Genomic DNA, 144,179 nt, shown 5'->3' with positions numbered 1-144,179 from the left:
ATGTATGCTAGCAACCAATGTTAATGCTGTTGCTGCTGTCGGGAGGCATGCGTTAATCCGACAGACCTTTTCTCCGACTATGTGGCATCCGCGTGCGGTTAGGGTTAGGGTGCGGGTTTGGTTCGGGTTTACTGTTTAACGTCGGAGCACTGCGCTGTCGGAGGAATGCGCTGTCGGACTAACGTACTGCACCCGCTGCTGTCTGCCTGTGTGCAACACGTTAATGCTTATTGTCTCCACCAGGCCGAAGGCATGGCGAGAGAGTATGTTTTGCACCCTATCCGTCCGTCCATGTCCGTCCGTGTGTCCGTCCGTGTGTCCTGCCCGTCCGTGAGCAACTAATCTCCGTTTTGAACAAAATGCCTCAAATCATTGAGGCATTTTGTTTTCAGTTCTGAAAAGGTGAATGATAGACAAATAGGCTATTTGATATTTTCAGTTTAGTACCGATTATTTTATTAGCGATTATAATTTTTTGTAAAAATAAAGTCTTATTTATTTTATATATTAATTATTTGATGAACCACTAATAAGAGACATTAATCCTCAGTCAATATACTTTTGTCTCTAATAATGTATAACCTCTCACCATTAATTAATGGCACACTTATTCCCAAACAATGGAACAATCTCGAATGTAGTTGATCATGCTGTGACGGTGAGAGGACGATGTCATCGTTCAATTAAGAAAAATGAGGAAGCTCACTAACTTCAGGAGGGACAGCAAGTAAAATCGAACACCACTCTAAACCAGGAACTTTCGGTTCCATGACGCTTGTGACAGACGAGCGTCATGTGAACCATGGCTAGCCCTTAACCCTAACCTCGGTAATATTTTATTACAAGGATTAGAAGGCTACAGTCCTACTGATTCCTTGTTGCCGCTCCACCGCCAGCAGCCCGCCGCGGCAGCTGCCGCTCCTCCACCGGCAGTTCCGCGGCAGCGGAATGCACTCGCTCCTTCTGGGCTGTGCTGAGGGGATATGTTATTATTGATTATACATCAGCAGCAGAAATTCATTTAGCATGAATTAGAACATGAAATTAAAAGATCAGAAAACATTGAAAAGGTGTTTGGTGTCATTTTATTATCGACTCTGGCTTTTGTGAGCACCACAGACAGTTTTGAAGTTGCTCGATTCACTATAGTTAGATATTTGATACTCATTTATCAGACATTCTTATTTTTTTAATATAACTATAGTGAATCGAGCAACTTAAAAACTTGTCTGTGGTGCTCACAAAAGCCAGAGTCGATAATAAAATGACCCCAAACACGTTTGAAAGTGAAATATCCCTTTAATATAATCATGTAATAAAACAAAACATTATACCATTAGATCCTCAAGCCATCCAGGATCTGATTCATGACCATAACAAGTTTGATTATGTGAAGGGGAAAAAAAAGGAAAACCGCAAAACAAAGGGTATTTATTAAATATAGTACATCATATAATTAAATATATATATTTTATCTCCACAGAATCAAATGTTTTATGGTCATGAATCACCAGGATCCTGGATGGCTTGATTCTAGGCTTAAAATGATTGATATCAATATTTTTGGAAATCTCTATGGGAAGATTGAATGGGGTCTGGAACGATGGAACCAGAAAGTGGGAAAAATAAATAAACAGACCAGTCGATCGCAATAGTATCTCCCCAAAGCAAGGGGACATTCCAGGTCCCTCCGGCAACAAAACACCAAGAGATAAATATTTGTCATTCAGTTATAAGTAGCCTAATACATTATCATTTCAAAATCTGACTGCACTGTATAGTACAGCGGTTACCAAAAAAATGTGCACTTTTTGAAAAAAGCATGAAACTTTTACCATAGTTAGATGATACCATGAGGTGTATTTTCAGATGTGGAGTCAAGTCTGATTTGACCTCTGAGGCCCGGGAGAGGTCAAATTCTAAATGGCTGCCGAAAATATTGTAAAATGCTTAACTTTGGAACCAAACACAGTAGAAGAACATTTAAGGTGTCATTTCCCTCTAATTGTTAAGTGCTCAGTCAGTTGGTGATACTTTTGAGATCAACAGAATTCAAGAAAATAGCTTCAGATCAATGTCAAGGTCAAATTCTACGGACAAAGGGAAGCGAAAGGTGCAAAAAGGTGGTTTATTTCCCAAATAATGAAAGTAACAAGTGATTTTTTTTATGATGACAATAATAATTGTGATAATAACTTATATTAATACAGCACCTGTAATTGAACCAAAGGTTGCTTAACAAAACAAAAAAAAACAATCAGAAACAATCAGTGGATGGAGATACGGCGAACAGACCATGCTTAGTGTCCTTTCATATCAGGATCACTTAAGTGAAATACCGTACTGAAATTTCTTAACCGTCTATCTGTCTAGTATAGTATTGGGTGGCGCCGGGTGCATTTCGCCTTTCCGACATGTTGCCTTTCCGACGTTGACGAACCCTATACCTAACCCTAACCCTAACCCTAACCGCACGCGGAAGCCACTAGTCGGAGTGGCGAGATGTCGGAATGGAAGGAGAACCCCGGTGGCGCCCCCTGGCTGACTCCCCTCCCCAGATCCTCACCTTAGGGGGTTCTCGGATGAGAACTAAACCCTAACACAGTCTCCCGAACAAAAACACAGATACATGCAAGTGCAGCTTTGACACACGTGCACCGTCCAGTGCACCCTTTCTGGCAGTTACACCGGATCAGCTCATGGCAAGATTTTGCTGCTTCAGGGAGAGCTGTCCAGAATGGCTGCCACCCAGTGGATTCTTTTGTCCAACCACAGTCAGATGGCTCTGGTATCTTTGGATCCAAGACCAGTGACTGGTTTCACAGGTTGGCCTGAAAGCAAGTCCGCTTGATGTGCTTTTTAAGGGCTGCCTGGGTTGGAGGGATGTTCCCCAAAGTCCTGGACTTCTGTGAGAAAAGGTGTTTCCTAGCATCATTTACCTCCATACAGTCACTGGTTCGGTCGTAAATCAGCACCACAAATCGCTCTATCAGTGACCTTGATCCTTCACTGACCTCACTTGGCATGGCCAGGAGTTCCTGCAGAGCACCAGTGACCTCTGGGAAAGACTTCCAAGTCTCCCAGGCTGTCTTCTTCCCTCGGCCAGCAAATGCAGACACAGTGTCACACCCAGTGAAAGCGTGTAAGACAGGGAGAGTCAGGCACTTGGCAGGAGTCATTGTGGCAACGATTTGGTGAATAGCAATGTATCGGAAGCTTGGCCCACCAAAACACCAAAGGCAACCCAGAGCTCATCAGGAGCCATTTTGCTAAAAGAAGCCACTGCCAATACAACCACATCTGTATCAACTGTATGTATGGCGACTTTCTTACAACCCTTCTGCACAGCATCTGCCACATGCAGAAGTAGCCGAGTGTCAGCCTCCTCTTGCAGACATGGGGCAAGGCAGGCCACACATGAGTCAGCAGGAGAGCAGAGGACTCCACTTCCATCTGTTGCATACAGTTCCTTGCCTTGTGCGACAGGCAGACGAATGGCTTCTTGTGACAGGAAAGAAAACAACTCTGTTTTGTTTCCATCAAATCGAAGGAAGTCCTTCCAGTTCTTGGGCATCATATTGAGGGGAGCCACTCTTTTCCTCACGCCCTTCCCCCTTTTCTCTCTGGCTGAGGCTTTCAGACTGGCAGATAGGTATACATCCCAGACGAGGTCAACACGGGAGCTTACATCAAGTTGAGCAGAGATGTAAGGCGCAAAAACAGTTTCTCCATACTCTTGGAATGTTCTCTATTTGGTTTCAGCATCTGAACCACAGCTGCACCATCTAGAATAACTGCATCAGCCTTGGGAACACTCTTGTTTTCGGGCAGATTTGACTCCAGGCAGTGAAGCAGATCAGCTTTAACCCCAAAGTGTTAAAGCCTGGCTGGCTGTTGAGCAAAGTTCTAAGCTGGCTAACAGCTAGCTAGCTAGCAAGCAAGCAAGAGTGAATGCTGCTTCAGGGCTAAGTTTGGCTTCAAGAATTATTAAGTACAGTACACCTGTAGCTATCAAGAGATGTGATATCCTTTAAATTGCAAAGCTGAAGTCTATACTGTGTTCAATCATTCAACTGACTTAGCTCACAAATTACTAATTTTAACAACATTCAGAAGATTACTAATAATATTGTTCAATTATTCAATCACTTTACCTGTTAGAGGTTTGTCAGAATATCCATGTCAGAATATTCCTGCCAGAAGTTAGCCTAGGCTACTCATCATGTCACCCACCCTACTGACAACTCTAATGTAATTAGCTACTGATAGAGGGCCACCTGGTAGTTCTGATCAAAGATATCAAGATAAAAATAAAATAACCACACATCACAGTTAATAATAACAGATAGTACAAAGGTATAGAAGAACATTTTGCGGCACATGGATACAATTAAATAAATATGTATTGTCTTTTTTTAGATATTTTTTACCTTGACCTTAAAATAAATGCATTTTCTTGAATTCTATTGATCTCAAAAGTATCACCAACTGACTGGGCACCCAAAAATTAGTGGGAAATGACACCTTAAATGTTTTTCTACAGCGTTTGGTTCCAAAGTTAAGCATTTTTCAATATTTTCGGCGGCCATTTAGAATTTGACCTCTACCGGGCCTCAGGGGTCAAATCTGACTTGACTCCACATCTGAAAATACACCTCATGATATCATCTAACTATGGTAGAAGTTTCATGCTTTTTTCAAAAAGTGCACAATACCTCTTGTATTGGGGTATATGCTGCTTTACTAGTAGTAGCCTTTTCATAAATGATATTTATGAAATTTGTGATATTTACAACATTAATTTCACAACACAGCCGGTTGCAATTAGACGGTAAATGTCTACTGCTCAAGTTCTGTGCGCTGACTGGGCGGCGAACGGCGTTTTCCTAGCGACTTGCAGGCGAGGGGGCGGGTGGGGCTGGGATGCCAGAGGAATATGTGGAGTTTCAGCTACTATGCATCCCAGAAATATATAGCTTATAAGGATTTGTAATGTAAGGAATTTGTAATTTGTAAGGAAATGTAAATATGGCAACTCATTTAGATGTAGGCCTACCCTACGTAGGTTTATGGTTTCCCAAGGACTAGCCGTTTCACTCATGATACAATTTCTCTTTCATAACAGATACATGTGCCAGATAATCCCCTACGCCAAAACACCAAGAGAGTAAAAAAAAAAAGAACGTTTCAGTCATTCAGTCTGACTTCACTGTAGTCTATAGTAGCCTTTTCATAAATGATATTTGCACTTAAGCTGTCGTGAAAGTTTATACAATTTAAAGAAATTTAAAGTTTCAACTACAAAAGTAGTAGTACAGTAGTTGTGAATTAGCAAACTGGACATTTAGACTGAATGTTTCCTTTATCCTCATCTTGCGCTAATATGCAGCAACTGTTTTGCCAGGTTTTATTTTTGTTGTTTCTCATAAGCGTGCATCGCCAGGCTCTCTCCCCACCCGGCCCCCGCCCCTTTTGCCTGCAAGTCGCTAGGAAAACGCTGTTTGCTTTCGCCTACAGTACACACAAGGAACGGTAAATGTCTACTGTAAATGAAGCAAAAGTGCATTTACAAACTTTATATTCGAACATAAGACACCTGTGCACATTCACAAACAAGCAAGTATCATTTATAATTGCATACAGCTGTGTTACGCCGTCTATAAAAGGACATAAAAAGGTTAAACATGAAGGAGAAAATAAACAATACCTGCTCTGAATCCTGCATGAACTGAGCGCGAGGCGCAGCTATAATGACGTCATAAATCCTCAACTGCAGTGCAGTCTGAAAGTGACAGTACTGTACTACAGTTCTACACCAGTGGTTCCCCAACTGTTTAGTCCGTGACCCGAAAGATACATTTCATTATCTTAGTCTAAGCGACCACCCCCCCAGTTTGCCCTGGAATTTCAGCAGTAAAGCCCATATTTCTCCGAACACGTACAAATGCAAAATACACCCGTTTGCCCCAAATGTTAACTAGGTGTACGGCGTGTTTGTGCAATGCATTTGTCCATAGTTTTCAATAAAGAACTGTTTTAATCCCGTCTGTGGACGATTCTGTCGGATTAAGTTTCCAACGGGGCGCATGCGGTGAAAGCCGGAATTACACTCAATGTAAACAGGAAGTAAACAGACTAATACATTGCACTTTATATTTTGCATTTGTACATTTTCAGAGATACAGGCTTTACTGGTTAAATTCCAGGGCAAACTAGGGGGGTGGTCGCAAAGACTCTTATAGATATACAAAAGTAAAATAGATAAAACACATATAAACATAAAGGATTGCCAATCCTGCTTGCCAAAAAGGTACTGCTTGCCAAAAAGGTGTGAAATGCAGACTTAAAAAGAAAAGAATTCCAAGGCACTCCGTCTCACATGAAAAAATGTATACATTTATTAACACACTCACCGCCAAAGGGGATAATTCTCCCCTTTTCATTCAATGGCGTTATCTGCCAAAGGGGAGAATTCTCCCCTTATAGTCTTTTTTGTGTTTTACATTAGATTGACTCTTTATGCACATCGTCAGTGAATATCATCCATCTAGACCACAGAAAAGTTGAACAAATATGTGATCTAGTCACGTAATCACATAAAATGAGTTATTACAAAACACTAAAGTCAAAAAGGGGAGAATCTGACCCACTCCGATCAAAACGCAGGTTTGATCAACAGCACATTCTGACTAGGTTGCCTAATGATCAGAGTGAGCGCAGCTGAGACAAGCGTGTGCACGTCACATGCACACGCTCAGATGTGCACACGCTCGGGGGATGCGCATTTCGCCAAAGGGAGAATTCTCCCCTTATCTCGGCTCCGCTCTGGAGCTGAGAGGAGGATTCTCCCCTTTTCTTCTTTCACATTAGACTGACTCCTTATGCCCATCGTCAGTGAATATCATCCGGCTATTCGGCTAGTCGCTTCTTTTGAGCTCGTTTTCACAGACCTGGTTGCTTATTCCTCTTCCACAATCTGGCAACTAAAAAGACCCGGCCCGTGTTTCAGTGGTTCTCAACCTGTGGGTTGCGGCTACAACGGAGCGAGCTCTCAAGGCCTCGCAACGCTATAGGATCAAAGGGTTTTTGTTGATGTTGTGGTTCTGACCTGGACGAAAGCTTTTGATGTATTTTATCATGACAGCCATCTTGTGCATGATGACATGACCAGGTCATGTCAACAAAGCATTTGAAAAATTGCCTGTGTAATTCTATCATGACTGTAACATGTACTATTTTATTTCATGTGTGCCTATTGTAAGTTGCTCTGTCTGGATAAGAGTGTTTGCCCCAACACTTTGTTCACCAAAGTATTTGAAATTTTATTGTAGATTCCACTGGTGAGGCTGGTGTGGAGGGAGCGAGTGGAGCTGTTGGTGGTGGCAGTAGAGGTAAGAATTATAATCACAGGAATAAAAAATGCTAAATTCCCAGAGGGCAATGTAAATGTATTCTCTCATATGTATTTATTCTGTGTCTATATATGCATGCATGTGATCTAATATGATGATGATAAATGCTTTTCCTAAATTGAATTGATGTGTTATTGCAGGGCCAGCCATGGTTGGGGAGGACGTGGAGGACGACATGGGTGGAGCATCTGGAGGTCCTAGACGAGGTAAGAAAGAACTGTGTGTGTGTGTGTGTGTGTGTGTGTGTGTGTGTGTGTGTGTGTGTGTGTGTGTGTGTGTGTGTGCGCGCGCGCGCGTGCGTGCGTGCGTGCGTGTGTGTGTGTGTGTAAACATATATATATATATTTTTTTTCAACAATATGTTTATTTATTTTCTTTTTTCACAAAGTATTTCAACATTCAATACAAATACAATAATAAAAAGAAAAGACATTTACAATAAACCTTACAAAACAATCAATGACCAAAAACAAGAAACAAAAGAAAAACATACAATACAATGACATCAGCACTACTCCTCTCCAGATTCTTCCATTAAATGTGGCAGATTATTGTTTTCCATATAACGAATGAAACAACCCCACACCTCCTGAAACATTTCTTGTTTGTCCTTAAGTATATACGTGATTTTTTCTAGAGGTAGGCATAAAGACAGTTCTCTGAACCATTGTGCAATACTTGGTCTATCCGGCTTCTTCCAGGTCAGTGCAATTACTCTTTTTGCTTGCAAGAGACAAATATTTATGAATAATTTCTCATTGCGCTTTATTCTGTGTCCAACTGGATAGAGGCCTAGCAGAAAGAACTTAGGTTCTGGTACAATGTTAATTGAAAGTATCCTTTGTATTTCCTGTCCAATCTCCCTCCAAAAGTCTACTAATCTCGGGCATGACCATAAACAATGGAACAGTGTGCCTCTATCTTCACCACATCTGGTGCATGAGTCAGGAATATTGTTATTGAACTTATTAAGCTTCACAGGTGTGATGTACACTCTCATAAGCCAATTGTATTGAAGGAGTTTTAGGCGTGTATTTCCAGTCTGAGACTGAGCCAATTGACAGGCTGTACCCCACTGTTCCACTGTTAGGTCCTCCTGTAAATCCTCTCTCCAGGCATTGAGCCTATGCTCAGAGGATTCCGGAGAAAATGACATTAACAGGTCATAAAATTCTGATATTATTCCCCTTCCGAATGGATTTGTAACCAAAACTCTCTCCAACACAGATAAGGGAGGGGCCAGCATGGAGTGATCCTGATTAGCCCTAATAAAATTCCTTAGTTGCAGATATTTGAAAAAGTGAATACGAGGGATATTATTTTTAGAAACGAGTTCTTCAAAAGTCAGCATACTCCTATTAGCACCAAAAACATCCCTCAATTGCCCCACCCCCCTATCAGCCCATAATCTAAAACCCCCATCCGCTCTTCCTGGCACAAATTGGTTATTGCCCCAAATTGGGCTGAAACGAGAGAGGCGAGATGGTTTGCCCAGATATTTGTTTACATCGTGCCAGACAGAGATTATAGCTTTAACTATAGGATTGTGCGTATTCTTTTTTAGGTTTTTATGGGTATCTGAATACATATATGTAGGCAATGGTAACTTCAAGGGACTTGACTCGATATCCCTCCATGCTGGCGCATTCTCCACTGTAAAATAGAACATAAGCGTTCTCAATTGGGCTGCCCAGAAATACCACAACAAATTAGGACACTGTAACCCTCCCCTATCATAGGGTAAGTAAAGTAAGGACAAACGGAGTCTAGCACGTCTATTATTCCAAATAAAATTAGTAAACATTTTCTTGGTTCTAGAAAAAAAGTTTGAAGGAGGTGGTAAGGGTATGTTCTGAAATAGATATAATAGCTTGGGAAGAACATTCATTTTGAGTATATTGATCCTGCCAACCAAAGAGATTGAAAGATTTGACCATCTGTTAATCGAATTTTCGATGTGTAAACATATTTTATGGTAATTATCTATTTCTATAATTCACAGGTGGTGGCAGGCCTCGACGTAGGGGTCCTCCTCCTGTGTGGTCGGACACAGACTGGTGTCCTCGGGACATTCCGTTCACTGCCGGGACTCCGGGTCCTCGCAACAGGGCTGCTGATCTGCAGTCCGATGCCCCGGTCGACTTCCTGGAGCTACTTTTGTCTGATGAGGTGCTGGAGGAGATCTGCATTCAGACCAACCTGTTTGAAGAGCAGATGGAGACCAGTCCTTTGCCCCATTCCAGATCCCATAAATGGGAGCATCTGCATCTTAGAAAGTTCAAAAACTTTCTGGGGCTCTTTTTCCTCACCGGAATCATCAACAAGCCGGAGATCGAGATGTACTGGTCGACTGACGAGCCCCTAGCGACCCAGTACTTCGGGAAGATAATGCCGAGGAACCGGTTCCAGGCCATTCTCAGCAACCTGCATTTCGTCGACAACTCCATCCCCCGCCCTGTCCTTGAGCCTGGTGAGAAGGAAGACAAGCTCTGTAGAGTGCGCCCAGTGATGGAGACCTTGCTGGCCAATTTCCAGAAGAATTACCTGTCAAGCCAGAACATCTCCATTGACGAGGGCATGATGTTGTGGCGTGGACGGCTAGGCTTCAAGGTGTATGCTCCTGCAAAGCCGATCAGGTACGGCATCAAGAGCTACATCTTGTGTGACTCAGCTACAGGCTACCTCTACGGCATGCAGCCATACTGTGGCGTGGGGCACACCCTTCCAGAAACAGTCAAACACCTACTAGGTGACCTAGCAGGTCATGGATACAGGCTGTACATGGACAACCTCTACAACTCTTTGGAGATGTCCCTTATGCTCCTGGCGAAGAAGACCCACGTCTGCGGGACTCTCCGACAGAATCAAGGGCAGCCACCAGACATCAAGGAGGTGACCAAGAAGATGCTGCCGCTTGGGTCGACCATGTCACGCCATCACAACGGCGTGATGGTTGTGGCATGGCGGTCCAAGAAGACTAAGATCGTCACCATGATGACCACACTGCACCCCGATGTGATGGAGCCCGCGTAATACAGGGAGAAGGGAAACAGCGAGATGGTGGGCGAACAGAGGCCATTGTGTGTCAATGAGTACAACCAACACATGAACGGGGTCGACAAACTGGACCAAAACCTATCGTACTACATGTGCACCAGGAAGACAAAGAAGTGGACGAAAAAGTTTGTTTTCTACCTGTTCCAGATTGCCTTGAACAACGCCTTCGTGCTCTACAAGGCCAGGCACCCAGGTGGCAGCTATCAGAACCTTGTCTCCTTCATCATGGCTGTGGTGAAGTCCTGGACCACCCTCGGGCTTGGGGGTGTGGCCCCGGCCCCTCCTCAGGAGGGTAGGAATGAGGCCCCGCCTCCTGAGGAAGGGGCTGAGGAAGAGGGTGAAGACCTTCCTCAGGGGGATGGGATTGAGCCCCCCCCCCTGAGCAAGGGGGTGAGGAAGACGGTGGAGCCCGTCCTCAGGAGGATGAGAGTGTGGAAGACGAACCAGATGCCCGACCTAGGTACCACTCAAGATCACCAAAAGTGGACCCTGAGAACAGGCTCGATGGCAAGATTGCTGACCATGAACTGGTCAGATTACCACGTAATCCTGTAAAGAAATACCCAACAAGGCGTTGTAGGGTTTGTGTCAAGTCTAAGAAGACGAACAGGCTGTATACCAGATATGAATGCAAGGGCTGTCACGTTCCTTTGCATAAAGAACGCTGTGCAACACGGTACCACCTCTACAAGGACTATACCTGGTGAAACTAAGGTAACCGTGAGACCTCAACATTTTTTTATTTGCACTAATTGCACCAATTTATTGATTTGAATGATTATTATTTATTGTTATTTGATGTAGTTACATTTAGTTTGAATGACTTGGACTTTGTAGTGAACAACCTGCTTATTCATCCCTTCGACACTTTTCTATTTTGATTGTGATTTATAGGCAGAGATTTTATTTGTATTTCTTTATTTTTGCACTAATTGCACCAATTTATTGATGTTGAACTTTGAATGATTATTATTTATGATTTGATGTAGTTACATTTAGTTTGAAATGACTTGCACTTTGTAGTGAAACAGTGCCTGCCAACCTCACTTGCCTGCCAACCTCACTTAGCCTACCATGCACTGTTGCACTGCATCATGACTCATTGAGTCATTGTCATCATTCATCCCTGTTTTGGGATTCACATGATTTCTGCTTTACTCCCTAGAGATTCACAAATTGTCATAAATGGCATAAAAGAAAAAAAAGCTGATCTACAAGCTCAGTAAAAGCTTGTAGATCTGCTATTTGTTGCTATGAATACAGGTGTAGCTTGAGATTTTGACTTGTGTGGACAAATGTATTGATGTTGAACTTTGAATTATTATTTATTATTATGTGATGTATATAAATTGAGTTGAAAATTTGTTCGAATAGTAAAAAAAAAAAAACTGAAAAAAGTCACTTCAGTGTTCATGTTCATTCACTTTGGAGTGAAACAGAGTGATACATGTACAATCAAATGCATTTTTTTGTTTTTTTTGTTTATAAACAAGTATTGTTTACATGACTGATGATCAATGAAGGCACAAAATAAATGTCAAAGACTTTTGAAATCATTTTATGCCTCTAAAGTGTCCTTTCAGTAAAACGCTCATAACTCTGAATCGAAAGAAAAGGGGCTGTTTTTGGTGGAAACAAGCTGTACTCAACTACCTCTAGCTAAAAAACAGAACATGCTATCAACTCACGTTTTTTGTGTCCCCCGCATATGTGTTCATAGTCATAGCACAAAAGATTCTATGGGCCCTCAAAGATGAGTCAGAATGGTCAAAATGTCTGGCAGTGGGGCAGTCTGTTCTAAAAGAACTCTGGCAGTCATGGCAAATGAATATGACCAACGCGTTTCGACCTACAGTAAAAGGTCTTCATCAGGGTCTCGTGACCCTGATAAAGACCTTTTAGGTCAAAACACCTTTTTGGCAAGCAGTACTTCTTTGGAAATCCTTTTTGTTTATTTGATCCTACCTGTGTCACCAAAGAGCACCTATCTCAGAGCCACTGAATGATCCCTGCAGCGTTTCCCTCTCCTTCTTTTTGAAAAGATAAAATACATAGTTAGATAGTCTTGATCTAAGGCTAGATCTAAGGCTACCCAGGACCCAAACTATCCAATCTACAAGCTCACGGAGCAATGCATCGTGAGCTTGTAGATCTGTTGTTTTCATTTCCGGGCGATATTTACTCACAACCCACAAAAATCGGTCCACGACCCACAATTGGGTCCCGACCCACTGTTTGGGAAACAGTGGTCTAAAGTTCAGTTGGAATAGAACTGTAAACATTGATTGAACTAAACAAAACAAAACAAGGGTTCCTCAATACCTATCAGGATCTGGTGGAATTTAAAGCAATAAGAATATAATTAAAACCTGGTTACACAAAGTAGACACAAACAGACATACCAACTGTCCATTTCTTGGATCATTAGGCTTTAACAATGTAATGATGTTTTGACCTTTAGAGTAATATGTTTCTTTGTATTGTTTGTACATTTCAACAACCGGAAATTCAGTGTGCTTTAGACAAAACATTAATAGCATTAAGAAGATTATAAAAGGAGGTGTGTATACAATAAAAACTACTTAGACTTGAAAATAGAAAATACATATCTCTGCTGTCCGGCCGGAACCAGCTAACTCCAAAATGGTAATTGTTCAGGAAATGAAAAACAAAATATAAAATTTTCAGAAAATGAAGAAAACCTTATATTTTTAAAACAAAGCAATACTGCCTCATCAAACTTGGTATTGTGACTTTATATATTATCAGATACTTGCACGTGTCATTATATTATCACCACTTTACCCAAATCCAGCTCAAGTGGAGTTAGGAGGTTTTGTCCATCATTGAGTGGAGTTAGGAGGTTTTGTCCATCATTGATAAGAACAGCTGACAATGAATCTCAAAGCTCACAACACATCACAACGCATTGTGAGCTTGGAGATCAGCTATTTATGGTGTGCGCCATCCTCATATACTAAGTATAGATCAAGCTAAGTGAATACTGTACTTAAACAACTTTTATTTTAACATGCATTGGAAACATCCATGGATCTAACTGTTACCACTGTTCTTCTTCTACAGTTGAGTACAACAAACAATTCTGCCTCAATACTCAATACTAAATGTATTTAACAAAAGCAATCATGGCACACCAACAATAAATAAATGGCATATCAATAAAAAAAATACATTCATGAATAATAGAATCTGTAGCCTATCAAATCTGTAGCCTACTGCACTAACAATAACAACCACAGTTGCATTTACCTATCCATCAACATTTTATTATTACACTGTTGTGTGTTGTGTGTTGCCTAAACCTTCCAGTCACTGAGTTGGTGAAAACACCCCGCAAAACGGTGACCAGGGCCGAGAGCAAATGACTGTTCACTTAAAGTCTCTGCTAAAGGTGGAGGGTAAAGCATGAATGCAGTCTGACATGAGTGATATAGAGCATCGCAGTTGCGCAGAATCCGGGTGCCGGAAGTAAATACTCAATGCATTTTTCCCATTGACTTTTCCAAAAATATTTATATCAATGAATTTAAGCCTAGAATCAAGCCATCCAGGATTCTGGTGAATCATGACCATAAAACCTTTTTTTCTGTGATTTTTTACATTTTATATTTAATGATATGATATACTATGTTTAATAAATACCCTTTGTTTTGCCGTTTTCAAAAAAGTTTTTTCACAGAATCAAACGTTTTATGGTCATGATTCACCAGGATCCTGGATAGCTTGATTCTAGGCTTAAATTAATTTATATAAATATTTTCGGAAAAGTCAATGGGAAAAATGCATTGAGTATTTACTTCCGGCAACTGGAAGTGGGCGGGAACTGCGACGCTCTATTCAGTCACATCCCGCATATTGTTTTTTTTAAATCTGTAGTATTTATATTTGACAATTGGCGAAAACCCTGTATATATACAGGGGTGCACATAACTGGTGCGCAGGTGCGCATGCGCACCCAAAATAAAAAATGCGCACCACATCAGGCGACGCGAGGCGCTTTTGCGCACCAACAGCTGGGACAGGAATTTCCAAGCTTTTAATTTTTAGCAAAGCTAAAAAATAAAAGCCTGGAGATCGAGGCTAGGAATTTACTTCCTGAAGCCACACTCACACAATCACTCTAAAGCACCCGTCGGCCCCATTTACAGACATTAGGCACAGGGGTAGAGATATGACTCGCATTGCCTCGCTGCGTGCACGCAGCCAGCAGCGGCTGTTAGAGGCACTCGTCACCGATGATGAACGCACCGTAATGGTGCAAAATATGCCGTGAACGTCCCAATCTGGCGGATAAAATCAGCGCAGCAGCACAGGGCACCAACCTTGGGGGCTTTATCTAACAGCGTGAGAAAAAAAACGGCGAAAATCGGCGGAATTTAGAAGCAGGGCGTCCTTTTTTTCTCCCCCCCCCCCCGTTGACAAAACTGTCCGGTGGGCACCGTGCTGAACCCCCCCCCCCCCCCCCCCGTGACAAAACTGACCCCCCCCCCCGTTGACAAAACGCCATGCGCACCAAGTCACATGTCCAGGTGCTCTTCTGCGTACCAGACCTAAAAAGTTATGTGCGCCCCTGTATATATAGTATGCAGCAGTGGAGAGCATGAGAGGAGGGGGGAGTTGTTTGTTTTTGACGGACAGTTTGAGGATCCAATAGAGTTGGGAGTTTTCGTCAGAGGCGCTTTTTAATACTTTTCATAGGTTATTATAAAAAAAAACTTTACACAGATGTAAAGGGGGTTCAAAAGCATTGATTTATGAAAAAAAAAAAAAAACCTGGCTGAAAATGGAGTTAGCTGGTCCCGGCTGGACACCGACAATATAATACAATACAACTAAAATAAGAGATTAAAATGACAATACAGACTTAAAACCTCATTAAAGGCTAGGGAAAATAGAAAAATATTCAGGTTTGATTTCAGAGAACATACAGATGTGACAGGAGTTAGGTTTTTTTGAGTCAAAACAAAAAGTTTATTGTTAAAAGGTGAAAGCATTATATTCTGATCGTAATTATTGCTATGGTGTGTTTGTTAAGGAGTCTGCCCGTCTCTCCAGCACTTGTCTTTAATAGAAAATACATATTCAGTTGGGTTGCAAAATTATAGCCAATCAGGAGAAAGTATCCTGTATCCTGTATGAGATCTCTCTCCTTATTGGATACAATTGGTGCCCCGACCTGGAAATGCATTGTCTGCTTAATAAAGAGCTGGAGAGTCCTGCAGACCCCTGTTACTGAACAAACACTATAGCAATAATTACGATACATCTATCATGTGTTAAAACAGTTCACCACAACCAGTTTGTCAGTAATAAGCAAGCCACTTGAAATAAGATGTTTGTAGTTTTAGTATGTAGTTTTGTTGCAGCCTAACTGTTTTAGTGCCTCCCACAGTTTTTCTGGGTGGCTTTTGTTTCCCTCAATGTTCTCATTTAAAGGGGAATTTTGGACTAAGGTTTTCTTAACTTTTCTATGACGTTATGATATCTTAGGATGAATGGGTACAGTAGAAAAATGTCATAACTCCATCCCGGGTCCGCCACAGCTTAAAACGTGCGCGGATAGGCCTTGCGCTAGATTGCATGTTTGAATAGCTTTTTTTTTTTTTTGAGATCTGACGTTCATAGTGACAGAACACTATGCAACCAAAAAAAAACTAATTCTCGCTAGACGAGATCGAAATCTCGAGATTTCGAAACAGTCTAGGGAGACTTTTTTTTTTTTTAGTGTTCTGATTTGGCATTTATGATCATTGTGTTAACTACATTATGTCGTTTTCTGCTCTTTTCAAGTAGTTGCTCATTTGTGTTTTTCCTGTACTCAGAGAAGGTTTTATTTCTGAGTTTGATGGCATTAAAAATGTCTCCCTTCATCCAAGGTTCAGTACAGACTTTGACCCTCACCACTTTTGTGGGTACTATGCTATCAAGTACAGACAAAAGTGCAGATTAGAAACACGACCAGGTCTCCTACAATTTAGAACATTGGACCAGTCCATTTTCTCATGAGCTGCTGTTAGAGCTTCACTGGAGTAGTGTTTCATAGATCTGCAACTGATTGTGCTGTGAAAATAGACTACAGATCTATGAATTTTGTGAGATGATATTGTGATCACTTAACACATCGGGTGCCAAACACGGTCTGAACCGTGTGTTTACATAGTGGCGGTTCCGAAGCTTCGGTGCCGTTCACGGTCTGAACCGTGATTTCAGTCTTTTTGTTTTTTTCGTTTTTCACCGCGCGGGCGGGGCTAGAGCAGCTCTGGGAGCACCCATTGTAATCCTGCGAAGGAAGTGCCAGATCGCTCACCGGAAACACTTTTATTTTCCCCATCCGCTTCCTGTCTATTTCCTACTTTGAAACGCCTATATCTCCGAATCTGTTTCCTGTGGGGAAAAACGGTCATGCGCGATGCGCGATCCCCCCCCCCGTTGTAACCCGCGAGGGGAATGTTATGGTTCCAGCCTGTAGCCAGGCTCATGGCACAACATGAAACGATGTTTTTTTTGCGTGGATTTGCTTTTAACGCACGGATTTGCTTGTAAACAGCAAAGCGCAGTCAATGGGGAGAATGCTGGCACCCACGGTAAGTTGTTATGAAAAAATGCTGGCACCCGATGTGTTAAATTGCACACGATGACACCACTTTTTGAGATTCTGGACTGGTCCGATGTCAAAATTAGGTCTATGATGGTTTGAGAAGCAACTTAAGTGATGATGCTTCACTTAAGTTGAAGCATATTGTCTAAATGTGCCTTACTTCATTGTCTATATTCACATTTCAGTATGCATCAATGCATCAATATGTGTCTCTGATGTTTTTTTCTCCTTACAGATCAATGAATCCGAATCTCGGCTTTTTTATGAAATAATCAACAAAATCAATTTGACTGATTCAGAACTTACAGGACAACTTCACCAAATTTCAACCTATCTTCATATAATTGGTCGTCAGTAACGTTCAGGATAAAATGGTACTCTTTTTTTCTAGTTGGTCTGTGACTCATAGGAGGGTTGTACACTTCAGAAAGCCGCCAACCATTGACAGCATCGTAGGTCCTTTCTTTTTTTCCTGAGAACAGTTGCTTCCATTACAGTGTGCAATTCAACTACCTGGAGGAACCCTGTAAACTGCCTGATCCACCAGACAGCCTGAGTATAGTTTTCTTATAATAGCAGGTAGCTTTAAGTTGCTGTACTTTGCTCAAAAGTATCAGTGTTGTATAGCTGGTTTAGCTTATAGTTGGTTTAGCTGTATAGTTGGTTTAGCTTAAAAATAGTTTGTAATTTCACAGCCTATTGTTAAGTCTCAGCTGACAGCCCCATTAAAGGCAGTTTCACCTGAAGCACCACAATAGACTTGGATAATTACGGGAGTGGCATACACAGTCTCAAGCTGGTTATAAGTCTGTTCAGGCACAGTTTTGCTTCAGTGTGTAATTCAACTACCTGGAGGAACCCTGTAAACTGCCTGATCCACCAGACAGCCTGAGTATAATTTTCTTATAATAGCAGGTAGCTTTAAGTTGCTGTACTTTGCTCAAAAGTATCAGTGTTGTATAGCTGGTTTAGCTTATAGTTGGTTTAGCTGTATAGTTGGTTTAGCTTAAAAATAGTTTGTAATTTCAGAGCCTATTGTTAAGTCTCAGCTGACAGCCCCATTAAAGGCAGTTTCACCTGAAGCACCACAATAGACTTCGATAATTAGGGGAGTGGCATACACTCCTGGCAGGCGATTAGCAATCAGTTGAAGTGGCCTTAAATACTTGCTCTGAAAGCGTCAGCTTTCAAAGCGGCCAGCCGAACAAAGGCAGCAGCAGGCGACTTTGTCAAAGCGCGACTTAGTCAATGTACGACCTGGGCCATTGAGTGCTTCTTCTCTTCAGGAGCAGCATCAGTGTTTCGTGACATATATAGGAGTGTGATAGATATAGTAGTGTGTATATGTTTAGTGATCTACAATGTGTTTTCTTCCTATTCCTGTCCTCTCCTCTTCCTGGCGCTCGCAAAAACACTGGGTTACACCCAGATGTCGCGAGACCGCTAATCTAATATATCCTACTATTTCAACTCATGTCGAGCAAGTGGTAACAGGGGGGCTCTGGAATTGCCACTCGGCTGTGGTGGAAGGCAAAGCTGCTTTCATCACAGGCTACGCATCCGTGCTCTCCCTCAACTTCCTTGCCCTAACTGAGACTTGGATCCCACCAGAAAACACTGCTACACCCGCGGCTCTGTCAGATGTGTTCTCTTTCTCTCACACTCCCAGTCGCTTTGTAAGTCGCTTTGGATAAAAGCGTCTGCTAAATGACTGTAATGTAATGTAATGTACACCATACTAAATCTCCAGGAAAAGAAAGCCTGCAGTTTCTATTTGCTTGGACTCCCGCTCTGAGTCACTGGTAGGTGGGTTTCTGAACTGTCCAGAGCCCTCCTCTGAGACACAGGCAGAGTAGAACATTATAGTACCATTATATAATGATCATTGGTAAGGCCTATTTATGTGAAATAGGTTGAAAGTCGTCCTTTAACACTGTATTATACTTCACTGTACAATACTGGTGTACAAACATAGCTAAACTAGCAGATTGCACACCGTGATGCACCATGACTATTGTCATGGCACACTCCTTAACAGCGTTAGTGACACGTTTGATGCAGACTGCAGCAACGGCGCAATCTGCAAGCTTGTGTTATAAACTGTACAAGCAAATGGCTTTTCCGCTGTATGACTCCCCATGTGTATTTTCAGATTTTCAGATAAGCTAAAGCTTTTTCTACAAACTGTACAAGCAAAGGGCAATTTTGAAAGATGAATCTTCATGTGTGTTTTTAGATCTGAAGGTTTGTTAAAGCTTGTGTTACAAACTGCACAAGCAAAGGGCTTTTCGCTTGCATGAGACCTCATGTGCTGTTTCCGATTTTGATTGCGACTAAATGTTTTGTTACAAACTGTACAAGCAAAGGGCTTTTCACCCGTATGAATCCTCATGTGTCTTCTCAGATATGTCCCTTGTGTAAAGCTTTTGCTACAAACTGTACAACCAAAAGGCTTTTCGCCGAGAATGTAAGTTCTCAGATCGCTCTTGTGAACTACTTGTGTCGCCATGTGTTCAGTTGAGGTGCTGGCCTGATCATCATCATCATCTTCACTTTTCACTGCTAGTAATGTCAACGATGACCCTGCAGCCTCCCCTGAGCTTAAAAGTATCTCCTCTTTAATCTGTAGAGGTTCTAGTTTCACCTGGACCAGACTGGGACTCCTCTCCTGCTGTTCCTTTTTAATCTCTGGAGGTTCTAGTTTAACCTGGACCAGACTGGGGCTCCTCTCCAGCTTTTCCTCTTTAATCTGTGGAGGTTCTAGGTCGCGGGAAGGTACCGTTGGGGTCGCGCAGTGGCAACCAAAAAATAAGACTTTTTTTTTATCAAGAAACTAAAAATAAAAAAAAGGGGAAAAAGTGAAGTCGTCGCCAGCAGACAAACTATTGGCTTGACTTTAGCCTGACATGGCCAGACTGCAGCAACAAGACAACACACACAAGCTCTTGCTGAGGCACACAAACTGATTTAGCTCCGTTCATAAACGATTTACCTAGGAATTATGTTCAATATGAGCGGGTGGCTTAAAATATTCTCGAAGCGCCCCAATTTTATAACCTGAATACGACCAAACAAAGCATGGCTCGTAGATCTGCTATAAGCCAATAAGAAAGAGTTTCGCCGCCTCGCTGCCTGTCAAGTCACGCACGCACGCATGCGCACGCACACACGTACGTAACGGTACAATCTTTGTCAATCAAATAGGCTAGTAGCTTACATGAACGATAGATTATGATACCACATCGCCATGAATGGAATACGCTTGTATATTAATTTATTTAACCCATACTGAGCGTTCGAGTTACACTAAAATAAAGCAGTCATGTAGGCTATTCCCATTTCCCACTGAGACTCAGACGGGCGAGTCCCGTGCCGTGCCGTGTTAATGAGAGATAGCCTGGAGAGAACATTTATGGATGAAGGCTGGTGTGTGTTGGACCTTGGATTAAATGTCCGATGTCCCGGTGGCCATGAAAAGATAACAGCGGCAACGATGCTCCGATCTTATTTCTGGCTGTGTTTGCCCACTGCCAGCGATTTAGTGTTTTTTATAAAATTGTTTAAAAATTCACTTTTTTTTCATTATGATCGCAATTCTAGTCGTTTCTAAACACACAGGCGAGTCGTGCACGGCGCTCAGACAACAAACATTACGGTCAGGGCGGAGCCCTTCTCCTCCAGCCCAGCGTTAAACACAATGCATGGCCATTTGAACGGAAAACTCACTTTCTTTTTCCACCTCGCCACAGACCTCGCTAAATCCCTTATGATCGCGTGTTCAACTGTTTGTAGACACACAGGGTAGTTGTGTGAGTGGCCCAGAGAAGAAATTTTCAATCGGCGACATTCCATTTTGCAGTAGTAGCAGTTTCAAAAGAGCGATGTGAAACAGTGTTCCGCGGCGGAGAAATGCAAAGCCGAGAAAAAGCCGTTTGAAAGCGGAACCCAAACAGGAAGTGGGCGGGAGCGAAAATCTTTGATATGACGTATTTCCGTATCCGGGTGTGCTACAATGAAATGTGTCGTATCGAGAGATGAAGGACGTTGAGATCTTGTTTTAAAAAATGATTAAGCAAAATTACGTTTTTTACGTCAGTGGCAAGTTTGGTAATTTGAAAAAATTACGTTTTTTACGTCAGAGGCAGTGGATGGGTTAAGGTCTAATATTTCTACAATTGCTACAAAACCTATATTCAATCATTTTGGCCATAAACAAGAAGTTGAAGGGTACATTTAAGTCTGATGATGACGTACCCTGCATGTTCAAATCATGTATACTTTACATTACTTAAGACCATGTTTCAAACTTTTTAACATTATGGACAAAATAGCACATTTTACATCGATGTGCCTACTCTTCTTGTATCCCTAATAACTGTGAAAAGGACATTTCCATGTGTGCACAGTTTGGCTAACCGTGCACAGCATAACTGTGCTCAGCCAAGGCGATCCAGGAGGGCTTGAAAACATTTAAACCCTAATAAACGGTTTTGTGGAAAACATAGATGTGGATCGGCACCCAGCAAAGCACCTTCATTCCAACGAAACACTATATGGATCTGGTCAGGTGGATTTGAATTTTCAGTAACTACTGTACTATATTCAGCCTACTCTGCTCCTGACAAAGTCTCTATTAAAGGGACATTTTGGACAATGGTTTTCTTACCTTGTCTATTATGTTATGATATCCTTAAATGAATGGTACAGTAGAAAAATGTCATAACTCCATCCCGCGTCCGCCACAGTTAAAAACGCGCGCCAATAGGCCTTGCGCTACATCGCATATTTTGATAGCTTTTTTGTTTTGTTTAGATCTGACGTTCATAGTGACAGAACACTATGCAACGTGATGATTTTAATCTCCCGGGATGGAGTTATGAAATTTTTCTACTGTACCTTTCCTCAGATATCATCATAGAAAAGGTAAGAAAACCGTGGTCCAAAATACCCCTTTAAACTTTATGTAGCCTGAGAAAGTGTGTGTGTGTGTGTGTGTGTGTGTGTGTGTGTGTGTGTGTGTGTGTGTGTGTGTGTGTGTGTGTGTGTGTGTGTGTGTGTGTGTGTGTGTGTGTGTGTGTGTGTGAGACTGTAAACACCTGCTCTAGGAGACACAGCTGGTCTGCTGCAACACTGTATCCTTGTGCGTGCGTGTTTTTGTGTGTGTGTGCGACCACATGTATGTGTACGTGTGCGTGCGTGACTCACTGCCTGCCTCAGTATCAGTGCGGTTGTTGTTTTCCTCCAGGGTGACGATGGGAGGCATGTAGTCAGCAGTCCTCCAGGGGGCAGCAGAGCTCAGGTCCTGACTCATGGCTGCTGAGTGATAGGAATGCATGTGGTGATGAGGCAACATGCTGTGACCGTGACCATCACTTGTAGACTTCTGCTTTGTACAGTACACACACACACACACACACACACACACACACACACACACACACACACACGCACACAAAAAGTGATTATTCCATGTAGAGGACAACTATAATTATAATACATTTAATTAGAATCAATTAAGAGGAACGCTCGGCATCAATACACTAGAATGTGCAATATCTTGTTTTCTTCTGTTATGTTTATGTATTATCCTCTATCTATTGTCCGTTGCCCTGTCATAAAATAATACAAAATAATAATACAAAATAAAACAGGTTGAGCTTTGCTATGAGTAGGCTATCACCCCTCGACTCAAAGCCAACAGAAAGCCTCTTGAGAGAGAGAGCAAGAGAGCAAGAATTCCGTAGTACGGACCGATGTGCCCCAATGTTTTTTTATCATCATTAATTTATTCTACACTTTAAAAAGGTTTAGAACGTTTGAACTACCATTTTACTATAACTACCCAGTAGAACAAGTGAACCACATAGCAGCTGTCTGTCTCATTGATTGTCAGTGGCAGTGCATGTGTGCACATCAAATCACAGTCAAATCCAACGTTTGATAATAACAAAATATAGATTAATACATTCGACAAAATACAGCCAAAAGCCTTAATATCCTGCAAGCAATAGAAATGTATAACTGCAAACAAATCAAAGTTTAGGCTATCAATATCATACAAAAGTAGAGAAGCAGTGACCTCACTGCTCTGATAGACCACAAATGAACATTTTGCAAATAACATCCATATTCTGATCGTTTGTCAACAATGATCCAAATGGGAAGTTTATTTCAGCTGAACAAGACACATGGTTAATTGATAACATCAAATGGAGAATCAGGAATGAACTCCCCACAATAAGCGACAAAGCGAGTAGCCTACTGGACAGCTGTCCTTCCAAACACGCCACTGTCACAACCCTCTGCTAAGATTCTGCTGTGTTGAGAGACTTTTCTCCACAACAAAGAAAATCCAAACACGCCTTAGATCACCATTGGATTACGATGGCATTATCAGGGGTTTCAACTTTTTGAATTAGCCTGTTATTGTGTCAGTGTTTTTTGTTTGTTCTTGCCCCGTGTAATTTGTATTGCCTGTTGTATGTTGTTTTATCTTGTAAGTCGTAAAAGGCATTATGCTGTAAACCTCTATGTAGGCTATAGCATCTAGCCTGTCTAAGTGGCACACTGATATGCTAAAAAAAAAAAGCCTATCTATGAAAACAATGTTTGGAGAAGTTATCGATCGCAAAGCCTATTGTAATATCTAAGCCAAAAGGTGTGAAAACATAAATAAATGTGTAGGCCACCTATTATTATTTCGGGTCATTTCAAGAGGTTATTAAACTCCAAGTATATTTCAATTGCACATAATTTACTGCTGCATGCGTGAGGCTAGCCCTAGAATGTCTGTGATCTTACATACATTTCATGTATTCCAAATACACAGTCATAGATCACCCTGGACGACGCGCTGTGTAGTGACGATCTGTGCGGCCGTAAAAGTGCTCTAAACTCCATCTGTACTCACCCAATAATTAATCCCTAACACTTGGAGTCAGATATTGTCCTCTAGTTTCATATTCATTTGAAAGTTCTGCCAGAAAACGTGTGTTTAGTCAAATATCTCCACTTTTCCACGAGCTGCACACGGACGACTTTCTGTACGGGCGAGGGGCACAACTTGAGTGAAGGACCGAATTTACCCAAACATCCTCTTGTCATCACAAACGTCATAACAAATTGATACAGGGAAGCACAAACGAATGGGGCACACAATTGACAGGTGCTTGTGATTGGTGTGGGGTAATGAATCACTCCATCTGCCAATTGTGTGCCCAAACATTTGTGCGTCCTAAAGGAAGTTTACATACTCAGTCCTACACTCATTCCCGGGCCCCTCGCCCGTACAGAAAAGTCGTCCGTGTGCAGCTCGTGGAAAAGTGGAGATATTTCACTAAACACACGTTTCCTGACAAAAACTTCAAATGGACATGAAACTAGAGGACAATATCTGACTCCAAGTCTTAGGAATTAATTATTGGGTGAGTACAGACGGAATTAGAGCACTTTTACGGCCGTGCAGATCGCACGTCGTCCAGAGGGATCTACTACCTGCTCTGAATCGTGCATGAACCGAGTGCGAGGCGCAGTTGTGATGACGTCATAAACCCTCGACTACAGCCAGTGCAGCCTTAAAGTGACAGTACTGTACTTATCTACCCTTCAGCTTGAATAGACTTATTATTTGTTTACTAACATTGAGACTGGACGCACAGGTGATTGTTTCACGCAATCAATTCCCAACCTGTTTTTCCGGGGTGCGCTAGTTTCAGCACACCTCAACCCCCTCTTGTGTGTTGGCTAGTGAGGCGCGTCCTGGCGAGACCTTATAGAATGGGTTTCATTACGCGCATACTGGTTGCACGCATACTGGTTGCACGCATACTGGTTTTTATCAGTGTGACATCGTCTGTTAAGGGGTCTATAGAACTAGAATTGACCAAAACAATGGTTCTTTAATACCTATCAGGATCAGGTTAAATTTAAAACAACAATAAGAATACGATTAAAACCCTAGTTACACAAAGTGGACGGACGGACGGACTGGACACTCACACACACACACACACACACACACACACACACACACACACACACACACACACACACACACACACACACACACACACACACACACACACACACGATCACTCGAAATGAGTATGATTGTCCGGGTCTTGTCATCTGTGGGTCTTCAGGTGGTTGTAGAGGCCGATCTTTGATCCACGGGGGGTGGCGGCGCGGAAAAAATTGAGGCTTACTTCTTTCACTTTCTCCCAGCTGTTGTGCCACTTAGACAGGTTAGATGCTATAGCCTACATAGGGCATAGGCCTACTGCATAATGCCTTTTACGACTTACAAGATCAAACAACATACAACAGGCAATACAAATTACAAAGGGCAAAAACAAAAACAAAACACTGACACAATAACAGACTAATTCAAAAAGTTGAAACCCCTGATAATGTCATCGTAATCCAAAGGTGATCTAGCCCTATTTGCACGGGATTAGTATTATCTAGGGACCTCAGGTGATTTGTAATAATTACGGGGGGACGTCTGTTTTTTAATCCCGTGCGAATCAACCATGTTGGTGATTTGTAAAGTAATTATTACAGGCCAAATTACCTACCATATTTAAGCAAACAGTGGTCCTATGATAATTTTAGTCCAGTGCGAATCGACATATCAGTAATTTGGGGTGTAATTTACCTCTTTTTACCTTTTTCTAAACAAAGTTCTTGTTTTCACCGTGCATTTTCCCACTCTCTTTTCCGGTTGTGAACAATGGCGGCTGCTTCGGATCTAATTTGAATGTTTAGACAGCATTTTGGGTTCAGGCTCAAGTTCAGGCTCATCTGCCTACACGGCGTCAGCATTGAGACCCGCAGGCAGAGTAAAATCCAACACCAGGAGAAGAGCAAAGTCGCAAAAGTTGAGAGGTCTATTAGCATGCAGTAAGGAACATTTGTCTATCAGCAGAATTGCAAATTTAGCTCTGTCTATTAATAATAAAGTTACGGCCGATAATAAACACTTTCCAATCAATATGACTCCTAAATAGTGCACAGAGCCCCATTACGAACCTCTCCCTCCGCTATAAAACAATATTCCCTGATCCAACCTAGCTCTGGTCCATAGGGTTAGAAGGAGTTCTCCTTAATGCCATGTCTGTAGTAAAAAAAAAAAAGAAATACTCTTTCGCTACTCAACAAAACAAAGACGGAGTTGAAAGCCTACTCTACTTTTGTGGGAACACTCTGAGCCCCCCACCTCACGTCTAAAATACACGTTTTGGCCAGAAAATGTAATATTTCACCTGAAGGAAAAATTTAAACAATAGAAAAATTCCATTGACCAGATCTGTAGGAGGCGCAGTGGAGTAACCAAAACATTTGTTCCTTCCGGTGAAATATTTTCTTTTCTGGCCAAAATGTGTATTTTAGACGTGAGGTGGGGGGCTCCCAGTGTCCCCACTAAGTAGAGTAGGCTTTCAACTCCATAAAACCATATTTGTTTTGGTGAATAGCAAAAGTGTATGTTTTATTTTTACTAAAGACAAGAGGCTGTGCAAAGGATCGAAAGTCCCAAAGGGACCAGGGTTAAGAAGAACTCCTTCTAACGCTATGGACCATATTTAGATCCAACCCTGCCCCCCACTGGTGACTCTGAATAGCATGCATATAAATGAAAACAGTTTTTTTTTTTTTAAATCTTGGCTCTTTTGTTTATAGAGGATCATTCGTAATGTACCTGTATGACATTCTATCCAAATAACTGTATGACCATTCAAAGCTAGAGTGTGCACTAATAGGGTGTACATGTTGGGAAATTTCATTGGCCATGGCTGATGGCTCATCGTCATCTAAACATCATTTAGGTTGATATGACACTGTTCATATCCAGTACTTACAATTTTTTATAACATATGCCAATTAATATTAGACAAAAGAACATAAGATACATCGGCACAAAATATACTCCACGACCACGTTCTTTAGTTTAATGCAGATATAGCTTTTAAATGCATATAATGTTTAGATCAGAATTCATGGACACGATGCTATGCTAATAAGGCATAATCCCTGAATTATTGAATTGATTTGCATGACTCATTGCTATTGCTACTTTAAAGCACCTATTTGCAAGTACCAAGTGCCTTATAAATGTGCATATACACTGTTAACTGTTTGCCTTCCTTCTCTGTTTTAGAAAAGAATGGTACATAGAGAGGGTGTTCACTCTCCATTCCGACATCTCACCACTCCGACTAGTGGCTTCCGCGTGCGGTTAGGGTTAGGGTTAGGGTTAGGTATAGGGTTCGTCAACGTCGGAAAGGCGACATGTCGGAAAGGAGAAATGCACCCTATAGAGAGAACACCACGGGTGCGAGGGCCGGCCTTCTGGGAAACCGACGTTCAGGCATTTCGGGAGAAAGAGTGGTACATGAACTTCCGAATGCCCGAGGATGCCTTTTATGCCCTATGTGACATGCTGCGCCCCTATGTCGACCCCCAAACATCTGCTATGGTGGCTCCAGTGCCATTAGAGGAGAGGGTTGCAGTTACTGTGTACAAGCTTGCCAGTAATCTTGAGTTCCATGACGTTAGCAACCTGTTTGGAATTGGAACCAGTACAGCCTGTGACATCTTCTGGGAGGTGTGTGAGGTGAGTGAATGACAATGGAAACAAGACTTCATCCCCGGCATTTTTATTGCAATTTTACAAATACAAATAACACAGCATGTGTTGTAATTTTACAAATAACACTGAATTCTATGGCTCTAGGCACTGTGTGAACTGAGGAAGGTTTTGGTGAAGAGGCCAAAAACAGTCCTGGAAGTTCAAGCAATCATTGCTGGCTTTGAGAGGAAGACTGGATTCCCCATGTGTGCTGACGCTTTGGACGGCACGCACATACCAGTCATTGGCCCAGTCAACTATCCCACCGACTACTACAACAGAAAGGGACGGTACAACGTTCTTCTGCAAGGACTTGTAGACCACAATTACATGTTCCTTGATTATGATGTTGGCTTGCCTGAGTGTCACGATGCATATGTCTTTTGAGTGTTCCCGTCTGTGCCGCAAGCTGGAGGATGGCACCTTTTCCCCCCAGTCAGCAGGACCATCCAAGGGGTCAACATACCTGTCCTGATTGTGGCGGATTCTGCCTACAGCTTGACCAGCAACAAAATGAAGCCATTCCCAGAGGGTACAACGAGGGGACCAGAGAAAGCCTACAACATCTGCTTGAGCCGTGCACGCATCCATGTAGAACATGCATGTGGCCGCTTAAAAGGTCGCTGGCGATGCAGCATGAAGAGAAATGACTCTCAAACCAAAAAAGTGAAGTACATTGCGTCTGCTTGTGTAGTGTTGCACAACTTCTGTGAAATGCAAGGGGTTGCCGACCAGGAAGACATGTTGGAGCAGCCAGAACAGCCAGAACAGCATGATGCACCTACACTCTCTCCAGCAGAGCAAATAAGAGAGGCTTTGGTAGCCCACATTCAAACAATGCAGTAAAAGGGCATAGAGAAAATGCAATACTGTATAGACCAGGGTTTCTCAAAGTGGGTGCCCTGAGCCCAACAAATTTGTGACCCACTGTTAAAACCCATGTGAGTTTGAAATAAAACATGTATTCAAGTACTGAAAATAAACGAATTAAGGTACTTTTCATATCTTTGTCATTATTTAGTCTCATACAATTAACTTCCGAATATACTTTATACTGCTCTACAAAGCCATGGAAACAGACGTTCAGACGTTTCTGGAGAAAGATTGGTACCTTGAAGTTGTTCTGTGCAAATTTCCAAAAAACGACTTTTAGCAGCCTCCTCTGACGGAAGTGTTTCAAAAAGCGTTCTTTTAATTGTTTTATACGATCTGTGGATCGTTTCTCTTAGCCAGTGGAGCATTAGTTACCGTGAGCTGTGTTTTCTTTTTCTGTTTTTTTTTCGTTCTTCAAATCATACAATCTCTTAAAATCTGCGTGAGTTTCCTTTTGTTATTAGCGTGGTAGTTCCTGGCCAAACAGGAAACCGGCGCGGTAGTTCCTGGCCAAACAGAAACTACCGCAAAATTTCCGGCCAGATGACGTCATTTTCGAGGGAAAGTCATGCTCGACAGCGTTCAATAGAAAATATATAAATAAAAGGCTTTCGGGGGTGAAATTCATGGAGTGGGTGTTGTGAAACATTTGCCACTCACAAAAGATATACAATTTAACTTTAGTTTTACTGAAAACGTTACCTAGTATTACTTTAACTTCAGAATGCCCAAGGATTCCTTCTATGTCCTATGTGAAGCATAGGTGAAGCAGCATTCTGCTTTTACGGACCGACAGTGTGGAATAAACTCCCATTACACCTAAGACAGGCAGCCTCTGTCGATAGCTTTAAAGCACAGCTCAAGACCTATTTCTTCACTCTTGCTTTTAGCTGATTCTTTGGTTGATTTTTAAGTCCTCACTGTATTGCCTATTTTAATGTTGTTTTATGCTTTTGCTTTTATTTTATTGTATTTTATTTTTGTTTGCTTTATTGTTAAATTGGTTGTAACTGTAATTGTATTCTTGCTCTGTAAAGCACTTTGAGCTGCATTTCATGTCATGAAAGGTGCTATACAAATAAAGTTTATTATTATTATTATTATTACCCTTATTATTATTACCCTTATTATTATGTGACATACTTGCGCCCATATGTTGACCCCCAAACTACTGCTATGGTGGATCCAGTGACCTTAGAGAAGAGGGTTGCAGTTACTGTGTACAAGCTTGCCAGTACTCTTGAGTTCCACGATGTTGGCATTGGAACCCTCTTTTGAGTGTGGGGCACTGTGAGGGTGTTCACTCTCCATTCCGACATCTCACCACTCCGACTAGTGGCTTCCGCGTGCGGTTAGGGTTAGGGTTAGGGTTAGGTATAGGGTTCGTCAACGTCGGAAAGGCGACATGTCGGAAAGGAGAAATGCACCCCACTGTGAGTGGGGCGCTCAAAAAAGCCTGCATAGATGTTAGAAGGATCCCAAACTTGTTTGAAAGTGAAATATCCCTTTAATTGCTCTGGTGGTGCTGTGACACCTAGGGAGGGGGGAGAGTGGAGCAAGAGAAGATAGAGGGGACTCAGATGAATCATTAAATTAGAAATGCAGATGGTTGCAGATGGCATCTCTTTTATATTTTATTTAATGACTCAGTGACACAGGTGCGGGAGAGGAGGGAGAGGGGGAGAGAGAAGAGCGGGAAAGAGGAGAGAGAGTGGACAGAAAGTGAGAGACGAGAGGGTTCGGGTGTTATTCTGACGAGTCGTGGAAATAGTGCACCGGATATGCTGCTGGTCCAGGGGCCAGGGACTGAAAGTCCATTGCCTCAGCTGACAGGCCTTGGTGGGCTGGAGCTTGGTGCGATGGAGCTTGGTGGGGTGGCATGTAGGGGAAATGAGGGGCCATGGCCTCAGCTGACGGGCCTTGGTGAGATGGACCCTGGTGGGGTGGCATGTATAGGGGAAATGATGAGGGGCCATATAGGGTGGGGCCACCTTCTCTCCTCAGCTTCCATTCTCTTCAACTCGAACTCGAGACGCTTGTTCTCAAGGTCCAGTCTTTTTCTCTCCACCTCTCTCTCCCACTCAAATCCCTCCTTATCGTGGTCGTTCTCCATAAGCCGGTCCAAACCTTTGTCCATGGCCTCCATTATTTGGGTTTTCCTCCCCTTTCTGCGGCAATACACTGAAAAATTGACATGTGACAGGTTTTATTATTTTTTTAATTATTACATACATGTTAAATGTTACAATTGGGTAGGGTAAGGAATATATTTTTGTTTAAAAACTGGTTAAAACACTGTATTCTGATAGTAATCATTGCTATAGAGTGTCTCTCCGTCTCACCAGCTCTTTGATAAACAGAAAATACATTTTGAGGTAGGTGAAAAAAATTCAGCTATCAGGAGAGTACCCATTTATCAGCTTAATTTTGTCTGCCTATTTCTTTGTTGCATAACTTCAATTTTCACATGTTTAATCTGTATCCTGTCTGAGTTCTCTATTATGATTGGATAAATCAGAATAGCCAGAAAGTGCATTTTCTGTTTAATAAAGAGCTTGAGGGACATGGACTCCTGTTACTGAGCAAACACTAGCAATGAGTAAAATCAGAATCTAGAGAACCAAAGATAATCACTTCAATTGACAATTCCAGTAAATATTGAACCCACCATGTTGTGTTCTTTCAGCAGTTGATTGGGTTGATGTTGAGCTCTGTGGCCTTGCTTCAGCAGCAGAAGATTGGGCTGATGTTGAGCTCTGTGGCCTTGCATCAGCAGATTGAGTTGTTGTGGAGCTCTGTGGCCCTGCTCCAGCAGGAGATGACGGTGATGTGGAGCGAAGGCCGTCATCCACTTCAGTGCTCTCAGGCGAACCTTAAGAGCACAAACATAATGAACCTTTCAACCTGGTGTCCCCATTTTGAGCATGCATTTTGTCATTTGGCTCATGTGGTTAATTGATCTGTGCATGTATTTGGCCACAGACCCTCATCTGAATAGATTGTGCAAGGGACCTCCAAAAGACCATTTGTGTTACATTTATTTAATATAATTATTGATTTAATTATGCAGGCTATTTATGTATTTATACAAATGGTTCATATATTCTCGAGGCATGTCAAAAATAGTCCCCTTAAGCCCCCAGATCCCACGTTAAAACCACTAAACTATGGACACTCTACAGCTACATACAAACCAAGACAATATAATATACACTTCACAGCTCTTAATAGTTAGGATGGGTTAAATGCACATAACTGAGTGACCCTTACAGGTCCATTTGGTTGGTTCCATTACTCAGGACCAGTAAGGGTCCATTTGTTTCAAACTATCAATAAACTAGCTGGAAACCCAGGGGAACTCCCTCACAGACCCTTTCCTCGTCTGAACTCCCTCTATCCATCCGCAGATCCCAGATTGTTCATTGGTCGGCTACCTGAAAACGATTAAAAACCTTAGTAAGCTACAAGTGCCCAAAACCACAACACGTTCATGTACATTGTCATTCTGTTGTCCTCACGTTAAACAGCTGGCCAGTGCAGCTAGCATGAAGCTAACGTTAGCCAGCCATACCTTCGTGGCTACTTTAAGAGCACAATTAGCTAACGATCTCTTCAATAATGAAGGTTTCTGTCAATTCAAATTCATACAGGTGGAAGAAGCGACATGCAATCTTAACAAGAACAGCATCCAGTTCGTCGTAGAACGGACTTTCGGTTGGTGAAGCTCCAGTCTTCTCATTTTGTTTCACGGTGCGTTTTAACAGCGGGCGATCAGGATAGTATTTTCCGGAAGTGCATTATATGTCTGTGAGAGCCGGCAATTACTGGTGATAGGGCGAAGTGGGCGGGGGGGGGGGCGATGAAAGATGGATTTTCTTTATCTTTTGGACGATGTCGCCCGGCGATCGCCCGAGAGTCGCCCGCTGTTAAAGGGGAATTCCGGTCATTTTAAGTGTTATGTTTGATGTGTGTCAAATCACTTACCAACGTAGAAATGAAAATCGCGTTACTCCACAGATCCCCCTATCGACCCCCACCGTTGGCATGATAGGAGGCTCGTGGATAGCCCAAATTCGCCTATTTTAACAAATGCAAAGTCTGTTTTTTTGCTTCTAGTACTCATTGTTGAGTCCCATGATAATGTAACAGGCGCTAAAACTCCCGACAAGCTAACGGCTAATAACAGAACGAGCTAATGCTGGTTGCCGGTTTCTCTCCCGACCTGGCAACCTGGGGCTGCCATGCAGAGAGATAAGCAGCCCCAGCGTTAGCTCGTTCTGTTATTAGCCGTTAGCTTGTCGGGAGTTTTAGCGCCTGTTACGTTATCATGGGACTCCACAATGAGTACTAGGAGAAAAAAACAGACTTTACATTTGTTAAAATAGGCGAATTTGGGCTATCCACGAGCCTCCTATCATGCCAACGGTGGGGGTCGACAGGGGGATCTGTGGAGTAACGCGATTTTCATTTCTACGTTGGTAAGTGATTTGACACACATCAAACATAACACTTAAAATGACCGGAATTCTCCTTTAAAACGTACTGTTAGGCACTCAAGGTAGCGTCGCCGGAGATAGTCTAACCTCTCTTTTATCTTTTTCCAGTCTCCAAATTCTTCTACAGATGGGTGCCGGAGCAACAGCTCTGTGTGGATATGTTCCCATATCGTATGGTTGTGGACCATCTCATCAAACTGTCTCTGAAATCGTGGTTCACCCCCCCTACTACTCGCTATCTCTATGCTAATGCTATCACTCTGCTCGCTAACGTGACTGCACTCGTACTCACACACACACAGTAAGAGGAAGTGAGTGGGACGTTTTCCGCTTTGAATTCATGTGGAGGCTTGACATCCGGGGCAATGTGCGTGCCGGATAATAATAATAATAATACATTATTATTTATTCATTTATTAATTATTCTGTGCGAATGCTGAAATGTTCAATAATGTTCTAATCATGTATAGCCTACTTACATTACTTAAGACCATATGTCACCCAGCAAGGGCTCAAAATATGCAATATATAATATACAACCCCCGAGACACCACAATCAGCAGGCAAGTCAGTTAGAAAATAAGTACAAAGTTTATTATAAGTTAAAATAACATAAAATGTTAGCAATGCACAAGCAATAGGTACAGTCCCACTTAATGTTATGCTCACAGAAATATGGATATGATCCCACGGTTTGTTCCACCCACTCTCTAACCCGCCCCAATAATACCAATACACTTCTATAATAAAATACGTCACAGCAAATCAAATGCACACTTTAGGATCACTGCAATAAGCCTACAAAAATAGGATAACCTTAATTTCAACAATAAAATCCAAACCATGCGTGCTCGCCAGAAGGGGGGCAGTAAGAGAGACAGGCTATGAAACCCCAATGAGAATTAATCCACCCCTGCGAGCAGCCCCACTTAACTAAACTACAGCGCTACTGTCACAATAATGTATTATTAGTAAAACATCATACAAAGCATAATCAAAATAACAGTTAGGGAATCACAATGAATACTAACTTAATAAAGAAATAAACTAAACCTAAAGCCCAAACTCACGGCCCCAGAGCCCAGCTGTTCAAACTCAGTCCTCCTCAACTCGAGGCCTAGTCGGGCCGAGTAGCATCAATGTCCCTCGTCCAATCAGGGCTCAGGAAGAAAGGAAGCCGGGCGTCGGTTGCCTGGCAACGGGAAGGAGCGTGTGAAGAGAGCCGTGTCAGAGCCGCGTTGAGGTCCGTAGATTGAAACAACTGGGGAGGAAACAGAAGGCTGTAAGCGATTGTGGCGGGAATAGACGTAGCGTCTCACTCACACAATGTTAAGATCTCGGAAGGACCGTCCCTTTTAGGCCGGGTGGGCTGGCATATAGCAGTATAAATCTGCGTTGTCGCGGCGACCATCAGCGGCAGCGGGACCTCGGGGGCGATCAGCGATGTTCTGCGGCGTCCATGTGGAACTGGGAAGGAGTAGAAGGCTCGTATAAGTAACGGTCGGTTTTACAAGGTAGCGTCACACTCACACAAAAGCTCGGTCTCGTCTCTCATGGATACGTTCCTTTTCAGGCAGGGTAAGCAGGCATATCAGCAAGGGGCTCGATGTTATCAGGCGGACAGCGTGGTCGTGGTGGCGTGGTGTGCAGCGTAGCGTCGGGCGTTTCCGGTAGTCAGCGGCGTGTCTGTCTGAAGCGCGCTGCCGAATATTGCCTCCTTTATACAGCTGCCGTCCAATACCAGTGCGTCAGGCATCACCTCCGCCTGTTTCGCCACCATCTCATTAAACCTGCAGCGGGAAAGGAGAAACATAGAGCCACACAGGCACTCGCCAGTATAACACCCTCCATCATAACTCAGTCCATAATATATATTGTCCGTTATCTATTCGTTGTCAAGTTCATGTCCACCGGTGACACATACATAAATCTTTTGAAAATAGCTGATCTACAAGCAATTGTGAGCTTGTAGATCTGCTATTGTCAAATGGCCAAAATATATATAGGGCTGAGTAATTTGTACTTTACTCAAGTAAAGTACAAATACCTCAAAATGTTACTTTAGTACAGTACTTAAAGTTATACTAGGTAACGTTTTCAGTAAAACTAAAGTTAAATTGTATATCTTTTGTGAGTGGCAAACATCCACTCCGAAAATCTTTTATTTATATATTTTCTATTGAACACTGTCGAGCATGACTTTCCCTCGAAAATGACGTCATCTGGCCGGAAAATGGAAGCGGAAATGCACCGGGTTCCTGTTTGGCCAGGAACTACCACGCCGGTTTCCTGTTTGGCCAGGAACTACCGCGCTAATAACAAAATGAAACTCACGCTGATTTTAAGAGATTGTATGATTTGAAGAACGAAAAAAAACAGAAAAAGAAAACACAGCTCACGGTAACTAATGCTCCACTGGCTAAGAGAAACGATCCACAGATCGTATAAAACAATTAAAAGAACGCTTTTTGAAACACTTCCGTCTTCCGGTGAAAACGAATGGAATTCTGGGTAACGCAGTAATAAAGAAACGGCCTGCAGTGACGGTAATGACCAGCTAAAAGCCGTTTTTTGGAAAGTTGCACAGTACAACTTTAAGTAAATCTACTTTGTTACTTTCCACCACTGCAGATCAGGCAAGTAAACACACACACTCTTCCACAACAGCAACAATAAGTAAGTAAGGCCTACTTCCTGAGGCTGGCAGCAAGATTTCAAAATAAAAGTCACATAATATGATTACTTGACGAGTTAGGCGAGCGTTTTTGGCTGTGGCAGACCTGGGATGGAGTTATGACATTGTTCTAGTGTACCACTCATCCTAGGTGCCAGGGGTGCAATGCTCACTGGACGGCCTTGCATGCCGTGCCAGAACCTATTTGACCAGGAGCCCACGCAGGCACGCATAGATTTAAAACTACTTTAAATTCGCACTTCAACAAAGTTTTCAAAGGCTCCCGACTCACACCTAACGAATTAACATAGGAATAAGACTAGATGCATATATCAATTGTCCATTGTGTGACTTGCAGTGTAGGTGTTAAGCGACGTGCAAGAACATACCAAATGAGCATTGCATGCCTGCTAGGTGCCTTACTTCATGGTCTAAATTTGTAGGCGTCTCTGTAGGACTGGGCAATTAACCAAAAATATATCAGAACCGACATTTAGAACCAAATAGCCGACTTGTCGATCAGCTACGTTTTTCTCTGCCTGAACTTTGATTTACATTTTGTTTGGATTGTTTGCTACCGGGGGTTACCATGGGTTTGGAATGCTCTCTAAGTATGAATGCGAGTTGTGATCTGCGAATGCTGTTTTAGAATTACATCTCTGAATCAGCGACTGTGATCTGAGAATTATGATGGCTTTTTTTGGAATTACATTTTGTGACTGCTAATTGTAATGTCTGGCTTAAAATCCTGCCCAATTCTAACTGAGTCTGTCTGCTTTTGTGACCTAAATAGTACTTGACATACGTGCATGTGACTGTTCCCCTCACCGTGTCCTTCTTTCCTCTATGGGGAGGTAAAATACATCTGATTTAATCAGTCGTATAATCTTATAAATGAGCTACTGGTGATCTGTATACCTGAACAGAATGGATGGATGAGAGATACATATACTGTATGGTTACAGACAGACTTCTGAACACTCAAGATCGTTTTACTGTTGCGCACATTTGAGCCGAAGACTGTGTGTCCCTAGAAATGTGATCCCACAAGTCCTGTTACAGACAGTACACCAGGTTCTGGATGAAGTCTACTGCAACAGTTACCCGGACCCCACAAGTAAGGTAAAGGGATATTTCCCTTACAAACAAGTTTAGGGTCATTTTAAAGTCTACTCTGCCTTTTGGGTTTCACCCCACCCAGTTTTTAAGTTGCTTGATTCAGTATTTAGATATTTGATATACATTTTATCAGAAACACCCCCTTTCTATACAAACCAATGTAACTTCAAACTACATTTTAACTATGTTAGACTCATTGGATACACATGTCCTTGGTTCTGGTGACTAATATTGTCTAATATTGTAATATCTTATGCATGAGGGAAAATGGGGGGGAAAAATTGAAAAATAAGAATGTCTGATAAATTAATATCAAATATCTAACTATAGTGAATCGAGCAACTTAAAAACTGTCTGTGCTCACAAAAGCCAGAGTCGATAATAAAATGACCCCAAACACGTTTGAATGTGAAATATCCCTTTAATTTAATCATGTAATAAAACGAAACATTATTTTTCCTTAGACACAATACTGGTGTAATATTGTGTTACAATTCAGCCAGCTTGGCATTACATTTCCCCCCCTCTGATTACACAATAATTTTTTTAAAATGTGTACACGTTTAAAACATCAGTATTTTACTATCATGTATGGCTAATTGAGATTTGTGGTAAATCTCATTCACTTAAGTTGAAGCATATTGTCTACAAATATGCCGGATTTCAAGGTCTAAATTCACACTAGAGTAGCTATACTGCACCAATACGTGTCTGATTAGACAGACAGGCAGACAGACAGGTAGGGCACAAAAAACGCACAATATTGAGATAAATGTACATATATATGTAATTCATGTAATTCCTTATATGTCAACAAATTGACATTACGCGTTTTTATTTCTTTCAACGACCCTATACATACAGGAGTGGTGTACAGAAACAGCAAAGAATATCCAATTTACAAGTTCACATTGTGGCGCATTATGACTACTGTTGTGAACACTGTTCAGACCCCTGAACAGTGTTTGTTTCATGTTTGGTGCGACACAATATGTTGTTGCGTTTGGGCTAAAGCATTTGTTACAAACTGTACAAGCAAAGGCTTTTCGCCTGTATGAATCATCATCAGATAACCAGCTTGTTTAATGCTTGTTACAAACTGTACAAGCAAAGGACTATTCCACTGTATGAATCAACATGTGTGTTTTCAGGTCACCAGCTTGTTTAAAGCTTTTGATACAAACTGTACAAGCCAAGGGCTTTTTGCCTGTATGAATCATCATGTGTGTTTTCAGATGACAATTATAACTAAAGCTTTTGTTACAAATTGAACAAGCTTTTCGACTGTATAAATCAACATGTGTGTTTTTAGGTAACCAGCTTGTTTAAAGCTTTTGCTACAAACTGTACAAGCAAAGGGCCTTTTGCCTGTATGAATCATCATGTGTTTTTTTTTTTTTTTTTTTTCAGTTGACAATTGTAGCTAAAGCTTTTGTTACAAACTGAACAAGCAAAGGGCCTTTCCCCTATATGAATCAACATGTGTTTTCTGGTAAGCAGCTTGTTTAAAGCTTTTGCTACAAACTGTACAAGCAAAGGGCTTATTGCCTATATGAATCATCATGTGTTTTTCAGATGACAATTATGGCTAAGGATTTTGTTACAAACTGAACAAGTAAAGGGCTTTTCGACTGTATGAATCAACATGTGTGTTTTCAGGTAACCAGCTTGTGTAAAGCTTTCGTTACAAGCTGTACAAGCAAAGGGCTTTTCCCCTGTATGAATCATCATGTGTTTTCAGACCTGAAGACTGGCTAAAGATTGTGTTACAAACTGTACAAGTAAAGGGCTTTTCGCCTGTATAAATCATCATGTGTTTTCAGATGATCATAATAGCTAAAGCTCTTGTTACAAACTGTACAAGGAAAGGGCTTTTCGCCTGTATGAATCATTGTGTCTTTTCAGATAACCAGCTTGTTTAAAGCTTTTGTTACAAGCTGTACAGTCGAAGGGCTTTTCCCCTGTATGAATCCACATGTGTGTTTTCATAGTTGAAGATTGGTTAAAGCTTTTGTTACAAACTGTACAAGCAAAGGGCTTTTCGCCTGTATGAATCATCATGTGTCTTTTCAGATGATTATTATGTCTAAATATTTTTGTTACAAACTGTACAATCAAAGGGCTTTTCCCCTGAATGAATCCACATGTGTGTTTTCAGAGTTGAAGATTGGTTAAAGCTTTTGTTACAAACTGTACAGGCCAAGGACTTTTCATCCGTATGAATCCTGATGTGTCTGTTCAGATGGCTCTTGTGACCATAGACTTTGTCACACTCTGTACAACTAATTTTTTTCTTTCCTGTTTTACACCTAATGGATGTTCTTTTCTTTAATGGTTCTGGGTTCTGGGACATTTTGTTGCTCAAAGACAATCTGTGTCCTTCCACATGTTGTGTCTTGTGTGATTCCAGTGTGTTTACAACTAACTCATGATCCCTGTTCCCCCAGTCATCACTGTCATCAGTATCAGAATCAGAACAGTGTGAAAAGAGGAGCTGGTCATCACTAGTTGGTTGTGATGCTTGCATTGTCATGTGTTTAATTGAGGTGCTGGCTGGAGGCTCTGTCTCTCTATTTTCATCATCACCTTCACTTTTCACTGTCAGTAATGTCAACGGTGACCCTGCAGCCTCCCTGAGCTTAGAAGTATCTCCTCATGTTCCTCTTTAATCTGTGGAGGTTCTAGTTTCACCTGGACCAGACTGGTGCTCCTCTCCTGCTGTTCCGCTTTAATCTGTGGAGGTTCTAGTTTCACCTGGACCAAACTGGGGCTCCTCTCCTGCTGTTCTTCTTTAACACATTGACTGCCAGAGTTAAAACACCAGCCATAGCTGCCTTTGCCAGCCATTTTTGAGCTTTCTGGCCAATCTATCTAGGCCCACAGAACATTTTGTGCTAGGACTATGAACACATGGAATACCTCAAAACAAAGATCCGAATCTCTACTTTCGCCAGAAAAAGAAAGTGAGTTCCTAGCATGTTCTGTTCTTTAGCTATTGGCAGTTGAATATACTGTAGCTTGGTTTCACCAAAATCAGCTATCTGGATCAAAAAGCTGAGATAATGAGGCTTTTGTGAAACAATCTCTCTCAGGCAGAACAGTGATTAGACCCTTATATTTTCACCTTCAGTGACACATTACTGACATCAGACATCTGCACAGTTGTTGTTTTCAAACTAACAACACCGAGAAAGTGCTTTTGAATATACTTTTATATAGGACACATCCATCCATCCAATACAGACATATTGATGCCCCCTGATAGAAACCATATAGACATATAGACTGTATGCAAGGTAAGTGAGGAGGAATTATTTTCTGTGAATGCCATGCAGACAAGCACTGAGATCCAGATAGCATCTATGACATAAAACCAATCAAAATCAGAAAATGTTTGACTTTTTAGAGAGTGAAACAATCTTATATACAGCCTTATTTTGATCACAACACCCAATTACTGAATATCAGTCCCCCATAACTCTTGATTGTGTGCAAATGGAACCAAATGGACCCGTAGGGTCCATTTGTACAGTAATGGTCAAATAGGGCTAGCTATGTATGTGTTTGTCTATATTCTATGTGTAACAGGGCGGTAAGAATGAAATAGCCAACTACGCCACCTAAGGAATTGCACCTTAGGAAATCATGACTCTAACCTAAATCTGGAAATACACCTGTCCTGATTACACAGTATAACTCCCCACAAGGTTCGTTGTACATTTAATGATAGAGGCAGAGGCGTGATCAAGTACAAAAGCATTAATGGCAGTTTATTTTGTACAAGCAATTAAAACAATGGAATTTCACCACGAAGAGTATTGGCTGCATATTGACATGAACAGTAGCATACACAAATGTAATAAGGGGGCAGACATAAACTAACAGACCAGGGTTTTGGGGCTCACCAACAAGGACGGGGCCACCCGACCCGGGGCAGGGGGAACCCCCACGAGCCAGGGCAACCACACGCACACACACCAAAAGCAAAGGGTGGTTTGTCCTGGCACACGGCGACGGGGGTCTCCACCACCACCGGAGGGCACCATGCCCAGCCTCAGTCCCCAACTCTGGTCCTAACAAAAGAAACAAACAAATGTTTACACACAGAATTACAGATAACCGTCAACATAGGGCACTTAATATTAGCTGTATTATAAAAGTATCATGACAGGTCATAGAGATGGTTGCTGGAGTAATGGGTCCCTCCAGGCAACACTGGATCCAGTTAACTTTCAGCCAAACAGTACTCATTGGAAGACCAGCAGTTTCAACCCAGGCAAAGCAGCAGCGCCGTCAGTCACTTATACACACCCCCATGCGGTAGGTCACTGTGGAATCCATGCTCATACTGATTTCCCTGCTGCCTTTATACAGCTGTCTCAATTACAGACAGGTGTCAGTTGTCCCCCTAATAGAGTGGGTGGAGACTGAGTAGAGGTGGCATAGGAAAGAGAGAGAGAGAGAGAGAGAGAGAGAGAGAGACTATGTCCACCCTGCTACAATCTATCCCCCCCATTTGCATCGTCGGCCCGATGATGACTCACCTACATCACGCTATGAAAACTGGCTCCAGTCTATATAAGGCTTGCTACAGTGCTTCCATGGCCCCCCACCATACAATCAATAAAATACATCAGTGAAGCATATCAAGCATAAAACAAAAGTTCAAGTAAAAGCATTCATTCCATAGCACACAGGGGCATGAGGCTGTATAGACTGATGTGGGGGGTCTTTACGACTACACCCCACAATTTTAAAATCGCCCCGCACAACCCCTCAGTCACACAACATACAAGCATCCACCAGATACCTCCATGCCATCTACACTACTGCGAGCGTCCCTCCGTGAGGGGTGGTTCCCGGGTGCCTGGGCAGGGATAGGTCCTCCAGGTACCGACACAAACGTGGCCATCGCCCATGTGCACCCTAACCTCAATCCCCCTCACAGCCCAAATATAGAGGCCTAGCAGAAAGGAGAGGTTGTAGGGAAGTGGCCCATTTAAGGCTGCCACCTCCAAACTTCCCTTAGGACTATAACCACCCCGATCAAACCTCTTTCTACCACCCGGTCCCTTGACGGGAGAACCTGGGATCGCTATAAAGTGCTATTTAAGACATCCTTGACGAATTGCCTGCATGGAAATCTCAGCATCTGAATATGTGGATACAATTAAAACTTATCTAAAACTATGGTTGCTCAGCTCCTGAAGAGTTGGGCAAAATTCCTCTGTTCAGCTTCTTACTAAGTGAACAGGCAAACCTTTTTTTAAACCATGGCTGTTCAGCTCCTTCAGAGGTAAACAAAACACTCACTCAGTCTACATGGGGGCGGGGGGGGGGGGGGGGGGGGGGTCCTATCCACTGACATACGCTGCTGCTTTGCCTCTGAAGAATAAAACAAAACAATTAGCAAAAAAGGAAACTCACATCCACAGCACTGTAATCACCATACAAACAGGTGTAAAAAAGAAATGTATTAACCACGTCTCTGCCTTTTTTTTTTTCCTTTAACAGTACGTCCTGCCGACCCACGCCAAATGTAACAGGGCGGTAAGAATGAAATAGCCAACTACGCCACCTAAGGAATTGCACCTTAGGAAATCATGACTCTAACCTAAATCTGGAAATACACCTGTCCTGATTACACAGTATAACTCCCCACAAGGTTCGTTGTACATTTAATGATAGAGGCAGAGGCGTGATCAAGTAAAAAAGCATTAATGGCAGTTTATTTTGTACAAGCAATTAAAACAATGGAATTTCACCACGAAGAGTATTGGCTGCATATTGACATGAACAGTAGCATACACAAATGTAATAAGGGGGCAGACATAAACTAACAGACCAGGGTTTTGGGGCTCACCAACAAGGACAGGGCCACCCGACCCGGGGCAGGGGGAACCCCCACGAGCCAGGGCAACCACACGCACACACACCAAAAGCAAAGGGTGGTTTGTCCTGGCACACGGCGACGGGGGTCTCCACCACCACCGGAGGGCACCATGCCCAGCCTCAGTCCCCAACTCTGGTCCTAACAAAAGAAACAAACAAATGTTTACACACAGAATTACAGATAACCGTCAACATAGGGCATTTAATATTAGCTGTATTATAAAAGTATCATGACAGGTCATAGAGATGGTTGCTGGAGTAATGGGTCCCTCCAGGCAACACTGGATCCAGTTAACTTTCAGCCAAACAGTACTCATTGGAAGACCAGCAGTTTCAACCCAGGCAAAGCAGCAGCGCCGTCAGTCACTTATACACACCCCCATGCGGTAGGTCACTGTGGAATCCATGCTCATACTGATTTCCCTGCTGCCTTTATACAGCTGTCTCAATTACAGACAGGTGTCAGTTGTCCCCCTAATAGAGTGGGTGGAGACTGAGTAGAGGTGGCATAGGAAAGAGAGAGAGAGAGAGAGAGAGAGAGAGAGACTATGTCCACCCTGCTACATATGTCCAGGTTTTCTTCAGATTAGGATACTGATTTCACTGGTTCCATTTGTGCACACAAGACCTGCTAGTTTGCAATTGTATATCTATATCAATTGTATACACTTTATATGGCTTTCACATTTTCAAGTACAACTTTTTCAAGTTTTCAAGTACAAGTACCTTTCAAAGTTATATACAAAATAGAGTACAAAATGACTCAAGTACAAGTACCTTTCAAAGTTATATACAAAATGGAGTACAACATACAAAAAATACAATATATCATCATTGTGTGTTTTGCTGGCCAGCACATCAATGTCTCCTCAGACCACTCAGGGCGGAGGTGGTCCCCGTGAGGGTTCTGAGGACGTGAGGGCATAGATGTCTTTCACCGACAAAGATGGCTTCACGTACTCAGATCCCTCGGGGCAGTGAGAAACATTAGCAGCACATTTACTGCCAACTGTTGGCTGGCTCAGAGCATAATAAATCATAAATAAAAGTCAAAATAAATACAAAATTAAAATAAAACAAAAGTGCATTTTAGCATAATCGATATAAGGCAGAGATGGCTAAAACAAACAAATACAATCAAAATGATTCAAACATACTTCTCCTTAGTATGGTAATCAAGGTAGCAACCAACAACATGGAGGGGTACCAAACAGCTTTTGCACTGAAACCTTGTCTCACTCCGCTCTCCCCTCCTGATACAAACTCTGCACCATTTCGTTGGGCGCTTGTTTTTGGCGGTGGGGGGACAATTGACAAGCTCATGGACTTTCATATCGCCACTCAATCGGTCACAAGGTTCACGACTTCTTGGTGCATAAGGACGCAGGGGGGGGGGGGGGGCAGGGGGGGGGGCGGAGAGGGTGGGGGACGGCAGGGGCGGGCAGGATGAGGCTGCTGGCGAGGCTGCTGCTGGTGAGGTTGCTGCTGACAGGCGGCCGGGGGGGGGACAGGCGGGTCTGCTGGGACATCTTGTGGGGGGGTATAATCTGCTTCCACAGGGGCATATCTCACAGCGGTCCAAGACTTGACAACACTGAGGATAAAGTCATACATGCATTTACAGTCGCCACCTGGATTCCTTGTCTTGTGGAGTATGAATGCGTTGTACATTGCGATTTGGAATAAATAGACCACAAACTTGCTGCTCCACTTGGCTGTCTTCCTGATGAAGGGATAGTAGCTTAGGTTTTGGTCTAGTCGGTCAACTGCATTCATACTCTTGTTGTATTCAAGGACACAAACTGGCTTCTCCTGTGGCACTTTGTCGCTGTGTTCTTTCTGCCTCACCATCTGGGTGCCCATCTCATCCTTGTGCTGGGTTGTGATCAATCGAACGATGCGTTTGTCTCGCCAGGCCAATAACATCACTCATTGTGAAGCATCTTCCGTTCTCCCACTTTCAGGCTGGACATCGTCACATCCCTCATGGCTTGTGGTTCTCCTCTTTTTAGCCTCATGGTACCACAGGCATGGGTGTTCTTCTGAAGGAGGAGTTCATACAGCTTCACAGAGTTATAATAGTTGTCCATAAACAACGAAAACCCGTACCCTGTAAGACCCTGCAACAGAAAGGTGACTGTGTCTGGTAGGGAAGAGTACTGTCCAGATTCAGAATATGGCTTCATGCTGTAGCAGTACCCCGTTCCAGAATCGCACAGAATGTAGGACTTTATTCCATACTTGGTGGGCTTCATTGGGTTGTACACTCTGAAGGCTAGGCGTCCCCTCCACAGAAGCATCCCCTCATCGATGCTGATGTTACGACCTGGAACAAACATCTCCTTGAATTTGTCTGTTAGGTACAGCAAGACCGGGTTGATTTTACAAAGCCTGTCGACAACAGCAACCTCACCAGCAGCTTCGGCGGCGGCAGCGGCGGCGGCGGCAGCGGCAGCGTCAGCCTCATTGTTTGTGAAGTGTAAAAACCTCCATATGATCTGGAACCTGTTGCGTGGCATCTTTTTGCCGAAGAACGGAGTGAGTACAGGGTCATCGGTCGACCAATAGTACTTTAGTACAGGCTTTCGAACAAGGCCAGTGAGGAACAACAGGGCCAAAACGTTTTTCAGCTCCCCCACTGAAACCGGTCTCCAGTCCTTCACCCTGCTTTGTGGATGCAGCGCCACTTCTTCTTCACTCCTGGCCTGGATGAACACTTCAGCATAGTGGTTGGTTTGCTCTACTATCATCCCTAGCAGCTCATCAGTCAGGAAAAGCGAAAGAAAGTCTACAGGCATGGTGGAATGTAGCTCCGCCGCAGCATTTCTAGGACCCGGACTAGCGGTGAAAGGGATGTCCTCCCTAGGTTCCCAATCTGTGTCCTTCCACACAGGCTCTACAGCTGACGGCCTCCCACCATGTCCTGTGAATTACAGAAATACACAATTACCATAAAATACATCTTTTTTGTTTGTGTGGCAGTGTTGATTTATATGAAAATATGACTAAAACTAAATGGAATTTTATTCAACAGACTATGACTAAAACTGAATCAAAATGTACTGTCAAAATCATGTTGTTGTGGTACATGATTTTGTGACATTCATCATTGCAGAGTGGGGTTTTAGCGAGGGCTGGCTCTGTATGTGTTTGTCTATATTGTATGTCCAGATTATGACACTATGTGGAATTTTATTCAACAGACTATGACTAAAACTGAATCAAAATGTACTGTCAAAATCATGTTGTGTGGTACAGCTGTGAAAACTGTCTCACCTCTTTTACGCCCGACACGTGGTACTGCGGTTGAACGCGATGGCCCTGTTTCCTCCACATCCATCATGTCTGAAATCATAGTAAAACATAAAATAGTTTGGTAAATAAGATATACAATTATATTCACTGCCAGCATGGCAACTTTAGAATGAATGACATGTATCATGTCATGAATGACATGGGCTGGCTCTGTATGTGTTTGTCTATATTGTATGTCCAGATTATATGTACTGTATGACACTATGTGTCAACAAAAACAGAGTTTAGCCCTAAATGACCATTACAGTACGATGTGTACAAATGTAACCAAATGGACCATTATGAAGAAAAAGCCATCTACAAACCAACAGTCTACGGTCTACTGAAAATGTTCGAAACAGACACGTCTTACCTTTCCTACAACAAGCAGTAATACATCTTTTTTGTTTGTGTGGCAGTGTTGATTTATATGAAAATATGACTAAAACTAAATGGAATTTTATTCAACAGACTATGACTAAAACTGAATCGTACTGTCACAATCATGCTGTGTGGTACAGCTGTGAAAACTGTCTCACCTCTTTCACGGCGGACACGTGGTACTGCGGTTGAACGCGATGGCCCTGTTTCCTCCACATCCATCATGTCTGAAATCACAGTAAAACATAAAATAGTTTGGTAAATAAGATATACAATTATATTCACTGACAGCATGGGTGGTGCATTACTTTGTGGAACTTAGAATGAATGACATGTATCATTGCAGAGTGTGGTTTTAGCCAGGGCTGGCTCTGTATGTGTTTGTCTATATTGTATGACCAGATTATATGTATGACACTGTGTCAAACACAAACAGAGTTTAGCCCTAAATGACCAAATACAGTAGCCTGGTTAGGCAAGGCTACCATTACAGTACGATGTGTACAAATGGAACCAAATGGACACGTGATGAAGAAAATGGCATCTATAAAAAACAACTGTCTAATGAAAATGTTTGAAACAGACTTACCATTCCTAGCAGACTGTGTATGATGAGATGACGACGCCACTGCATCATCAGACTCATATTCGTCGTCTGAAAGTAAACAAGATCAAACACTGTTGATGTTGTGGACACAAGGGGACCTTTGATGAATTTTATTATGATGGTGGGGGCCTCGGTGCACCTGGCCTCCACCCCAAAAAGTAAAGCCATCAAAGGGATTTGATAGTCATTGTTGACATGTCCTCATGTCGACCCACAACAGCATCAAAACATTTGTTGACGTGACATGACCTCTTCCCTTTGAAGTATGCCTCCCCCCCCAAAAAAAACAGATCTACACAAATCTTTGTTTACAAGGCCTCATGTCGACCCACAACAGCATCAAAACATGTCGTCATGACATGAACTCTTCCCCCCCACCCCACAAAAAACGCACAATATTGAGATAAATGTACATATATATGTAATTCATGTAATTCCTTATATGTCAACAAATTGACATTACGCGTTTTTATTTCTTTCAACGACCCTATACATACAGGAGTGGTGTACAGAAACAGCAAAGAATATCCAATTTACAAGTTCACATTGTGGCGCATTATGACTACTGTTGTGAACACTGTTCAGACCCCTGAACAGTGTTTGTTTCATGTTTGGTGCGACACAATATGTTGTTGCGTTTGGGCTAAAGCATTTGTTACAAACTGTACAAGCAAAGGCTTTTCGCCTGTATGAATCATCATCAGATAACCAGCTTGTTTAATGCTTGTTACAAACTGTACAAGCAAAGGACTATTCCACTGTATGAATCAACATGTGTGTTTTCAGGTCACCAGCTTGTTTAAAGCTTTTGATACAAACTGTACAAGCCAAGGGCTTTTTGCCTGTATGAATCATCATGTGTGTTTTCAGATGACAATTATAACTAAAGCTTTTGTTACAAATTGAACAAGCTTTTCGACTGTATAAATCAACATGTGTGTTTTTAGGTAACCAGCTTGTTTAAAGCTTTTGCTACAAACTGTACAAGCAAAGGGCCTTTTGCCTGTATGAATCATCATGTGTTTTTTTTTTTTTTTTTTTTCAGTTGACAATTGTAGCTAAAGCTTTTGTTACAAACTGAACAAGCAAAGGGCCTTTCCCCTATATGAATCAACATGTGTTTTCTGGTAAGCAGCTTGTTTAAAGCTTTTGCTACAAACTGTACAAGCAAAGGGCTTATTGCCTATATGAATCATCATGTGTTTTTCAGATGACAATTATGGCTAAGGATTTTGTTACAAACTGAACAAGTAAAGGGCTTTTCGACTGTATGAATCAACATGTGTGTTTTCAGGTAACCAGCTTGTGTAAAGCTTTCGTTACAAGCTGTACAAGCAAAGGGCTTTTCCCCTGTATGAATCATCATGTGTTTTCAGACCTGAAGACTGGCTAAAGATTGTGTTACAAACTGTACAAGTAAAGGGCTTTTCGCCTGTATAAATCATCATGTGTTTTCAGATGATCATAATAGCTAAAGCTCTTGTTACAAACTGTACAAGGAAAGGGCTTTTCGCCTGTATGAATCATTGTGTCTTTTCAGATAACCAGCTTGTTTAAAGCTTTTGTTACAAGCTGTACAGTCGAAGGGCTTTTCCCCTGTATGAATCCACATGTGTGTTTTCATAGTTGAAGATTGGTTAAAGCTTTTGTTACAAACTGTACAAGCAAAGGGCTTTTCGCCTGTATGAATCATCATGTGTCTTTTCAGATGATTATTATGTCTAAATATTTTTGTTACAAACTGTACAATCAAAGGGCTTTTCCCCTGAATGAATCCACATGTGTGTTTTCAGAGTTGAAGATTGGTTAAAGCTTTTGTTACAAACTGTACAGGCCAAGGACTTTTCATCCGTATGAATCCTGATGTGTCTGTTCAGATGGCTCTTGTGACCATAGACTTTGTCACACTCTGTACAACTAATTTTTTTCTTTCCTGTTTTACACCTAATGGATGTTCTTTTCTTTAATGGTTCTGGGTTCTGGGACATTTTGTTGCTCAAAGACAATCTGTGTCCTTCCACATGTTGTGTCTTGTGTGATTCCAGTGTGTTTACAACTAACTCATGATCCCTGTTCCCCCAGTCATCACTGTCATCAGTATCAGAATCAGAACAGTGTGAAAAGAGGAGCTGGTCATCACTAGTTGGTTGTGATGCTTGCATTGTCATGTGTTTAATTGAGGTGCTGGCTGGAGGCTCTGTCTCTCTATTTTCATCATCACCTTCACTTTTCACTGTCAGTAATGTCAACGGTGACCCTGCAGCCTCCCTGAGCTTAGAAGTATCTCCTCATGTTCCTCTTTAATCTGTGGAGGTTCTAGTTTCACCTGGACCAGACTGGTGCTCCTCTCCTGCTGTTCCGCTTTAATCTGTGGAGGTTCTAGTTTCACCTGGACCAAACTGGGGCTCCTCTCCTGCTGTTCTTCTTTAACACATTGACTGCCAGAGTTAAAACACCAGCCATAGCTGCCTTTGCCAGCCATTTTTGAGCTTTCTGGCCAATCTATCTAGGCCCACAGAACATTTTGTGCTAGGACTATGAACACATGGAATACCTCAAAACAAAGATCCGAATCTCTACTTTCGCCAGAAAAAGAAAGTGAGTTCCTAGCATGTTCTGTTCTTTAGCTATTGGCAGTTGAATATACTGTAGCTTGGTTTCACCAAAATCAGCTATCTGGATCAAAAAGCTGAGATAATGAGGCTTTTGTGAAACAATCTCTCTCAGGCAGAACAGTGATTAGACCCTTATATTTTCACCTTCAGTGACACATTACTGACATCAGACATCTGCACAGTTGTTGTTTTCAAACTAACAACACCGAGAAAGTGCTTTTGAATATACTTTTATATAGGACACATCCATCCATCCAATACAGACATATTGATGCCCCCTGATAGAAACCATATAGACATATAGACTGTATGCAAGGTAAGTGAGGAGGAATTATTTTCTGTGAATGCCATGCAGACAAGCACTGAGATCCAGATAGCATCTATGACATAAAACCAATCAAAATCAGAAAATGTTTGACTTTTTAGAGAGTGAAACAATCTTATATACAGCCTTATTTTGATCACAACACCCAATTACTGAATATCAGTCCCCCATAACTCTTGATTGTGTGCAAATGGAACCAAATGGACCCGTAGGGTCCATTTGTACAGTAATGGTCAAATAGGGCTAGCTATGTATGTGTTTGTCTATATTCTATGTGTAACAGGGCGGTAAGAATGAAATAGCCAACTACGCCACCTAAGGAATTGCACCTTAGGAAATCATGACTCTAACCTAAATCTGGAAATACACCTGTCCTGATTACACAGTATAACTCCCCACAAGGTTCGTTGTACATTTAATGATAGAGGCAGAGGCGTGATCAAGTACAAAAGCATTAATGGCAGTTTATTTTGTACAAGCAATTAAAACAATGGAATTTCACCACGAAGAGTATTGGCTGCATATTGACATGAACAGTAGCATACACAAATGTAATAAGGGGGCAGACATAAACTAACAGACCAGGGTTTTGGGGCTCACCAACAAGGACGGGGCCACCCGACCCGGGGCAGGGGGAACCCCCACGAGCCAGGGCAACCACACGCACACACACCAAAAGCAAAGGGTGGTTTGTCCTGGCACACGGCGACGGGGGTCTCCACCACCACCGGAGGGCACCATGCCCAGCCTCAGTCCCCAACTCTGGTCCTAACAAAAGAAACAAACAAATGTTTACACACAGAATTACAGATAACCGTCAACATAGGGCACTTAATATTAGCTGTATTATAAAAGTATCATGACAGGTCATAGAGATGGTTGCTGGAGTAATGGGTCCCTCCAGGCAACACTGGATCCAGTTAACTTTCAGCCAAACAGTACTCATTGGAAGACCAGCAGTTTCAACCCAGGCAAAGCAGCAGCGCCGTCAGTCACTTATACACACCCCCATGCGGTAGGTCACTGTGGAATCCATGCTCATACTGATTTCCCTGCTGCCTTTATACAGCTGTCTCAATTACAGACAGGTGTCAGTTGTCCCCCTAATAGAGTGGGTGGAGACTGAGTAGAGGTGGCATAGGAAAGAGAGAGAGAGAGAGAGAGAGAGAGAGAGAGAGACTATGTCCACCCTGCTACAATCTATCCCCCCCATTTGCATCGTCGGCCCGATGATGACTCACCTACATCACGCTATGAAAACTGGCTCCAGTCTATATAAGGCTTGCTACAGTGCTTCCATGGCCCCCCACCATACAATCAATAAAATACATCAGTGAAGCATATCAAGCATAAAACAAAAGTTCAAGTAAAAGCATTCATTCCATAGCACACAGGGGCATGAGGCTGTATAGACTGATGTGGGGGGTCTTTACGACTACACCCCACAATTTTAAAATCGCCCCGCACAACCCCTCAGTCACACAACATACAAGCATCCACCAGATACCTCCATGCCATCTACACTACTGCGAGCGTCCCTCCGTGAGGGGTGGTTCCCGGGTGCCTGGGCAGGGATAGGTCCTCCAGGTACCGACACAAACGTGGCCATCGCCCATGTGCACCCTAACCTCAATCCCCCTCACAGCCCAAATATAGAGGCCTAGCAGAAAGGAGAGGTTGTAGGGAAGTGGCCCATTTAAGGCTGCCACCTCCAAACTTCCCTTAGGACTATAACCACCCCGATCAAACCTCTTTCTACCACCCGGTCCCTTGACGGGAGAACCTGGGATCGCTATAAAGTGCTATTTAAGACATCCTTGACGAATTGCCTGCATGGAAATCTCAGCATCTGAATATGTGGATACAATTAAAACTTATCTAAAACTATGGTTGCTCAGCTCCTGAAGAGTTGGGCAAAATTCCTCTGTTCAGCTTCTTACTAAGTGAACAGGCAAACCTTTTTTTAAACCATGGCTGTTCAGCTCCTTCAGAGGTAAACAAAACACTCACTCAGTCTACATGGGGGCGGGGGGGGGGGGGGGGGGGTCCTATCCACTGACATACGCTGCTGCTTTGCCTCTGAAGAATAAAACAAAACAATTAGCAAAAAAGGAAACTCACATCCACAGCACTGTAATCACCATACAAACAGGTGTAAAAAAGAAATGTATTAACCATAATCACCATACAAACAGGTGTAAAAAAGAAATGTATTAACCACGTCTCTGCCTTTTTTTTTTTCCTTTAACAGTACGTCCTGCCGACCCACGCCAAATGTAACAGGGCGGTAAGAATGAAATAGCCAACTACGCCACCTAAGGAATTGCACCTTAGGAAATCATGACTCTAACCTAAATCTGGAAATACACCTGTCCTGATTACACAGTATAACTCCCCACAAGGTTCGTTGTACATTTAATGATAGAGGCAGAGGCGTGATCAAGTAAAAAAGCATTAATGGCAGTTTATTTTGTACAAGCAATTAAAACAATGGAATTTCACCACGAAGAGTATTGGCTGCATATTGACATGAACAGTAGCATACACAAATGTAATAAGGGGGCAGACATAAACTAACAGACCAGGGTTTTGGGGCTCACCAACAAGGACAGGGCCACCCGACCCGGGGCAGGGGGAACCCCCACGAGCCAGGGCAACCACACGCACACACACCAAAAGCAAAGGGTGGTTTGTCCTGGCACACGGCGACGGGGGTCTCCACCACCACCGGAGGGCACCATGCCCAGCCTCAGTCCCCAACTCTGGTCCTAACAAAAGAAACAAACAAATGTTTACACACAGAATTACAGATAACCGTCAACATAGGGCATTTAATATTAGCTGTATTATAAAAGTATCATGACAGGTCATAGAGATGGTTGCTGGAGTAATGGGTCCCTCCAGGCAACACTGGATCCAGTTAACTTTCAGCCAAACAGTACTCATTGGAAGACCAGCAGTTTCAACCCAGGCAAAGCAGCAGCGCCGTCAGTCACTTATACACACCCCCATGCGGTAGGTCACTGTGGAATCCATGCTCATACTGATTTCCCTGCTGCCTTTATACAGCTGTCTCAATTACAGACAGGTGTCAGTTGTCCCCCTAATAGAGTGGGTGGAGACTGAGTAGAGGTGGCATAGGAAAGAGAGAGAGAGAGAGAGAGAGAGAGAGAGAGAGAGAGAGAGAGAGAGAGACTATGTCCACCCTGCTACATATGTCCAGGTTTTCTTCAGATTAGGATACTGATTTCACTGGTTCCATTTGTGCACACAAGACCTGCTAGTTTGCAATTGTATATCTATATCAATTGTATACACTTTATATGGCTTTCACATTTTCAAGTACAACTTTTTCAAGTTTTCAAGTACAAGTACCTTTCAAAGTTATATACAAAATAGAGTACAAAATGACTCAAGTACAAGTACCTTTCAAAGTTATATACAAAATGGAGTACAACATACAAAAAATACAATATATCATCATTGTGTGTTTTGCTGGCCAGCACATCAATGTCTCCTCAGACCACTCAGGGCGGAGGTGGTCCCCGTGAGGGTTCTGAGGACGTGAGGGCATAGATGTCTTTCACCGACAAAGATGGCTTCACGTACTCAGATCCCTCGGGGCAGTGAGAAACATTAGCAGCACATTTACTGCCAACTGTTGGCTGGCTCAGAGCATAATAAATCATAAATAAAAGTCAAAATAAATACAAAATTAAAATAAAACAAAAGTGCATTTTAGCATAATCGATATAAGGCAGAGATGGCTAAAACAAACAAATACAATCAAAATGATTCAAACATACTTCTCCTTAGTATGGTAATCAAGGTAGCAACCAACAACATGGAGGGGTACCAAACAGCTTTTGCACTGAAACCTTGTCTCACTCCGCTCTCCCCTCCTGATACAAACTCTGCACCATTTCGTTGGGCGCTTGTTTTTGGCGGTGGGGGGACAATTGACAAGCTCATGGACTTTCATATCGCCACTCAATCGGTCACAAGGTTCACAACTTCTTGGTGCATAAGGACGCAGGGGGGGGGGGGGGGGCAGGGGGGGGGCGGAGAGGGTGGGGGACGGCAGGGGCGGGCAGGATGAGGCTGCTGGCGAGGCTGCTGCTGGTGAGGTTGCTGCTGACAGGCGGCCGGGGGGGGGACAGGCGGGTCTGCTGGGACATCTTGTGGGGGGGTATAATCTGCTTCCACAGGGGCATATCTCACAGCGGTCCAAGACTTGACAACACTGAGGATAAAGTCATACATGCATTTACAGTCGCCACCTGGATTCCTTGTCTTGTGGAGTATGAATGCGTTGTACATTGCGATTTGGAATAAATAGACCACAAACTTGCTGCTCCACTTGGCTGTCTTCCTGATGAAGGGATAGTAGCTTAGGTTTTGGTCTAGTCGGTCAACTGCATTCATACTCTTGTTGTATTCAAGGACACAAACTGGCTTCTCCTGTGGCACTTTGTCGCTGTGTTCTTTCTGCCTCACCATCTGGGTGCCCATCTCATCCTTGTGCTGGGTTGTGATCAATCGAACGATGCGTTTGTCTCGCCAGGCCAATAACATCACTCATTGTGAAGCATCTTCCGTTCTCCCACTTTCAGGCTGGACATCGTCACATCCCTCATGGCTTGTGGTTCTCCTCTTTTTAGCCTCATGGTACCACAGGCATGGGTGTTCTTCTGAAGGAGGAGTTCATACAGCTTCACAGAGTTATAATAGTTGTCCATAAACAACGAAAACCCGTACCCTGTAAGACCCTGCAACAGAAAGGTGACTGTGTCTGGTAGGGAAGAGTACTGTCCAGATTCAGAATATGGCTTCATGCTGTAGCAGTACCCCGTTCCAGAATCGCACAGAATGTAGGACTTTATTCCATACTTGGTGGGCTTCATTGGGTTGTACACTCTGAAGGCTAGGCGTCCCCTCCACAGAAGCATCCCCTCATCGATGCTGATGTTACGACCTGGAACAAACATCTCCTTGAATTTGTCTGTTAGGTACAGCAAGACCGGGTTGATTTTACAAAGCCTGTCGACAACAGCAACCTCACCAGCAGCTTCGGCGGCGGCAGCGGCGGCGGCGGCAGCGGCAGCGTCAGCCTCATTGTTTGTGAAGTGTAAAAACCTCCATATGATCTGGAACCTGTTGCGTGGCATCTTTTTGCCGAAGAACGGAGTGAGTACAGGGTCATCGGTCGACCAATAGTACTTTAGTACAGGCTTTCGAACAAGGCCAGTGAGGAACAACAGGGCCAAAACGTTTTTCAGCTCCCCCACTGAAACCGGTCTCCAGTCCTTCACCCTGCTTTGTGGATGCAGCGCCACTTCTTCTTCACTCCTGGCCTGGATGAACACTTCAGCATAGTGGTTGGTTTGCTCTACTATCATCCCTAGCAGCTCATCAGTCAGGAAAAGCGAAAGAAAGTCTACAGGCATGGTGGAATGTAGCTCCGCCGCAGCATTTCTAGGACCCGGACTAGCGGTGAAAGGGATGTCCTCCCTAGGTTCCCAATCTGTGTCCTTCCACACAGGCTCTACAGCTGACGGCCTCCCACCATGTCCTGTGAATTACAGAAATACACAATTACCATAAAATACATCTTTTTTGTTTGTGTGGCAGTGTTGATTTATATGAAAATATGACTAAAACTAAATGGAATTTTATTCAACAGACTATGACTAAAACTGAATCAAAATGTACTGTCAAAATCATGTTGTTGTGGTACATGATTTTGTGACATTCATCATTGCAGAGTGGGGTTTTAGCGAGGGCTGGCTCTGTATGTGTTTGTCTATATTGTATGTCCAGATTATGACACTATGTGGAATTTTATTCAACAGACTATGACTAAAACTGAATCAAAATGTACTGTCAAAATCATGTTGTGTGGTACAGCTGTGAAAACTGTCTCACCTCTTTTACGCCCGACACGTGGTACTGCGGTTGAACGCGATGGCCCTGTTTCCTCCACATCCATCATGTCTGAAATCATAGTAAAACATAAAATAGTTTGGTAAATAAGATATACAATTATATTCACTGCCAGCATGGCAACTTTAGAATGAATGACATGTATCATGTCATGAATGACATGGGCTGGCTCTGTATGTGTTTGTCTATATTGTATGTCCAGATTATATGTACTGTATGACACTATGTGTCAACAAAAACAGAGTTTAGCCCTAAATGACCATTACAGTACGATGTGTACAAATGTAACCAAATGGACCATTATGAAGAAAAAGCCATCTACAAACCAACAGTCTACGGTCTACTGAAAATGTTCGAAACAGACACGTCTTACCTTTCCTACAACAAGCAGTAATACATCTTTTTTGTTTGTGTGGCAGTGTTGATTTATATGAAAATATGACTAAAACTAAATGGAATTTTATTCAACAGACTATGACTAAAACTGAATCGTACTGTCACAATCATGCTGTGTGGTACAGCTGTGAAAACTGTCTCACCTCTTTCACGGCGGACACGTGGTACTGCGGTTGAACGCGATGGCCCTGTTTCCTCCACATCCATCATGTCTGAAATCACAGTAAAACATAAAATAGTTTGGTAAATAAGATATACAATTATATTCACTGACAGCATGGGTGGTGCATTACTTTGTGGAACTTAGAATGAATGACATGTATCATTGCAGAGTGTGGTTTTAGCCAGGGCTGGCTCTGTATGTGTTTGTCTATATTGTATGACCAGATTATATGTATGACACTGTGTCAAACACAAACAGAGTTTAGCCCTAAATGACCAAATACAGTAGCCTGGTTAGGCAAGGCTACCATTACAGTACGATGTGTACAAATGGAACCAAATGGACACGTGATGAAGAAAATGGCATCTATAAAAAACAACTGTCTAATGAAAATGTTTGAAACAGACTTACCATTCCTAGCAGACTGTGTATGATGAGATGACGACGCCACTGCATCATCAGACTCATATTCGTCGTCTGAAAGTAAACAAGATCAAACACTGTTGATGTTGTGGACACAAGGGGACCTTTGATGAATTTTATTATGATGGTGGGGGCCTCGGTGCACCTGGCCTCCACCCCAAAAAGTAAAGCCATCAAAGGGATTTGATAGTCATTGTTGACATGTCCTCATGTCGACCCACAACAGCATCAAAACATTTGTTGACGTGACATGACCTCTTCCCTTTGAAGTATGCCTCCCCCCCCAAAAAAAAACAGATCTACACAAATCTTTGTTTACAAGGCCTCATGTCGACCCACAACAGCATCAAAACATGTCGTCATGACATGAACTCTTCCCCCCACCCCCCCCCCCCCCCCCCCCCCCCCCCCCCACCCCCCCAAAAAAAACAGATCTGCAAGTCAACAAATGCATAGGCTACATCGTCAACATAATCAAATAAATCACATGCATATAAATAGATACAGAATAAAATAAATAGATATTTTATAACTGGCTGACCCAGAGTGCAATATCCTAGAAAGTATCCTTGTTACAGGCCCAATCAAACAATTTGTCTAAAAAGGATGAAACCATTCATATGTATTCAATTCATCAAAATATAAAATGGCACCATTCAATGATCATAACAATATAAAAGCACTACGTTGTGATGCATTGAATTGTTTGGTGCCATTTTATATGTTGATATAAGTAAGTAGTGCCCCACATACTTTATACAAATATCAGGTAAAAAGTAGCCGATTTACAAGCTCACAACGCGTCGCAGCGGGAGGCGTTGTGAGCTTGTAGATCTGCTATTTTGCAACCAAAAGGTAAAATATGATAAAAATATATATATATATATATATTCTTACCACTGGTAAACGGATCCAGACATTTTTTCCTTGGGCTTGGCTCCCATGATCCAGAACAGTCCGAATCTGAGCGGTGCCCGGGATCGGGATCGACGTCTGGACAGTCTGGTAGCGGTGGGTTCGTGTCCTCAGGCTCAGATACCTCCGCAGGTGGTGGGGGAGGTGGTGGCGGAGGTGGTTGCTTCTTCTTAGGCCTCCGTGCCCGTCGCTGCTGGCGCCGGGGGACGGTCGAAGACACCGATGTCTCCTCAGATCCCTGGGGAGCAGTCTTCGTCTCCTCGGATCCCTCCAATGGCGGAGGTGGTCGCGGCGGAGGTTCTGCTGACGTGAAGACATAGGTATCTTTCACCGATAGAGATGGCTTCACGTCAACATATCCCCCGGGGGTAGTGAGACACGCCGCCTTCACCTCCTTGGAGCCCCCAGCTAGTGGCGAAGGTGGTCGCGGGGGAGCGGTGAAAGACGCCACCGCCGACGGCTTCTCAGGTCGTGGTGGTCCCTCCACAGGTCGGGATGGTGGTCCCGGTGGTGGTGGTGGTGGTCCCGAGGGAGCAGTGACGCTCATAGTTTCCAGAATAGTTATTTGGGTCGGGTCCCTCCGAGGGCATTTGGCCTTGCCTTTTCTTCCTCTCATCTCGCCGAAAAAAATATACTCCCAACTCCCACCTATAAATATATACACCTAACTCTCTCACCTATATATCTATGCACTACTATACTACTATACTATACTATATAAACGTCTTACTCTCACCTATATATATATATCTTGCGCCTCTCCTAACTTTACCTAACTAACGATCGCTTGCTCTTTCTCCGTCTCTCAGTCGCTGTCTCTCGCTCTTTCTCGCTCTTTTTCTCTGTCTGTCCGTCTCTGCTCACTGTTTGTTGAGAATGCCACAGAGAGTGTTCTTCTGCACCCGATTTGTAGTGTTTTGCTCAGATCATGTGACTTTTGCGATCATGTGACTTTTCTTTTGTCGTAGAAGCTTAATATTAATACACAGGTTGTGGAAGATTGCAATCTACCTTATACCAATGAAAAGACCTAATATCGAGTTAACTCGATTTAGGCAGTCAAGCACTGGATTCTTAATATCGAGTTAACTCGATCTAGGCAGTCAATGTGTTAATATGTGGAGGTTCTAGTTTCACCTGGACCAGACTTGGGGCTCCTCTCCTGCTGCTCCTCTTTAATCTGTGGAGGTTCTAGTTTCACCTCAGACTGGGGCTCCTCTCTTGGTGTTCAGGGGAAATCTCTTTAAACAGGAAGGACATGGAGATCGAGAAGGAGGAGAGAGAAGGTAACGTCAGCAGAGATAAATTCAATGTGTTGGATGTGACTGATTCTCCTACTTATAGATTTGTTTTGTAATACTTTTGATATTGTCTTTTAACATTTTTGCCTATGCATTAAAGGAGCACTTCACCCCTGGAAGAACTTACAGTCACTCAATGTTAATAATATTTGTAGTAGATAACAGTAGCAAAATTTGAAATTTTCACCCTATGGCCAGAAAAATATAGAAGTCTGTGTGTTTGACTGGATGACTGGGGTTTGGCTGCATTACTACAATGACCACAATGCTTTGGGGCACTGCACTTCCTTGTGGGGAGGAGGCTGCGTGGGGGCATGGTCTACATTGTAACTTTCCCCTCCCAGTTCTCACTAACAACAACAACAATACATACAGCACATTGGCCAGTGTTGCCACGTCTGCTTATTATAAGCGGCTGGTTTCTAAAATGTAGTTGATATTTGGGCTCGTTTCCAAATGGTTTGATTGTTGTTTAAACCAGTGGTTCTCAAACATGTTCATGTACTTTTCCACGGACCCTCATCTGTGCACTGCGCACCAACATATTTGCCAGGGAGACCCTACCAAAAATGTGTTGTTAAAATGTTTAAAAAATATTCCACATTTTGCACTTTTTCCCCCTCAAGATTTTTTGGAAAATAGCAGATCTACAAGCTCACACTGCGTCACATCGTTACATGTTGTGAGCTTGTAGATCGGCATTTTTCAAATAGCCCATGTCTAGGTTTAAAGTGCTCTTGGCTTAGGTATTTTATTTTGGGCTTGTTTTCATATACCTGGTTGCTTATTTCTCTCACAAGATGCTTTAGAACGATGAATGTTACGTTCCGACTTTTTTGTCTACCTTTGGATCACAAAACACGACATGAAGCCATGTTCTTTCTAGGACCACGTGAAATCTGCCTCTTGTTGAACCAGTACACAGTTGGACCAGTACACATTGCAAGTTAGCTATATATACAGAAGGATATAACAGTCCCCAATCCCCATCATCATCGTCGCACTGCTGCGCCAGCCAGGTGAACATATTCAATCTTTGCTGCTGTTGTATTGTGTTCTGTATTGATTGCATATTTTAGCAAACTAAATATATCATGTGTAAATTAGCAGAGTAGCACTAAACGTGTGTTCAACATTCCTTCCCAGTTCCCACCATGAAGACAGTCCGGTGCTGGTGACGTCCATCTGGGACTCGGGACATCCATGGCGATGAGGCATAGTCAACAATATAATAATAAAACAAAACGTTTCATACTCATGTCATGTGTGATTCCTTATTTCTGAGAACATAATGTTTCACTGTCATTTCCAGTTATATTCTTTGGGCTAAACTTATAGAAAACATGATGGGCATTACTTTAGAATAGATGACATGCTAATGTTCAAATACCTTGTCATACACAGCCTAATCGTTGTTGTTTTTTTGTTCAACTGAGACCGTGATGATGATGATCATATATAGAAGTAAATACTAATATATCATGAAATTATTCAAAATAACCATAGAATTGTGGGTCATACATTTTGTCATTGTGAATGCAATGTAAAATGTACCATGATCAATGAGAACAGCAAGCAGGGTATAAATGTAACCGTTTTATTTAGAAAAAGAATATATATGAATATGACTATCTCATAAGGTGAGTCCGAGGTCTTTCTTCATCAGCAGTTCCTCCATTCTGTCCTGTTGAAAATAACACATTAGATAATTAGACTTGTAGATTAGATATCATCCGAGGTGGAGCCTAATTTATACTAATATTGCATGTGAGCCGAAAATAGCAGACCTACAAGCTCACAAAGTGTCGAGTCTGACGCGTTGTGAGCTTGTAGATCTGCTATTTTCGGGACCCGCCCGGCGAGTCTATGGACGAAATAGCCGTGACACATGACTGTCATGGCGGCGCTTCAACCTGGTGTTAGCACTTTCTACATGTACAATCCGTACATCTACATAAACGTTCAGATTTCAAATATAAAGTGCTTATCCCATGACCACGGATGTTACAATTTGAATTGGGTGGGTCTAAGTACCAGTATCTTCCGTATTATTTAATAAAAAAGCATTTTAATCCGATCGGCGGCCATTTATTATGCCGACCCTATCGGTGGGGAGGTGTATTGCACTTCACATACATTATATATCAATGAGAAAATGGCCACCGATCGGATAAAAATGCTTTTTTATTTAACAATACGACAGATACGGGTACTTACACCCACCCGATTCAAATTGTAACATCTGTGGCCATGGCATAAGCACTTTATATTTGAAATCTGACGAGAGACAAAGCATAAATTAGGCTTGTCACACAAGTGGTTTAGCTTAGCATTTGGCTAGCTATTGGAACGGTACGGTACAATGTAAACAAGATCAGAAGTTACCTACACATCGTACGCTACCCTAACTTTATTAATCTCTAACATTAAAGCAATCAAGTACAATTACACGTTGGATTATTATGTCAAGTTGGCATAATGTTTACAGCAATCATACTTACTCTAAAGTAATCCATACAAGATGTGTCCACTGTCCAGCATTATTTCAGCACGCAGCCTGTTGAATTCCTCTGCAGTGGAGCTGCTCTTCTGTGTTTTATGGTTCAAATAAATATCTGTTGTGTTAGCGTTTCTCCATCTCCAGTGGAGAATCTCCACTGACTGTTTACCGAGGCCATTGTACAATTGAGGAAGGGGAAAAAAGAAGGCTGGTCCCACTCTTTGGGAAACACCCCCTGGGGTGTGTGGGTTTGGTCTCACTGAGACGTCATGTAGTGCGGACAAGGTGAGCTGATAATGCAGCGTCATTTGAGTCGTGAGTATCATCTCACGGATAAAACATCTAAAAACACAGACACAACACAAAAAACACACCAGGATCATGTTTATGGGTCCTAGACCTCATAAAAATAGGATTTTTTATCAAAATCGGTGAAGTTTCCCTTTAGTGTTCACATGTACAATGCAATGCAGAGACAAATCAGTAACCATTTGTTGCCAATACATAGTCTATTGCAGTGTTTCTCAAACTTTGTATTTTTAAGGATTTGTTATTTGTCATCAGGCCACAAACGCCCCAAACACTGTTACAGAACTTTAATGGTCCATTTGGTTCCTAACTACAGTGTTAATTATTTAGCTGGGGACACCCTGGAACACAATTATGTACCACTGGGGATTCCTGGACCACACTTTGAGAAGCACTGGTTTATTAAGTCCCACTAAACGGATTGGTTTAAGCCACATAGTGACTTAATTGTTTAACAGCCTCTTAAAAAAAAAAAAAAAATGAGTCGTCGTCAGCAAACAAACTATTGACTCACGCACGCACGCACGCACGCACGCACGCACACACACACACACACACACACACACACTTCTGTTGTTCAACATGAGCGGGTGGCTTAAAAGAGCCATTTTGTGTTAGTCCGAGAGCAAGAGGGTACAGGACTAACCACAGGTCCATTTGGTTCCATCTGTACCCTTGCGGAGTTAATTTAGATCGCGATTGCGATGTAACGTTACCGTTTGGGGATGCCGCGCCGGGGACATCAATCTCACAGACAGTGGCCCTCTTTTATCAATGGAGTGTAAAAACTGGCTTATATCTTTGCTTATATTTCGCCTTACACCAAAGTCCAAGTGACATTTATCAAGCGATCCTATACAGCCATTCCTAGCTTACATTTGGTCGGAGCTTTGATAAATCTGACGTCTGAAAACAAGCGTCATCTTACACATATAATTGACGGCCAAACTCATGGGGCTACACATGTGTGTGTGCGCGGTCTCCACGCACACACATGGCCCAACTAACTCCACATTTTACCCCAAAATTCCTCAATATTCTGCCTCTGAACCGGCTGCTTCCCATACCGTTACTCTACTTCCATGATGTACAATAAATATGAAACGCATTATGCCCCAATACTATGCAAATCTCTTCCCCAGCGCGAAATTCACTTCCGGGTGCTTATTTTGGTCTGACATCAGAGAACCCACATATTTGGGCATAACTGATATAGGCAGCTCCATATATGGAGATGTCTGACACTATCTGACATCACCATAATGACAGGGGCACAGCCATCACGGTCCCATATTTGGGCATAACTGATATAGGCAGCTCCATATATGGAGATGTCTGACACTATCTGACATCACCATAATGACAGGGGCACAGCCATCACTATAAAGGACCTGGATGCCCTGGCCAATGCCAGTGTCCTCAGCGACGCTACCAATGCCACACACGTCCACGTGTTGTTGCCTTGCAACTCTACTGCACGTAGCCCCTACCCCCTCTACTGCACGTAGCCCCTACCCCCGCAGAGCACACAGAACGACACAGAGACAACAGGAAACTTTACTACGCAGTACACAGAACGACACAGAGACAACAGGAAACTTTACTACACAGTACCCACAACTTCGCACGCAGCCATGGGACCACGCAAAAAAGCTATGCTGGGCAAACGCACACGCAATGCCACTCGCCAGCGTGTGGCTCGCGCAAATGCAGCCGCAAACGCTCTTCAATGTCACAAATACTCTCAACCACGATACGCGCAGAGCATGGCATTGTGCTGTGTGTGGGCAGCACAGGCTTGGCAGCACAGAACCTGGAGGGTGGTAGGACCGCTCATTCACGATTTAAGATCCCAATCCCCATTTTCCAAGACTCTGTCTGTGCCATCAACGCAGAGTCCAATCTGGCCAAGCTCATTAAAGACAGCAACTTAATCATCTGGGACGAGATTTTCAGTGTTGACCGCTTTAACGTCGAGTGTGTGGAAAGAACACTGAGGGATCTCATGCACTCACAGCAGCCTTGGGGTGGCAAAACTGTCCTCCTGGGTGGAGACCCAAGGCAAACCCTCCCCGTTATCAAAAGAGCAGGCAGGCCCCAGATAGTTTCAGCATGCATCCAGATGTCAACACTCTATCCTCACATGAAACACCACAAGCTAAACCTCAACATGAGAACACACGCAGCAGAGAAGGACTTCTCCCACTATCTCCTTGCATTAGGGGAAGGAACACTCCCACACGAGGAGGACACAGAATGGCAGGTCCGCATTCAACCCCACCACTTGGTTCACGATCTCCAAACTCTCATTTCATTCACCTTTCCTGACTTGCAAACTGGATGTGTCAACAAAGACAACCTTCTCAATGGCACTGTATACACTCCTCTGAATAATGACATTAGAGAAATCAACAACATATGCCTGGCAGACTTCCCTACAGAACAGAGAGTCTACTTTTCAGCCGACACAATTCTGGAGGACGACCACAAGGACTCCATGCCTGTGGAATTCCTCAATTCACTGACACCCTCTGGAATGCCTGATCATAACCTCAAGTTGAAAGTAGGAGCCCCAGTCATGCTGCTGAGAAACCTGCAAGCAGGTCCCGACCGCACTCTCAAGAATGGCACCAGAATGGTGGTACTGCAGATGATGGACAAAATCATTGAGTGTGAGATTGCAGCTGGCACAAACAGGGGTGAAAAAATCTTCCTCCCAAGGATACCTCACTATGACAGAGATGAGGAGCTTCCCTTCACCTTCATCAGACGACAGTTCCCTATCCGCTTAGCTTTCTCTGTTACCATCAATAAGGGGCAGGGGCAAGAGAACGAACGAGTTGGCATCTACTTGCCTCAACCTGTGTTCGCTCATGGCCAACTCTACACAGCCTTCTCCAGGGGAAAGAGAGCCAGCGCCGTCAAAGTTTTCATTGTGAACAATGATGAGGGAATTACTGACAACGTTGTTTATCCCGAACTCTTTTATTAATCCAAACATGCTCATTCAAACACTTTGCATGTGCTGCTACTCCCTGATTGCATAGTGACAAATGACCTTCATTCTTCAACATAATTGCCATTGCCTTTGTTTGTATTCTCCCCCCAATGCAACATACTGTACACCTGCTCCTGATTAATGCTTCACTGTTAATGTTATTCTGGATGTCATTTCATTTCACTGCTATTTTGCCTTTCTCACATTTACATGTTGCCACCAACACTGTCCGACATCACACCATGCCAATAAACCATGCTATCTAACAAACAATGCAATCTCATTTCAATCAACAACAACCCGCCTACATTCATACCCAATACTTCTCTTGCCTCAATCACATTACTCAACACTACTACTTCCTTGCACACTACATGTACACACCTACACAGTGCGACGTCGCGCGGACGCTAGATGTGAGGGCCGCGCAGCGGCCCGAACTTCTAGTTTACATAAAACGCCCTTGAATATTCTCGAAACGCCCCGATTTTACTACATGATGAACCAGAATACGACCAAACAAAGCATGGAAAGCCAATAAGAAAGAGTTTCGCCGGCTCACCTCGCCGCCTGTCAAGTCACGCGCGCACACACACACACACGCACACACAGGCACACACACACACACACACACACACACACACACACACACACACAGATCAAGCAGCAACAAGACAACACAACACACACAAGCTCTTGCTGAGGCACACAAACAGATTTAGCTCTGTTCATAAACGATTTACTTAGGAATTATGTTCAATTTGAGCGGGTGGCTTAAAAGAGCCATTTTGTGTTAGTCTGAGAGCGAGAGAGTACAGGACAAACCACAGGTCCATTTGGTTCCATCTGTACCCTCGCGGAGTTAATTTAGATCGTGATCTACATTATTATATTATAATCAATGGAAAACGTTGTTTTTCCTTCTGTTTTCGTCGTGTCCAAGGGGGAATCCAGCGATGCGTGGATGAAGGTGGAGAACCCTGCACACATGGGGATTAAGGTCAAAGGTGGTCCTAAGAGAGCTGCTCTTGGAAACCTGTCCAAGTCGCTCGCTGCACAGCAGCTCCACACCGTCTATGGGATCAATGTTAATTGGAAGAAATTAACCAAACAGACCAAGTCTAAATCTTCCAACAAGGTGAAGGTTTTCAGATGACCACTGGAAAGCCTACCTCAGTACAATACTGAACATGGAGCCGCACCAAGGTTTCTGGTTGATGCCTGTACGGTTCTGTTGGAGCATGTAGACACAGAGGGTCTGTTCAGGAAGACGAGTTCCATTGCTGCTCAAGCTGGATGCAGGCGAGCCGTGTCTGTCCACGGCAAAGCCGCATCTTGTGGCCGACTTGGTGAAGCAGTTCTTTAGGGAGCTGCCAGAAGCCGTCTTGCCCACAAAGATGCAAGAAGCCTTCCTGAAAGCCCAGCAGCTGACCAGCCAGGCAGACCGCACCGCCGCCACATTGCTGCTGTGTAGTGTGAATGGCTACGTATTATGACAAATTTACTTATTATAAATTAGTCTATTAGGATAAATTCCCATTAAATGAATTTAATGACAATTTATCACCAGTTTACCTTATTAATTAATTATTTTAAAGATCAGTCTCATATACTCTGAAGGGTTTGAATTCTTTTCATGAAGCAGGGTCAATTTATCATTCACCAACGTATAAATATGACATTAGAAAGACTTTTTCTAATCAACAAGTTTATTACTCAAAAGGCACAGTGGAAACAGTATGATATTTCTCCACAGCAGAGTGGCAAGTAATAAAACAACAGTATATAACACAGCCGTGTTACAAGATGTAAATTCTGTTGGAAACTTTTGATTAAATCATTTAAAAGAGAGTAAATATATTGGGCACTTTTATAACTTTCTGAGCTCTTCGTGATAAAGAAAGAGAGTGTAAAAAGAATGAAAGTGGATAGAAAATAGGAGAAATAGATTCAACAAGAAGTTATTTGCATCAGTTGATCAAACAAAAGTAATTGCATTGTTCTGTTGCCATGACATCATAATCAATGAAACAGACCTTTGGCTTGGGCAATCTGATCAGGCAGTGGTAGATTTGATGTGAGATCCACCCTCTGACCCTTGTTGATCCTGGTTACTGCTCTTCAAACCCACGCCTGAGTTCAGCAATTGAAGCTCTTTCGCTGGCCCTGGGGCAGTGGGAAAATGTCTATGGACAGACTCCAACGGCAGAAATAAGGGCGCAATCTTCACGAGAGGAAGAGAGACAGTGGGGACGTAATGTCCAGCGGTACTAGACTTCTTCTGTCTTTCTCTCTCTCTCTCTCTCTCGACTTTGAGGTGGTGTTTCCTGGTTTCAGGATAGCTTTTTCCCAGGAGTGCTAATCTTCACGGGAGTGAAATTGTCACTTTTGATGAACGGTTTGCCTTGAGTTGAGCACAAACGCTCGGAATTTGAGGCCCTTTTGAAATGCTATCAAAACTAAAAGTCCAGCTTATTAGTTTCCCAGCACTATGGTATTAATTGGCCTGTTACTGGTTGATCAGTCACAGAAAGTTACTAATCGTTTGAGTCAAGTTAAAACTCCAATACTTGTATGAATTAAAACACTTAAAACATTTAAAACACTTAAGACGTGTGACAGGAGGAGGAGGTACAGACAAGGAGGGGTACACAGACGAAAGACAACTGAGGAGCAGTTGACTGGCAAAAGGGGGTATATCTGTCCTCATTTGCATATTCTGAGATCTGTTTTTAAACCCTACTGCACACTTTACGTCATGTGTTAAATGTTTTAAGAAACAACCTTTAAAGGGTAGAACATGAGAGAGAGAGAGGTAGAGAAAAGATGAAGAGAAAGAAACAGCTGAGCTTTATGAGTTATTAGGATATCATTAAAAATGCCCACACACTTGTAATATCTATAAGTTCACTCAATAACCACATTTTGATATTCTACAATTATTTATTTACCATGTCTTATGTCAAAACATTCAGCATAATAAACCATTATAGAATAATATAAAACTTCAATCATAATAAAAATATGGTTATTTGATTATAACACAATTTGCTATATTGGCTAAAGAAAATACAACCACACAAAATAACAGATTCAAACCACCTGTTAGATAAAACAAATGAATGGCTTTCTGTTTCAAAGGACGGTGTAGATAAAAGAGAGGGAGAGAAGGGAGTCATTCTCTAGGGAATGAAAGAATTCACTTTCTTGCGAGGTCATCAGTTTTTAAAGGTTCATGTTATTGCGTGGTTGAGTCACAAGATGTTGTGGTGTCTTCTTGTGTCGCTTGTCAGACTTAATGTCTCTCTTTTGTGACATCCATCAAGATGAGATGTCGCTTACCGAAGGGAAGCATCCTCAGTCCATTGTATGTCCTTGTGTGTGTGTGTATGTGCATGTGAGTGCACGTCTGTGTGTGTGTTGGTTTTGACACACAGAGCTGTGAGAGACCCCCTAGGGTCACAAAGGGTGAGGTCTTATTTCACTGTAACAGTGAAACACACTCAGTGACTTTCTCTTTGAGTCCAGGCATGTCTGACCAGATGTTAATGCCAATCATTTAAACATTTATTGATCACCAGGCTATATTATAGGCCTTATTCACTACATAAACCACAAAGATGCAAGAAGCCTTCCTGAAAGCCCAGCAGCTGACCAGCCAGGCAGACCGCACCGCCGCCACATTGCTGCTGTCATGCCTACTGCCCGACAGAAACCTCAGCATACTGAGCTACTTGTTTGACTTCCTCCACAGTGTGTCCAAGAGGAGTGCAGAGAACTTGATGGACAGCTTTAACCTGTCTGTGGTCTTGACTCCCAACATCCTTCCCTCTGGAGAGGGAAGTGAGAACATGGACACCACAGAACAACGCCTCAAGCTGCAGACAGCAGTCATCCAGTGCTACATAGAAAACTCTCAGGACTTTGGTGTGTTACCACAGTTCCTCATGAAGAAAGTTCCAGCCGCGTTGAGCAGTGAGGCCAGCGATCTGCTGCCAGCTCAAGACAAGTGCAAAATGTAAAGAGACAGAACATCTACTGCAGAGAGAGGAGAGAACCCCAGAGCAGAGAGAGGAGAGAACTTGCAAGAATTTGCGAGTTGGATTCAAGCTCGAATCCTTGGGATTCACAAAGCATGCTCTAGCTATGTGAGCCACCAGGAGATTGCCCATTCTGCTCACCCTTGGTCGGAACAGTATGAGCAGTGGCACTACCAGTTTCAGCGCCAACAAGATTAAGACTTCAGCCCGGCTTTCCTGTACCACCGTCTGTGGAGAGACTCCATGACATGCTTCAAGACCCAAACCTGGCTCAGTCCCTGAATGTGCAGAGCCATATAATGGCTGACAAGTGCAAACACATCCTCAATCTACTAGACATCTTCGAGAGCAGACGCCCAGTGACCACAAAGATCTTCAATTATCTGGAGGATCTGCAGGTGGTCATTGCTGCCAACAAAGAGCTGAAGTATGAGGTATGTGACGAATACTTCAAGGAGTTTGACCTACCACGCCACACGAAGACCGAGATCCTACGCACAGTTGGCGAGGCATACGTCAATGCTGAAGAAAAGCTCAGATGTCAGATGGGCAGCCAGCCATAGAGTTTCTCCAGGAGGTCAGGGTGTTTGATCCTCGTCACATCGCATTCCTAGATGACTCTGTAGAAAATTACAAGGCCATTCCAGGTTTCACTCACGTGCCAAGATATGAATTTGATTCTTATTTCACAGCCATGGGTCCAGCAGCACTCAGAGCTACACTGTCTGGCGTGGTGGATTTGGATCTGTTCTGGGATGGCCTACAGGAGAGACTTCCTGTACTGTCTTCCTTGGCCCGCCGATACAAAGATGCTGTCTCCAACTCAGCCGATGCTGAACGAAGCAACAGCATCTACAAGCTGGTGTTGTCCAGCCGAAGGAGATCAACTACCAACCAAAACCTCAAAGCCTTGGTCTTCTTATGCCATAACCAACGGATCCTCAGTGGAGTGTTTGAGAGGGAGGAGAGGGAGAAGGGAAAGGTGATAGATGGAGGGGATATGGAAGAGGGGGGGTATGGAGGAGTGGGAGGACATGGACGTTGAGGGAGAAGGGATGGAGGATGATGAATGATTGGACAATGACAGACTATGCAGTCGTGTTCAAACACAGTGGACTCTCATTTAATGCAGGAATAAATACAACTTGAGAGTTGTAAGATTGTTCTTCAAAAAATTCTGGTAACTTATGTGTTTATTTTTCATACACTGTGAACTCTTCGTTGAAACATTTTTTACGTTAATACAACTTTAAAGTTGATGCATTCAGTAGTTAATACAACTTTAAAGTTGTAAGATTGCACTGTATTTCTTGTGTGTTATTCTAAAAAAAAACTTACAGTTGTAAGATCATTGCACTGTTTTTGTGCACATAGCTTAACTTTACTACAACCTTACAGTCGTGAGAGATTGCACTTTGTTTTATTTTGTTATTGCATAGCAATACAGTATTGTGTTACCCAAGTTTTATAGAACCATTTCAGCTTTCATGCTGATCACATTTTCTTATATCATTGCTGTCAGGTGGAAACTTTGTATGTCCAAAAGTGTTCATTTTTTATTATTTAAAAAATAAATTAAAATAGCCAATCTACAAGCCGTCTATTTTCATGATAAACTTTAAAGTAGAGCCTTAATTTAAAGGGAGAAAAAAAGAAAAAACATGAACAGTTTAAACATGGATATATGAGGTTTCTGCCCAACAGCAATTATGTAAAAAGCAGGTTTGCCTCATTGAGAGAGCTGTTATTTTCAAAATCCTGTGATTTTGGTGAGTTGATGTTCAACGTTCAGTTTCTGTCTTTGAAAATATTATTGTAGCATAACAGATGTTCTGTTCTACCTCACTTTTATAAAGCAGGAAGCATTTGTTTTATTTTTTGACAATTTTGTGACTCAGGAATGTTTAAGCCATGCTTACGTTGAGAAAAAAAATAAAACAAATAAAACAATACCAGCACTTTCTGTGATGTAGTTTCCTTCTAGTATGCTTGTTTATCATAGGAAGTCTTTAAAAAGGCTCTTTTTCATTCAGTATTAGCCTAGTTATTAGCATATTTCTCAACTTTCCACATATTTCGCAACTTTAACATTGAGAGAAGTGTACGCTTTCAATATTTCCCAACGTTTAACCGAAGTGTCAAATAATGTGTATATACGTTGCATAACACCAAAGAATGTCATTGCTTTTGGGCAAAAATTTGCCATGTCTCCTCGTATCAAATTCAGGCTGTGACAACCGCAAGGTATGAAATAGGCACAGGGATTGAGACTGAGTATGTGAGCCTGGACGCCTTTATGCTGCCCTTTCATATTTGAACCATTATCATACCCTTGTCCTCTGCAGTCGCTTACATTGAGACCAAGCTGCTCCAGCTCAGCCAGGATAGAATCTGTCAGTCCTTTTCCAGTTTGGTCACTTGTCACAATAAAATCAACACAATTCCTCCACACTCACCTCTAGGGAGTACATATTCACAAAATGCAATACAAGCGACATCTGCTCTTGATGGCTCATATCTGGAGTGCAGTCTAGAATAATAGAAATATATTTTGCCTTTAAAAACGGGAGGCATACGTAAGTCCGACATCCCATTTCTCCGACTATGTGGCATCCGCGTGCGGTTAGGGTTCGGGTTCGGGTTAGGTTTAGGGTTAGTATAGTAAACGTCGGAGGCATGCGCTGTCGGAGGAATGGTCTGTCGGACTAACGTATTGCACCCCATATCTGGAGTGCAGTCTATAATAATAGAAATATATTTTGCCTTCTTTGTGTCATTAATGAAGGAGTTTTTCACGTTTGCAGCCATGATACCAATGATTTTGTTTTGAATTTCAGATCCCAAATCATGTTGATGGGTTTCCTTGTTTTTAGGGTGCAATACGTTAGTCCGACAGACCATTCCTCCGACAGCGCATGCCTCCGACGTTTACTATACTAACCCTATACCTAACCCGAACCCTAACCCTAACCGCACGCGGATGCCACATAGTCGGAGAAATGGGATGTCGGACTTACGTATGCCTCCCGTTTTTAATTCGTCTGACATGTTCTTGCATGGTTGGGTCAAATTTGGCGAGCATTTCTATGAGGCATAAAAAGTTACCATTGCTTTCGTCATAAAGCTTAGAATTGGTTCCTCTAAATGCCAAATTATGTTCTGCCAGATATTGAATGGCTGCGACAATACAGGTTAACACGGCCCACCAATGCGCTTTCTCTCTGTCCATTTCCCTTTGTTGCAAAGCATCCATGCCCGTATTTGTTTCCAGACGCGTTGTTGCTTCTCTCCATTTCAATGCATTTGAGATATGATCTGGGGATGTTTCGTGTGATTTCAGTTTATCAGTTATGTGAATGCAATCGTTGATGCCCTTATCAGCTAGTTGTGTTGTTACACTACTCTTATTTACGCTGAAAGAATTTGCAGCAAAAGCAAATTGGTTTGTCCAATTTCTGAGAATAGGTAAGCCACACATTTTTGTCCCCATTTGGTAGTTTTCTGATGAACAAAGCCTCACTAAAGTGTCTTTTATTTTCTTTGTTTTTCAGATAACAAAAGAACCAAATGGACCCGTAAGGGTCCATTTGGTTCCATTTGTACACTCTCAGAGTTACACACCCATAAGGGGCCATTTGGAAGCCCATGAGGGTCCCTGGACCCCAACTGTAGACCCACTGGTGTAGCAGAGTGTTTCCAGTGAGCCAACATGCACAACATCAGCAACCCTGACTCTGTTTGACCAGAATAGAACAGAGCCTTCATTAGTATCATTGGTAACACCTGTGAATGTCTTCATAATATGGCTGCTGTGAATAGAGCCCATAGGGGCCTCGCCCTCGCGCTCCACATCCTCTTCTTCACTGGTCGTCATGATGGCCGTCAACTTGGGCTGGCTCTGGCTGCTGCGCTGCTATGAATTGCATCTTCCTCCTCATCTTCATTGCTCGTCGTTGTGACCATCATTGTCACCTGGGGCTGGGCAGCCCTGCTTGTGCCAGTGCTCGTGCTGCAGCTGCTGCTAGCCTCCAAAACATAATTTTCGGTTGTCTCGACACAGGGCTGCTTGGGGCGCCATCGGATCGCTGATTTTTGTTACAAATGTATCAAATTGAACTCTTCTTTTTTCTTTTCTTTTTTTCAGACCCTGAGTCATATTTCCTCCATTGATCTCGTTCTCTCGACATTGTGTGTTTAACAATTCAAGACAAGTTACCAATACCACCAGGTGTAAGGTGTTTGGTTGATTATGTCACATAATCAACCAAACACCTTACACCTGACCTGACCACCACCATGTGCCAATGTGTCCAGATTTTAGGTCTGGGATGGACTCTTACTAAACGTGATACCTCTTGAAATTACCCGAAATAATAATGTGGCCTATACATTTATATATGTTTTTACACCTTTTAGCTTAGATATTACAATGGGCTTTGTGAAGGATAACTTCTCCATTTTTTTTTTCATAGATAGGCTTTTTTAGCATATCAGTGTGCCACTTAGACAGGCTAGATGCTATAGCCTACATAGGGCATACTGCTTTTTACGACTTACAAGTTCAAACAACATACAACAGGCAATGCAAATTACATGGGGCAAAAACAAACAAAAAAACACAATAACAGGCTAATTCAAAAAGTTGAAACCCCTGATAATGCCATCGTAATCCAAAGGTGATCTAAGGCACGTTTGGATTGTCTTTGTTGTGGAGAAAAGTCTCTCAACACAGCAGGATCTTAGCAGAGGGTTATGACAGTGTCGTGTTTGGAAAAATGTTCGCACGACAGCTGTCCAGTAGGCTACCTGCTTATTGTGGGGAGTTAATTCCTGATTCTCCATTTGATGTTATCGATTAACCAAGTGTCTGGTTCAGCTTCCGCGATTACAATCCCATACAAATCACATGGATGGACCCTTTAAAAGCCAAAAGTATCAGATCCAGGTAGGAAAGAGGCAAACACTGTCATAATTTCATGGCATTATAAAGCAGCAACGGGTGCCTCTTCTTTCTCCCCCAATGCGGGACATAGTCCTTCCACCTGGACAGCGGAGTCGTTTTTTTCCGGCGATGGCCAGACCTGGAATTTCGTAATTTTAGGGCAAAGTCCACTTGGCCTTTGGTGTTGTCACTTCCACCATGCCGTGACAGTTTACGGCTTACGCCATGGAACACACACTTCGCCAGCGTATATGGCGACACAGATTTCAAGCCAAAATGGAAGCCCCTGAACCAACTGGACATGGATGGACTGTGACAGTGATAGCAACCTCATAAACAAATGGATGACAGGATTTTACCAGCTCTGGAAACAGTGCTACAGTACATCTGCTCAGATGGGACTGCCGCAAGTCATGCAGTGCTCTAACCTGTAAATGGGCCGAAGTAAACTCAAATGTGTCGGTTAGGGCTGCCATAATGCTCTTGATGATAGGAGACAACATAGATGCACACGCCAAGTGAGGATGACGATATCTATGATTAATGATCTCTAAATATATGACACCATCCCACTATATTGGTTTTCAGAAAGATAATAATTAATTTAAGGGGGTGGGGTCTTTTGGTGTCATAATTACCTAAGATCAAAACAGTTTAATAGTAGTATTTCACAGCATCGGGAGTCTTTTGGGCAGTTTAATGCTAAATGCAAGTGTAATATTTTGGGAAGTTTTTGTGACTTTCAAAAAACAAAAATGAATACAATTCGACCCATTTCTTTAAATAATTCCTCTATATGCCATTTTTTTCTGCATTGCAATGTTTAAGTCATTCCCCATCAATTCCAGACGTGGTTCAAGACATTCACCGTTCTATAAGGATTTGATATCAAAATGTAACTCTTCGGTGAGTACTAGCATAAAAGTGGCGTTAACAGGTAAAAGGGGCTTAAATGATACCATGGTCATGTGGGAACAAAAAAACATTAGAATTAGTCACCAGAAAATGTTATTCATGAAATTCTGGAACAAAGGTTCAATACCCATAAGGATCTGGTGGAAAAAATTAAAACCTGGTTACACAAAGTAGACAGACAGACAACTGACCTTGCCTTGTATCATCAGGTTTTAAGAAGCTCTTCAACAGTGTAATGATGTTTTGAACTTTAGAGTAATTATGCTTATTTGTATTGTTTGTACATTTCAGCAAGGCAATTCAGTGTGCTTTACACAAAACATTTATAGCATCAAGAAGCTCATTATAAAAAGGATATGTGTATACAATTAAAACTAGTTAGACCTGAGAATAGTAAATAAGAATACAATACAAATAAAAATATGATAATACAATGACAATGCAGGTTAGGGCAAATAGAACAATATTCAGGTTGAATTTCAAAGAACGTGATACAGATACAGTATGTGACAGGAGTTAAAGATAAGGAATAGTTTTTGGTCAAAACAACATTTTGATAGTAATCATTGTTATAGTGTGTTCAGTAACAGGGGTGTCCCGTCTCTCCAGCTCTTCAATTAAACAGAAAATTTATTTCCAGATGGTTCGCAACATTTCAGCCATTCAGGAGAGAGTACCTATTTATCAGCTTCCCAGCAAGCACAATGACGTCATGACGACGTTATGATGACGCCCGGTCATCACCCCGGTGACGTTCAGGACTAGGCCATATCACAGCCCATATGGGGATGATCTTTACGTAATTTACAGGACGTCATCACCGGGACATCATATGGACATTTGGACAGCAATTTTGGGTGATGAGAATGTGTTTAGATGACGTCCTGGAAGTGACGTTTTTGTGGTCAGGATTAATTTTGGTTGAAATCAGGTGATATTCTGGGCCAGATCTGACTTGTCTTGGTTTGACTTGATCTAGCCCCAATCGAGACGTCACTGATTGGTCCGGGTCCTGACTGTGCTTGCTGGGTTTAGTTTTACATGGTTTCAGTTCCAATTGTGTCTACTCATTTGTTTCTTTGTGTCATCACTTCCAATTTCACTTTTTTTTATCCTGTATGCTGTATGAGTTCTCTCCTGATTGCATACGATTGGTATCCAGATCTGGAAATGCATTTTCTGCTTATTAAAAGATAATCAGACTGAGTATGAATAAAGGTTTTGCTAAAAACTGTACAAGAGCTTTTCCCCTGTATGAATCCTCATGTGTCTTTTCAGATTTTCAGTTTGACGCTTTTGATACAATTAATCCCCATGTGATTTTTCAGTCTTTGAGTATGAGTAAATGTGTTGGTACAACCTGTACAACTAAAAGGCTTTGCTCCTGTAAGGCAAAAGGCTTTTCCTCTGTATGAATCCTCATGTGATTTTTCAGACTTGAAAAATGGTTATAGCCTGTGTTACAAACTGTACACGTAAAGGGCTCAGTAAAGGGCCCTTCACCTGTATGAATCCTCATGACCTCCCCTAATTCGTTTTATTACTACAAATGTCTTGTATTTTTCATATTTCTGTATAGTACTTTTCACTGTATGTATTTTACTATCGTTGTTCTATTTGCTGTGTTGTACAGCACTTTGGTTGGCTTCGGAGTTTGAGTTGAGTTGAGTTGAGTGGTGGCAAGGACTCATAATGGAGTGTTAGGTGCCAACCTGTGACCCACACAGAGTGGAGAGAGAGATATGCGCACTGGATCTGTCAGTGGCTTTGCGATACAATAGTCTCGGTTTGTGCTTTTTATATTATTCAGCTTGTGGGTCATTCAAATCTTTTTTCTTCATTATTACCACTTTGTTGAGACTAGCAGAGGCGCCTCTCAATAAGTTATATTAACTTTTTTATCTCTGCCAGACTAGAACGGCCGACAGGTGGAAAATATGTTTTCGCCCCTGTCCGTGAGAGTTTGAGTCTGTGAACAGCTAATCTCAGGCACCGCTCAACCTTTCTTCATAAAACCTTCCACGCACACTCGGACGGACGGACGGACAGGGGTGAAAACAGCTTTTAGCCGTCCGGCCTGGTGGAGATCTAAATAATTAATGAATATTAAGTTCATTGAATCTGACCGGACAACAAACAAAAATAGTAGTAAAGTATTTCAAGTGAGTGAGTTGTATCACTATATGTCAAGTGAATGCGGCACACAACATGCGGCACACAACAGCAAGCGTTTTTCTGTTTTTCCTTTTTATTTTTTTCTGGGCTGATCAAGGGCCCTTGGTCAGTCAAGGCTCCTAGAACCTGCGCATGAACCTGCGCATGAACCTGTGCATGATGAGCAGCAGGACCAGGAATGCTAACAGGGCCATCATCCACTGCTGAACTATGAGCATGTTCATCATGTCATGGTTCCTCTTCTCCATAGAGGTGATGACGTTCTCCAGCACATGGTTTCTCTTCTCCGAGGGGTAGAAATGGCCATAGATATCTTTTGCTAAGCTCAACAGTGTCATGAAAACATCCAGTTCTTCCTTCATGGCGGAGAACAGAGAGATGTTGTGAGGCGTGGGTAAAGCAGAGAGGTAATGAACTGCAGGGCTCCGTCGGAGACTGTAATGATCAAGCAGACAAAAATATAGGATCATTATCTTTTCAGTTCCTTTCTTTCTTTCAATCATTTTATCTTATTTTATTTTTTACATATTCCCACAAACTGATACATGACTCACTATATAAATTTAACCCTATCACAAACAAACTATATTTTCAGTTCCAGTTGACTACAGAATGTAGACAGTTGACCCCACAGAGGTTGACGAGAGGGGGTCTCCTCTCCAGCTAAGTGTTTGATAGTTACAGTAATCTTCCCCATACAAGTAAATACAATAGAGGACGTTCAGAAATTGTCATTTTGATCAGTGTTTTATTGCAGTAGACAGTAAAGGAAATGTGGACCAAACCACAGATCTTATCAAACCAAATCATATCTTACAATTAAAATGTTCTTACTGTAGATTTGGGGTAAACAGCTTGAGTACCACTGTTGTAATAGACGTTGAAACAAAGGCATTTCTTACAGTACCCTACATGGACATACCGAACTAACTAACTAAGATAAGATGACTCATGATATACAATGAAAGGATTATCCACACTCTCTTTAGTACCCTGAGCACCCAGTTAAATTGTATGAGACCACTACACCTCGACTCCCCTTGAGTTGAGTGTGCCTTCTCCTGACGGACTTGATCTTGCCTTAAGATGACTCATGATGACATTACATTTATGGTAATTGTAATGTCAGCTACAGTAGGTAGAACAGTGCTATTTTCAACATTATAATCCAGGCTCAGAATAAGGATATGATATGAAGTATAAACAGTTGGCGTTTTCAGCTACAAGGTAACAGAATGATAAATCATCATGATAAAATCAATAATAATAATACATTTTATTTGTATTGCACTTTACATTTGAAACAAACCTCAAAGTGATATCATCATGATAAAATCAATCATGTAATACTAGACTACGGTGAGCTCAAAAAAACAGTTGAGCTCACAACTTATTTTGTTAAGTATTAATTAGTTAGTATAGTTATGTTTAGTTGACCTCTTTTAAGGGCCATATAACTTGTTTATTTAGATGCTGTAGGTTATTTGAACCTTTGGGAAGATAAATCACATTTTTAGTTTTGAAAACCTGTGTTGCCTTGTGCTTGACTGCTTTGTCCACAACAACAAACCCTGAGCCAATTAATAACAGTGTTACTCATGCCTTATTCCACAGCTCAGAAAATGTCACAATTGAGTGTACTTAACACATATACTGCCAATCCCGAGATATCTCGAGACATTAAATCCACCCGTTACCTGCGTATCCCGAGATACGATTTTTTTTTGGTACCATCCTTGATTTTTTTTTTTCCTCATGACGCTTCCGACCCATCCTATGAGAAAATGTCCGACAACCGTTTCCGGTTCGTTTTTTATCTTGAAAAAACAGTTTTTCCCTGGTTTTGGCTAAAGATCATGGTTTTCACACGGTTTAAAAAACGAATGGTAAGCTCCGGTTGTATTTTCTTTTCTTTGATCGACGAACGGTTATCCTCTTTGTGTTTAAAAACGATCTGATAGCCGATCGGAGGCTAAGCTAATCTAAGATGGCCGGTGGGGAAACGTCACAGCCACGTCACAGCCAAACGGATATGACGTTTGCAGCCTCTTTAAGCCGCTGATACCACAGAAGAAGAAAAAGAAAAAAAAGTGTAAACATTATGAGGGCTCGTACGTCCGTCGTTGCTGTTTATAAACACCATCCGATCGCGGATTTTAATGGATATAATTTTTTGGTGAACGGTTCAAAAGGCTATAAAACTCAAAAACGCTGGCAGTGGGTGAGTACCTTATGAATAAACTCTGGCAGGGAATATGTTAAGATAGTCAGAAAATATCAATTCCAACAATATTTTTCAAGTCAGTGTGAAGAAAATTCTTACCTGGCTTTCGGTGAGAACACTTTTGACAGTGGCATATAAATTCAGTTCAGCAATGATCAGATTTCTTACCATGGGTTAACTATGGAGGAGTTGGACACGCCTTTGGACACTGAGCACTATAACTATAAAGATAACTATTTTATAGTTGGTGTGAACTCTGCCATCCACTTGACAATTTTTAAAACTATACTTTTATAGTTATAGTGCTCAGTGTGAACGGCACTTTAACCGTATATTCTGTTGCTTTGCATACTTCCTGATCTTTGAGATAAATACCAGCACGATGAGGGTGACAGTGGGTGTGTGTGTGTGTGTGTGTGTGTGTGTGTGTGTGTGTGTGTGTGTGTGTGTGTGTGTGTGTGTGTGTGTGTGTGTGTGTGTGTCTGTGTCAGTCTGTCTGTCTCTCAATCGGCTTTGCTAACACTTGCCCATACAGTATATTTCATGGGTTTGTGGCTTGATTTTTTGTGTTGAAATCCCCATTTGGGTATCTTGACTTAGATCACGTCATATAAGAACTGTGTTCCAAAAATAAACACACCACCCTGGCGTTTTTGTCAGGGGGGTGGCTCTGCATCGTTTATGATATTCATTATTCATTATGAGTATGTTTTCCACCCCGTCCGTCCGTCCGTGTGTCCTTGTGTCCGTGTGTCCTTGTGTCCGTGTGTCTGTCCGTCCGTCTGTGACCAGCTAATCTCTGGCACCGTTGTCTTGATCGCAGCGAAACTGTGCACACACACTCCCTGGATGCCAATTCAGAACCTTGCCCCAAATTCTTCTCATGGGCCTTTCATAGCGCCACCAGGAGGCCGATTTGTGCAAAATACATTTTTTGACAGTACTCCTACAGATTTTGTCCAAAAGTCACGCAAATCGGTACACAGTATCTCTATAGTCATTAAACGAAACGGGTCTTTCAGATTTCTCATATTCCATCCTGCTTGGCTAAAAATGTCCTCCAAAGTTTGCAGGAGTGCTCCGTTTTGAACAAAATGCCTCAAATCATGAACACAGCATGCAATTTCCGTGAAATTTTGCACGCACAGTCCCATTAGGCCGAGGAAGAACTACCATTTGAATTTTGTCAAATCAGCCTCATGGTGGCGCTATAACAGGCCGATTTGTGTTTGTACCTAGATCTGCACTGATCTGTGTAAAACTTTGTATGCACACTCCCTAGAGGTCAAGGAAAAACCTTTGCCCTGCATTTTTCACATCTGCCTTTTATAGCGCCACCAGGAGGCCGACTTATGTAAACCACATTATTTTATACTACTCCTTCCAATTTTATCCAAATTTCACGCAAATCGGTACACATGATCTCTATAGTCATGTGATCATGACGGATGTGTTTGATTTTTCATAGTCCATACTGATTGGCTAAGATTGACATCTAAAGTTTGCATTATTGTCTTGTTTTCAACAAAATTCCGCAAATCATGAACGCACTGTCCGATTGCGGTCAAACTTTGCACGCATATTCACACTATGTTGAGGAACAAATGCCACCCTTTTAACATTGGCCTGTTATAGCGCCACCAGCAGGTCTAATTTAGCGAAACAAATGTTTTTAACAAAATGCCTCAAATCATGAATGCAGTCAGTGTCCGATTGTCGTGCAAGGCCTAACAAGAAATGGCACCCTTTTCACGTTGGCCTATTATAGTGCCACCATGAGGCCACAATAGCCTACCTGACCTGGCGGAGACCTGTGCTCCGAGGAGCACTTTTTCTAGTTCATATTTGATACAGCCTGTTTCTGGCGAAAATGGAATTAATTCTGCTTTAAAAGTCTTAAGAACTACTACTTCCGGGTCTGAAATCACTGTCCCTACAGCAGCCGCGTTCATGGGAAATGTAGTCTTTGGGTTGTTTGACTCGTTTCTAGTGTTTAAATTGTGTTACTCTTTGGGTAAATGTGTACATGTACACCTTCAGTCGATGCTTCATATCCATATGAGTAAAATCGCCAGGGCGGTGTGTTTATTTTTGGAACACAGTTCTTATATGAAGCGATCTAAGATTCCCCAATGAGGATATCAACACAAAAAGTAAAGCCACGATCCTGCGGAAAAGCACCCTCTACTGGCAGTGACGTCAGGACTTCAGTGCTCTATACACTCGCATCTCTGTGACCACATTGTACGTGATGTCAGTGTGTCGTGGTCTGATACAATGTATGTGACTCGACTTTCACTTTTGTTGTCAAGTGATTGTTAAGTGATTGGAAATTGCTTCTGCAAACATTCTCTTGTCTGAAGTGCAGTTATCTGTCATGTGTTCACTGATCCAGTCACCACTCAATGTGGACACAACAACTGCAAAGCCTGTGTCACACGTTACTGGGATACTAATGATGCAACCACTAATAATTGAATTAAACGTAACCTCAGTAAAACTAGGCCTAAAACTATTATTCCTAAACTTAACTAATAATTGGGGGCGAGGGTGTTTTGGGGCGAGCGTTCCGGTTAGCCAAATCAGCTGGCTACCGTAAGTGAGTACAGTATATTATGCTCCTAGTTTCTAGACAAGGGTTTCTCAAAGCAAAAGTCAGTAAACCTCAGTATCTCCACGCATGGTAAATCATTTACCATGAGTGGACATACTGAGGTACCGTAAATGATTAGTTTAAATGTCATCATACATTTCTAAGGGGTGTAATCTGTCATGGAACACGTTGGCAATGCAAAACAGACGGTTTAATCCACTCCTTTACATCCTACAATGTATCCAAATAGTGTGCAATGAAATCACTGTTTTACAGAGGACTTTAGACCCACGATGGACTACGTGTAAAACACACCACACGCACGCACGCACACACGCACGCACGCGCGCACGCACGCACGCACGCACGCACACACACACACACACACTTTTCCATCAGACCCTACTCTAGCTCTCTGCGAGTGTGTGTATAATGCACGGGACAGGAAAAGCTTTGCCAGCGATGCCACTTTTCAGCCACAATGGATGTTTGAATGAGTGGAGCAAACATTGTGAGAGAGATGTGAGTGAGAGATGTGAGATGTGAATGTTGAAAGAACCTCCCCCTTTCTGAACTTCCTGTGAACTTGGGAAACTCCTCTCTGCTTGCACACACAGACATACACACACCCCACCCACCGCAGTACCTGTCGGATTCACTGAGAGCAGGTACGCTTTCTTTTCTCTGTCAGAGTTAATGTTTTTATTTTGTTTTGTAAGCGGTGTTACACAACAATATTCAATCATAAAATGCTACTAGTAAACTTGTGAATATGCAGAGGTATCTTATGGTCAATTACTAAGTTGTTATATGCACTTTTGCAACTCCTATAGTAGTCAGGTTTCCCAATATACAGGAGGGTTCCTAGTGTGTAGCTGATCTGAGTTCTGTTGTATATTTTTGTATGACTGTATGCACCGGAATGTTCATTTTGTTTCTGTTATGTGTTTACATCTTTGATTGCATTTGGTATGTTGGAACTGCTGTGTGGTTAATTGTATTGTCGTTGTACTACATGTTACATCGGGTTTCATATAATACTGAAATGCACTTTTGCTGTTGATAATATGAGTTTAGCTCTTGCTCATTTGATTTTCCTATTTGTCTAATCTGTTTAAGAAAGTATAGCTGATATATTGCACTTTTACCTTAGCGCTAGGTGTACTGTTAGATGCTTGTTTTAGAAGAGAATGCACTTAATACTTCTGGTGAAAATTAGTTTCCTTGCCTACCTATGTTTAATGCACTTATTGTAAGTCGCTTTGGCTGCTAAATGACTGTAATGTAAGTTAATAAGAATGCAACGTGCTGCATTCAATGAGAGGAGGAGGGTTCCTTGTGTGTAGCTCACTCGCAGAGCTGTGTTTATGTTTCCGTATGAGTCACATGACTGTACAGTGTCACCATTCCACTACCAGTAAAACAATAAATAAGAGCAACCAGCAACTACATTGTTCGTGGTCCGAGTCCCTTCTTCCCAGCAATAGGAGAACACTACGCAGCGGTTTCAGGCGTTAACGGATGTACTGCCAACCAGTTAGACTGACCACATGCCTGGCACATGTTACACTGTGCACGCGTACAGTAGGCTATAGATAAGGTACGATTGGGTACAGAGAGCATTTGTCATAATTTGAACAACTGGCACACCCAAAAGCCAAGACATGACTCAAGGTCCAAGAGGTTTTATTTACACGACAAGGGAGAGAAGGGGGGGGGGGTAGACTAGGTTCCGTGAGGATGAGGTGAGCTTGCCTGCTGCCAAAAGGCTTTATTCACAGCAGCCATATTATGAAGACATTCACGGGTGTTACCAATGACACTAATGAAGGCTCTGTTCCATTTAGTCTAGCACAGTGGTTTCCACGACCCCCTTAAGTCTGAGAGTGTACAAATGACAGTGTACATTTGTACACTCTCAGAGTACACACCTGTAAGGGGCCATTTGGAAGCCCATGAGGGTCCCTGGACCCCAACTGTAGACCCACTGGTGTTTCCAGTGGGCCAACATGCACAATATTAGCACCCTGACTCTGTTTGACCAGAATGGAACAGAGCCTTCATTAGTATCATTGATAACACCTGTGAATGTCTTCATAATATGGCTGCTGTGAATAGAGCCTACTGAAGTAGCTTTTTGTCGAGGTCCTTTTGCAGGGAAATGGGCTGACTGACGCTGAGGCTGTCATGGTATAAAAGATCCAAATCAGTCGCCACGACTGATTTCAGTCATTTGGATTTCATAGAAGCCAGCATGTCTTCTATGGAAGCATGTCGTGCAGCGAAAATAGCCGATCTACAAGCTCTCAAAGCGTCTGCGACGCATTGAGAGCTTGTAAATTGTTATCTATTTTCGGTTGTTATTTTATGATTAGAGTGTTTGAAGTGGTCAAACTAGCAATATGTTCAGAAGCATCATCCATCTTAATAGTCTCGGATATTTCATATGAAAGCAAAGGTTAAATCCTCAATCTGTGATTTCTTCACATGGTTGGCAGTATGTAGAACAGCAGGAACAATATTACTAAAGACTTCATCATTTTACATTATTGTGTTAATTGTTTTGGAAACAGCGCTAGTGTGTGTGTGTGTGTGTGTGTGTGTGTGTGTGTGTGTGTGTGTGTGTGTGTGTGTGTGTGTGTGTGTGCGTGCGTGCGTGCGTGCGTGCGTGCGTGCGTGCGTGCGTGCGTGTGTAGTGTAAGTTGAATCCATGAGCCGTTCACACAGTGTAGTCAGGACGTGTACCTAACTTGTCTGAAATGGAGGCAGAGAGAACATAAATGGGTCATATTTTTCTTTAAAAGAAAACATTTGTGGTGTAGAAAAGGCTTTCGCACACCTAGATTAAAAAGTTTTATTAGCAGGTGCGTAGGCAAAAACGAGTTGACGATATCAACAATAAAAGATGTACCCCCACACAGCCACTCCATGGCACGGTCAAAAGTTTAATGTGAAGCAACATTGCGATCATGTAGACCTGATTGATTGATTGATGTACTTTATTTAGTAAGACATGAGAATAACAGTACATGGAAGTACAAATTCACAATACAAGGTCTACTAAACTGGAAGACTCATTAAGCACTGAGCTTGTTTAAGATGAGATCCCCATGCACACAAATCATGATGACATATAAGAGACACTACTATACAGAATGTCATACAATCAGCTTACAGGTTACTGGTATGAAGAGTGACACATATGTAAAAGAGAAGAAAGAGAAGGGGGGGGGGGGGGGGGGGGGGGGTAGGTTAGGACTTGGGGTAGGTTAAGACTTGGACAGGGGCCATTTTCAAATTGCAGCCTCCTGAAGGTGTATCTTTAGGGCAGTTTTGAAAGTGAGTAGGGTTTTACACTCCTTTACTCCTTTTGGTAGGGCATTCCACATTTTTGATGAATAGCATGAGAACGAGTTAATTCCCTTTGTTGAGCCAAATCTGGGTTGAACATTGTGGAGCTGCCTCTGGTGTTATGATCATGGACTTCATTAACATTTTGGAAGTATCTCCAGGAGGGGCGAGATCCAAATGTGGCAGGGGCGTGCGCCGCGGCGGCCGCCGCGTCCGCCACGACCGCCACGGCGGGTGGCGGCCGTCGTGGCGGCCGCCACAACCGCCGTCACGACCGCCACGGCGGGGGGCGGCCGTCGTGGCGGCCGCCACAACCGCCGAGGCAACCGCCGCGTCCGCCAGATCCTCCGCCATAACCGCCGCGTCCGCCAGATCTTCCGCCATAACCGCCGCCTCCGCCGCCGGCGCCGCGTCCGTCAGATTTTCAGCCATAACCGCCGCGTCCGCCAGATCTTCCAAAATGTGGCGTTGGCGGGCGCCGCGGCGGTTGTGGCGCTCGCCGCGAGCGCCGCGGCGGTTGTGGCGAACGCCACGACCGCCGTGAAAACCGCCCCAAGCGCCGCGAGCGCCACGTAGGGTCCGCCATCCGATCCATCGACCATATCTGCGCTCTTCTGGCGCAGCCCCCCCCCCCACATGTCCCCCCCACCTGTCAATTTACTTGAATTATTATAATTTTAATGTTTATATGATCCGTAAATTTTATATTTTCATGTGGTATCAGGCATGAATTTATTTTAATTTATTTTATTATTTTATATCATTTATTTACATGCGCGCAATTACACACGCATCTAACTATTGGACTCAGCTCTGGGGACACGGTGCGGCTGCAGAGTTCACCTTGAAATTTGTCATTACAATTTTACTGTAGCCTAATCCACAAAAGTGTGACTGACTGTTAATTCCTTGAGTCAATACATTGTGTTTTTATCACCGGTGCCAGTATTATTATTATTATTGTTAATAGACCTTGCAACATAGAGCAACTTAAGTGCTTGCAGAACTTAATAATATAAGCACACTTATTCTCCAGGCAGACAGACAGAAACAGTCTGTCTGTCTGTCTGTCTGTCTGTCTGTCTGTCTGTCTGTCTGTCTGTCTGTCTGTCTGTCGGTATATATACGTGCATAAATTAAGCTTGGGTCATTGGTCAATGAACCTGGTGTGTCGGTCAGAAAATAACTGATCTATAAACTCACAACTCATCGCATCCTCATTCATTTCACTGGTCAAATGCAACAGACAGACAGCCAGCCAGACAGACAGACAGACAGACAGACAGACAGACAGACAGACAGACAGACAGACAGACAGACAGACAGACAGACAGACACGGTCAGAGACGCACCAGTACCACCGAGTGCTAGTATGGAGCTTGTTGTTGCGTCTTTGAACAGTTCACACAGCGAGCAAAACTTGGGGAGCCCGATTTGGGGGCTATGCAAACAGGGACTATTAATTAACCATGCTACAAGTAAATAATATAACACACAATTTGGATGAAAAGGCGCATGTGTAAATGAAAATAAAATAATATATTGGCTATAATCAAGTCTACTTATCAATCTGTCCGTAAGTCCGTCCGTCCGTCCGTCCAGACAGACAGACAGACAGACAGACAGACAGACAGACAGACAGACAGATCTGTCTGTCTTCTTATTGACGTAACCATGGTAAATATAATTAGCTTGCATAATGTTAATAGCCTAGTATAATAATATAGCCTATCATAATTATCTTTGGTTATAACCGTGTAGCCTACAGTATAATATATTTATATTATCTATCTATCTATCTATCTATCTATCTATCTATCTATCTATCTATCTATCTATCGCGCTGCAGCTTGTTGATCGGCTATTTTTGGTGTCACGGCCTGGATCGGTCTGTCTGTCTGTCTGTCTGTCTGTCTGTCTGTCTGTCTGTCTGTCTGGCTGGCTGTCTGTCTGTTGCATTTGACCAGTGAAATGAATGAGGATGCGATGAGTTGTGAGTTTATAGATCAGTTATTTTCTGACCGACACACCAGGTTCATTGACCAATGACCCAAGCTTAATTTATGCACGTATATATACCGACAGACAGACAGACAGACAGACAGACAGACAGACAGACAGACAGACAGACAGACAGACAGACTGTTTCTGTCTGTCTGCCTGGAGAATAAGTGTGCTTATATTATTAAGTTCTGCAAGCACTTAAGTTGCTCTATGTTGCAAGGTCTATTAACAATAATAATAATAATACTGGCACCGGTGATAAAAACACAATGTATTGACTCAAGGAATTAACAGTCAGTCACACTTTTGTGGATTAGGCTACAGTAAAATTGTAATGACAAATTTCAAGGTGAACTCTGCAGCCGCACCGTGTCCCCAGAGCTGAGTCCAATAGTTAGATGCGTGTGTAATTGCGCGCATGTAAATAAATGAAATAAAATAATAAAATAAATTAAAATAAATTCATGCCTGATACCACATGAAAATATAAAATTTACGGATCATATAAACATTAAAATTACGCAGGTGTGGGGGGGGCTGCGCCAGAAGAGCGCAGATATGGTCGATGGATCGGATGGCGGACCCTACGCGCTTGGGGCGGTTTTCACGTTCGCCACAACCGCCGCGGCGCTCGTGGCGGTTGGCGAGCGCCACAACCGCCGCGGCGCTCGCGGCGTCCGCCACAACCGCCGCGGCGCTCGCGGCGAACGCCACAACCGCCGCGGCGCTCGCGGCGAGCGCCACAACCGCCGCGGCGCCCGCCAACGCCACATTTGGATCTCGCTGTCTCTCAGTATTTTGACAAATACAGGGGGATCCCAATGTTGTGGTGTATCTTGAAGACCAGGCCCATAGCAAGTTGCTGTACTCTGTCCTCAACCCTAAGCCATCCAATCCTAGCAAAATGAGCAGGGGTTAGATGGGTTTTGTGATTGAGGCCAAGAAGTAGCCTTAGTTTGTTTTGGTTTGTTTTTTGTTTGGAGCCTTGTTTTTAAGGCCTTGGAGGTGTTGTGATACCATGAAGTGCATGCATAATCATAATAACCTTCCTCAGCCAGTCAGCCTGATATATTTTATTGTTAATATCACCTTTATTCTTTTTAAAACATGTGAATAGGGACACTAAGAATATCAGCCATTTCCTCCATATAGTTTATATTTGTAATGTGTTTTATGTTTTGGCGTCTTCCTTCCTCCTCTCTCCTATGGTCTCTGCGTCTTTCTCTCAGGAGGTTAAGGTACGCCATCTAGTGGACACCTTGGGAATCTCTCAACAGTAAAATACTGTGAAGGACACATCATTAAGGTGTTTATTGACAACAGAATAATCACCCAAACTAACTGAGTTGTGCTCTGTAGATATTCACTGTATAGAAAGACTGCTACCTTTTGTATGAATTCAGAGAGTTCAGTTGTTAAAGGTATATTTCACTTTCAAACATGTTTGGGGTCATTTTAACGTCTACTCAGTGAGCACCCCAGACAGCTTTTAAGTTTCTTATTAGATTCGTCGGAAAAAAACTGTTCTTGGTTCTGGTGACTGATATTGTCCTGTTAATACATGAGGGGCTGTGTTTATTTTATTTTATTATTATTATTATTATTATTATTATTATTATTATTATTATTATTATTATTATTATTATTACCCTTATTATTATTACCCTTATTATTATTATTACCCTTATTATTATTTTAAGTAGGATTTATGTATTTTCATTTTCCAAACTAATTATTTAAAAGAAATTACAAAAGTAATTGAAAAAACATGGCCCTCTCATGCATTAAATTAAAAGGACAATATCAGTCACCAGAACCAAGGATGGGTGTTTTCAATTAATCTAACAGGGTTAAAATGTAGTTTGAAGGTTTATATAGGAAGGGGGGCGTATAAAATGTATATCAAACATCTAAATACTGAAACAAGCAACGAATACTGTCTGGGGTGAAACACAAAAGATTGAGTAGACGTTAAAATCACCACAAACTTGTTTGAAAGTGAAATATCCCTTTCATCTTATCTGATCGCACAGTATCCGAGGTTTGAATCCACTTTTACATTCTGATGCCACAGATCCTGTTCAGGAAAGAACCATCAGTTGTGTGTATAATGCCCCATTTAATGCGTGGTTCTCAACCTGAGGGTTGGAACTAGCCTCGCGTAGACAGTAAATATGATTATTTTGAGCGGTCTCCTGTTCAAATATGATTATTTTGGGGCAGGCATGCATTGGTCTTGGGACGCGGTAACACGCCATGCAACCTCTTTTTTGAGCAGGAGCACACGCACACACATGAATAGATATGTGCGGCATGGATAGATAGGGGCGGCAGTGGCTCAGGGGTAGAGTGGCCGGGTAGAGTGAACTGGAAAACTGCAAAGTTCCCAGTTCGATCCCGGGCTGGGGTGCTCCCCTAGAGTTAGTGTCGAAGTGTCCTTGAGCAAGACACTGAACCCCTAATTGCTCCCGATGAGCAGGTTGGTGCCTTGCATGGTTTCCTCCGCCATCGGTGTATGAATGTGTGTGTGAATGGGTTAATGGCACAATCAATGTAAAGCGCTTCGGATGGAAGTGCTATATAAATGCACCATTTACCATTTTAGATATAAAAAGAACCTTAAAATCACACCTTAACAAAGGCTGCCGACTGCCGGTTGTCACACCAGCATGAATTAGCATAGGATTAACATAGGATTGAGCTTAGATGTAGGCTATATCAATTGTCCATTGTGTGACCTTTTACTTGTAGGCCTAAAAATACAATAAAACCATTTTTTAAATAAATGAAAAAAAAATAAATAAAAAAATAACACGGCCCCCTCACGTATTAGGAGGGCAGGATGAGTCACCAGAACCAAGGATGGGTGTTTTTGATGAATCTAACACGTTAAAATGGAGTTTGAAGTTATAATGGGTTTGTATAGGAAGGGGGAGTGTCTGATAAAATGAATATTAAATATCTAAATACTACTACTACTGTCTGGGGGGCTCACAAAAGCCTGAGTAGACGATAAAATGACCCAACATTTAAGTGAAATATCCCTTTAAGTAAAGGGATAAAGAACTGAAGATGAGACGTTAACATCCTAGTGTTTGTGTACTGTCCAGGAATCAACCATGGATGCGGATGATGTTAAGCACAGGCTCAGTGAAACACTGAAGGAGATGCCGGACCCACTCTTCCAGAAGTTCAAGAGGCATTTGCAACAGCCTATCCTCGCAGGTGAAGAGCCGCTAACTGCAGCCCAGTTGGAGAACGCCGACATAATGGACACCGTCGATCTGATTATGAATACGTATCTCCCCGACACAGTTCAGCAGCTCATACTGGACGTTCTGTGGAAGATGAAGATGAAAGGGCTTCACCAGTTTTTTGCATGTGGAGGTAGATATACACAGACACACACACACACACACACACACACACACACACACACATACACACACACACACACACACACACACACACACACACACACACACACACACACACACACACACACACACACACACACACACACACACACACACACATATGTATGCTTGCATGCACGGACACACGCACGCATGCGCGCGCACACACACACACACACACACACACACACACACACACACACACACACACACACACACACACACACACACACACATACACACACACACACACACACACAGAAGCCATTTCCGTATCCACTATAGACCGGAATTGCAACCTGCTAAGCAAATTGATCCAGTCTACTTTGACACAAAACCTAATGCTTTATGCCATCTGCTTTTAGTTCACATTATAGATAAAGGAACACACACACAGACACGTGAATGCACACAGTCCTTGTCCCTTTAATGCCCACAGTGTATATGGAGATCAGGGTGATAAAGACCTAATCACCCTGTTGGGGTTTATTTCTCAATAATGACCTGCTCCCCATCGATTATCCCTTGCTTAATCTGCAGGCGAAGAACCATCAACTTCAACGGAGTGAGTCACCCAAGCTGAAGGTGAGCTGTCACTATGAACACATGTCTGCCGTAACAATGTTCAATTAGCTACGCTGTTCACACTATGTTTAGCAGTCCCACATTGAACTACATTAATGTCTCCAGTAAAACTTCAATGTTCTCTTACATTTCTCTTATGTTTTCTCTTAACTGTCTGTTAAGAGAACATATAAGCAAAGCCAAACCTGGATGCACCAAACTGCTCTTAACATCGAAATGTGTTCTTACCCAGTCGTGCTGAATTATGAATCCCACTTGATCTTAAATTAGATAACGCCCATAGGTAACACCTCCTATACACTAAATAAGGGCAGTTTTTGAAGATCCGGCTCTGCGGATCGAGTCCGGGTTTTCTTCCTAATTCACATAGTAAAATTAACATGAAATTCCATCCATGCTGGATTTTGTGATGCTATATTGTAACGGCCAGCCGTATTTTATCCCGTATTTGTGTAGTTAGGGTTTATTTATATACATTTGTATTATATTATGTGTTATTTTGTATTACTGGTATTATTTTGGGTTATTTTGGGTTCATTTTATGTTTCTGTGCTTCTGGAAGGTGGTTAGAGCTGTGGTGACTGTGCTGATTGCCAAATTCACTGACAGCTGTGGCAAATTGACAGAGATTGTCCCTGCCCATGTGGAATTGATCCTGTCCGTGATTCGCTGGTTCCACTAACGCTCCGGCCACTGATTGGTCAAATGACATCATCAACTTGCAACAGGCATTGTCCTCTTGAGTAAAAGATGAACTGTTTCTAAAATAAATGAAATATTTAAGGTGTTTTTTATTCAAAATGTTTGTTATAGAGGTCAATTAGAATGTATTAAGGCATATAAGGCTTATAAGCCCCAGGGATCCTTTTAACACGCTGAGGAAGGCTTGATGCCGAAATGTTAGTTAAAAAGTACCAGAAGGTTTTTTTTTTTTAACTGGCAGTCTTGCCTCAACTCCTACAATCCAAGTGCGTATCAGAGAGAGGGGTCACCAGTTCAAATATGATTATTGGGTTACCGCCTGAAAAGGTTGAGTACCACTATATCACGTTTCGACCTGCCGGCCTTCCTCAACGTGCTGGGGCTATAAGACTTTAATAAACAAGATCCTAAAAGGACTAAATGAGTGAGTGAGTGCTGGTATTCCTTTCTATGAAACTATGTCCGCCTGAACCGTGCACCCGGTATACGTGTACTTCGAACGTCGTCTGATGAGTGCTTGCTTCTTTCTCTTTCAAACCACTATATTAGCCTACTAATTAATGGGCCGGCGGAAGAAGAAGAACACTAAGAAAAACAATAGGATGCCTACGCACTACGGGCCCTATAGGCTCTATGCACAGCAGCCATATTGGAAAGAAATTCGGCCTCTTCTTACTTCCTTCACAGGTGTTACCAATGATGCTAATGAAGGCTCTGTTCCATTCTGGTCAGGGTGCTGATATTGTGCATGTTGGCTCACTAGAAACACTCCATTTTGGTTCCCAAATGGCCCCTTATGGTGGGTGTGTAACTCTGAGAGTGTACAAATGGAACCAAATGGACCTGTAAGGGTCATATCACTAGAAACACTCCATTTTGGTTCCCAAATGGCCCCTTATGGTGGGTGTGTAACTCTGAGAGTGTACAAATGGAACCAAATGGACCCGTAAGGGTCATATCACTAGAAACACTCCATTTTGGTTCCCAAATGGCCCCTTATGGTGGGTGTGTAACTCGGGAGGCATGCGTTAATCCGACAGACCTTTTCTCCGACTATGTGGCATCCGCGTGCGGTTAGGGTTAGGGTGCGGGTTTGGTTCGGGTTTACTGTTTAATGTCGGAGCACTGCGCTGTCGGAGGAATGCGCTGTCGGACTAACGCGCTGTCGGACTAACGTATTGCTGAGAGTGTACAAATGGAACCAAATGGACCCGTAAGGGTCATATCACTAGAAACACTCCATTTTGGTTCACAAATGGCCCCTTATGGTGGGTGTGTAACTCTGAGAGTGTACAAATGGAACCAAATGGACCCTTACGGGTCCATTTGGTTCCATTTGTAGAGAGTTATGGGGGTCCTTGAAAATAAGACAACCACTATGCCACACTAAATGGAACAGAGCCTTAATTAGTGTCATTGGTAACACCTGTGAAGGAAGGAAGGAAGGGGCCGAATTAATTCCCAATATGGCTGCTGTGCAGAGCCTATTCCAGGTTGAAGTTGCTAAAGCCTCTAATATCGGATTTTGGACTATAGGCAAGGGGTGTTCCCCCTAAAAGTTGCTATTCTGGGACACCTGCTTTACCCGCAAAACACCTGCACTACCTGTTACATTATGCATAGGTGTGGTTTGGCATTAAAATGATAAAAAACAATCACTGTGCCAGATGCCATTACCTTTAAGAGAAGACTGCACTACTTACCCCCAATCCATTCTTACACTCTCCTATCTCCCTGTCTGCAGTGTTGCCTGGTCTGATTATTATAAGCCACATTGGGCTTGTTTTTCTGAAGTTGCTTGTAAATAATAGTAGAACGGTTGTGAGGTTGTAGATCGTCTATTTTCAAATAGCCAACATAAATAAATATGCACATTGTTTAATGGACGACATATAGGTTTGAAGTGCTCATGTGGCCTATTAAAGTCGCTTCTTTTGGGCTGGTTTTCATAGACCTGGTTGCTTATTTCTCGCAAATTCGGCATCAACTCTGCAGCCGCACTGTGGGAATTTATCATGGAAACATACACCTGACGTTGGGTTTCTAAGCTCTGGACTTTGATTGCCTTTCAATAAAACCACATTTGATAGACATAAGTATCACCTACATGTTACTGATTAGAGAGAATTTTATATTTTTGTAATCAGTTCATTATTTCCTGCGTAATCGATGAATAAAACTGACGTGGGTAAATTGGACCATTGCATTGCATGATTCACAAATTGTCTTCTTCAAACAGACTATCATCTTATTTAAATACAATTGACACAAGGAATTGACACCCTCCCTTCTGCTGATTATAGTAAAATTAGAATCACAGAGATGTGTTGACAATAATAGCCTAGTAGAGAGAGGTGCGCACTGTGCGCCCTGACCGTCTCTAGGAATCCATTGGCGACTGTGCGCTCTACAAACCAAGTTGGCATTGCGGGTGGTTTTAGAGTCCGCTGGTTTTAGAGTTGGTGCACGAGGTGTGTGGGCAGAATAGGAATGTTGGAGTTATAGCAACAACACGCCCACGACAATACCTCCAGCCGCAAATAATGGAATCGGCATACTGGAGAACGGGTATAGCAATCGCAGAATAGCGCTTAGGGACAGTGCCAGCTCCGTTATCCGTATTTCGTGGGTAATGGGTAGAAAAACGGTTACGGCTTTAGATTGGTCTGGACTAGGGCAGCAGGTGCTTGGCCCATAAGACTAACAGAAACAATAGGGGTCCTACACACTAAGTGCTTGGCCCCCTAAAAATAACTGTGACTTGTGTAGGGATGTATTAGGTATCCTCTCACAAAGAAAGAAAGGTTTTGTGCACAGAGTTTACTGACTTCTGGCAGAAGTCAGTAAAACTCAGTATCTCCACGCATGGTAAATCATTTACCATGAGTGGAGATACTGAGGTACGGTTTAATCCGCCCCTCTACATCCTCCAATTTATCCAAATAGTGTGCCAGGAAATCATTGTTTTACAGAGGACTTTACACCTACGATGGACTAGGTGTAAAACACACCACACACACACACACACACACACACACACACACACACACACACACACACACACACACACACACACACACACACACACACACACACACACACACACATTTTTCCATCATACCATACTATAGCGAGTGTGTGTATAATGCACGGGACAGGAAAAGCTTTGCCAGCGATGCCACTTTTGAGCCACAATAGACGTTTGAATGAGTGGAGCAAACATAATGTGGAAGCAGCCATCATTGTGAGAGAGATGTGAATGTTGAAAGAACCTCCCCCCTTCTGAACTTCCTGTGAACTTGGTAAACTCCTCTCTGTTTGCACAGACACACATACACACACGCCGCACCCACAGCAATACATGCTGGATTCACTGAAAGGAGGTACGCTTTCTTTTCTCTGTCAGAGTTAACGGGTTTTTATGTTGTTTTGTAAGTGTTACACAACAGTATGCAATCATAAATGCTACTAGTAAACGTGTGAATATGCAGAGGTATCTTATGGTCAATTATAAAGTTGTTAAATGCACTTGTGACAAGGGTGAAATGAGGGGTTCTTAAAACTTTTGTAATTTGTTTTTATTGGTGCTTAATGTGTATAATTGCCTCATTTAACCCCACCATCTTATTATTTTTGTACCAATTATTATTACGCACTGTATTGTTTATAATTGTTTTCCCCATGATCCCCTGGTCACATGTATTGAGAGACATTGAGTGGCAGAGCGGCAGTCACGCGGTCACGCCCAAGGCCACGGTCATGGCCAATGTCCCCAGACAGACTGTCACCACGGACAAATGAAAGAAGAGGGAGGTGTGGTTTGGCAGGTACAAAAGCGGAGGCGGGACCGTTTGAAAGAGAGAACAGAGCACCCAAGTGACAGAGGCGTCAGTGAGGAGAAGGACAGCAGAGGGGAAGGTTGTGCCGAGACACGGAGTAGAGGAGTGCATAGATGAAGTAGACATACCAGCCACCTAGGAGTTTGGAAGCCGAGGTGTGCCTACATTCAAAGGAGAAACCAAGAGGAGAAAGCGATCGAACCGAAGGGGAGGAAGAGGCGAGTGAGACCAGACCATATGAGAGACGAGTGAGACCAGACCATATAAGGAGCGCTGAGACTGGAAAGTGGCGATAACGTTGCATACGCAACCAACTCAGCGCCAGGTGTAAAAACCTGGCTGGCGAGTGAGTATTCGAACAAGCAACGTTGAATCCCTGTATAACCACTGCCTGAGACAACGCAAATGTATCGTGTAAATGCACAGTGAACTGGTCTAGATCTCTATAATTGCAGGCGGAGAGAAAGAAGAGAGAAGACGAAGACGACTGGCCTCAAACCCTTTCCCATCTTACCCCCATATATGGACATGCAGCATTACCCCTGAACAAACCGTGTTGAGTATCTTGAAGCACTTTATTGGCACAGCACTTTACTTGAAAAGTATTTGTTGCACAGAAACCCCCCATGCTAAGGAACCCTTGTGATTAAGCCCCGCGTAATTTGCACAACTTTATAATTTATTTTATAGTTGTTGTGTAGATTATTTGTGTTTTGTATGTTTATATAGGTTTTATTAGTATAGTGTTTATTTGATTGTTTTTAAGGCACAGAAGCCAATGTATTAGGGACCCAATAAATATGACTTACCTTTTTTGATACACTGTATTCGTGTCCAGTTTCTTAAAGGGATATTCTCATGCCAGTGTTGTATTCTCAAAACCAAAAGTATTGAAACTTACCAGTTAACCTCGAACCTGTGAAAGCCTGAAGAAGAAGTTAAAGTGTATTCAAAGGGGACTTCCCTCTATAACAAAAGTGGCGTAGTCGACAAACAATTAGTTCAGATAGGACTCACAGTAATTACGCACCCAGCATTTTATTGTGCATTTATATTTTATTGTTGTGAGTTTTATTCTGGATTATTTATTAAAGGAGAAGAGTGCAATAGTACAAACAAATTGCAAGTCAAATGTGATACAATTTCGGCCCTGTTCACATATTTGGCGTTGGCGGCAGGACTGGTTGAGAACAAACACATGAGAATACCCTTAAGAGAAACTGTATTGTTTTGTTGTTTTTGTTGCTTTTTGTTTTTTGCTTTACGGATTCAGAATGATGATGATGGCGGTGTATCCCGGTGCCCCATGGTTACCCACCTTTGGTGGAACAGAAGGCGAGAGTAAATATAGGGAATGGAAAGACCAGATTAGAGGATTATTAAGTACCCAGGAACTACCAGAAATCAGGAAAGTTGCTATTATAATTAAAACGCTAACCAACGAAGCTAAACGGCAGATTAGTGTGGTTGAGGAGGGCGAACGCGACACAGTGGCAAAAGTTTTTAAATACTTAGATGCTTTATATAAAGAAACTGTCTCTGTCGCAGAAATGCGCTCACTATTCTATCGGTGCGCACAGCGCGCAGGAGAGAATGTACAAACTTACACCCTGAGACTTAGAGAGCTGTTTTGTGGGCTGCGGCAGCACGACCCAAGCACCGCTCCCTCCGAAGCCATTCTTCGTGATCAGTTTGTTATGGGTTTAGCTGAGGGCCCCCTGGGCCAAGCCTTAAAAATATATGCTCGACGACACCCAGATGAAGATTTTGCTGCTTTACGCGAAGAAGCCTACCTGTTAGCTGCTGAACATGGAACTACTGAAATAACGTGCCACGCTGTTAATCCTATTTCTGTCCCCTACCCTTCTCAGGACCCTGCTTGGAGAGAAAAATTAAAACAGGAAATCATGGACGACGTAAAAACTCAAATGCAAGGATTCACGCAGGAACTCATGAAAGAAATCAGACCGCTCCTCCGCACTGGCACCAATGACGCACGAGCGCGCACTCCACCGCCACCTGAGCGACGGTATACGGCCTCTCAGCGCTACGAATGGGATGAAGGAGGTAGGCCGATATGTAGCCAGTGTAGACAGGCGGGTCATATAGCGAGATTCTGTAGATCCGACCGAAGTCAGTTAAACTAGTACGCCCTGTCGCCGAGGTCCGGGGGGCAGAGGTGCAACGTTCACAAAAAAAGTTAAGGGCCAATGAAGTGTTTGTGGGGGAATGTCCGACAATTGGGATAACAATGGGGGGAGTCCAAATGAGGGGTTTATTAGATACGGGGTCTCAAGTCACATTGATGCAGCAGAGTTTGTTTAACGAAAAGTTCTCGCAAGATAAAATGGAAAATGGGCCTCTGGTGTTTAGCCTACGGGCAGCAAACGGCCTTGATCTACCCTATTCTGGCTATGCCATATTCGATTTAGAATTAGAAGGACTGAAAATACCGGGAAGAGGAATCGTAATTGTAAAAGATGAACATTGTATTGAGCCGCTGATCATTGGGATGAACGTAGTCCACGCAGTGTGGCATGCATTATTTAAACTCTCTGGGAGGTCTGTGTTTCCATGCCAACAGGAGAGGACACCATGGAAAAAAGCATTCGCCGCCTGTAGGAGAGTGGAGGCAGTGACCCACGAAGACGGAGCATTGGGCTATGTGTGGCCTGTCGGCCGACGGAGAATCCGAGTCCCCGCCCGCAGTGAGTTAGTAGTATGGGGCCGTGCCTGGAAAGGTCCAAATGGAGCCGAATACGAGGCCCTGATGGAGGCCATGCCGGAAGGAACTGATCTGGGAGTGGCCCGAGCGTTGGTCACCGTGCGTAATGGCCGAGTCCCCGTGCGCATCTGCAACCCCCACGCGTATAGCGTGACCGTGGGCAGACATCAAAAGTTAGGGAAGCTATATCCAGTGGAGGAGGCCGACGTCCGTGGACGACGAGACCTGAACCTGTCCCTAGGAACCGACGGAGCCGTGGAAGTGTCCCTGGTGAGCATCGAAGACGAGGGACCCGTGAAGACCTTACCTGAGGAGATGGAGGCGTTGACCCGGCGAGATGACCTACCTGACCAGCAGAGAGAAGAGCTGCATGCGATGATGTGTAAATGGAAGAAGGTGTTTGCAGTCCATAATGAAGATTTTGGGCAGACGGACGTGGTGCAACACCAAATACCAACTGGAGACGCGGCACCCATCCGCGAGAGGCACCGACCGCTGCCGCCCTCCATGTATAGAGAAATGAAGACCTTATTGAGTGACATGCTGGACAAGGGAGTGATAAAAGAGAGTTGCAGTCCCTGGGCAGCGCCCATTGTCCTGGTGAAGAAGAAAGATGGCAGCTGGCGTTTCTGTGTCGACTACCGTAAACTGAATGCCGTGACGCACAAAGATGCCTTCCCTTTACCTCGGATTGAAGAGACTTTAACAAGCCTGACCAAGGCTCAGTGGTTCTCCACACTCGACCTGGCCAGCGGTTATTGGCAGGTGGGTATGGACCCTCGGGATCGAGAAAAGACAGCGTTTACCACCCCTTTAGGACTGTTCGAGTTCCAACGTATGCCGTTCGGTTTATGTAACGCCCCCGCGACCTTCCAAAGATTAATGCAGCGATGCTTGAGTGGCCAGGTGACAGAGTCATTATTAGTGTACCTCGATGACATTATTGTATATTCACCTGACTTTTCCTCTCACATGCAGCACCTTGACCAGGTTTTCGAGCGGCTGTGGAGACACGGATTGAAACTGCGCCTCGATAAATGCAAGCTTCTCCAACCGGAGGTAAAGTTCTTGGGCCACGTTGTAGACAAAGAGGGAGTGCGCCCGGACCCTGAAAAGTTGGCTGCGGTAAGAGACTGGAACCCACCCTCGACTGTCCGCGAGGTCCGCGCTTTTCTAGGTCTGGCTGGTTATTATCGCCGCTTCGTGTCCTCATTTGCTGCCATAGCTAGGCCGTTAAATAGTTTGTTGATCGGAGTCCCGAATGATGTGAAGTCCCATCAGTGTAAAATAGAGTGGTCCCCTGAATGCCAAAACTCGTTTGATGCTCTTAAAACTGCCCTTACGCAGGCTCCAATACTGGCTTATGCAGATTATGATCGACCGTTTGTAGTGTATACTGATGCGAGTGGCCGCGGGCTCGGCGCCGTGCTGGCACAGGTCCAAGATGGCCAGGAGCGAGTAATCGCCTACGCCAGCCGAAGTCTACACCCTACCGAACAAAATGATGCAAATTATAGCTCCTTTAAATTAGAACTCTTGGCACTTAAATGGGCAGTGACCGAAAAATTTAAAGATTACTTAACTGGCGCTCATTTTACGATTTATACAGATAACAATCCTGTTGCGCATCTTCAAACAGCTCGACTAGGCGCGGTGGAACAGCGCTGGGCAGCCCAGCTAGCATCATTCACCTATGATATAAAGTACCGACCTGGAAAAAGCAATGCGAACGCAGATGCCCTGTCTAGGTTCCCTGTTCAACCTGTAGGAGTGGCCGTAGTGGAGTTGGCACCGGTGGAGAGAGAGGACGGGTGGGCTGGAGCTGAATGGCGGGGAACACAGGATCGAGATCCGGACATCCAGATGGTGAAGAGTTGCGTAGAGCGGAGGAAACTGCCTACCCTTATGGAGAAGAGGAGTTGGTCACGGGAAGCCAGGCAAATGTTACGACAGTGGGACCGGTTGCGCATCAGAGACAATGTGTTGTATAGGCAAGTGATTGATCAGCATACACAAGAATGTTACTTACAGCTTGTTTGTCCAGGGGCGCGACGAGAGGAGGTGTGGAAAGGACTCCATGAGGCCTCGGCACACGCCGGAGTGGACCGGACTTTGGCGCAGCTTCGGCGCCGGTTCTACTGGCCGGGCATGGAGGGGGCGGTGCGACAGTTCCAGCGAGGTTGTGTTGCCTGCAGCCTACTGAAAGACAGGATAGAGCCCAGGGCCCCCTTACAGCCATTCGAAGTATCGTATCCTATGGAGGTAGTGGCTATTGATTTTCTCACATTAGGTAGGCCGAATGACGCATGGCAGAATATTCTTGTAGCAACCGATTTATTCACCAGGTACAGTTGGGCTATTCCAACGCGTGACCAAACTGCGCCCACGACTGTCCGTGCGCTTTGGACACATATTATTCAGCCATTCGGTTGCCCGGCTCGTTTCCATTCGGACCGAGGCCCGAATTTTGAATCCGAATTAATGCAGCAATTGTGTCATACATACGGTATTACTAAGAGTCGCACCACCCCTTACCACCCAGCTGGTAATGGGGGGGTGGAGAGGTTTAATCAAACACTGTTAAACATGTTGCGCTCTCTAGATACTGATCGCCAAGGCAGATGGAATGAACACTTACCTGAGTTAGTACACGCTTATAACAATACTGAACATGGTGCGACAGGTTATGCGCCTGCGTACTTAATGTTTGGTCGCCACCTGAGGCGTCCGGTAGATGTAGCATTAGGAGTACCGTTGTCACAAAATCGAATGGGAGTGGGAGATTGGGTGCAAGATCACCAGAAACGAATGGCCACAGCGTATAGGACAGCCGAGAAAAAAATGGTGCATATAGCAGGACAGCGTAAACAGGTCTATGACCGCCGAGCCGGTATGCCACCATTGTTACCTGGAGAGAGGGTGTGGGTACGAAACCGGAACCGACAGGGACAAGGTAAACTGGGCCCATGGTGGGACCCAGAACCTTTTGTGGTATTGGAGAGGGTGGGGGATGCGGGCCTAGTATACAGGATCCGACCTGAAAAAGGAGGGCGAGATAGAACGATCCATAGGAATGCATTAAAAGTGTGTATAGCCCCCAGGTCACCGATGGAGAGCCCCGAACCTGCCCCAGTAGCCGAACCGGTGGGACCAATATGGCCGCCTTATGTAGGGTTTTTCCCCGGTCCTAGGGAACCTGAAGGTCCGCGGCGCTCTGGAAGAGCGAACCAAGGACAGCCACCTGAGAGGTACGGGCATGACGTTTAGAACCAGTTGCCAGGGACTGCCAACGAAAAAGTAGGGGGGAATGTGACAAGGGTGAAATGAGGGGTTCTTAAAACTTTTGTAATTTGTTTTTATTGGTGCTTAATGTGTATAATTGCCTCATTTAACCCCACCATCTTATTATTTTTGTACCAATTATTATTACGCACTGTATTGTTTATAATTGTTTTCCCCATGATCCCCTGGTCACATGTATTGAGAGACATTGAGTGGCAGAGCGGCAGTCACGCGGTCACGCCCAAGGCCACGGTCATGGCCAATGTCCCCAGACAGACTGTCACCACGGACAAATGAAAGAAGAGGGAGGTGTGGTTTGGCAGGTACAAAAGCGGAGGCGGGACCGTTTGAAAGAGAGAACAGAGCACCCAAGTGACAGAGGCGTCAGTGAGGAGAAGGACAGCAGAGGGGAAGGTTGTGCCGAGACACGGAGTAGAGGAGTGCATAGATGAAGTAGACATACCAGCCACCTAGGAGTTTGGAAGCCGAGGTGTGCCTACATTCAAAGGAGAAACCAAGAGGAGAAAGCGATCGAACCGAAGGGGAGGAAGAGGCGAGTGAGACCAGACCATATGAGAGACGAGTGAGACCAGACCATATAAGGAGCGCTGAGACTGGAAAGTGGCGATAACGTTGCATACGCAACCAACTCAGCGCCAGGTGTAAAAACCTGGCTGGCGAGTGAGTATTCGAACAAGCAACGTTGAATCCCTGTATAACCACTGCCTGAGACAACGCAAATGTATCGTGTAAATGCACAGTGAACTGGTCTAGATCTCTATAATTGCAGGCGGAGAGAAAGAAGAGAGAAGACGAAGACGACTGGCCTCAAACCCTTTCCCATCTTACCCCCATATATGGACATGCAGCATTACCCCTGAACAAACCGTGTTGAGTATCTTGAAGCACTTTATTGGCACAGCACTTTACTTGAAAAGTATTTGTTGCACAGAAACCCCCCATGCTAAGGAACCCTTGTGATTAAGCCCCGCGTAATTTGCACAACTTTATAATTTATTTTATAGTTGTTGTGTAGATTATTTGTGTTTTGTATGTTTATATAGGTTTTATTAGTATAGTGTTTATTTGATTGTTTTTAAGGCACAGAAGCCAATGTATTAGGGACCCAATAAATATGACTTACCTTTTTTGATACACTGTATTCGTGTCCAGTTTCTTAAAGGGATATTCTCATGCCAGTGTTGTATTCTCAAAACCAAAAGTATTGAAACTTACCAGTTAACCTCGAACCTGTGAAAGCCTGAAGAAGAAGTTAAAGTGTATTCAAAGGGGACTTCCCTCTATAACAAAAGTGGCGTAGTCGACAAACAATTAGTTCAGATAGGACTCACAGTAATTACGCACCCAGCATTTTATTGTGCATTTATATTTTATTGTTGTGAGTTTTATTCTGGATTATTTATTAAAGGAGAAGAGTGCAATAGTACAAACAAATTGCAAGTCAAATGTGATACAATTTCGGCCCTGTTCACACACTTTTGCAACTCTTACAGTGGACACGTTTCCCAATATACAGTACAGGAGGGTTCTATTGTATATTTTTGTATGACTGTATGCACCGGAATTTTCCTTTTGTTTCTGTTACGTGTTAACATCTTGCATTGTTTGATTGCGTTGGTATGTTAAATGCTGTGTGGTTAATTGTATTGTCTTTGTGCTACATGTTACATCGGGTTTCATATAAAACTGAAATGCACTTTTGGTTGATAATATGAGTTATTAAGAGTGCATCAACGCAGTTGGCCTGCAACGTGCTGCATTCACTGAGAGGAAGAGGGTTCCTTGTGTGTAGCTCACTGGCAGAGTTGTGTTTATTTTTCCGTATGAGTCATGTGCACTGGTGGAAAAAGTATTCGAATTCTTTACTTAAAGGGCAAGACCACTTTGCATAGGTTTGGATTGTGTAGTTACCTTGCCATGATGTAACTACAAAGGTGGACAAGAAATCTAAAACAATTACTCCATTGATTAGAAATTGATAATTCAAAATATGCTCCTCATTTACTTACATTGTACGGTAAAACAGCTCTCAAACTCACTCTTTTAGCACATAAACGAACACAAACAAAGATGATTCAGAAAATATAGAACATCACCAAAGATCCAAATCCGCAGATCCAGTCCGGGTTTTCTTCCTAATAAAAACAGCAAAATCAACAGGAAGTTACATTTTTTATTAAAAAAACAAACAGTACTGGGTTTGGTGATGTTCTATATTGTCTGAATCAACTTTGTTTGTGTTCGTTTATATGCTAAAAGAGTGACTTTGAGAGCTGTTTTACCGTACAATGTAAGTCAATGAGGAGCATATTTTGAATTATCAATTTCTAATCATTGGAGCAATTATTTTTTATTTCTTGTCCACCTTTGGAGTTACATCATGGCAAGATAACTACACAACCCAAACCTCTACCAAAGTAGCCTCGGAAACCCATGCCTTTTTTTTTGTTTCAAAAGCAAAAAAAGCCTGGGAGAACCTTGCAGGAACGCTGGTCTTAGGACCTTGTTATCTCCTAACCAATCAGAGTGCTCCAAACCCAGGCGCTGGAATCCAGCGCCTGGGTTTGGCTCCGCCCTTCAAGACCATCGATTGGGCTCGTTCTTTCAGTCTACTACCAAAGTGGTCTTGCCATTTAAGTAAAAGTACCAATACTGCAATATAGAAATACTCTGTTACAAGTAAAAGTCCAGAATTAAATTAAATTAACAAAATAATTGGCATCAACATGTACTTAAAGTACCAAAAGTAAAAGTACTAAAATGTTTGAAAATAGCAGATCTACAAGCTCACAACGCGCCGCGACGCGGCACTGTACAGTCATATGACTGTACAGTACCACCAAAAAAAAAAAAAAAAAAAAAGAGCAACCAGCAACTACATTGTTTGTGGTCCAAGTCCCTTCTTCCCAGCAATAGGAGAACACTATGCAGCGGTTATCAGGCGTTAACGGATGTACTGTACGGCGAGCCAGTTAGACTGACAGAGCCTGGCACATGTTACACTGTGAATGTGTACAGTATAGATAAGGTACGATTGGGTATAGAGAACATTTATCATAATTGGGCACACCCAAAAGCCAAGACATGACTCAAGCTCCAAGGGGTTTTATTTACACGACAAGGGGGAGAAGGGGGAGATAGACTAGGTTCCGTGAGGATGAGGTGAGCGGGCAGCAGGCGAGGCCTGGTGCACTTTGAAGTAGCTTTTTGTCGGAGTCCTTTTGCGGGGAAATGGGCTGACTGGCGCTGAGGTTGTAGATAACGGGTTATTTTAAGATTAGAGCGTTTGAAGTGGTCAAACTAGCAATATGTTCAGAAGCGTCATCCATACAATCTTAAAGGTAGGGTAAGTGATTTACTTTGGTTAAAATGAGTGTTAAATAGCTCTGATTCTGATAGTACTCATTGCTATAGAGTGATTGTTCAGTAAAAGGAGTCTCCATGTCTCTCCAGCTCTTTATTAAACAGAAAATGCATTTTCAGTGCTCTCTCCTGATTGGCTTAAAATGTGTCTCCTACCTGAAAATGTTCTATATTCTGTTTACTAAAGAGCTGGAGAGACCCCTGTGACCGAACAAACTCTCTGTAGCAATGATTACTATCAGAATATAGTACTTCAACCTTTTTAACCAAATATAATATATAATAATACCAAAAAATATCACTTACCCTACCTGTGTGTGTGTGTGTGTGTGTGTGTGTGTGTGTGTGTGTGTGTGTGTGTGTGTGTGTGTGTGTGTGTGTGTGTGTGTGTGTGTGTGTGTGTGTGTGTGTGTGTGTGTGTATGTGGGGGAGGGGGTCCTTTCACACTGTCCTAACATTGGGAGTTAGTTGGTCATACAAGAATCTTTAGTCGTGCAAATTAAAGTTTAAAGTTGAATCCATGAGCTGTTCACACAGTATGGTCAGGACGTGTATCTAACTTGTCTGAAATGGAGGCAGAGAGAACATAAATGGGTCATCTTTTTAACAAGGTGGGCAGCTTCATACTTTCACTTTCACTATGTGCGAGTTCATGGTTTCTGGGAAATGGCCTGATCTGCTGTAAAGCAGACATGTTTGGGAGTTGACTTTCTCTCTATTGTTACGTTGTTAACACACCATCAAACAGCTTCAAATACATATCTCACTCTGTGTGTGTCTGTGTGTGTGTGTGTGTGTGTGCGTGTGCGTGTGCGTGTGCGTGTGCGTGTGCGTGCGCGTGTGTGTGTGTGTGTGTGTGTGTGTGCGTGTACTCATAGGGTAATTTAGGGTCAATGCTGTTCTAATTTATGGAAGTGTAGATTTTCTAGTTGTCTCCACAGAAATGTGCAAACTGTATTATTGTATAGTTGGTAATAGCTGCAAGCTGTTTATTTGAATATTTTTCTTTATTAAAAACAAAATGTTTTGTGGTGTAGAAAAACCTTTCGCACACCTAGATTAAAAAGAGTAAAAGCAGGTGCGTACGCACAAACTAGTCAACAATGAAAGATGTACCCGCACACTGCCACTGGCATGGTCAAGAGTAAAGTTTAATGTGAAGCAACATTACGGTCGTGTAGACCTTCCTCAGCCTGATATCTTGAATTGTTGATATCACCTTTATTATTTTTTAAACATGTGAATAGGGACTAAATAAGAATATCAACCATTTCCTCCATATAGTTTATATTAGTAATGTGTTTTATGTTTGTGTTTCTCTGAGTGTCTTCCTCCTTCTCTCTCCTATGTTCCCATGTGTCTTTCTCTCAGGAGGTTAAGGAACGCCATCCAGTGGACATTTTTGGACTCTCTCAACATTCAAATACCATAAAAGGACATATCACTTGGTATGTTTGTTGACAACAGAATAATCAGCCAAAATAAAGGCCCTGTAGATGTCCACTGTAACTAGAAAGTGTATCACCTGCTACCCCTCCCCTACGGCACTGTTTCCCAAACAGTGGGTCGCGGATCATTTTGTATGGGCTGCGAGTGAATACCCCTTTATTTTTTTTCCTACATTTTGTTTTTAATTATAATTGTTTCACAAGTTAAAAACAAATTCAAGTGTTTTTCAAAATAATTAAAATGTTTTTTTCTTTTTAATCCACTAATTAGAGGGAAAAAAATATTCAAAGGAGGAGTTCACCCAAAAAATGACTTGTTTTCTATCAATTGCATACCCTATGAAGGCTTGAATCCACCGATTCTTTTTTGTTTTTGTCGCATTCCTAAGCTAATAATTTGATTCCCGTCTCTTATACCGGCTAATGTATCCGGTAGGGGACACAAAGTAGATTATTTGTGTCTCCTACCTATTATGTGTAATTGATAGAAAATAAGTAATTTTTTGGGTGAACTCCTCCTTTAAGAAGTAGTGAAAATAGCAGATATACAAGCTCACAACGCGTCACATTATGACATGTTGTGAGCTTGTACTGTAGATCGAATATTTTCATTAGTTTGGGTCCCGGGGAGAAAATAATTAAAATGTTTTTTCTTTTTAATCCACTAATTAGAGGGAAAAAATATATTTAAGAAGTAGTGAACATAGCAGATTTGGGTTTGGGTCCCGGGGAGACTTTTGGGTCTCGGGCTAAAACGTTTGGGAACCACTGTGATACGGCGTTGTATCCGCGTTTTTACCAGGAATCCACCATGGATGATCTTTGGCACAGTATCACTAAAACACTGGATGAGATGGTGGACTCTGACTTCAAGAAGTTCAAGAGGATTTTGCAGCAGCCGCTTCTCGAAGGTGAAGAGCCGCTAGCAGCGGCCCTGTTGGAGAACGCTGATGTGGCGGACACGGCTACCCTTATCGTCGATGAGTACCACCCCACTGACGCTAAGCAGATAGTGTTGCTAGATCTGCAGAAGATGAAGGCGTATGACCTTGTGGCAAGGTTAAAAAATAAAGGTAGATACACACTGATAGATAATTTCTAATCAATAGTTTATTAGATTATAATTATTGTATGATTATTGTATTGTATCACTTTGGATAATTGCATAAAGTATGATGTATTTGCTCAGAAGGGACTGTTCTATAACTGCTAAGATAAGATGTCCTTGCTCCCTGGCCTACTCTTTCTTACCCATGAAAGTTGTGGCTACAGTTTATCTATGATGCCTTAGAACAGGTTACCGTGCCACCAAAATGAGCCTTTGCCCTGTTCATGATTGATATTATATTGTGGGGTGGGCTTAATAAGAGATAAACTGTCTGTTATAATGCTGAACATTTTGTATTACCAGTAGAGAGATATTTTTGCTGTACGGTGCCTCGTGGATTGATTCTTTCTCTTAATACAATGTCAACCTTTTAATTTGAGAACCGGCCTGTGTCTGTCTTTGATTTCGTCTCATCCTTTTTACACTGGGTTTTCAGCTGTTTAACTACAAATAGTTTTAATTAACATAGAGCAGGATTTACAACCCTTATCAGCTCTTTTATCTACTTTATCACACACACACACACACACACACACACACACACACACACACACACACACACACACACACACACACACACAATTTTCGCCAGCAACAGACTGTATCAAATATGAGTGCCTGACTATCATATCATGGCTCTGTATCGTATACAGAGCCACCTCCCTGACAATAGAGCCGGGACAGTTTGTTTATTTTTTTACCACAATAGTTATATGAGACAATTGAGTGAGTGACTTCGGTACTCTATGAAAAGTATTAACAAGAGCTTGTGACTTAATAATGAACTAATAATAATAACTACATCCAGTCTGCAGTGTTATGTACACTACATTTAATTGCCTTGCTAAACACAAATGTAATTAATTTAACGTTAGACCTCTATGCATCCGCAGGGGAGGACCCATCAACTTCAACGGAGTGATTCACCCAAGCTGAAGGTGAGCTGACACTATATGAACACTGTCTGCCGTAAATAGGCTCTATGCCAAGCCCCCAGAACCCAGTGGTTTCATTGAAGCCAAATGGACATGCTGGCCATTCATGGTACTGCAGCTTAGGGGCACCAACACGAACGAGCGAAAACGGTTTCGACCAATGGGCTCGACTCACGAGCATGCGCACGAGCTTGCGCACGGGGCTGCGCGCTTCTCTGACGCAAAATGCGTCACAGAAGTGACGCACTGGGGCCCAAAATTTCACAACCCGGAAGAAGGGGTGATTTAGGCCCATGCGCTGGGTGAGCAACTCAATGCAAGTGGATGGGAGGAGATTTCGTGTGCCCTCTCTATTATTTTTAACTCACAGCAGCCATTTTGGAGACAAATCTTCTTACTTCCTTCACAGGTGTTACCAATGATACTAATGAAGGCTCTGTTCCATTCTGGTCAAACAGAGTCAGGGTGCTGATATTGTATGGTCCAGGGACCGTCATGGTTCCTTGAGAGGGTGTAACTCTGACAGTGTACAAATGGAACCAAATGGACCCGGGAGGGTCCATTTGGTTCCATTTGTACACTCTCAGAGTTATGGGGGGTCCTTGAAATTAAAAAGTTTGAGAACCACTGTGCTACACTAAATGGAACAGAGCCTTCATTAGTGTCATTGGTGACACCTGTGAAGGAAGCAAGGAAGGGGCCCAATGTCTGTCCAATATGGCTGCTGTGCATAGAGCCTGCTGTTCACACTATGTTTAGAAGTCTGTAGTTACACATTTAACTACTTTAATGTCAACATATACATTATATTATGACGTGATGACCCTCCACTCAAACTTCATTGGGCCGTCATGCAGCAATATTTTGTCTTAACTGTCTGGGGCCGCACTCACACATAATGCGTGAAGCAACGCGCCGGAGCCGTGGGGAATTTCCATAGGAAATGAATTTCTTACGGAAGTCCCGTGGTTTTGAAGTGGCCGATGTGCCGCAGGGGAGGGGGAGGGGGAGAGGGGGGAAATGAATGGTTGATAGTGGTGTAAAGTAACTAAGTACATTTACTCAAGTACTGTACTTAAGTACAATTTTGAGGTACTTTTACTTATACTGGAGTATTTCCTATTTTCAATACTTCTACTTCTACTCCACTACATCTCAGAGGCAAATATTGTACTTTTACTCCACTACAACTACTAATTTATTAGTTTCTAGTTACTTTGCAGATATAAATTATTATATCATAAAACATACATTAACCACTTCAGCCCTATTTCATACCTAGGCTATTTGAAAATAGCTGATCTACAAGCTCACAACGCGTCGCATCGCGACGCGTTGTGAGCTTGTAGATCTGCTATTTTCAAACATTTTAGTACTTTTACTTTTGGTACTTTAAGTACATTTTGATACCAATACTTTTGTACTTTTACTCAAGTCAATTTTTGATTCCGGACTTTTACTTGTAACAGAGTACTTCTACATTGCAGTATTGATACTTTTACTTAAGGAAAACATTTGAGTACTTTTTTTCCAACCCTGGATGCACCAAACTGTTCTGAACATCTGTTCTGTTCTTACCAAGGTGTGCTGAATGATGAATCCCACTTGATCTTAAATTAGATATAACCGAGATATAACACTATATAAGGGCAGTTTTTGAAGGTCTGGCTCTGCGGATCCAGTCCGGGTTTTCTTCCTAATTCAAATAGTAAAATCAACATGAAATTATTATTTTTTTTAATTTCATGTTAATTTCAAGTTTTTTTTAATGCTATACTGGGTTTTATGATGCTATATTGTAACGGCCAGACACATTTTACCCTGTATTTGTGTTGCTATTTCTGTATTTATATACATTTATATTATATTTTGTAATTTTGTCTCACTGGCATTATTTTGTATTAGACCTTTTATGTTTTTGTACTTCCGGAAGGTGGAGAGTTGGTGCTGTGGTGACTGTGTTGATTGCCAAATTCACTGACAGCTGTGGCAAATTGACAGAGGCTGTCCCTGCCCAGGAGGGAAATTGATCGTGTCCGTGATTCGCTGGTTCCACTAACGCTCCGGCCACTGCTTGGCCATGACCAGTGCCATCTATTAGAGAGTTACGCCAACTCTGTTCACTTCTTCGGGCCAGGTCTTCTACATACACATACATTGGCGAATAGTGACAAATCCCTAAACCGGAAGTTCATGGAATGCATTAAAGTCGACGGCTCCTTGTCACTATTTTCAGCTACATGAACCACGTGACTGACGCTGTTTCTGACGCCTCATTGGCGCAACTCTCTAATTTCTATTAGAGAGGCTCTGGCTATGACCAGTGACCACTAGCCCTTCTCTGCACGATTCTCAGTCTGGACTGACTGCTAGGGGGAACGGCAGCTGACAAGCAGCAGAGAATCACTTGTTCCCACCAAACATTGTTACATGTTTTTGTTAGATTTGCCTTTGTCTTATGTAACAGTTGTCTGATTTAGTTGTTAGAGTTGTGTGTTTGCGTGTTTGAGTCCGTTTGCAGTTAGCCCTCTTGTGTTTGATTATGTTGATCCTCAGCAACTTGTTTTTCTTTAAAGAACGACTTCAACCATTAAAAACCATTTAACCTAGCTTCATATAATTGGTGCTCACTAATGCTCAAAATAATATGGAACCATTTGTATTGACATCATCGATTGGGAATCCAAGCTGATAGAAACTGCAGGATTTCTATTCCTGGAAAGTTAGCATGCTGTAATAAACCATTGCTCTCACAAATCAAAATCAAAATCTGGTTTGAATAAAAAGAAAACCTGCCTAATGATGATGTCACTGGTAGGCGGTTTTCTGAACTGTCCACATCCCTCCTATGAGTAGAAGAAAATGTTAAAGAAAAATCATTTTATCATGAGCATTAGCGGACCAATATATGAAGATAGGTTGAAAATGGGTGAAGACGTCCTTTAAGCTTCAGTTGTCATTTGTTGCCTTAATTTGTACTTTGCCTAATTTGTATTATAATAATAATAATATCACAGAGATGCAGGGGTGATGGTTATTTTCTTTGGTTAATTCACATTATGCTTTTCCCTCCTGTTTCTTCCTGGTCTATTTAGTTTAGGTGAGTATATTTAGCCATGGTTGTTGTGTTCTTTCTTTTTGGTCAATGGGTAAGGGTTTGTCTTTGATAGATATGTTTTGTGGACCAGATTGATATGATCTAGAAATATCGATCTAACCAGTCAAATTAATATAGTGATGTCTTTTTGGGCCTGTACTTCAGTCTTTTAAACATGCCTTTTGTAACTCTACTATACTTTCTCTACCAAGGCCATGTAGCTGGCTCCATATTTGCTATCTGGTGCCGGCTCCATAGGTTTCCAATCAGTAACAATATGTCTTGGTCAACACTTTGTGATTAAATGCCAGATGACCTGTATCTGTATAAGATTATCTGTATGACCGGGATATTGTCACTAATTTACTCTGTCAGCTGTCACCCTGTCACAGATAAACCTGCCACATGTCCTATGATATCGAAGGAATACGGAACTTGTTTATGTACCAAAAGTTGTACACAAGGACACTATAAGATGAACAACATCTTATTATGATGACACCCTGATGCCTGACAGCTCATCATATGATCTGACGTCTGAGGGTCTTAAAGCCAATCATAAGGATGCACCTATGTCTGATGTCATTGAAGTCCAACTGTGTATAAATACCGTTGTTTGTTAGTACAACTTTAGTGTGTGATTAATATTCTTGTCTGTAACTTGTACTGCCTCCGTGTACACACTCGAGCAATACAGATGGATCATTTTGGACGTACCAGGTGTCTGACTCACATTTCTTGGGGTGTTGACTGGACGGGTATTGGGGGGGTCTTAGTACCAAACCATCTTTCCATCTTTCTTGGGCTCATGCCTTATTCATAGGGTTCAAATTTAACCCTATCAGTCTTTGTAAACCCTGAAGTCAAGAGTAATTTGTCACTTGTTTCTTCTCTGCTGAAGAAAATAAAAACATTTTAACGTTTACATTGAGTTGTCGTCGTCCCTTTTCTGTTACCTCTTTACCCTGGTTCTGCTCTTTAAAGAGGACGTCATCAATAGGCTCTAGTCACAGCAGCCATATTATGAAGACATTCACAGGTGTTACCAATGATACTAATGAAGGCTCTGTTCCATTCTGGTCAAACAGAGTCAGGGTGCTGATGTTGTGCATGTTGGCTCACTGGAAACACTCTGCTACACCAGTGGGTCTACAGTTGGGGTCCAGGGACCCTCATGGGCTTCCAAATGGCCCCTTGCGGGTGTGTAACTCTGAGAGTGTACAACCATTTGTACACTCAGAGTTATGGGGGTCGTGGAAACCACTGTGCTACACTAAATGGAACAGAGCCTTCATTAGTATCATTGGTAACACCTGTGAAGGAAGTGATAATATGGCTGCTGTGCATAGAGCCTATCAAGAAGGCTACGTTACTGTGAGGTCTAATGGAGACGATGAGGACACTATAAATACATTTTAAAATATTCTACTGGGTTATATATTGTCAAAATCGTATTTGTTTGCGTGTGTTTATGTGCTAAAGAGTCATTGAAAGCTGTTTCACCATGCAATGTAATTCAATGAGGAGACTCCTGTAACATAATATTACATCCTATTTTAAATTTGCCTAGAAGTGGACAGGCGGTGACGTCACAAACGTAGCTCTGGTCCAGAGCATTAAAGAGTCTCTCTACACTATTCCCATAGTCCAATAGACTCTATGACTAAGTACAATATTATTATTATAGTCCCATAGACTCTGTGGGACTCTATATGACTAAGCACATTAGTATTAGTATTGTCCCATAGATTCTGTGACTAAGTAGGCCTCCATTATGATTTCTCTTTCCCATAGACAAAACTTACACTATTAAAGTGGACTGTAGTAAAAAAAAAAAAAAAAAAAAAAACGATCTGAGTAGTTTAAAGACAAAGACTTGCTAATGTATAGAAGATTTTTATTTTTATTTTTTTCACTACTTGACCCAAACTATTAGCATAAATTGCTGGCCCGAACCCAGCCTGAGTGAACATTTTATTTTATTCCTTCTTCTTTCCAAGACTTTGAAATCATTCGACACAGCATGGATGGAATGGTTGCAGTTTTATTGACCGTTTACAGAAAGAGCACAAAAAGTGCACATGATGTGTCAAGCCGATTTAAAACGCTACAGTACATTCTAGCATTTATTAAGTCGATCTGGTGATGTGTCAAACTGATTTAAACGCTACAGTACATTCTAGCATTTATTAAGTCGATCTGGTGATGTGTCAAACTGATTTAAACGCTTCAGTACATTCTAGCATTTATTAAGTCAATCTGGTGATGTGTCAAACTGATTCAAACGCTACGTTCCAGCACTGATAAAGTCAGGGTGCCTTAATGTGTTCATGCACGCTATGAACATGAACACATTGAGGCACCCTGACTTTATAAACGCTAGAATGCAGCATTTAAATCAGTACACATCATGTACTCATACCACCAGATTGGTTTCTAAAGAAACCATAAACATGTTAGAATGCTGTGTTTGGTCCGTAACCCATCAAAACCTGAGGCTGATTCTACAAATGCCTTCTAAATCATTACTACTCAAACATTTTCGTGCCAAGGACCCCCAAAATGATATGTACTGTATTTGGCCGTGGACCCTTCGCATCTGAAATGTGTAAGTGTGTAACAGGGAGTTTTTTAAAAAGTTCCAAATTATTCAAGATTTTTCAAAACATGTTCAAAAATAGCAGATGTACAAGTGACGCGCTGTGAGCTTGTACTGTAGATCTGCTATTTTTCAATAGCCAACGCTAAAACTTAAAATGACACAGATTCTTTCCCGGTTTTAATGATGGGTTACTGATGTGAAATAAAGCACAGTGTTATCAACCAGATTACAGCTGTCACTAGATCAGGCTTGGTTCTCAAACTAAATGAACTATCAATAATAAAAATCTTTATAAAAACAACTACACTAATTCGACTGTAACAAATGTTTAACAACACAGCCCGTAACAAAGTATTTCCATCAAAATATACTGTAAGTACCAAAACAAAAGTTGGCCCCCCTGTAGTAACTCTGAGGACCCCCTAGGGATCCCAGACCCCGTGTTGAACATCCATGAATGAACTCAATCTGTAACTCTTGAGTGTATATATGAAACCAAATGGACCCTTACAGGTCTTTAACTCTGAGTGTACATATGAAACCAAATGGACCCTTACAGGTCTGTAACTCTGAGAGTGTACACATGGAACCAAATTGACCCCAACAGGTCTTTAACTCTGAGTGTACACATGAAACCAAATGGACCCTTACAGGTCTTTAACTCTGAGAGTGTACACATGGAACCATTTACATTTGTACACTCTGAGTTCAATATAAGGATCACTTCACACATTTCCATATAATTGGTCCTCACTAATACTCATTAGAATACTATATCTTCATATGATTGGTCCTCACTAATGCTCATTACACGATGGAACCATTTAAAAAATATATATTTCTATGAATAAAATGCCTACCAATGATGTCACTGGTAGGCAGGTTTCTGTACTGTCCACAGCCCTCCTCTGAGACACTGAGTGAATAGACAGAAATGGTTCCATCTTCTAATGATCATTAGAGATGACCAATTATAATGAAGATGGGTCACTGAGGATTTTTGTCGATCGGGGTCCTAAATAAGTCACATGTTCTAGATGTCACAAGCTCTATCTATGTCACATGCTCTAGGCCTAGATCTCAAAGTTCTGGTTGGTTCTCAAAGTTTTCAGGCTGTGAAACCCCAAAATAATCATATTTGAACTGCGGACCCCCCACCCTGATAAGCACTTGGAATGTAGGAGTTAAGGCATTAGATTTTCAGTTCCACAGATACATATTGTGAAAATAGCAGATCTACAAGCTCAGAACGCCTCGCTTTGCAACTAGTCGCAACTTCTTGTAACAAAACAATTCGGCCAATGTTTGACCCGTTTTTTTTAGCATTGTTTGTTGATTACTTTGGATGCAGTAATGCTCTTTTTTCTTTTTGAGGTATTAAAAAGGTCTTAAAAGTCCCTAAATTGACACTTGACTGTCATCTGGGGACCCCCCCAAAACCATGTCTGGGGACCACCCTGGGGGTCCCAACCCACAGGTTGAGAACCACTGCTCTAGATGTTTGCAGTCCGGATGTAAACTCGTCTCTCAGCGGAACCTGCAGCAGAGCTTGGAGCCGGAGGTTCTCACACGTTGTAGATGTTGTACCAGATCATTAGATTAGGATTATCAGGCCTCTGGATCATAGGCTCTGTGCACAGCAGCCATATTATCACTTCCTTCACAGGTGTTACCAATGATACTAATGAAGGCTCTGTTCCATTTAGTGTAGCACAGTGGTTTCCACGACCCCCATAATTCTGAGAGTGTACAAATGGAACCAAATGGACCCGTAAGAGTTACACACCTGTAAGGGGCCATTTGGAAGCCCATGAGGGTCCCTGGACCCCAACTGTAGACCCACTGGTGTAACAGAGTGTTTCCAGTGGGCCAACATGCACAATAGCCAGGGGTGCACATAACTGGTGCACAGGTGCGCATGCGCACCCAAAATAAATAATGCGCGGCACATCAGACGACGCGAGGCGCTTTTGCGTACCAACAGCTGGGACAGGAATTTCCAAGCTTTTATTCTTTAGCAAAACGCGTCGGCCCCATGTACAGCGATTAGGCGCAGGGGTAGGCGACGCATGCTGCACGTGATTGTGTGATTGTTGCCTCGCATCGCCTCGCTACGCAGCCAGCCAGCAGGCACTCGTCACCGATGATGAACGCACCGTAGTGGTGCAAAATATGCCGTTAACGTCCCAATCTGGCGGATAAAAGCAGCGCAGCACAGGGCACCAACCTTGGGGGTTCACCAAACGGCGTGAGGAAAAAAAACGGCGAAAAACTGCAACATTTGGAAGCAGAGCGCCCCCCCCCCCCCCCCCCCCCCCGTTGACAAAACGGGACGGGACCATTAATTTGGTGCGCACCAAGTCACATCTCCAGGTGCTCTTCTGAGTACTAGACCTAAAAAGTTATGTGCACCCCTGAAAATAGCAACAACCCTGACCCTGTTTGACCAGAATGGAACAGAGCCTTCATTAGTATCATTGGTAACACCTGTGAATGTAATGTTCATAATATGGCTGCTGTGAATAGAGCCTATTAGATTAGTTTCGGAAGCGGTGTGTCCTAGATGTCATAGAAGTCCAGGTGCTGTCCGGACGTGAACTCGTCTCTCAGCAGAACCTGCAGCAGCTTGGCGCAGGAGGTCTCGCACGTGAGGACCTGACCCTGGGAGAACATCTCCAAGAAGGACTGCTTCACACTGGGATCCGCTGTGTTGGACCTGGCTTCTACCAGCATGGAGGTATCTAGAGGACCTGAGGACATTATTATGATTATTAGTAGTATTATTATTATTATTATTATTCAAGTTCAGAATGAGGTGGTGTCACCCAGGTAAGAGTTATAGGTTAGTATAGGCTCTATGCACAGCAGCCATTTTGGAGAGAAATTGGGCCTCTTCTTACTTCCTTCACAGGTGTTACCAATGATACTAATGAAGGCTCTGTTCCATTCTGGTCAAACAGAGTCAGGGTGCTGATATTGTGCATGTTGGCTCACTAGAAACACTAGTGGGTCTCAAAGTGTGGTCCAGGGACCCTCATGGTTCCTTGAGGGGGGTGTAACTTTGAGAGTTATGGGGGTCCTTGAAATTAAAAAATTTGAGAACCACTAAATGGAACAGAGCCTTCATTAGTATCATTGGTAACACCTGTGAAGGAAGCAAGGAAGGGGCCCAATTTCTGTCCATATATGGCTGCTGTGCATAGAGCCTATTGACTCACCCGGGTAAGGATAAGGGGTTATACAAGGTTAGTATTGACCTCACCCAGGCTCCAAGGCCAGACCACACCAATGCAACTAGTCACAACTCCTTGCAACAAAACAGTTTGAACCCATTACGACTGGGAAAGCGTCTGTCATTTTAGATTTTAACCACTGTAACCATTATCTCATACTTTGGTTATTTAAAAAAAATAGAAGATCTGCAAGTTCATGGCGCGGCACGCTATGAGCTTGTAGATCTGCTATTTTTTGAAAAATCATGAAAAAAAGCAAACATTTCTAACTCAAATCTTTGCTTCTGGTGGATATCTTCGAAATCCTAACAGTTTTTTGAAAAAACGTATATTGCTATAATCATGTCAAGGGCCCCCAAAATGATTTGTATTTGGCCGTGGACCCCCCATCTCAAAATATTTTGTTCCAGGGAGGGAGCCCCAGAAGCAAAGATTTTAGTTAAAAAAAAGTTTGCTTAAAAAATATATATAATATAATATTTGTATGAATATGTGCACAAATGTTCACAATAAAAAAAAGAAAAATAGCAGATCTACAAGCTCATAGCGGGGCACTCAGTGCCGTGCTATGAGCTTGTATATGTGCTATTTTTGAAAAGCTAAAGTGTAAAATAATGGTTAAAGTAGTTAACACAAAGTAGACACAGATACGTTACGTGTCCACACCAATGCAACGCCTTGCTACTGCCATTGGGGATAACGGTTGCAAGTAGTTGCATGCTGCAAGGAAGTTGCATTGGTGTGTGGACTGGCCTTAAGGGTTGTATAGGGTTAACACGTTGACTCACCCGGGGCGTAGTTGAGCACCCTGACGTCAGGCTCCTCCTCGGCCAGCACCCTGAACATCATGTCCCTGGCGGCCTTCCCGGTGCAGTACAGGACCCAGGACGGGAACGGCTTCACCGCGGCCAGAGAAGAAACATTGACCACCGTGCGCTTCAGCCCTGCACGCTTTGGAAAGGCCTGTTAATGTAGTTAATAAAACCTAATTATCAACATCATCATCGTCATTATTATTAACATTGCCCACGGTACGCTTCAGCCCTGCATGCTTTGGAAAGGCCTGTTAGAAGAGTTGATAATACATCATTATTATATTACTACTACTACTACTACTACTACTACTACTACTACTACTACTACTACTACTACTACTACTACTACTACTACTACTACTACTACTACTACTACTACTACTACTAAAATCCATCAGACGACTGCAGTCCATTCAAAACGCTGCTGCTGGAGTCCTTACTAATAGGCTCTATGCACAGCAGCCATATTATCACTTCCTTCACAGGTGTTACCAATGATACTAATGAAGGCTCTGTTCCATTTAGTGTAGCACAGTGGTTTCCACGACCCCCATAACTCTTAGAGTGTACAAATGGAACCATATGGACCCTTACGGGTCCATTTGGTTCCATTTGTAGACTCTCAGAGTTACACACCTGTAATGGGGCCATTTGGAAGCCCCTCAAGGAACCATGAGGGTTTCCAGTGAGCCAACATGCACAACATCAGCAACCCTGACTCTGTTTGACCAGAATGGAACAGAGCCTTCATTAGTATCATTGGCAACACCTGTGAATTTCTTCACAATAGCTTCAAATATGGCTGCTGTGCATAGAGCCTATACCAAGAAAGTGGAGCATATCACTCCAGTTCTTAAATCCTCACACTGGCTCCCTGTGTGTCAAATAATTGATTTTCAAAATGCTACTGTTGGTCTATAAAGCTTTGAATGGTTTAGGGCCAAAATACATTTCTGATATTGGACGATATCATGAACCATCCATAATCTCTCAGGTCATCTGGGAAAGGTCTGCTTTCTGTTCCTAAACCCACAAATAAACGTGGGGAAGAAGCATTTAGTTTTTACGCAGCACCTAATCTGGAACAAACGCCCAGAAAACTGCAGGTCTGCTGCCACTCTTATTTATTTTATTTTTTCTCTTTTCTTTTCTGCACTGTAACTGTATCTATTCATTTTCTTCTGTTCACTTTTCTTTTGTTTTATGCATCCTAATATAATATTGTAACTGTGTTTCCTTTTCTTGATCTGTGTAATGTGCTATACAAATAAAAATAGCCTTGCCTTTTAATATTATTATTATTACGGGGCCAGAGCTCAGCTCTGGAACCGTATTGTTATTGGCAGTATTCTGTCACTTCTTCTTCTTCTGCCACTTTTCGCAGTTCTGGCTGAACCGTGCAGTCGCTTTTTACGAAACTCGGCCATATGGTAGATGGTCATGAAAAACAATCAAGAAATAATTCTCACAATCTTTCGTCCAAAGGTGGCGCTATAGCACTCAATTGAAAAGGGCAACTTTGAACAGGTACAACTCATGCCCTGTTTGACCTACAGCCATGAAACTTGGATACACATATGCGTCTCCTCATGCTGAACAACTTTCACACTGTGACTTTTGACCTCTGACCTTTAGATCTCCCACCATTTTGAATTATATGAAAAACAGTCATTGGCTCCTAACTTCTGCATTTTTTCACTTATGGAAAATCCGTTGGAAATTTTTGTAGGCAGTGGTCCAAAGTTCAAGTGTTAAACGTTTCGTGCAGATTGCTCAAAAATCCCAGGAGGAGATAGATTTTAACTATTGCAGTTTTATGAAAATTATTCATCTGCCCCTAACACATACATGCAAGACTCACATTTCTTTGAAACGTTGCAGTAATGTAGAGAGTCATTCCAAATATCACTGAAACCAATCTCACTCCAATTGGCCAAAGGGGGGCACTATAGCAATTTCTTGAAAATGCAAATTTTAAACAGGCAAAAGTCATGCCTCGTTTGGCCGAAAGTCGTGAAACTTGCTTACACTTGTGCCTTGACTCATGAGGAACACATCTATCGCTTTGACCAGTAAGCTCCGCCCTTAGATTGTCCGCAATTTTGAGCAGTTTGAAAAACACTTAAACCCAGGATTTTTCAGCTATTTGCGTGAAACTGTATCATCTGTGTGATCTCCTTTTTCACAGTTACTTGTCTGTTGGGCCAATGGCGTCTCCCTTAAATGAATGCCTCACAATCTCAAGATCGCCAGTTCAAGCCTCACTTGATGCAGACTTAATTTAAGTTGAATTGCAAACAACATGACTGTATCAATGAATACATGTGCAAATGGTAAAGATAACCTGAAATGCTTATTTGAGAGTACGTTTTTTCAACGTATTACATACTTCATTCTGAAAATAGCTGATCTACAATCTCACAACTTTTCATGGTTTGTGAGCTTGTAGATCGGCTACTTTCACTAGTTTTGGTTCTGAGGAGATGTACAATTTCTTCATTGGTAAATGGTTTGTGAACGAGTGATCTTAGTGTTAGTGAAACAGGGGCTTGGTTCATGAAAGAAGGCAAGAGTTTATGATCTTCAACAGACAATATCAGCCTGGACAAAGCTATAGCACTATAGGTAGTGTTGCAGCCTATTAGTCTGAAGGTTGAGAGTTCGAATCCTGTTAATGGCAGTAGGTTGAGATGTCCAATAAAACCATTATGTTTCCATCTCTCTCTCTCATCAATCTATTGTTTCCATGTCACTCTCTCTCTCTCTTCAATCTATTCCGTTTCCATGTCTCTCTCTCTCTCTATTCACTGGCCCCGTATTATCGCTGCTTGCAGCTATATTTATTATTATTATTACATTGACCACTGTACATTTCAGCCCTGCACGTTTTGGAAAGCGTGCAGGGCTTAGGTTAATATAGTTAACAATACATTAATATTAATAGTATTATTATTAAAAACATAAAACACAGCATTTAAAGAGGGTGTAAAAATCTTACCCCCAGCACAGCAGTTATTACAGTTAAATAAGACAAAAAAACATTAAAAACTACACTTTTATATCAATTGAATACATCTTACCTGCAGCACAGCGGCGGTCAGACACAGAGCAGAGCTGATGTTCAGTGACAGATATGAGTCCATGTCCTTCATGTCCGTAAAGCTCCTGGCATAGCGGGACACGTCCCCTAGCGAGGCTGTAATAACATATTAATGTATATTTAATAACTTTAACATTATGTTAACATGTCCTCTAGAGCCATGGTTCTTCAAAGTGGGGTCCGGGGACCCCCAGGGGTCCTTGAGGGGGTCCCCAGCAAAATGTGTGAAAATAGCATCACAATAGTTTTAACCTTTTTATACTTTGGCTATTCAAAAATTTTGGGGCAGTGGTGGCCTAAAGGTTAGATGAGCGCCCTCGTTGCCGGAAGGTTGCCGGTTCGAATCCCCGGACCGGCAGGAGAAATCTGGGTGGGGAAGTGAATATTCACCACTTCCCCAACACCACTGAAGTGCCCTTGAGCAAGGCACTGAACCCCAACTGCTCCAGTGGAGCTGCGTAGTGGCCAACAGTATAAGACTGTGGTTGTACTAGTCAGCTCCCAGGTTTTAATGTGTCTGTCTGTCTGTGTGTTTCTATGTGCAGGGCGTTGCTGAAAATGAGCACTTGTGCTCAGCTACTACCCTGGGTAAAAAACAAACAAAAAATAGCAGATATACAAGCTCATATCGCGGCACCGAGTGCCGCGCTATGAGCCTGTAGATCTGCTATTTTTGAAAAATCATGAAGATTTGTGCAAATCTTTGAATATATTTATTTTAAAGCGAACATTTTGACACAAATCTTTGCTTCTGAGGGGGTCCCTGGCACAACATATTTTCAGATGGGGGTCCCCGGCCCAATATATATCAATTTTGGAGGGTCCCTGGCATGAAAAAGTTTGAGAAGCACTGCAATAGGACACAAACACACATTTATGTTTATACTGTATGTTTAATGTCCATAAACCCTAACCCCTAGAGAGACATTATGTTAACATGTCCCCCTAGAGAGACAGTGACAGAAACACATGGACCAAAACCATTCAATATGTGCTGCAGGTTTCACTCATATTTCAGCCTGGTTGACAGAGAAAATGAACGCGTTGCTTCTGAAAATTGCAACCAAAACCAAAAATGTTCTGGGGGGTACATTTGCTTAAAAAAAAAAGATCTACAAGCTGTGAGCTTGTAAATCTGCTACTTTTGGCGAGCAGATTTGTTGTAGAAGAAACCAACCCAGGGCCTTCTCATGGGCCACCCCCTCCCTATGGAACTCACTCCCAGCTCAAATCAAAGCTGCCCCCCCACCCTCGCCACGTTTAAAACCACACTCAAAACCCACCTTTTCAGACTCACATTTCCTAACTAATCATAATCCCCCCTTTTCCCCTATAGCTTTACCTTTTAACTCGTTTTTTCTCCTAATAAAGTTTTTTGTTTTTGTTTCTGTAAAGCGACTTTGAGCACCTAGAAAAGCGCTATATAAATTGTATGTAGGCTAAGTATTATTTATTATTTATTTTTATATTATAGTAATCATGGTGCATCAGTCATACTAGTTTATTCACAGCTTTACTGTACAAATGGCATGCTAACAACCGAAGCGTAGCACAACCTCTAAATCCAGTCCCACAACTTTCTGCATTTTTCTTTCTGCATTTTATCTCCATCTCCTGGTGAGATGGAGATAAAAGTGGGAATGAGGTTACATGCATATTATGAGCTATAATGGGACGAACTGCCTCCCGGGTTGCCAGATCACGTGCGCATATCCCCTCAAGCTCAATGGTAAAAATGTCAGAACTTGCGTAGGAAGTGAAAACGACTTCTAAATCCTGACCTAAGTTTTCTGAAAAACTTAAAATATTTATTCAAACAAATGTATGTTGCTATATACTGTACATAGCAACAACAACCCCAAAAGGGGTTCCCGTCTTGAAAGGTAGTTACAAATAAGGGTGCCCGCCCAAAATGAACTATTTTCACTAGTTTGGGTCCCTAATCTGAAAATAGTCGTATTCATTCATAATCTATTTTATTTTGTTCCCCTACTTTTAGGAATTATGAAATCAAGTACCTTTATCGGCACATTATAAATCCATTTTAAGTATCTTATCATTTCATCTATTGGTCAGGCCAAGACAATATGACAGAGACACATACTGTATGAAGATATTACAAAGTGAAAGCATTACATTTAGTTAGCTTCAGAATGAATTACTGTTCTGTTCTAGGCCTAAATGATGAGGACTTTTCTGGCAAACAAAAATCTAAGAACTAATAGGCTCTATTCACAGCAGCCATATTATGAAGACATTCACAGGTGTTACCAATGATACTAATGAAGGCTCTGTTCCATTCTGGTCAAACAGAGTCAGGGTGCTGATGTTGTGCATGTTGGCTCACTGGAAACACTCTGTTACACCAGTGGGTCTACAGTTGGGGTCCAGGGACCCTCATGGGCTTCCAAATGGCCCCTTACGGGTGTGTAACTCTGAGAGTGTACAACCATATTGTTCCATATTGTACTTTTACTCCACTACAATTATTTGAAAACTTTGGTTAGTTCCTTTTGCAGGTATAAATTATTATATTATATAACACACATTAACCACTTCAGCCCTATTTTATACATAGATAAATAGCCAATCTACACGCTCACAATATGCCAACTGTTGTGAGCTTGTAGATCTGCTATTTTCAAAAGATTTTTAATGCATTTTATACATTTGAAAAGTTGTGAAATGGGACATTCTGCATAATACTTCTGGTACTTTAAGTACATTTTGATACCCATACTTACTCAAGTACATTTTTAATTCTAGACCTTTACTTGCAACGTAAGTATTTCTACATTGCAGTATTGATACTTTTACTCGAGTAAAAAAAAAAGACTACTTTTCCCGCCACTGTAAACAGTGCATCTTTCCTCACCTGCATTGTTGATCAAAAGCAGCTGATCAAACACCCGTCCAGCAGCAGCAGCAGCAGCAGCGTGCTGTCTCACCGCGCTGACCACGCTGTCCACGCCGTCCTGACGCCCGAGGTCCGCCGCCACGCACTCCACGCACAGACCCCCACCAGCCCCCACCGGCGCCGGCGCCGCTGACCCTCCGGTCAGCTCCTCCCGCAGAGAGCGGAGCTCGGCGCCGCTGCGGGCCGCCAGCAGCAGCACGGAGCCCGGCCCGAGCAGCGGCGACACGTCCCTGGCCACCGTGCGGCCGAAGCCGCGGGACGCGCCCGTCACCACGCACACGGTCCGGCCGAAGCCCGAGGAGGAGGAGGAGGAGGAGGAAGAAGATGCGTCGTCGTCGGCGGCCTGCATCGCGCTGCACACATCTGCCGGTTTAGAAGTCTCTGTGTAGAACAAGATGCCGACTCTGTGGCTCACACTGGGAAACACACAGTCACGACCAGTAGGCTTCACCACGGGACTGGACTGGTCGATTGTCTTTGCAAATGGCTCGTAGTGATCATGGCTCGTTCATGATCGTTTCGTTCCAAGCTGCCTGTTACGTTCACGCGCTCGTTCATGCCTTCTAGGCTGGTTCCAAACCACAGACCCCGCCCACTCTCTGAGCTCCACGCAGCTTCAGGCTGATAATCAGCGGTGCGGTTGAGTTGTTTTTTCACTAGACATGAACGGATCATTTGAACGGATCATTTGAACCGATCATTTGAACAAATAAATTGAACACATCATTTGAACGGATCATTTGAACGGATCATTTGAACAAATCATTTGAACGGATCAGGGACGTCACGGCCTCTCAGAAGGTGGGGGGGGGGGTGGACTTTCGGTGGACTATAGGCTACCCCTTATTTTACACTTTGGCTATTCAAAAATAGCAGATATACAAGCTCATAGTGCTCGATATGAGCTTGCATAAGCTCGAGTGCCGCGCTATGAGCTTGTAGATCTGCTATTTTTGAAATAGCGTGAAAAACATATGTAACTGTCAAATGTAAACTTTGTTTTTTGGGCAGATTTTGTTAGTTTTTTTTCATGTTTTGGTTACTTTATTTCAGTTTTAGGGTTAGGGTTAGGTTATTTAATTCTTATCTTTGCTTGATTTTACCGATTTATTATCAACATTTTTTATTTTTTATTTTTTCCAAAAGTGGGGGGTATGAAATCACGTATCTGTGAGAGTGAGGGTGTCGCATCGTACGCACAGTGAATGGCCGTGACGCCCCTGGAACGGATCATTGCCGTGAACGTGAACAAAATCGTTCGTTCACTGAAATTAACGTTTTTGTTTCTTTTCAGGCCATGATGCTTTCGGTGTTATGCATTGATAGATGTATAAATGTATTTATCAATCTGATAAAGATATATTTCATTTGTATGTGCTTGTTCATATTGCTAGCCAGCCTGCCTCTTGTGTGTCAGTTTGGTTGAACTTCCAAGGTCCTTCAGGCAGTGCCTGCAACTTTGTTTTTGTTTGATGGCTCCTAGTATAACAATATTAAGATAGTAGGTTAATCTCGGAATTGTGCACAGTATCGAGCTCGCCGTGAACCTAGTTGCCAAGGAAACGAAGCATGGGGCCACAGACCGGGCCAGATTCTTAACCCCCACCCACGAGCAGGGGGCGGGTGGGGGCTCACGCAACGATGGCTGATAAGTGACAGTCTATTGAGAATTACCATCGCAAATTTGCAGCGTTAATGCAATGCATTTTTGATTCTGCTTACACTGGAAAATAGGCATTCAACGGTGCATGTGGTCATTGGCAGTGTTATCAATGAGTTTAAGAAACAGTGGACACTGGAGAAGGTGCTAGCTGGGCACGCATCCAAAACCTTAATTAGTGTGTCAAAATTTTCACCCCTGCTTTCTTTGGTTGCAAGGTGGGTCCAAAATGAATGAAGCTGCTGTTCTTTAACTGTTACACCAAAAACACTGCCAGAGACATTGAGAGTTTTTACCATTTCAGTTGCATCAGCACGGGGAGTTGTTAGGACCACACTAGCAGAGTCTTTTTGGAACCTGGCATTCAACTCTTCATGTCTTATGTTTGATTATTATGTTTAACTACTCGTCGCATTCTGGTTCTTATCAGTGTGACGTCATCTGTTAAGGGGTCTATATGACCTGCTCTATAACAATAATAATAATATTATTAATAATAATTATTATTATTAGGCTATCATTTTTTTATTAACTCAGTGACATCATTTGGATTGTAGTCCTCATGTTTGACCTGTCTGATTATTTTATATATATATATATGTATGTATGTATGTATGTATGTATGTATGTATGTATGTATGTATGTATATATATATATATATATATATATATATATATATATATATATATATATATATATATATATATATATCTGGTTCAACTTTGACTAGATATACGTTTTTCTTTGTGGCAATTTCTTTGGGGGCGCTACCCACACGTTTAGCTGTGTTGCTCATTACACGAATGCGCGATCCTTACAAGGTGTACTCGTTGTAAAGGTGACTAATCAACGATAAAAATGATATAAAACACAATACCAATTGGTATTATTAAAGGGGAGAAATAATCGACCGAAGTTAAGTTTCTGAACTTTTTTTTGGCAGTTAATCTCTCTCCTCTGTGGGCTTATATATGACCTGCTCTATAAGGGTAATAATAATAATATTAATAATTATTATTATAATGCTATTTTTTTTTGGCAGTTTAAATATGTATGTATGTGTGTATGTATGTGTATATATATATATATATATATATATATATATATATATATATATATATATATATATATATATATATATATGTATATATATATATATATATATATATATTGACCCCTTAACAGACGACGTCATACTGGCTGCGTGCCACAGCCACAGCCAGTATGCGCGCAACGAAACCCATTATATCAGGTCTCGTTAGGACGCGTCTCACTAGCCAACACACACAAGAGGGGGTTGGGGTGTGCTGAAACCAGTGCACCCCGAAACAGGTTGGGAATTGATTGCGTGAAACAATCACCTGTGCGTCCAGGCTCAATGTTAGTAAACAAATAATTGGTCTATATATATATATATATATGACCTGCTCTGGTGTTCACTCTCCATTCCGACATCTCACCACTCCGACTAGTGGCTTCCGCGTGCGGTTAGGGTTAGGGTTAGGTATAGGGTTCGTCAACGTCGGAAAGGCGACATGTCGGAAAGGAGAAATGCACCCACCTGCTCTATAACAATAATAATATTATTATTAATAATTATTATTAGGCTATCATTTTTTTTATTAACTCAGTGACATCATTTGGATTGTAGTCCTCATGTTTGACCTGTCTGATTATATATGTACTGTATGTATGTATGTATGTATGTATGTATGTATGTATGTATGTATGTATGTATGTATGTATGTATGTGTATATATATATATATATATATATATATATATATATATATCTAACTATATAAATGGCGACCGACTTCCGCACCCTCGGTGGCGACACCCCACAGCTCTGTTATCGAATAAACAACGCACCGCCAGACCACATGTCGCCAACTGACTCGCCACGGCGGCCGCGCTGAATTTACGCCTCGCGTAGGGGACATCTCACTGCTCACTACACCTTTTCCACCGCGCAACATAATTAATTCTACTCACCAAATGTCGGACAAAACGGAAGGGGAGGCAGCTTCGTACCGTTTACCGTGCGCACGACCTCATCACCACAACAGCAGGCAGCCGCTGCGGGGCTTTTTTCCTTTTTTTCCAAACTTTTTCTTTGGTCACCATTTTCTCCAGGCACCATTTCTGGTGTAACGTGCGGCAGCATGCGCTGGGTTGCCAGGTTTGCACCATTTCTGGTGTAACGTGCGGCAGCATGCGCTGGGTTGCCAGGTTTGCACAGCCAGCGCCAGAAACAAGCAACCACCTTCATGAAAAAAAAAAAACACCGAAATGGTCCGCAATGTTCCAGGGGTGTCCCCGCGCGTCCCAACACTCCACAGGGGGTCAGTGGACCATCAGGGGGTCCGCGGACCCCCTGTGGACCCCCTGAAACATAACAAATATTATTTCTTCAATTTTTTTCCTTGAGAAGTTTTACTCCGCCGATTTGGGGCCCCCAATATACACACGGCCACGCTGGGCCCCGTGCGCGGCTGGGGTTGAGGGGGGCGTAGCCCCCCGAAACTCTAGTATATATATATATATGTATGATTGTTCAACTTTGACTAGAAATACGTTTTTTTTTTTGGCAATTTCTTTGGGGGCGCTACCCACACGTTTAGCTGTGTTTCTCATTACACGAATGCCCGATCCTTACAAGGTGTACCTCGTTGTAAAGGTGACTAATCAACGATAAAAATGATATAAAACACAATACCAATTGGTATTATTAAAGGGGAGAAATAATCGACCGAAGTTAAGTTTCTGAACTTTTTTTTTGCAGTTTATCTCTCTCCTCTGTGGGCTTAATTGAGTGACTCTTCCACCTGGTCACCCAGCTGTGCTGCATCTAAATTGACGAGACTCTGACGGTGCGTTTTAACAGCGGGCAACTCTCGGGCGATGCCGGGCAACATCGCCCAAAATATAATGAAAGTCTATGAGAGCCGGCGATCGGGCGAAGTGGGCGGGGGGGCGATGAAAGATGGATTTTCTTTATCTTTTTGGGCGATATCGCCCGGCATCGCCCAGAGTTGCCCGCTGTTAAAACGCACCGTGAGAGTATATAAAGAGTGGGTTTAGCACAGTATGGTGACTGCTTTCTTGCCATCATGTTGTATACTGTCTCATGTCAGGGATGTGGTTGTATAAAACTTGCCCATAAAATATTAATGAAGAGAGTTAGAGGAAATCTTTTACATTCCTCCTCTGTTGGAGTATAAGGCCTATACCTTTGTACTCTTACCAGTGTAGAGTTGTCAGTTGGCCAACTTCCTTATTTTAAGTCCTACTTTTTCCTCCCCTGGTGTGAGAGAAGTGACATGTTCACAGATTGTCTCTCATGCCAGCTTTTTTTTATTTATTTTATTTTATTTAATGTAGTGAAAGAGTACGGTTACTGTCAGATGATAAAGGTTAAAAGGATTACACAAAGTCCTCGGGACTCGTTTCCATTGTGGTCCTATCTATTCATTTCTTCAACATGGCACGTGAAACAAATCACACGGCAATACATGTCATCCAACAAGAACACTATGTACAAAAGATAAAAAGGGGGCGTGGGGGTGAAGGTCATCAGTGAATGACACTTCCTTTCAATGGGAAGTTGCATTTACCTCCCTTTGAGGACTTCTATAGATAGTTTCTCAGGCTATAGTGTTGAGAAACCAGTGATTCAAATGTTTTAATGGATGGTGTCAGGGCATTCCATGTTTCGGTGGCAGAGCAGTAGAATGAGAATGTTCTCATGTTTGTTGGGGTGCTTGAGTCATTTAAATCTTTCTGGTGAAAATGTATTTGTGGTGGAGTAAAAGTATAATATTTGTGATAACTTAAGAAAACCAGGTTTGTACGCTTTCAAAAAGGATTACCGTAAAAAGAAGTAACACAGAGTCAGTCTCAAATAATAATCAGGTTTACTGGATTATTTGCACAGGAGAGACAAGGTGGTACAGGCATCAAAAATATTCTCTACTGGTGTTGTGAATATTATACAATGCTCTTTCCTCTTCCTAACTTTTCTTTACCCAACTCCTTGTATGCAGTTTCACATCACTGACATAATGAAAAAGTAATTGGCTTTCTTTATGTTAGGGGTGAAACCTGTCCGGGATGGAAGTGCTGAGGTGCAGTGCTTCTTAACCTTATTTCCTGTCCCCTTTGTCACCCTAACGTTTCTTGGTAAAACGCTAGCCTAGAACTGTTTACATGTTTGCAGAAATGACAGTTATCTACAGAATACATCTACAAGACTTCCTGTAAATCGGGGAGGCTATAGCGCCCGGTGCGGGAGGCCATATTGCACCCGTGGTGAAAGCCTGCTGATGTTGCTCAACATCGGGTCCCTGTTAGCCACAGCACATCCTCCCATCAGCACATCTGTCTAACAATCCAGGATGTGGCAAAGGGGGCCTGCCGATGTCTTCGCTTATCTCACCTGATGAACTTTTGCACTTCACTCACTTACACATATAGGCATAATTTATTTGTGTAATAGCTACGCCCATACGAGACCGCCTCGGTGGGCTGTCCAACACTAATTCTGTCAATGTATATATGTGACTGCTTGTCTTTCAATAAATGAGAACATGTTAACTTGGACGCTTGTTTGAGACTTAATGTGTTCCCGATCGATCGCTCCTCTTCTATGCTGCTTTAACTGAGACATCACCTTGTGTTTTCCTATGAACTTCTTTCATCCACATCATCTGACCAGACTTTGAATGACCTAGATAATAAAAATCATTACAACTGGTAATACAAAATGTTCAGCATTATAACAGACAGTTTATCTCTTATTAAGCCCACCCCACAATATAATATCAACATGAACAGGGGCAAAGGCTCATTTTGGTGGCAAGGTAACCTGTTCTAAGGCATCATAGATAAACTGTAGCCACAACTTTCATGGGTAAGAAAGAGTAGGCCAGGGAGCAAGGACATCTTATCTTAGCAGTTATAGAGCAGTCCCTTCTGAGCAAATACATCATACTTTATGCAATTATCCAAAGTGATACAATACAATAATAATCAATCCACTGTAAACCAGACTAATAGTTTTTAAATGACACCATAGCACTCAAAAGATATGCATATGTTACAGGGAAATTGGAAAACCAGTGAAATTGAAAAAGGAGCGCTCGTTTTTTTTAGAGCAACTGTAGCCAGAACGGTCATTGCCACACCTTTTTAAATTATGTGTTCTTTTAGTTATTATGTTACGGCCTTTATACCCCTAGACTAAGGGTCGTAAACAGGGGTCTTCAACGTTTTCAGACCAGGGACCCCCAAACTGATGGGGAGATGGAGCAGGGACCCCCTACCTCGTAATATAATACTTGTATAATTATGTATCAAATTGTGTTACACATATATAAACATACCATGTTATTGTGCATTCAATACTAAGCTATTAAAAATAATACAGATTAATATATTCATGCTTTTATTTCAAGGTACAAGGTACAGAGTAGGGTGGCCGTGCCACTGCCATTTATAAACACATTAACTTGAGAACATTCGTAAATTCAAACATTCAAACATGCCAAACATAGCAAACGGCTTCGTAGGCCCCAAAATATCAAAAACACCATGAACATTCTAGAGACTTAAGTCTTCTCAGTCTAAGTTCTTAGGTGGGGGGCTTCTCTTCATCGGGGAGAAGCATCGGTAGAGACCAACGGTACCAGGTGGTCCAACGGGGATGTTTGGCAGAGGAGTATAGGTGAAGCCTCCCATCAAGGCATCCTTCACGCTTTCGATAGCCCAGGGGCCGGTGGAGGAAGGGCCGGCCGCAGGAGCCGCCGGGACGGGCACCATCGGGTTAGCACTAGGAGCATTGGTCATCTCCTGCAGTAAAGGGAACTGTTGAAAACGCTCTGGCGCTTGCTCTCACCTTCCCGTGCGAGGTCCAAAGTCTTAGTAGACATTTTGCTGCTGCTCGTTGAGTCCGTATGCGTGTGCAAACTTCTCCCTGAGCTTCATCAGCATAAGACAGTCCTGCAGAGTCCCAGGGGGGTCCGACTGGAGAAGATAGGGAAGGGTATCGTTAGATGAGTGTGGTTGTCCTAACAGGGCAACTAGACTATAGTACCTGTCCGACTTTACAGATACATTTTATTTTGCGGCAAACACTTATATATGTCAAATTGACCGGCTTCATCGGGAATCGTGTGCATCCATTTTGCTAAGAGATGCGTTGTATAGTTTAATTGATATTCATTTATTTCTTAAAATCAAAACACCATGTATCACGAACACAGGATCCGATCGGCACCAAATTCAAATTGCACGTCGCACAACCTCCGACGATATTCCTCACGTCCCGGTGACCGCGACCAGCGACTCGCGTCGGCGCAACCACACTTGCAATTTCCCAGAATTGCGAATATTCTAGTTAGTGCTATTAGTCTGGTTGCCCTAACAGGGCAACCAGACTATAGTACTCTTCCCACTTTATTCTTCTATCTAGATAAACTTTATTTTGCCGTGCTACTCCTCCCAGTTTTTTTCCCCCAATTTTTTGCCATATGTCAAATTGACCAGTCTCACCGGGAATCGATGGCTATCATTTTGCTTAGAGATTGGTTATGGTTACATAGTTTAATTTATATTGATTTATTAGTGCATTACATTTCCACATCCACTTTAATGGGAAAATGAAAAAACTCCCATTCAAGTATTTTTTTCTCAGAAACCGTAAGGGCTAGGGATTACAACACTTGGAGGGGAGGTTCATAGTTTATTGCAAAATTATTATTTTTTAAATTACACCAGTCGGCCTCATGGTGGCGCTATAACAGCCCACTTTACGTTTTGGCCTATAACTCTTGAACCATAGCTCAATAAAAATATTTTTTTCCCTAGATTCCTTGGGTCATGACACAACTCCCCATATAGGCCACGCCCATTTGCGTCAGGATAGATTTTCCGCCATTTTGAATTTTCTTCAAAACACACTTTTAGCTCCTCCTCCCACAACTTTTGTCCAAATTTCACAAAAATTGGATAAACATATCCAAGCGGCAACTTCATAGTCCTTACCGTTAGTCCGTAATTGGCTTCCAAAGTTAGTGGGAGGGGCCTGTTGTACAAAAAATGACATAAATCATGAACGCAACGTCCGGTCAATCCCAAATTTGAATCACATGTCAAGGGTGGTTTACTCAACGAATCCCCAAAACCATTTCCACTTTGATCCATAGGGGAAGCCACAAATGCCCAAAACGTAACCGTTTGATTCAAAAATATTATTTTTGGGAGGATCAATCCTCTCAAAATGAAATACAAGTGATCTCAGGAGTGACGTGACAATGCAATTGGCACAGCCTCCGACGGTATTCCTCCCGGCGTATTCCTCGTGTCCCGGCGGCAGCGACCCGCGTCGGCACAACCACACTTTGCAATTGCCCTGAATTGCGAAAATTCTAGTCTATATATTGTCATCCATGGTGTCGCTTGCTGAATATAACACATTTTTGGCAGGTGAAGTATCTACAACACAACAAAGTAACCTTCACCCTACTGCAGTGTATGTCAAAGACTGGCTTAGGACCCGAAGGTGGTGCACTGAGTGATTAATATTGGCAAGTATCTTTAGAGCATGTGCTAAACTGCCAAAGCCTTCCAGTGTTCTTGTGACATTTAGGCTGAAAGAGAATTGTGGTTTGTACATAAGTAGCCTAAAAACATACATACAGTAACAGCGGTTCTTTTGCCGCCCGGCAGGGAAAATAATACAGATCCTTTGAGAAAATGTTCAAAAGCCAGTAGGCTGCAAAAAACAATCTGCATAGTATTGTAGCAGATATGGATTTGGTGGTCTAGATATACTTACAAAGTACAATGTATTATTATCCAAAAGGTGGCACAGTGTTTTAAGCCAGACATTATCAACTGATATTTTATATTAAAGACTGCCATCAAGTGGCTTCACTTTGTATTGCAACATTTCCTTTAAGATAAGATGCAGGTTATGAACTGAGGGTACTGTATCCGTATTTCCCTTGGTTGCAGAAGAAAGCTCCATTTACAGCCTTTATGAAAAAAACAGTCATTGTACTCATTGTTGGCAGTTTTGGTCCTTGAGGCTCGGAGAAAATGAGACATTTGATGACATTTCCAAATATCCCTTTATTATATGGATAAACCTTATTTTTAACTCTATGGGATAAACTCATAGGGCAGGGTACCAATGTTAAAATGGCTTTAGTAAACAAATGTGTAACAAAATGTTGAATTATAAAGAAAAAAGCAATTGGTCTCATAAGCTAAATAAATGATTTATTGTACAAAAGAAAAAGACAGTAAATAAACAACATAAAGGCAAAAAAATAACAATTGAACAGTTATTCATATACACAACCATTAAACTACAAAGTTTGGGGTGAATTTCTGAACGGAAATTATGAACGGAGGAATGAAGGGGAAAGTGAGCAAAAACATTAAGAAGCGGTGAACCTGTCCAAAACATCATAAATGTCAACATTTGGGTATTTATTTACATAGAGATTTACTTACTCTCATATATTTATATGAAAACACTCTCACACATACCAGCCTACAAACACTAAAATTCAAAATGCAACTTATTCTCCACAAGCTCTTAACCTGTGGTTAAGCCACAGGCTAATTATATCTTCAACATACATTACCAGAGCCGCTATAACTTCAGTCATTCTTTTGAACACAGCTGTCAATAATTCAACCTGAACCTGAGAGCAAAGGAGACCCTGTGGTTTTCATCTACATTTTTGGGTTTCTTCTGGGTTTTACATGTTTGCCCAGATAAAAAAAAAATTATGACAATATCTCAAATTAAAAACAAAAAGCATTTTTTTTTTTTTAGAATGCTAAAGTGAGGTAGACATACTTTGAAATGCATTATAATTGATATTAATAAATAGACAATTGACCAGTTGAATATTTTCCAACCACTGTTCCTATACCACTTATTGTCCCTTCCTTTGATAATGTGCTAGCATATTCCTGCTATTACAAAAAAAGGTTATAGCACACATAACAACATGTCATCCTCTACTTTGGCTAACGATCCCTGGATACTCCTCCCCATTCTTGCATGGGTGCTTTCACTCAAAAATAATAATAATAATAAAATACACAAGAAAAGGCAAACATGTCTATGTGAGACAGTCAGTCAACACGTTGTTAAAAGTCAAAAGGACCCAGTCTCTCTAACTTGGTAACAGATTGAAGTTGACAAAGGGAGGGCCATTTTCCAGTTAAAGCGTTCTATGTTCATTAATCCAGACGACGACACTTATTAACAACACACATATGACTTATCAACCCAAAGTAGTGGGCATTGGAGGCCTTTCAGGCCGGCTGGGATGTCCAGGGTTCCAGATTGGATGGTAGAGTGTGTGAGTGTATTATGGACAGGCCCCCCCGCTTCAGACAAGTCAGGAAAGCGTGATGGTATAAAAAAAGAAGTGATAATAACCTCTCTAGTTTATCCACATGGTAACAACACCAGAAGCTTGAGTTCCTTTATCCTATATTGTACAAGCTCTCTGGACCCCACTTTGAGAACCAATGCTTTACACCACTGGCTAATATTACCTGTCAGATTCCATTGTCCAGTTCAGAGACGATGCTGTGCAAGAAAGAAATGTATTAGTCTTAATATTTTTACATTACATTACTAACGTTAGCGTTCGAATTTAGGTTGCTAGCATACAAACAGTTTGCTAAAGCTAGCATGGAGACCAGCTTTCACATTTTTGTATTGGGAACTGACAATTGTATTAGTTCAACTGACAAAAAACAAAAAGTAATGTGGCCAAAACTTATACCGTGCCTGATGTTAACAATTCTAGTAGTTATTTATTAGTATACTTTTGAATCGTTTGGGATGGTTTTCACGTCAGCGCTTACCTGCTATCAAACTTCAAACACAATACGACCAGTGAGAGTGGCTTTGGATGTTACAGGAGGATCGCTGTCTTTCTACAGTTTGAAGGATGACCAGACTTTGTTGTACTGTCACTGTCAGAGCCTTCTATTAGAGAGTTGCGCCAATGACGGGGAAGAAAACAGCGCTGGTCACGTGACCCCTGCATCACTCGATAGTGACAAGCGGGAGATTTAAATGCATTACTGTCAATGAGAGCGTCGCAAATATCGGCAAAATGTAGGTATTTATACAACATGACAACTGTTTTAAAGTATTGCACAGTGACAACTAAAGTCTCTTTGTTGTTTACCTTATACTATTACTAAAGAAATATCTAAAATAAAGTGCAATAAAGTCAAGAGCATTAAGGCTGGGCTGTGACTAAAAGCACTGAAGTGTTATTAGCAATTCACTGCGTCATAATGTAGGCTTGAGTTTGTTTGTCTGTTTCTAATCCGTCGGTAAAATGTGTTAATTTGTTAATACTTGTTCTACTTTCAGATAACACCAGGTTTCTTTTTTCAGAGAACACCAGAAGGTTTGTATCAACAGAATACCACCATTGTTTGTGTATACAATACTATATTATGTATTATTTATATAATATATAAATAATAATAATAATAATAATAATAACTAGAAAAAGTGCTCCTCGGAGCACAACTCTCCGCTGTTGGGAATGTTGGGAATGTTCTATCTGTATAAGTGTCCTATCCGTCCTGTCTGTATAAGTGTCCTATCCGTCCTGTCTGTGTAAGTGTCATATCCCTCCTGTCTGTGTAAGTGTCCTATCCGTCCTGTCTGTGTAAGTGTCCTATCCAATTGTTACAGTATCCGCCATTGCTCAACCATTTCGTGATTGTTCCTGTCTTACCTCACTCTTACCAGACTTGTGTTGGGAATGTTGGGAATGTTCTAATTCTTATGTTCTAACTGTCCTATCCATCCTGTCTGTATAAGTGTCCGATCCGTCCTGTCTGCATAAGTGTCCTATCCGTCTGTATAAGTGTCCTATCCGTCTTGTCTGTATAAGTGTCCTATCCGTCCTGTCTATGTAAGTGTCCTATCCCTCCTGTCTGTGTAAGTGTCCTATCCCTCCTGTCTGTATAAGTGTCCTATCCGTCCTGTCTGTATACTGTAAGTGTCCTATCCGTCCTGTCTGTATACTGTAAGTGTCCTATCCGTCCTGTCTGTGTAAGTGTCATATCCCTCCTGTCTATGTAAGTGTCCTATCCGTCCTGTCTGTGTAAGTGTTCTATCCGTCCTGTCTGTATAAGTGTCCTATCCGTCCTGTCTGTATAAGTGTCCTATCCGTCCTGTCTGTATAAGTGTCCTATCCGTCCTGTCTGTGTACTGTAAGTGTCCTATCCGTCTGTGTAAGTGTCATATCCCTCCTGTCTATATAAGTGTCCTATCTGTCCTATCTGCCAATTATGTATCAGCCATGCAGCCATTTCGTGATGGTTCTGTCTAAGTGACGCCATGTATTTATACAGTATTTCACCGTATTGTCACGTGTCACGTGAGGCTTGACCAATCGGTGTGTCATATTTAGAAAGTGAAAACAATACTCTCCTGCGGAGAGTAATAATAATAATAATAACTAGAAAAAGTGCTCCTCGGAGCACAACTCTCCGCTGTTGGGAATGTTCTATCTGTATAAGTGTCCTATCCGTCCTGTCTGTATAAGTGTCCTATCCCTCCTGTCTGTATAAGTGTCCTATCCGTCCTGTCTATGTAAGTGTCCTATCCGTCCTGTCTGTGTAAGTGTCCTATCCGTCCTGTCTTTGTAAGTGTCCTATCCAATTGTTACAGTATCCGCCATTTCTCAACCATTTCGTGATTGTTCCTGTCTTACCTCACTCTTACCAGAGTGAGGTAAGACAGGTGGGAATGTGTTGGGAATGTTCTAATTCTTATGTTCTAACTGTCCTATCCATCCTGTCTGTATAAGTGTCCGATCCGTCCTGTCTGTATAAGTTTCCTATCCGTCTTGTGAAGACTGAACCAAACCAACACTCGGAGACAGTATGTGCGAAGGCCTCACAGGGCGTTTTATTAATGAATACGGCACGTCCACGGGGTTTCCCCCGGTGCCGTCTTGTTATTACGTTTCAAATCATAAGTCGACAAGAACAATAACTATCACTACCCAGCCAGGGTCCAGTGAAACATATAAAGTCTGTGCGTAATCCTCTGCCCGCGCTCTGCGGGGGATTCCTGTCCACAGACGCTCTGTAAGGTTTGGACCAGGTCCTAGGTTGCCTATAACAGAGAGATACAGACATTAGACTCCGATCTATATAACACCAGGTAAATGAGGAGGAGGATAAGAAGTGGGGGGTCGCTTACCTCCTGTGCACCTGTCTGGCCAGCGTGGAGAGTCAGTCCACACGGAGGCAGAGACGGTGCTTTTACATTGTTTGTGCGTTCCCCAGCTGGGTGCCACGGCTGCGCTCACTTCAGGCTGATTCCACAGGTAGACGGGCAGGTAACGCCCGTCGATGACGCAGCCCAGCTGGGGGCGGGGCCTGGCTGGCCGTGCACCGCCTCTGTCCCACTGACTCTCCCTGCTGAGGTGCTTACCTGGCAGGCTGTTGCCTAGCGACGCCCCACATATCCCCCCCCTAAGCTCCGTGCCTGGGTCGGGAGCTTCACTTCTTTCCTCGTACAGCCTCGAGAGGGCGTCGGCGTGGGGAATCTCTTTCCCTGGACGGTGTTCCACGGTGAAGTGGTAGTCTTGGAGCTCAAGGAACCATCTGGTGACCCGGTCGTTTCGGTTCTTGTTCCTGGCCATCCACTTCAACGGGGCGTGGTCCGTGACGAGCGTGAAGGTCCTCCCCCACAGGTAGTACCGCAGGTGATGAATGGCCCACTTCACGGCGAGGCACTCTTTCTCCACCGTGGCGTAGTTTCGTTCATGTTTGAGGAGTTTCCTGGAGATGAACGTGACCGGGTGCTCGTCTCCCTCCACCACCTGCGCCAGCACGGCTCCGACCCCGGTGCCGGACGCATCGGTGTGGAGGAGGAACGGCTTCTGGAAGTCCGGGGCGATCAGCACCGGTTCCTCGCATAGTGCAGCCTTCAGCGTGACGAACGCCGCCTCAGTCTCCGCTGTCCAAGCGACGTGGTGGGGCAGGCTCTGGCGCGTCAGCTCATATAGGGGTGCTGCAATAGTAGCGTAATTTTTAATAAACTTTTGATAATATGAGATTAGACCCATGAATGATTTTACTTGCTTCTTAGTAGCGGGCCGGGGCCAGTCCCGGATCCGCTCCACCTTCCGGACCTGGGGCTTCACACACCCTCGTCCGATGGTGTATCCAAGATAGTCAGTCTCCGCTAGACCCACCCGGCACTTCTTGGCGTTCGCGGTGAGGCCGGCTCGTCTTAGGGCGCCCAGGACGGCGTCGAGGTGCAGGAGGTGCTGGGACCAACTAGGGCTGTGTATGACGATATCGTCGAGGTACGCGGCAGCATAGTCCCGGTGGGGCCGCAGGACCCGGTCCATTAGCCGCTGGAAGGTTGCGGGGGCGCCATGGACTCCAAACGGCAGGACGCGGTACTGGAAGAGGCCCTCGGGGGTGGAGAACGCCGTCTTGGCCTTGGCTCTCTCCGTCAGGGGCACCTGCCAGTACCCCTTCGTTAGGTCCAGGGTACTGACGAAGCGGGCCGGTCCCAGGCGCTCGATCAGCTCATCGACTCGTGGCATGGGATAAGCATCGAAGGCCGAGACTTCATTCAGCTTCCTAAAGTCATTACAGAATCTCAAGGTCCCGTCAGGTTTCGGCACGATCACAATTGGACTGGACCAGGGGCTGTGGGACTCCTCTATTACGCCGAGTTCTAACATCTTCTTCACCTCCTCTTTGATGGCCACTCTCCGGGCCTCCGGTATCCGGTAGGGCCGCTGGCGCACTATTTCCCCGGGGTTGGTGCGGATGTCATGGCGGATGGCGGTGGTCCGGCCGGGCAGCTCGGAGAAGATGTCGTCGTTGCGCGCCAGCAGCTCCTTCAGGTCCTGGCGCTGCGACGGGGCCAAGTCATCTCCTGTCGGCACGGCGGCGGGGGTCCGCGGAGAGGTGGTGGCCAGTAGGACCGAGGAAGGCAGCGGGCCCGCTGTGTGCCACTGTTTTAGAATATTCACGTGGTAAATCTGGTGGCCTTTGCGCCGACCCGGCTGCCTCACTCGGTAGTCGACAGGGCCTACTTTCTCCACCACCTCGTAGGGCCCTTTCCACTGGGCCAGGAACTTGCACTCGGAGGTGGGGACCAGTACCAACACTTTCTCCCCGACCTGGAACTCCCGGAGCTTGGCCCCCCGGTTGTAGGTGCGGCACTGGTCCCTCTGTGCCTGCTCCATATGCTGGCGGACCAGGGGCCAAATCTTCTTTGCTCGTGTTTGCAGCTGCGCGACATGGTCGATTACACTCCGGTGGGGAGATGGCTGGCTTTCCCAGGCTTCCTTGGCGAGGTCCAACAGGCCGCGCGGTCTCCTCCCATACACCAGTTCAAACGGAGAAAACCCTGTGGAAGCCTGGGGCACCTCTCTGATGGCGAACAGGACGTAGGGAATTAACTGGTCCCAGTCCTTGCCATCCACATCAATCAACTTTTTCAACATTTTTTTTAGAGTCTGGTTAAACCGCTCCACCAGTCCGTCGGTCTGGGGATGATACACCGATGTGCGTATGCGTTTCACTTTTAGCCAGCGGTACAGTAGTGTCATAACTCGAGACGTAAAACACGTGCCCTGGTCCGTGAGTACCTCGTCCGCAATTCCCACCCGACTAAAGAGCATTAACAGTTCGTGCGCAACAGCCTTGGCTGACGCGGTGCGTAATGGTATGGCCTCTGGATAGCGGGTGGCATAGTCCACAATGACGAGAATGTAACGGTGGCCCCGGGCGGACTTGGGGAGTGGGCCCACAATGTCCATAGCTAGTCGCGAAAACGGCACATCGATAATCGGTAGTGGTACCAGGGGGTTACGTTGTGAGGGACGGGGAGACATTTTTTGACATTCCGGACAGCTCTTGCAAAAATCCTCCACAGCCCGTTTCACCCCGGGCCAATAGAAGCGAGCCAATATGCGATCATACATTTTCTTCACCCCCAAGTGGGCCCCGAACTGGTGAGTGTGGGCTAAATATAGAACTCGAGTGACATACGGTTTCGGCACCAAGAGCTGTTCCACTAGCTCTTCCCCGCTAACTAACACGGCCCGATATAACATTCCATTTTTCACATTAAAGTATGGCGACACAAGGTCACTCACCCCCTCGCCCTTCTGTCCGTCTATGGCCACGACGCGCTGCCTGGCCATCTCAAGGTTCGGGTCGGTCCACTGGGCCGTGGCGAACTCCCCTCTCCGCTCCGAGGCACATGCTTCAGGGCGCGGAAACTCCATGAACAGGTCCGCGTCTGCGTCTGGCTCCGGCGTGGTCTCCGCCGGGGCGTTGGGTGGATCCTCCTCCTCGGGCGCCGCCGCGTCCCTTCCTGTGGAGTCGCCGCTGAGGGAGGTGTCGCTGAGAGCTCCAAAGGCGGGGCAGGCCGGCCGGCCCGTGGCCGGGCTGGGCCGAGTGGGCCTAGTGGGCCGAGTGGGCCGTCGCTGGCGGCGGTGCGGCGGCGGACGGGTCAGACCCGGCTCCCAGTACCTGGCGAAGAGCGGGCAGTCGGAGCCGATCAAGAGCGGCACGGGAAGATTCGGGACGACGCCGGTGGTCACCACGGCGTTGCCCCGGGGCGTCTGGATGTGGATGTGGCTGACCGGGTAATGGCGGAGGTCGCCATGGACACATGTGACCGGGATGGTGGCCTTCTCCAAGGGCCCGGCCAGGGCGGCGTGGACCAGGGTGACGGCGCTTCCTGAGTCCAGGAGCGCGTGCGTGTCGACTCCCCCCACTTTCACCGGCAGGACGGAGTGGCTTCCCGGGCTGCTTCCCGAGTGGAGGCAGGCTCTGGCTCCGTCCGCGCTGGACGCGGTAGGCATGGCGACGTCGCGGTCCCGGTCCGGGCAGCTCCAGGAAATGTGGTCCTGCTGGCCACACACGTAGCACCTCCGGGTCGGTGGGCCCCGACTGGGCCTTTCTGGGGCCGAGTTCCTCCGACGGGGAGGCGAGCGGTTGGGCGGCGGCGTCCTCTTTCGCTCGCGGCCGGAGCGCTCGTCAGGGCCGCCACGCGGCGCGTCCATCTTGGTCGTCTTTAGCATCTCCACGCTAACCTGGTGGTTCTCCAACAGGGCCACCAACTCTTCCAGGGAGCTGGGGCTGACTTGAGAGGCGTACTTCCGTGCATCAGGCGGCAACGAGCGGATGCATCTATCAATCACCAGGCGGTCGATGGCGGGCGGATCTCCCCCGGTGGTCAGCCAGCTGTGCGCCACTCTCAGCAGAGCGGCTACCTGCGGTCGCGGAGACTGGGCCACCTGGTAGGCCCAGTTGTGGAACCTCTGGGCCCGGGCGGGGAGGCTGTAGCCGTGGGAGGCCAGGATCGCAGCTTTTAATTTGGGGAAGTCTCGAGCATCGGCCAGCGTCAGGTCCCGACACGCTCGCTGGGCTTCCCCGGTCAGAAACGGCGCGAGGAGCGAGGCCCAGTCAGCCACTGGCCACCTCTCCCGAGCGGCGGTGCGTTCGATAACTTCCAGGTAGGCTTCCACATCGTCATCCGGAGACAGTTTGGTGAGTACATCGCCTGGTGCCCGCGAGAGCACCGGGTCCCGTGTCATTTTATCCATTAACTTTTGCACTGCTGTTTGTAACTCGGTCTGGCTCTTAAGGAGCGCAGTGAGTGCCTGTGCATGCTCCATAATCAGAGGTATTGGCGTGGATCAGTCTTTGCCCGCATTCTCCACCACTTGTGAAGACTGAACCAAACCAACACTCGGAGACAGTATGTGCGAAGGCCTCACAGGGCGTTTTATTAATGAATACGGCACGTCCACGGGGTTTCCCCCGGTGCCGTCTTGTTATTACGTTTCAAATCATAAGTCGACAAGAACAATAACTATCACTACCCAGCCAGGGTTCAGTGAAACATATAAAGTCTGTGCGTAATCCTCTGCCCGCGCTCTGCGGGGGATTCCTGTCCACAGACGCTCTGTAAGGTTTGGACCAGGTCCTAGGTTGCCTATAACAGAGAGATACAGACATTAGACTCCGATCTATATAACACCAGGTAAATGAGGAGGAGGATAAGAAGTGGGGGGTCGCTTACCTCCTGTGCACCTGTCTGGCCAGCGTGGAGAGTCAGTCCACACGGAGGCAGAGACGGTGATTTTACATTGTTTGTGCGTTCCCCAGCTGGGTGCCACGGCTGCGCTCACTTCGGCTGATTCCACAGGTAGACGGGCAGGTAACGCCCGTCGATGACGCAGCCCAGCTGGGGGCGGGGCCTGGCTGGCCGTGCACCGCCTCTGTCCCACTGACTCTCCCTGCTGAGGTGCTTACCTGGCAGGCTGTTGCCTAGCGACGCCCCACAGTCTGTATAAGTGTCCTATCCGTCTTGTCTGTATAAGTGTCCTATCCGTCCTGTCTATGTAAGTGTCCTATCCCTCCTGTCTGTGTAAGTGTCCTATCCCTCCTGTCTGTATAAGTGTCCTATCCGTCCTGTCTGTATACTGTAAGTGTCCTATCCGTCCTGTCTGTATACTGTAAGTGTCCTATCCGACCTGTCTGTGTAAGTGTCATATCCCTCCTGTCTATGTAAGTGTCCTATCCGTCCTGTCTGTGTAAGTGTTCTATCCGTCCTGTCTGTATAAGTGTCCTATCCGTCCTGTCTGTATAAGTGTCCTATCCGTCCTGTCTGTATAAGTGTCCTATCCGTCCTGTCCGTGTACTGTAAGTGTCCTATCCGTCTGTGTAAGTGTCATATCCCTCCTGTCTATATAAGTGTCCTATCTGTCCTATCTGCCAATTATGTATCAGCCATGCAGCCATTTCGTGATGGTTCCTGTCTTACCTCACTTTGACAGTGGCAAAGACACTGTCAAAGTGACGCCATGTATTTATACAGTATTTCACCGTATTGTCACGTGTCACGTGAGGCTTGACCAATCGGTGTGTCATATTTAGAAAGTGAAAACAATACTCTCCTGCGGAGAGTAATAATGTATAATGTTTCAATGGACTTTATTGCAGATCCACAGCATAGAAGGTACTGTTGTGCATGGTCAAAAGCTAAAGGACTTCAGGCCCTGGCGGCTGGCATAGCGGTCCGGGCACCTAGGCTACA

The 144,179-nt window shown here is 43.2% G+C and overlaps 2 protein-coding genes across 10 annotated transcripts; one reads left to right on the top strand and one right to left on the bottom strand.

Annotated features, from left to right (window-relative positions):
- Positions 1-72,704: 72,704 nt before the first annotated feature.
- On the bottom strand, positions 72,705-124,848 carry spra (sepiapterin reductase a). 2 transcript variants are annotated; one of them, XM_084053979.1, is made up of 5 exons: positions 124,330-124,848; positions 121,435-121,550; positions 118,328-118,502; positions 116,840-117,056; positions 72,705-72,805 (listed from the first exon to the last, which is right to left on the bottom strand). In XM_084053979.1, the coding sequence occupies exons 1-4, from the start codon at positions 124,718-124,720 to the stop codon at positions 116,866-116,868; spliced, it is 873 nt and encodes a 290-aa protein (XP_083910105.1). In that variant the 5' UTR covers positions 124,721-124,848; the 3' UTR covers positions 72,705-72,805; positions 116,840-116,865. The 2 variants fall into 2 exon arrangements, with proteins under 2 accessions (XP_083910105.1, XP_083910104.1); XM_084053978.1 differs by lacking the exon at positions 72,705-72,805 and having other exon boundaries at positions 116,814-117,056.
- Positions 95,227-111,767, top strand: LOC311042897 (caspase b-like). Of its 8 annotated transcripts, XM_084053982.1 has the most exons (5): positions 95,227-95,269; positions 106,488-106,564; positions 107,367-107,637; positions 108,566-108,610; positions 110,541-111,767. In XM_084053982.1, the coding sequence occupies exons 3-4, from the start codon at positions 107,376-107,378 to the stop codon at positions 108,592-108,594; spliced, it is 291 nt and encodes a 96-aa protein (XP_083910108.1). In that variant the 5' UTR covers positions 95,227-95,269; positions 106,488-106,564; positions 107,367-107,375; the 3' UTR covers positions 108,595-108,610; positions 110,541-111,767. The 8 variants fall into 8 exon arrangements, 6 of the variants coding, with proteins under 6 accessions (XP_083910108.1, XP_083910107.1, XP_083910111.1 ...); XM_084053981.1 differs by having other exon boundaries at positions 95,239-95,269; positions 106,488-107,637; XR_014600552.1 differs by lacking the exon at positions 95,227-95,269 and having other exon boundaries at positions 105,561-107,623; positions 110,609-110,687; positions 110,931-111,767.
- Positions 124,849-144,179: the final 19,331 nt, after the last annotated feature.

This window comes from Gymnoscopelus microlampas (assembly GCF_963454915.1).
Source record: "Gymnoscopelus microlampas genome assembly, chromosome: 4".
Classification (NCBI taxonomy): domain Eukaryota; kingdom Metazoa; phylum Chordata; class Actinopteri; order Myctophiformes; family Myctophidae; genus Gymnoscopelus; species Gymnoscopelus microlampas.
Note: the sequence above shows the minus strand (reverse complement) of the source record. Positions and strands in the feature narration are given on the sequence as shown.

Bases quoted from the DNA above. Each gene is read 5' to 3' on its own strand.
- LOC311042897 (XM_084053982.1), top strand. From the start codon at position 107,376: ATGGATGATCTTTGGCACAGTATCACTAAAACACTGGATGAGATGGTG. The intron at 107,638-108,565 runs GTAGATACACAC...ATGCATCCGCAG, and splicing joins GGCAAGGTTAAAAAATAAAG to GGGAGGACCCATCAACTTCA.
- spra (XM_084053979.1), bottom strand. From the start codon at position 124,720: ATGCAGGCCGCCGACGACGACGCATCTTCTTCCTCCTCCTCCTCCTCC. The intron at 118,503-121,434 runs GTAAGATGTATT...CTACATTAACAG, and splicing joins TGACCGCCGCTGTGCTGCAG to GCCTTTCCAAAGCGTGCAGG. The intron at 117,057-118,327 runs GTGAGTCAACGT...TAATGTCCTCAG, and splicing joins GGTGCTCAACTACGCCCCGG to GTCCTCTAGATACCTCCATG.